The sequence below is a fragment of the Tinamus guttatus genome, unplaced genomic scaffold (genome assembly GCF_059628265.1).
Source record: "Tinamus guttatus ecotype Peru unplaced genomic scaffold, ASM5962826v1 Tinamus_guttatus_pri_ptg000599l, whole genome shotgun sequence".
NCBI classification, from domain to species: Eukaryota; Metazoa; Chordata; class Aves; order Tinamiformes; family Tinamidae; genus Tinamus; species Tinamus guttatus.
The window spans coordinates 3,467,733-3,610,945 of record NW_028289133.1 but is presented as its reverse complement, the minus strand read 5'-3'; the positions used below and the strand labels follow the sequence as shown (position 1 = coordinate 3,610,945).

At 42.1% G+C, this 143,213-nt stretch overlaps 4 protein-coding genes across 4 annotated transcripts in view; 2 read left to right on the top strand and 2 right to left on the bottom strand.

Moving 5' to 3' along the window:
• Positions 1-8,889, top strand: part of WDR86 (WD repeat domain 86) — a 15,059-nt gene extending 6,170 nt beyond the window's left edge. Inside the window, exons 4-6 of the mRNA XM_010217282.2 lie at positions 4,760-4,895; positions 7,498-7,601; positions 8,560-8,889. Coding sequence (XP_010215584.1) covers positions 4,760-4,895; positions 7,498-7,601; positions 8,560-8,778 — 459 coding nt within the window. The 3' untranslated portion in view covers positions 8,779-8,889. The remainder of the gene's footprint in view (positions 1-4,759; positions 4,896-7,497; positions 7,602-8,559) is intronic.
• Positions 8,890-11,699: 2,810 nt separating this feature from the next.
• On the bottom strand, positions 11,700-21,563 carry NUB1 (negative regulator of ubiquitin like proteins 1). The gene is made up of 14 exons (XM_010217281.2): positions 21,400-21,563; positions 21,153-21,314; positions 19,994-20,052; positions 19,378-19,448; positions 18,731-18,913; positions 17,133-17,221; positions 16,722-16,828; positions 15,509-15,695; positions 15,004-15,111; positions 14,655-14,807; positions 13,615-13,761; positions 13,226-13,321; positions 12,338-12,530; positions 11,700-12,051 (listed from the first exon to the last, which is right to left on the bottom strand). The coding sequence occupies exons 1-14, from the start codon at positions 21,514-21,516 to the stop codon at positions 11,888-11,890; spliced, it is 1,836 nt and encodes a 611-aa protein (XP_010215583.2). The 5' UTR covers positions 21,517-21,563; the 3' UTR covers positions 11,700-11,887.
• Positions 21,564-27,399: 5,836 nt separating this feature from the next.
• On the bottom strand, positions 27,400-31,273 carry CUNH9orf152 (chromosome unknown C9orf152 homolog). Its single transcript, XM_088534751.1, has 2 exons — positions 30,773-31,273; positions 27,400-28,028 (listed from the first exon to the last, which is right to left on the bottom strand). The coding sequence occupies exons 1-2, from the start codon at positions 30,999-31,001 to the stop codon at positions 27,487-27,489; spliced, it is 771 nt and encodes a 256-aa protein (XP_088390877.1). The 5' UTR covers positions 31,002-31,273; the 3' UTR covers positions 27,400-27,486.
• An 8,127-nt stretch (positions 31,274-39,400) lies between these two features.
• XYLB (xylulokinase) lies at positions 39,401-112,970 on the top strand. Its single transcript, XM_088534764.1, has 19 exons — positions 39,401-39,455; positions 40,419-40,501; positions 41,161-41,230; positions 42,421-42,501; positions 44,374-44,460; positions 45,015-45,143; positions 46,391-46,456; positions 48,216-48,288; positions 53,668-53,786; positions 55,064-55,145; positions 56,039-56,079; positions 56,475-56,590; positions 58,618-58,733; positions 61,006-61,079; positions 62,387-62,483; positions 98,227-98,285; positions 102,275-102,362; positions 104,546-104,640; positions 112,674-112,970. Exons 1-19 carry the CDS (start codon positions 39,411-39,413, stop codon positions 112,755-112,757), a joined length of 1,605 nt encoding a protein of 534 aa, XP_088390890.1. The 5' UTR covers positions 39,401-39,410; the 3' UTR covers positions 112,758-112,970.
• Positions 112,971-143,213: the final 30,243 nt, after the last annotated feature.

Genomic DNA, 143,213 nt, shown 5'->3' with positions numbered 1-143,213 from the left:
AAGGAGCTGTGTGATGGTCTAGAACTTAGTGTCGGGTCAGCAAGCCTGGACGGGCCGTGTTAACCTCCATCAGGCAATAGGTTTGTTGCTACTCTGCTTGTTTGGTTGTGGGGAACAAAATTGCTCTTCTTTAGAGAGGACAGATTAGGCCTTTTTAACAGCTGCTTAGTAAATGCTGTCTGGTTCTAAAGAAAATAGTCCCAGACGGTACTAGCAGACTGAAAACCCAGTAACACTGCAGGAAGTGAATTTTTCTGCAGTTTTAGAGGAGAAAAAGCTAAATTATGTTGCCCTGGGATAATGTTTGTCTTGCTTGGGTAAATTCTCAGTGTTAAAGCTTGCTTTTATGATGTTGTAGTAATGTGTTTGGTGCTCAAGTAAATCCGTCACTGTTTTTAGTGTCACGCTATGTATTTGCTGCTTAATTGTAACCCTTCCCCAAGGCACAGATTGGCAGCAGCAGAGCTGGCTTTAATTTAATTGGGTTCTTACTGAAATTGTTGAACAAAACAGGCTCTCCCAGAAGCCTGAGAAATTCAGTTCTGCCCTTTGAACGCTCAGGAATGAGCAAAGCCTCTGCACTTGTGAGCGCAGAGCTCTACAATGGGTGGAAACAAACAGCACTTTCTGTAGGGGACAAGGGAAGCGAAAGCAACGTATCTGCTTGGAAAACCTGACCAGTTCCTAGCACACAGGATTCCTGCTGCCAAGAGCGTTCTGGCAGCGGCCTTGGCCAGACCCTCCTCTTGTAGCTGTGATTAACAGGTAGCCAGGCCCTTTTCTCATCATCACTTGACATCTGAGGCCACAAGAGCCCAGCTGAGGCGCGTGCAGCCCCCAAAGAGAGCGCTCAGTTTCTGGGGCTCCACAACATGCCCCCGCTTAAGAAACTGAATAACTGCAGCCTGTCGGTCTTTCCTAATTTCTCACTCCTTTTGCTAGGTGCAACACTGGCCCTTCTGTTCCTCTTGGCTGCCTCTCAGCACAGCCCACGGCGTATTTTAGTTCTTTTACAAAGGAGTCAATCACCAGAATCTATACAAAGATGTTACAACAGAATGGAAACTTCCTGAATAGAGCGTGCTTTTCTTTTCTTTTCTTTTCTTTTTTTTTTTTTTCCTTTAATTTTTACTTGTTTTCCTCTCAGATATCTCATAGGGCCTTTGTTGCCCAGGGCTGCTTTGTGACAATGGCAGTGAGTTAGGGAAATATTTTTCGAACTGTGGGTCAGGAAGGGCTCGGGGGTGGTTGTGGGTTGTTCACACCAGCCAGCAGCAGCTTTAATTGTTGGCAATAGGTCAGTGTCGCTGATTGCAGCACCCTTCACTCTTGTCCTGAAGGAGTTGAGGTGATACCAGCAGTTAAAGGTACCTTGTTGTTCTCTGGCTGTTTAAAACTCAGTGTGGAGAGACTGAAGGGAAGAACTGAAAACTTATTTCTGTTTTATTTATGCAAATAAAGGACCCCCAGGGAGGTTGCCCTTTCAAAAAATGTGGGAAATGCAGTGTGAGCTCTTGTCCTGGACACGTGACAAGAAAAGTTTGGATATTGAGACCATATTTTTCCTAACTTCTAAGTGCAGTTACTAATAGGAACAAGCCGAGGGGCAACCTGAGCTGTTCGCTCTGGTAGCCTGGCACACAAGGGCTGGCAGCCTTTCCACTGCCCCCCTGCATATAGGAGCTGAGGATGAGATTTTGTAGGAAGCAACGGGAAAGAGCAGCGTGGGCTGGGAGCAATCACACCGTCCATTCTGGTTCTCCTACTTCAAAATTCCAGGCCTGGCTAAAGACCAGTATTTTTAATTAATAATGAAGCATGTATTTTCCTAAACACAACTGCCTGCACGAGGCTGAATAACCCCCACTTAAATATTTACTTGTGGCTGTCGTTGCAAATGTCTCCAAAGTGGTTCTGCAAACTGCTCACAAGGATCGCTTTGTCCCGCGCTGCTTGTTCAGCCTCTGCGGGCACTTGTCAAAACTGCCCTGCCAAAAGCTGGCAGGAAGGAGCAATCCCACTTGGAATGTGGCGTGGATGCCACAGCAAGCGCTCTTACTGGGGTGAAAATTGCAACGGGTTGCAAAAGGCTGCGGAAGTGCTTTAATTCTCCTCAAAAAGATGCTTTGTTGGGACCAATCCCTTTAGGTGCCTTTTCAAGGTGGCTGGAAGAACAGACTGCTTTGGGCAAAGCCATTGCCTTGGCTCTATTTATGCACTTAGCTGTAATGATCACGGGGCCATAATGTTTTCTCCTGTCACACCAGTTAGCAATTAAATTAAGTACATGGAGTTTTGTCTGTGTGCTTGTATTTACTGCATAATTCATCTGAGGATGAAGGGCTGAATTAGAGGAATATAAATACGAATGTGTAGAACACTTGTTTGGAAAGAAAAAGGGATTATGACCGTTACTTTGACCATTACTACAGTAGAGAAGTTGGAAAAAAAAGTGTTTTTTAATGATCTGACCAGAGATTTCACTCTAGATGGAGTCTCAGGGAAAAAAAAAACAAACCTCTCTTGCTCACAGGGGGTTCTTTCCTTCAGCTCGTTAAAATGAATGTGGTTTGAGAGGGCTCCCAAAGGGCTGCCTCAGCTGGAGGCTGCCTTGAGGTTGCTGCAGTTGGTGATTTATAACCTGGAGGTGGTGGGGGACGGCGGGGGCAGGTTGTGGGAATGCTGACACCGGCCGTGGGAGGGATGTCAGTGATGGGAGCTCAGGATCCTGGGAACCGGCCCTCGCAGGGAAGACGCTTCCAAAGCCGCCCGGAGAGCCGAATGCCTCTCCTTGCCTGAGAGGTGAGTTATGCTGTATAGCAAAGAGAGGGAATAAAGTCCAGTCTGTAAGCCATAGGTTGAAATACCTGCTAAACAAAAACAGCTTTATTTCATTTTTTCTTTTTTCCTGGCATTCATACAGATAGAAATTATCTTAAGCTGCTACATATATACATTTCAACCATGTTTATGGAGCAATAGGGACATTTCCAATAACCCCTTAGATGAGATTATCTCTGTTCATTTACTTGAGCAGTGGTGAGTCTAGGGGCTACAACCAAGGTCAGAGCTACATCTTTTTTTTTTTTTTTATGTTTAAATGAGAAACTTCTTCAGTATTTTCAATCTGCATGTTCTGTGTTCTCTGCTGTGCTACAGGTGTCCTTGCCTTGCCGTGTTTCTCCCTGTCAGGAGCTTTGGTGGGAAATGAGCCAGGGTGAACAAAGCTTCCTTAAAGCCAGCCAAGGAAAACACAGCTTGGAATAGCAGCTTGGAACATGGAATTGTATCTGCTGATGGTTTTTAAACCAACAGTTGACGGACTTTAGTATACTCGGGAAATGCTGCGTGAGAGTTTGCATCTTTCCTTGGAAATCATATGAAAATTATATTCCCTAGTAAGGATAGGCCTGAGGAATAGAGGATTGGATAGGGAGCTATTTGGTGAGCTGGGCCAGGCTGTGTCGTTTCACGCACTTTTACATCTCAGAGAAGCAAATCCGGGCAAGTCGCTGCTGTTCGCCTCCCCCTCCGCGTTTATAGGCCACTTAAACGTCGGAATGAAGCAGCACAACCCAGTGGACCATTAGCCAGTGGTGTTCTCTTGCAGGGGGTCATAACTTGGCGTGTCCCCTCGCTCGCGGGGTGGGTCGAAGCTGCTGGATGTTTGGAACAGGAATGTGAGGAGTCGGCCAAGCGCAGCCGAGCGGGAGCCCCGCTCCGAAGGGCCCCTCGCGTGGAGCCGCGCTGGGTGGCAGGGCCCCTCCGGCCTGCCCTGCAGGTGGAGGCCGGGCTTAACCCGGCCTTTGATCCTAGCAAATCCTTGTTGCTCTGTGTCTTTCAACCCAGGTGGCTGGATGCTCTTGTGAGTGGTTTTTGTGCAAAGCTCCTCAGCGATGCTGCGTGCGGGCTGCTTTTATAACGATGCATGGGGGGCTTTCCATGTCACCATTCCCTATGGAGCAGATGGGAATTCTTCCCTTTGCCATTCCCTGCAATCTTGTCCGTATGGGAATAAACTCCTCCACCCTTGGGCGCTTACACAAGGAGCAGATTGATCCCAGGGCAGTGGGACCCCCCCCCTCCTTGGGATTTCTGGGCAGGCTTGTTCTGCTCCAGCTACGTAATGAGGGTGAAGACATGGAGAATCGTTACTTAATGATTATTTGATCATTAGATAGATTTAATTATTAGAGAGATTATTTAATCATTAGATTGCAGGAACACAGATAGATACAAAACAGTTTTGAGGAGGAAATGTTTCTAAATATTGACCTTGTGCAGATTGATTCTGTTGAGCTGTCATTTGTGTTGGGTGGGGTTTTATTTTTAATTTACTTGCTTTGTCACTCAGAATTGTTCTGGGGGTTTTAATAGAAATTTGTGACCTGATTGGTGTCCTCGCCCTCTGTGCTTTGCAGAAACTACACTCCATTTTGGAGGTTTTATTGATTTAGCTAATTCTGGAAATAGGGGGAGCACTGTGAAGCTCAGTGAAATGCTGCCTGCTGCACCAGCAGGTTGGCTATGTTTCCAGCTTCTGCAATGTGGAAGCTGTTCTTTAGGCCGAAAATTCAAACCACGGGATCATGCAGAAAGCAGGACTGGTTTTACTCGCAGTCCCTCCCTGCCGAGGTGTGATTCCTGCTCTGTGAACTGGCTTTTCAGTCCGAAGTTGTGGCCGTGGGGGCGTCCCCGCGGCGCGGCGCTCACGGACGTGCCCGGGGCCGGTTGCTGACGCTGCTTCTCTTCCCCTCAGCTGGTGAATCGGCACTTGTACTCGGGCAGCGCGGACAGGACAGTGAAGTGCTGGCTGGTGGACACTGGGGAGCGCATCCAGACGTACAAGGCGCACAAGCACAGCGTTAGCACTTTGAAATACCACGCTGGGATCTGTAAGTTGCCTTTCCTAGGTTCAGCAGTGCCCTTGCTCAAAGATTGTTGCTAGAGAACACTTAATGCTGCAGGCTTGGGAAGCTGGCCTTGAATCCTGTGGGCTGTTGATGTAGCCATGGTAGAGCCTGCAGCTCAGTTGACTCCAGAGCTGCAAGTTGCAGTGTTGATCCTGCTCTTCGTCCAGTCAGTGGATGCTTGACCAGACTCTCAGAACTGCCACACAGAAAACTCAGATTCAAAGAAAAGCTTCATTCCAAGATTCCTTTCTCCCACTCACCACCCCTGCCACGCACTTGCATTATTTTTCCGTAACGTTCCCACTCGCTCACACAGTGCAGGCAATCCTGCTGCAGCTACCAGAGCTGTGAGGAGCAGCTCCACAGTGCACTGGAGGTGTTGGCAAGGTTATCAGCTCGAGTGCAAAAATACGGAGCTCTCAAACAGGGAGAATTGGATCGGTCCACTTGAAAAGCAGAAAAAACAAGCCAAAGGAAAAATGGTAGCGACTCCTGTTATTGCAATATAGAGGCATTTTAATTTTTGAAAGAGGAAATTTCCCCTTAAAAATGGATTTGCATTCTATGATTGGTTACCTTATAGCTAGACCTTGAGATTCCAGTCGAAACAGGGTTGTTAGGTGCTGTCTAAATAGGTGATCAGAGGCATTTTCACTTCTTCGGAAGTGCCTGCCATTCACCTGGGACAGGTCAGCACCACGTTCAGATTCTTTTATCTTTTGAAAATGTGACAAAAATAATGCAGTGTAAATCTCCTCGCCTACATTGGTCACATTTGCACCAGCCCTGGAGCACGGAGCAGCTCTGAGTGACAGGATCTTGCCTTGGTGTCTGATCAGCGCCAAAGACTGGTTGCCCCAAAGAGTTTGCAGTCTAATTAAAAAGAATCTAAGAACGAGAGGGAATGTGTGTGTGTTTCCCGAATGGCTGTACGTGGCACAAGGAGTCCAGACAGATCTGAGAACTAAACCATCAGAATGAGGCTTTTAGTGGCTTTTCTCAGTCTGTCTGTGTAATTAATATCATGGGAAACATTAAAGCTAGTTTTTAATCTAATTTGCTTAATGATATTATGTTCATTATTTGTCTCCTACATAGGTGCTTTGTCAGTTAAAGTTGCATTCAATTATTTTTTTCGTGTTGCAAAAGCTCCAAGCTCCACTTAAAACGCTCCCCTCCCCAGGCCTCTGAAATTCAAGTAAAAATGCAAAAATAAAGCGTTGATTTGTTTGTTTTGCAGGTTTTGCTTACATATAAATATATAAGCATATATTTAAATGCTAAATCCAGTTAGAGTAAGAGCTCCCCTTTGAAACGTCGATGTGCAAGAGACTTCTGAAATCTCGAGTGACAGCTCCAAAGACCCCAGAGAGCTGCCGAAAGCAAGTCCTGACAGTGGCAGCTAAAACAAACTGACAGCTGTAAAGTGAAAACGGCCCTTAATTGGGGCCTGCCCTGCGTGTGTGAATTTGGTGCTAGGCGATTTCCATTCACGGGGGGAAAAATCAGTGTCTCGTTGCGTGCCCTGATTTGCAGAATGGGGCCGTGGCCTTTTCAGGGCTGCGCTGGGAATTCTGCTCAGCCCCTATGGAATGAGGTAGGGATTTCCCTTGGCTAATTGCTTCTCCAAGACGCCCCTTGGGTGCAGCCAGGAGGGCCCGGCCTGTAAAGCAGGAGCCGGGACGCGCGGGCAGAGCCTGTTGGCTACTTTTGTGGGCCGGGTCCTGGATTTACAGCGTCGCCTCTCCGTGGGAAAGCAGCTCCCCGGAGATAACGTCTCTGTGTTACTCAAGCATTTTGCAGTTTTTGTCCGTGCTTTTTTGCAGGCATGAGATGCAGGGACAGTGAGTATGTTGCTTTGGGCAGTTTTGATATTTTTTATTTCTTCATAAAATTGAAGAGTTTAGGGTAAGTGAGAGGAAGAAAAAGTTTTAAGAAGACAATTTGTAAGTCTTAAAACAGGCCAATGGATTTTTGGGTCTACTGCTAAATAAACAACCTGAATATTCAATATTACCTTATAGTGGTGTTTCAGAGTGCCCTAATCATTGGTAGTACCTTTTGTTTGAAAATGAGTGAAAAAAAAGGTATATTTTAGTACAGAAAGGGGCAAATGTCATGTTACTGATATAGGAGAGGGCAGCAGCCCGTTACGGTGGTCTGAAGCTTCCCAGTAGAGATATTCAGGTACTTCAGTTCTGCTTGATGCTGCAGCAGAAGTGATGAAGATCCTTATTGTAGTGAGGGGGAACTGGAAATGTCTGTGCTAGAGCAAATGGAAAACCTGCTTAGGCTAGAATTATTGAAGCACGTTTGGACAGAGAAGTCTATATGGAAGAAAAGAGCTGTAGAGCTGTTTGGTGTGTGTGTGTGTGGAGTGCTGATGGATGCAGGAACTTCAGACTAAAGGAAGGTCAGTGTTTTGAAAGATATGAACAAAAAAACAAGCCTGTTGGGGTCAGTGAAACCCAAGTGAGCCGATCTGGGTGTAACTGGGAGGAGGCCAGGGCTGGAGCTGCGCTGCTCCGCGGGGAGGCGTTTCCTGGTACTCGTTTGTACTCGTGCCGTGCGCGGTGCCTTGCAGTGTTCACGGGAAGCGGCGACGCCTGCGCCAGGGCTTTCAACTCCCGCAGCGGGGTCCTGCAGAAGATCTTCCGAGGACACAAGTTCATCATCAACTGCATCCAGGTAAGGAAGGCGCTTCTGTGCTGAGCCACACGTTGGGCTTTTTGCGTGTCCCATCGCTCCCGCCATGTTTTGTGGGAACTGGGATGGCAAAGTGGTTCTCCACAGTCCTCAGATCAAACATTCCTGTAGGGTAAGGGAGAATGTGATGGACTTCAATCTTCTTTTCTGTAATTTTACAAAAGCTTTGTACTTGTAAGGGCAAGGGAACCACAGAATGGGTCTCTGGAGATGGTCGGGTGTCTCTGGTTGGAGGTTTTTGAGGTCAGTTACACAAGTAACTATAAGGGAGCAGACAGTAACTATAAGGGAGGAGACAGACTGATGCTGCGTAGGGGCAGGGAATGGGCTGACCTCATGAGGCCCCTTCCGTCACATGTGACCGTGAGACGAAGATAATTCCAATGCGCTGTGCTGCATGGAAGCTGCTTTCTTGGTCAAGCAGTGATATATATATATATATATATATATATGTATATGTATATATAAATATACACATATAGCATTGTCCTCCCCATCCCCTGGGCATCCCTCAGCAGTCCAGCAACTGCTGACCATCCGTTTTGGAGCCCATCCCAAGCACAACAGGCCCTGGAAGCCCCCACTGCCCCTCATGCTGCTGCTTTGGTGCCTCCTCAGCCTTGATCTTCCATCCAGCTGCCAGAAACCTGGGCCGTGTTCCCCAGCCACAGCCTGTTCCGAGTTCAGTTCCCCCTTGCCTTGCTAGTGGTTTAAGTTATAGATAACTCACGCCGTTTATTTTTTAGGGCACTGGGAAGTGGCTGCGGAGCGAGTCCTGACTTGGTTACGAGTCATTCCGCTTAGCAGCTTCTGTGATCATTTATACCAACGCCTGCAATGAGCTCGCAGGCCCTCAGCGTTAGGATCAGGCTCTGTTAGACGTTTGTCAGTTTGATTTGAGCTGTGGAGGGCGGCGCTAAGTGTGACCTTGTCCTTGCAGATCCACAACGAGCTCTTGTACACGGCTTCCCACGACGGCACGCTGCGGATTTGGGACATCCGGGGAATATGCAAGAGAAACAAGCGCCGTCTGAAGAAGGACAGATCCGCCCAGGGCCGGGGCTCTCAGAAGGGCAGCCTGTCCCGGCTTTTCAACAACAAAGTCGGCTGCATCGTCCAGCAGGAAAACGGGGAACACGAGGCCGTGGAACTCATGTGAGCAGCCAGGACAGCCCAAAGCTGAACCTTTTGTCCTCTGCGCTACTGTACAAACGCCCAGGATTTGGAAGGAGATGGGAAGGGGCTGCCTGTGGATCTCCCTTCAGGCCAGGCTTCTCTGTGACACGAGACGGGCGCGGGCCGGGCTGTGGCTCCTGGTGGCTCTTCGCAGGCAGCTGAGCAGTGCCCGGCTCAGGAGGGTGGTTCGGGTGACATCCGCCGTGTGCGTCTGTGGAACTAAGAACTCCCGTAAGACTCAAGACTATTTAGACCACAAGAGAGTGTCAGGATCACAGGAGACCCCAAGCTGGAAGGGACCTCAGGCGCTCTCTGTGCCAGCTCTGAGGTCGGACTGGATAGGCGAATCCAAGGAGACTTTTCCCACTCTTTTTCCATGTTCATCCCTCGCTGATAACCACTGAGCCATGAATAAACAAGGGTTCTTTATATTTTTCTATTTGCAGATACAACTCTTTGTAGCATCAGTGCAGAATATCTAACCACATGGTTTTTATTTTTATGGCCTTATTTATTCTGTACTACAGCAGACAAGTGCTGTAATACTTTTTTTTTTTAAGAATGGAATAATAAACAGGTGGCATTTACAGGTTGTTAACAATCTAGTTTTTGTTTTCTTCTCATACAGAGGGGATTTGGGTGGCCACAGATGCACAGCAGTTAAGACCAGATGGAATACAGAAAAGCAAAAATAAAGAGAACACTTTGGGAAGCATTTCCTGCCTTTCCTTCACTCCGGCTGGGAGGCCGGAGTGTTGAGCAGCACCTTGTTCAGTGTTAAAAACAAGCCCAAGCAGCTCGGAAGGGCTGGCAGCTGTAGTGTCTATAATCGCAGCTTCGGCAGCTCTTCCCGGGTGGCTCCGTGGAGCTGGCTGGGAACTGCACTTCCATGGGGGCTAAAGGCTGCCACGGAGGAACCGATGCTGGAGCCCAGCTGCTCCTTACAGCCCGGTTTCCCCTCCGTCCCGCCTGGGGCTGTGGGAAATGCCTGGGGGTGGCTCTGCTCCTACGAGAACGGTGTGACGTGGAACTAGCTTTATTCCTGTTTTACTTACGAGGCTGTGAGCTGGATGGATGGTCAGGGTCCTACGTTTTGTCTAAACCTGCGCCCAGCACATCCGAAGGGAGAGGGGCTCCAGCCTGCAGAGCGGCACACACAGAATCCATGGGTGTAAAAGAGCAAGCTCATTACAAGGGGAATTAACGCACTTCCTGCTTGCTCTTAAACCTAAGACGGGGCTCCAGGTGAATGTTCCAAAATTAAGTAACCAAAAGCCCCTAGCACAGCCCTGGGGCCAGGCTGGCGCTCACGGCCGCGCTCACGGTTACTCGGGGCAGCAGCGCTGCAGCCCTGGCCTCGAGGACTGGCTGCTCCAGGGAGCAGCGCGTGGTGTGACGCTGATTTTAAGTTCCCCAAGGACAAACGTTCATGGGTGAAGTTGCTGCCACGCTGCTGCACAAACCACTTCAAAGAGGAGAAGAAGGGCCCTTGCAGGGGCGCCTGCTGCCCCACGTGCTGCCTAGGGCTAACGCAGCGCTGGGGGTCTGGGAACACTGCTGGCTGTGGGAAAGAAGAGAGTTGTGCTTTCCCCTATTTCTTATTAAAACTGCATGCCTCATACCTCTTTACTCCCTTTTTAATTCCTGTGTATGGTCCTGGCTTTACTCCACTTTACGAGTCAGTTCTTCAGCACAGACAGCCACTGCTGGGAACCTCTCTCCAGTGCTAATTGATACTTGTTTCCAAGAGTTGGGTACTTATTACTCCAGCTCACTGCTGGGGGAGCTGCCTGGGGCCCTCCTGGGAGGGAGGGTGGTTTCCAAACCCACTCAAGGCAGCTAAAGGAAAAGGCTCGAGGCCTCCAAGAAATCCCAGGTAAGTTATGCAGAACAAAACAGAGCAGAGCCCTGCCTTCACCCAAGATGCATTTTGCTCTGTGATTCCTCAGTCCTCATCTTTAGACAGAGAGAAGATGTAATTGTTGCTGGGGTCGTTTTTAACTCTGAGGACAGACACGACCTTAAGCTGTACAGCCCTTGCCTTGATGCACAAGTGTGAGAAACCATCACGCCAGCGTCCCCGTGTCCCCACCAGCTCCAGCCTCTTCATGGAGCAGGTGGGACACGAGCTCCCTCTGCCGTGAAGTTTCTGAAGCTGTTTCTGATGCAAGTTAATCACCAAGGGGGCACTGCTTGTACAGCTGGAAAGGAGGGCGTTACAAAATGCACTTACACAAAACAAAAGAAAACCCATCTCGACAAAACCACCAAGAAACCCAAAAGCCATTTCTCCAGCTTTCTGAACCCAGTGTTGCTCAACAGCTGAGTAAGACAGACTTCCTAGTCCCCACTGTGGAGACAGTTCAGTGAGTTTAATGCTCAGTCTCAATTTTGGGAGGTGCAGGAAGGAGCTGTAGACACGTGGGGAAACGAGGTTGCTAGGTATGAATTAAAATACAAAATTAGTGCAAATAGCTCAAGAGAGTCCAACGCTACCTGGCCAGGCCTCCGTTTTCTGCTGCTTTTTAAAAACAAGAGACAACAAAAAAGCATGAAAGACTCCCAAGAAAAGCAGGCAGAAGCAGCGCGCAGTCTTTATTGGCTCTGCAGCACCTGCGTGAAGTGACAAGCAAAACGCCACTGCAAAAAAGTCCATGCACGACAGACACATAAATGACTGAGGAATCTTTCAGAAGAAAACCAGCCCATAAGGTGACAGCTCTGTAGAGCTCGGTAGCCAGGCTTCTGATTTGCAAATACTTTTTAAAGCTGGTATTTTAAAATGGTGTAGAAATGCTTATTTGCTTGTATACTAAGTGGGTTAACTTATTTCACAACAATAAAAATATAGTTAAGTTCTATTAAATTTTCTTCTGAAAATAAATGCTTCTATTTTTCTGCTAGGACAATAAATTATGATGTATCACAAATGTAGCTTTTAAGCAGATTTATAAATAAGCAGGAATTAAGTAGTTTACCTGGAGTTTGACTGAATTCAAGGCATTTAGTAAAAGATAAGCTGAAGATGCATTTATAATCCAAACTCAATTTGCCAATGTAAATGCATATAACTGAAGCAGAGGTAACAGGATTTAATGCTGTGGTAGTTGTATATAGGATAAGTACTCATGAATGATCTGTTCCTCCTCCTCCAGTGTTAAATCCAGATAATCCTCTTCATGTTCAGGAATATCCTCTAGGATTTCATTGACTGCGTCGGTCTCCATGTCTTCATCTGTTGGTGAACTAGAGGAACCTACCAGGGAAATAAAAGAGCATTTTATCGTCGCTGAAAGAACTTTCCCTCTTGCACCAGCACGGCTGCTCCTGGAAAGCCAGAGCTTGCAGGATGGCTGCAAGTTTTTCCAGGAGGAAGAGTCTGTAGTTGCCTAACAGGGGTAAATTGCTTATTTTCAGTGAGGTCTTCTCATTACTCTCATTACCCTGGGCAGTTACCCAAAGCTCTATCAATATTGCAGCAGCCCTCCCTTCATGGTCGCTTCTTTACCCCTTTCCCTCCCTGCTGCGCCGGCAGTTCTGACCTGCAGAATCTGTAGGAGAATCTTTCGAAGAAGTCGACTCTTCCGAGGCCGTGGAGCCTTCTGGAGACAGCAGCAGCGAGGCAGGAAGGACCCCCCCGTAATGGGCGAGGGTCTGGGAAGCCAAGTGGATGTTGCCTTTGAAGACCTTCAACGCTTGCTCTGCTGATTCGTGGCTGAAGCCCATGTACATCAGCTAGATAGAAGAAGGGGAAAAAAAAATAGAGAAATCCAAGCTCATTCAGCGTCAGAGGCTGACAGGAATCTGACTCTGCATCTGTCAGTCATTCCCTTGCCTGGAGGGAAGTGATGCACGTCAAGAATTCCAGGACACTGACCCTGGTTTACTGGAACAGTTCACAACAGGGCAGTGACCTATTACGGGAATAGGGATGTTCAGCAGAATGAAGAGTCTCATATTTAACCTCAGACCATTATTTTTGCTGCTTTTAAGAAGAAAATTCCAGAATGTCAGGAATGTGCATGGGCTATTTAGTTTTTCTACACAATAGAGTGTTCCTTCCTATTGACATTAATCATATAGCCACACTAATTAACGAGGAGCTTTTCAGATGGCTGGTGGAGGAAGGTACATTCCAACTCTCTTTCTCTCGTACTGTGCAAAACATTTAAGGATTTCAGTAGAACACCCTTCTAGGGTTAAAACAAGCCTACTTCTGTTTGTATGAGTGCATGGAGGTTGGCAAAAAAGGCACCAAGTATGGAATGTGCAACTTAATGGTAAAGGATAGAGAGTTAATGGAAGCATGACAGCTTATGAGTGATTTGGGATGAAGAATATTTGTACAGCTCTGCTTAAGGAGGCTAGTTATGTTTAGAAGCTCAGAAGCAGGAGTGCCAACTCCTAAGAAAACAAGGGATTCAACTTACTTGATCAATACTTTCCTGGGAAACCTGAAACTGGTCTATGGCCACAGGGTCATCGTCGTCATTTTCCAACAATAACTCAGGATTGTCAAGAATAAACTAAAGTAAAAAAAGAGAAGGATCAGATGACAGCCACACAGATTCAGTGCTCCTCCATGCAGCTGCATGTGTAGCCCAGTAGATGGTATAACCGAAACCTCAGCCCAGCTGAGTGATGTCTGATTCATCAGCTCAGGCAGTGCAAGTTCGGTCACTGCAGTTCAAAGTGGCAGCTATGAACTGTGCAACAGAGAAGCCAGAAAATAATCAGATGAGCAATTCCAAAAAGCAAAACAAAAACAAAAATCCAAACTTTTATACACAAAAAACCACTATTTCTGACAGTCACTTACCTTAAGGGCTTGGTCCACGTTTCCTTGTGCCTCATGAAGAGCTATTTGAGCAGCTCTCTCTGAATAACCCATGCTCTTCAGGGTATTTATGTCCTCCAGTCGCTGCCGCCTTTTAGCTCTTTCCTCCCTCCTTATTTGTGCCTTTTCCTGCAAGAAAGCAGTTGTTGCAGAGCTAGCAGTGCATGGGAAAGCCTCAGCCTTCTCCCAGAGAGCAGACGGATGGTACTTCTTTGACTTAAATTTGAATCTTTTCAGGAAAAGGGATTTAAAAACATGTATGTGTATAGACTGCAGTCTATTTCCATTAGTGAGCACTGCAGCCCCACATCTGTTCTAGTTTTGGTGCAGACCAGATTTTGCTCTATTGCAGCTAGCAAAGGCCTCGTGTGGTAAGTGTTAAACTCACCTGGCAGATGGGCCTGTAGACAAGACTTGCCAAGGACAAACGTCCAGAACTGGGAATACAGCCAAGGAGCCGTGTTCAGCCCTCCTCTCACCCACTGGACTTTTCCATCTACGTTTAATTGTCTCAAATCTAGAAGGGCCACCTCAGCTCACCACATTAACTTCAGGTTCTTGGCTTCCCATCTGGAAAACGCTGTTAGTTCCTTCACTTTAACACCCAAAAGCCTTCTCCCCTCCTGGATTTCCACAGGCCAAAGCTGTAGTACAGCGTAGCTTGACGGCTACCCTAGAAAAGACCTTATGGGGCAACCTCAGACCAGGAGGGACACATTTGGTCACGGTGGTGTTTATGCTCCCATATGGAGAACAGCAAATGCTGGTGCAAACTCTTCCATGTGCCTCTGTGGTAAAACCACAGGTCTTTGGCTCTCTCATTTCACATTTTGGGACAGCTTCTCTTGCGCCAAGTTTTGGTTTCACACTTGCAGCACCAGATGTCAAACTGTCAGTTACACCATCCGTGCCAAAGCAGGGTAGTGGAAAGCCCTTAATTCAGCACCCTATTGCACTACTCATGCAAAACACGACCTGTGGGCAAGCGGACTTATAATTTCCTGCTTTTCCATGCAGCATACCTCTATCCTGTTAGTAATAAGGTTGGCAGCATGCTCCACGTCCCCGTGGCACGCTCGCAGCGCGAGGCGAGCTTCCTGCTCCGAGAATCCCAGGAGAGACAGGCGATCCACTTTTTCAGGATCTATAGCGAGCTCTTCATACAAACGAGATGCCTGTAATGTTGAAAGAACAACATGATATGGACGGGCACTGCTGCCACTACACAGATGAAAAGGTTTCTTCCCATTTTTCTGAGACAAAAAAAACACTGAGAGAAGATGCAAGACAAAGCCCAAACACCTACATCTGATTATGCTGGTTCCCAGCACAAAACACTTTTCAGACAAGTTTTGTCTAATGGCTTCTTACCTTCTGAATATACTCAGCAGCCTCCTTTTCTCTGCCACTGTGATAGTGCCCTATCCCCTGAAGGAGGTAAAGCCTTAGGAACAAGACCTTCTCACGACCGTAGCTTCCCTAAGGAATTGGGAACAAGGCAGGAAGGAAAGCATGTAACAGATCAACACATTATCAACAGAACATACATATATTTCATAAAAACAAAAGTCACAAGTATGTGACACTTAGCATGCAACCAAAGTATCACATCTAAAACAACAATGTCTGTGTCTATGAGTATTTATATGTTATTTACCATAACTTTGTTGTTAGGCCCTGTGTTCTCACTAGGATGACCATTACCCAGCTAAATGACAGGCTAAGGAGGCATGAGAAAACTTTAAACTTCCACAAGAGTCTCATAATACTTGAACGACAACCAAATACTGGAGGTGGCAGGGAGAGAAGGCAAAAATAGACAAAAAAAAATAGCCACCCGCCTAAAGCCAGCACAATTAAATTAAAATGAGCATACTTTGATGTCAATAAGTCTTTCATGGTTTTCCCCATAGCACTTCTTGAAGCACGTATGGGCCGTGCTCAGCTTTTTCTCTGCATCATCCAGACAGTCCAGCTGTTCCAGGCGGAAGTAGCACCACACGATATCCAGCTGCAACACTGCGTAGTTATCCACCGTATTCAGCAGCTCTGTACTGCACTCACTGGAGGCAAAAAGAAACACACCCCCAAACAATCATTTTTAAAATTGCATAATGTGAAAGTGTATAAACATTTTTATACTGTTTTACACGGATGAAATGATGTGCTAGAATTAGGTACACTCTCATATTTGGGAAAGCACACACTTCGCTTTCAAGCTAGCAAACTGACACTATTGAAACTTGAATAAAAACACTGATTTCCATTAAATTCACTAGTACACAGGACACAGCTAAGAATACTACATCTCAAAAGAACCACAGCAATCACAATTCGTTTTGTTGCTTTGTAAGATCACAGAATCCTGGAATGGTTGAGGTTGGAAGGCACCTCTAGAGATTACCTAGTCCAACCCCTCTGCTCAAGCATGGACACCTGGAGCATGTGGCACAGGGTGGCATCCAGGCGGGTTTGGAAGATCTCCAGGGAAGGAGACCAATCACCTCTCTCTTTAAAGGCACGATGGGTTTACAAGCCACACAGCCCCTGAAGGGGCAGAGACCTGCTGTCTTCCTGAGGACAGGCAAACACGCTGCGTTCTGTGCCAGGCTCCCTGCACACACACACGGGGGAGAAATGGATGGGGACGGGGCTACTTTTGGGCATGTCAGAAGGGCAACTTAGGGCTCTGACCCCTGGCAGCAAAGCAATCTACCTGCAGATACAGCTGCTCATCTCAGGCAGCCCCCTCATCTGTGTCAACAGCCTGGCACTTCCAGAGGAGCAGTCAAAAGGGGACCTGAAGCTGCCCCTCAGCTACTGCAGTTTACAGCCTGGTACCCATACCTTCAGTTTGCCTTAATAAGGAAGTCTGTGGATTGCCCGAGGGCACTAAGTGTTTCAGTGTTCCGCATAAACCACCCGCCACAGAGCCTCCCTGCCTGCTCTTTCCCACGTGGAGAGGCCGTGAAGTCAATCTGAGCTGCCAGGCACATTGGTTTACGTGCACAGTGGAGCTAAAGCTGTTACTACAGTTTGTGGATGATACAGAGAAGTCTGGTGTAAAAAGGAATCAAAAAGATTCTTACCAGAAGTGTTTATCAGCATCCAGCAAATATGGCAGGGCTATTTCATATTCTTTCTTCTTCATTAACGCTCTGCCCTTTTCATGATAACCCATCGCCAGCACAAGAGCCTAGAAAAATAATTTAAGATGTTTTTTTGTGCTTCTCCTCCCTGCACCCAACTCATTTTCATAATTAAAAAATATTTAGGTCATTACTACAGCCTTTCTTCTCCCCAGAAAAAAAATATCAGGTCTGTAAGAATTTCACATTTACTTCATATTTCTTTCCCATCTGCTAATGCATTATGTAATTAAAGGCAGTAAATGCTACTAACACATGAAACCTGTCATTTAATGCCATATTTAAGATGCTTCAAGAGTCAAGCTTTTAAAAAAAATCATTTTATTATCATCATAAAATACGTTTACCTACTTTTTTAGCTTGAGGAGGAATCTCGATTGACCTCCCGGTCTGATTAGCTATATCCAGATAAGGAGTGGTGTCTGTATCCAAATATTCCTCTGAAACACAAGAAAAAGCAGTCTCAGTTGTAAGAATTACCTTTAACAAGGTAAGATTATTGCCATAAGATTATGCCAGAAAGTATGTGGTTAAATAATAAAAATAAAACTAGAATTTTATGTAAAGACTGAACAGACCTACCCATGATGGCCCCAATCACATATATAGGAAGATTTTTTTTTTTTTTTTTTTTGGAAAAGTCACTACAGGAAAAGGCTCTCTTTGTCCAGAAATTTAGACCCAAATGAAAAAGACGAAATTTAAATGAAATGCAAAGAATTTTTGTGGAAGACTAAGCATCTACATTTTACATGATGTAACATTTGAAATTATCAAACCATACCATACACAAAGAAAACCAAGCATGGTTGATAAAACAAAAATACAGGTCAGTATTTTCCTTTCCACACGTCCTTAAGATGTTATTGTTTTTCATTTGCACATGATTTAAAAGACGTTCTTCCTATCAAAAGGAGACACCCAGGAAGCAGTTTGCTGAGAATAAAACCTCCTGTCCTGCAGTTGCCTTTAGCTGAAACAAAAAGGCTGTTAAATCCTTCCCACAGTTCATATAGTTTCACATAAGCTCCTTGAGCCTTGTCAGGCCGTTACGGACTCCACTCCCTACTCTCATACTGCATTAGCCTTGGCAACTTGTGGTAGATCTATTAAAAATGCTCTATACATGATTCAAGGACTGGAGTCTAAGTTAGTCCTTAGATCAATAAAAAGAAGATGCTTCCTCCTCTTCTCTCCCACTACTTTTTTTAAACTGCTTTTGCAGCATGAAACAGGCTGTCGCTGACCATTAAAAGAAACTTTGCTCATATATTTTTGTATTTGGCAGGAATTCATTACAAAGTCAGTTCCACAGTTTCTTGTTTGTGGATTTTTTTGAACAATAAATGAGAGAAATGATTTAAACTTACCACCTATCAATGCAATTTATGGACACAATTAATCCCATCCTGAAAAATCATTACTGTTAAATTACTAAATCCATTTAATGTAATTCACAATTGCCAGCAATCAACATCAAATGCAATAACAACAGAATGATCACATTATAGATCAGAAGGACAAGTGAGCTGCTCTGCATAATGAAATCGTGGTTAAACACAGACATAACTGAAATAAACTACAAGAAATGTGCAACAGCTTATAATATAAAATCCCACACTGCTTATACAAAGCACATGCTGAGAACTGCCAGCCTCCTGTCAAATACCAATTAAATAATAATTGTTTCGTATTATATCTGTCTCAATGTCATGTTTCTTAACATTCCAGCGATATTAAAAAAAATAAAACAGTAAAAGAGAAAATTATAATCAGCTTAGAAAGCAGTTTTCAAGTCGTCAGAAACTGATAAATACACATATCAGAATCCAGCCAATGTACTGGCACTCTTCTAAGGAAAAGCTCCATTGAGAAGATAATTTGTTGTGTGGAAAGAGCTAATCAACCTTCCTCACCACCATAAAAGAAGAAAAAAGACCTCCTCATACCTCTCTCTGCTAAAATTTCCAAACCCTTCTTAGTTCTTTGCATCTTGTCACTTATTTCTTTTTCTTTCTGACGTTGCAGTTCTTCTTCCTGAACTTTTCTTTTAGTTTCTTCATCACTCTGTTCCAGTTGCAATACCATCACTTTCGCATTGTGTGTTACTCCTTGGTCTTCCAAGGTTTTTCCTGCAAAAGGAGTAGGATGAAAACGATCTAGATACTGTATTTATGAACACAGAACATGTTACATTGTATTGCCATTAGGATGAAAAAATACAAAAAGGCACAAAGCTACCTAAAAAAATGCCAACCTTACTCACACTCTACTATTGTAACACAGTAAAACTACAGTAATGAACAGATTCAAACACTCGATTGACACTACTGTCAGTCACTGTCATCATCAGCAGGAACACAGAAATTAGGGTCAAACTGGTATCTTAAAAGTGTCTTAATGGCTTGGTGTGTTTGCTTGTATTTTTCTTCCAAAAAATCCAGAAACAGACTGATTAAAAAATCTTCACATAAAAAGAAGGATGAGGTATTGAACAATATGACCAGAATTGCTGAAATGAACAAAATTGCAAGAAACTACACTTGTAAGAAGCTAGAAAATCAATCTACAAATCTATCCAATGAGAGATACATACCCAGGTCAAGCTGCTTCTTATTGATGATTATTTTGATAGCGTTTTCTTTGAATGCATGTTCCTGTGCTATCCTGTGAAAGAGAGAGCTTTACTGTAAAAGGATTTACAACATACCTGTTAGAACAGTAATAAAACTGTGTATGCTTATATGTAGTTTTAAGCTCAATTGGCTTAAAACTTCTGCTATAAGGATACTTGAAAAGTTGCTATAACATATAAGGAAAAGACAGGATAGAAACAGTAAAAGAGCAAAACGGGCAAGAAAATCTAATTTTATGGGGGTTAAAAGAACAAAAGGAAAGGTTCAGAAGAACTGCCTAGTTGCAAATTTAGAATGGCAACTGCTAGCAAGTTCAAGTATTTGTTGATAACTTACGGAAAATTCTATTCTCACAGTTCCAAATTTCCTATTTTCTATTTGGTTAAACTACAGCTTCTTACAGCAAAATCAGTCACACGGGAAAACACCGGACAAAAGCAAAAATATTCTGTTTAGGCATGCCTAATGCTATCAGAGAGCTTCAGAAAATATTCAACAATATTTTTATTTTTTAAAACAGTTCTGTATGACAATGTGCTACTTCTTGAGAAGAGAACTATGGGTGATTACACTTACTGTGATCTGAGTTCTTTGCCTGTGATAAACAGGTTTGTTTCCAATGGGATTTTTCTGCTCTGTTGTAAATGTATTAGGAGAGAGAAGAAAATAATGATGTTAAGATACTTTTGACACTTTCTTAATTAACTCTTCACAATTACTTTTCTCACAATTACTTTTTTTTTTTTTTTTTTTTTTTTACAATTTCTCCTTTCAAATAGCAATGTTAATAAGGTTATGGTTGAGCATATAGTGATCTCCAAGTAAAGAGTCTTGTACTTCTTATAGAGTGCTAAAAATAAGCATTATAACAACCAAAGATTCAGAAATAGATAAATCCATTTCAAATCCAAACAATTTAAATGAGTATTTTAATTATTCACTTTCAATCTTAACTCTTCTTTCTAATTATGCCATTCACCTGGGAATGGCTAAATTATGATTAATTCCTATTAGTATCTCTGGTCCCAGATTAGATAAACCTAAGTTGTAAATGATTTTTAGGACATTTAATTCCCTACTGCCCAGCAGCATTGAACTTACAAAACTATTTATTTCCTTTAACTGCATGTCAATCACTTAACTCTCCCTACTGTGTAGCCCAACAAATTCCAGTTAATTATTTTCCCTCTGCAAGAGGGGACAATAATTATGATCAAGTGCTTTGTTTTCAAAAGTATTAAAAAAAAATCCTACTGGACCCACAGGGTAGCATCTAAGCACTTCTTTTTCAGAAGAAAATACTACCCTTTTCCAAAGTGACCTTTGCTGACAAGGAAAACACAATTTCTAAGTGCTCGTAACTAGCGCAAGGTCATTTTCACTGCTACAGGAGGAGACAAAAACATTGATCTCACAGGAGATGCTGCTCCTGAACAGCAAGGAGGCTCAAAGAAGATGTTGAGCTTAAGCTGCTGATGGCATTTCAAGTTTTCTTATTCATTTTTGACAGCTAAAGCTGTCAAACGAAAACTGTGGTAATAAAACAATATCCATATCCTGACCCAACTTTAGGTATTTTACAGCTAAAAACAAGCAGGTGTTCTTTATTTGTAATATGAATTACTAAATCCAAAGGAATAAAAATGGACCAGAGGTACGCTTAAATTTACTTTTCTTAATTGAAAGATAATTGAATTGGCTACATATTCTAAATTTCCTGATACTTTTCACTTACTTTTCTACGTGGCAGATATATATCAAGTCTTGCAATCCCGGTCACCTTAAAATTTTCATTTCCTGCTCCACGCTCAATTGCTTTACATCGTATTTCCTCAAGCATACTTTCTGTATCAGTCTCATTGATATTCAGCTTGGATGAATATTTCTGTACAAGCTCCTAAGAAAACATCATAAAAAGAAATTGGGAAAAAATCACAGGTAGTATCAAATACACATATGATGAATTTGGAGAAAACATTTACCTTCATTTCTTCACCAGCCTCTTTCTTTTCATTCGTATATGGTGGTTTCCACAGCTGAATTTTGTCTTCTCTTAAGCAACTTGTCAGTTTTGCTATTAAATACTTCTTTTGTGCCATTCTTTTAGTACAAAAAAATAATTGAAGGTGAGAAGGGGGGAGAGAGAAAAAAATATATATATTATATAGTTTCCTTGTACTAAGATAGCCTTAAGTCAGTAGAAAAATACAACATGTATTTTACATATATACATACAAAAAATGATTGAGCATAATAAAATGCATTCTGTGAGTTTTCATGGGGAGGAAAGAAGCATAAGACCCAGGCTGGCACTAAAAATTAGCCTGGGGCTGACAGCAACATGTCTGGGCCGGATGGAGACAGTGCAGGAGTCTGTCTCTTTGCACCTTAGCTTTTGAAAGGAATGTAAGTCCCTTCCCAAACCTTGAAGTGAGGTGGAATTATAGAAGGTGTTGTTTCATCCCAAAATGACAAAACATGGGATACAAGCCTCCTGGCCTCCCCTGCATAGGGCAGCTAAACTCAACCCTCCAACTGACACATAGTCTTGCTATATCCTCTGCCTTCCTGCTCTCCCTTCCCTGTTTTAAGAGCTTAATGGGTGGCTTAAGGCAGCTACTTACCCTTGGGATGACAGAAAGGGGTGCCAGGAGGAAGCAGCCCAGAACCACAAGCCCCAACATGAGAGGCCCATAAAGTAAAGAGCTCAGCCCTCCAGCAAAGTGAGATCAGCTGAAGAGGGTGGGAGAAAGATTGACGTCCTCCTTCCCTGACCTCAGTTGTGTGTTGGGCAAACAGATTTAGTAGTAACATTAAATGGTAGTTGAGAAACTTTGATACCACAGAAATGAACCAGCAGGGTGTTACTTTTCATAATTCAAAAGACAATCTTCTACCTGTGAGTGCAAAGCTTGGACAGGCACACAAAGCACCAGCAACACAGAAAGCAGAGGCTGCTGTTAGAGACGAAACGTGCTGTAAACCCGCACCAAGCACTGAGGCGCTCGTCGGAAGAGGACAGTGAGCAGAACAGAGCAGTTCCCTGGCTCACAGAGGGATTACTCAGAATTCATCCCTATGGTTCATCCGTTTTCAGCTCAGAGCAAGCGGGTAACTCTGCAAGTGAATCATCATCCCTCAACAAAGAGGAGAAACAAAAGACAAGCAGAGGGCAAAGAGGACAAAATCATCTCAAGAGAAGAACAAGGAAAACTTGGGCACATATTAAAGCATAGGGGCCTTCTGGCTATTGAGTTCTGTGGATGATATAGAAGATATCCTTCAATTTATACAGAAAAGCACTTAAAGCACTTATGTAACTAATTACTCAGAATGACATTGAAAACATTTATACTTCCACTTCTTGAGAGTGGTTTCATTTTCTCCTAACTTGAGCATAAGTAGATGGCTCTCAAGAGAAAGACAACAAGAGGGCAGAATCAGAAATTTATTGCTCATTTTTCCAATTAAAAAGATTGCTCATTGCTCAGAAGAACAAAATTTGAGACGGAAAACTGTTGGCAAGAATCCAGGGGATGGTAAATTTACTGATCAAATTATCTCAATCTTGAGGTTTATGTGAGCTGCAAAGAATCCTTGAAAGCTACAAACAAAATACTCCTAAAAAAGAACAGCTAGGAAGGTTAGGTCTGTAAATAAAATGGCTTAATGGCTTTGGGTTTGGTTCCTAGAATTTACAGAGCATCTGCCCAAACTAGGTCAGACAATAAGGTCTTCTTTTGCCAGCAGGGATGATGTTACTAATAATTATTTTAAGGCCAAGGCAAAAATACATCTTTTACAAGCAAAAAAGGGAACAAACAGTTTTGATTTGCAAAGGCTTTGTTAGTTATTAACATAAGTTTCCCTCTTTTTTCTTCCAAATATTCCAGACAATCTTCATGCACAATTCTTTATCAATGCATTCCCATTTCCTTATTCTTAGGATAAGTTAAAGAACAATTTGATAGTGATAATTCTACTTAACATTAAGTTGAGAAACAAAACCTTTAGCTGAATCCAAGTAAAGTCCAAAATTGCTGCAAGTGTCTAAGGTATTTTTAATAATAATTTATTACTTATTATAAAACTTTATTATATTTATTGTAATACTTAAAATTATTTTTTAAATTATAATGTGTATCAACAGCATCTGGAAGCTAGTCAGTACACTGTTCAACAATATGGTACTTTATAGTTTTGCAAAACTAATAATTGGGATTTCTTACTAAAATACTGTAACAGAAAACAAAAACTAAAGAGTCTCCAATAATCTCCAATTTTAATTTCCAACCCCATATTTTAAAAAACCCACAAATTTGGCCCTCACCAACATGAACACTATCACTTTAAACATAAATTTCAAATTTATTACTCTATCCCTAATAAGTTGCAGGAGATTCCTTAGTAAAACATTCCCGCTGGACTTCTCTATCAGCCAACACCACAACGTTCCTGGAATAATCTCCCCTTTCGTAACAACTCAGAGGGACTTTTCCCAAACTATTCCGAGAAACAACCAGGGGATATTCCCCAAAGACCATTTTGAGCGCAACAGCGGGTTTTTATGGCTAAAACGCCGCCCTCTGAAACCAGCGGCTCTTTTATGTTGCATAAAAGGAAAAAACAAAGAAGCAAAGGAAGAAAACACGGTTTAAATAATAATTTTTAAGGCAAGAAATGCAGGATGCTGATGGGAGTAACTCCCTACAGGCGAACCGCAACCCCAACCGCGAGGGCGACCCCATCCAGCCCCCCCGCCCCGCCACCGTCCCCACAGCGCCGGGGGCCGTTAACGGCCATAGCAGAGGCCACGGAGCTCCTGACCCCGCCGCGTCCGCCACCATTTTAGCGGCCGAGCCCCCTCCCCCTCGCCCGGCCCTACCTGAGCGCGGCGGCCCCCGAGCGAGGCCCGGCCTCCCCTCCCCCCTGCCGGGACGGCCGCGTCGCGGCGCCTCACGGAAAGGGGCGGGGCCTCCTCTAGCCCCGCCCCCCACGGCGCGCGCCTGCCTGCGTACGCTGGGGAGAAAAGGGGCGGGGCCTGGCCGCCCCTACGGAGTCCCGGAAGGTGCTGTGGGTTCCCGGCGTTGGGTACGTCACGTGCTGAAGCCCAAGGCTGGCCGCCATTTTAGCGCCTTGCCCTTACGTGGGGGTGCTGGTTGGTGTCACCGTCCCTGGTGTCACCCCGGGGGGGACGAGGGGATCTCCGGAAGGGGCCGGGGGAGGCCGAGGCTGCTGGCGAGCAGCCTCCCTTGCTGCATTCCCTCAGCTGGTGAGGTAGAAGGGGCAGGAATGTCCAGTCAGGATGCAAGCAGCAAAGGTGCTAGGAAAAAAGGGTGAAATTAGAAATTGGCTGGACTGAAAAAAAAAAGTGGTAAATTAAATATATATATATATACACACACACACACACACACACGCATTAAATGCTGTTTCTGCCTCACGTGGTGGTGGAGGGTCCCCTCCTTTGCCATGGCCTCCATGTTGAGTGCAGGGGGAATGGGGTCCCCACATTTGGTTTCTGGTGCCTTTGCAGAAAGTATTACATGGCGAATAATAACTAGTTAGCTGAAATAATTAACTGATGTGGAATAAATCTCTGCTGAGACCAGCTGTCCTCAGCCTGAAGGGTTTTATTTTAGCAGCTCTGACTTGTGACCAGAGCTGTTGCGTTGGGATTTCTCACAGGGCAGGTGGCCCTGCGGGGCTGTCTCCTGTGCAAACCTCTCCCTCGAGCAGCCGTGTCAGTGTAGCTGGGGTGCTGTGTGGTGCAGGAAAGTGGGAATGCCGTAAGTATCAGGAGAACATGGACAAGTCTCTGAACTTGGATGATCCGGAGACCTTGTACCACCAGAGTCACTGTTCTTATAAACCAGTCCAGTTTTCCCCATTTCAGTTTTTTTTTTAGTTTGGTTGCTGCTTTAATTGAGGGGAACTCATCTTCTCTCTGGACCGTGAGCATGTGTAATATTTGAGTGCCTTGGAATGTAATTTTCTCCTTAACAATGACTTTGCTAACAAATCACAATCTGGTGAAATCCTTCTTCCATAAAGTCCTTGGGAATTACATTGAAAAACTTCTCCAAAGGCAAAGTGTCATTTTAGAATAAGTTCTAGTCTGTACAAAGCACAGCAGAGTGCTAGAGAAACCTCAGGAAAACACAGTGTTTTTGTATGAAACTGCCTACAAAGGAGTTAATTACTTAATCTGTGCACAAACTTTCCCTGAGTTTTCAATCAAGATATTGAAGGTCCATATTTAATTAAGATAAAACTTACTTATTCAAAGCGCTTTAATAGCAATTTAAAAACAGTTTAAGAGTATTTGCTGAAAGTAATATCACCATGTTAGTCAAATGGGTTTACAGAGTTGATCTTTGCATAGACCATGGCTAGATACGGTTATAAACTCTCAGTGATACTGATTTCAAGCCTTAAGCTGCAGTCATTGAAATGTTCTCAAGTATTTCATTGCAAGTGTTTAGGAAAAGTGGTTTTGAATTCATTTTTTTTAAGTAGATTTAGTGATGGTCTAATATAATGGCTATTATATATATATATTTTTCCTCAGTCCCTTTTTTCTGACATTCTGTGGTTCTCTTGTGGTCTACAGACTTGAAGATACAACAAAAATAACAATCCAGTATAATGAAAGGTACAAATTAATGTATCATGCAATCAGCAAGCTGAGTAAATAGAAGACTAATGCACACCGTGTACTTCAAAAAATACACTGTCCTCTGATACTTCCCTCCAGTTAGTTCCTTGTTTCATATGGGTCTAAAAGGACATAAGTACACAGCCAAGTATCTTTAACAACTCTTTTTCTGCTCTCTTTTTTGTGTGTGAAAGGTTTGATCCCAAGACAGGGGTGGTACCTGGGCTGTGGCATTGAGCAGTGTTTGCAGGAGTCACGAAGAGCTTTGTGGGCCGTTGAGCTGATCCTCGTTTTGCAGTTCTGCCGTGGCTCTGGAAGACATGGAATGGTTTAGGGGGACAGCCAGAAGCTTCCAGCTCTGTAGCTTAACATGAATAATCACGAGGTGGGGAGATATTTCACACTTTACCTCTTCTGAAGCCTCTGCTTGAGGGAGAGACCTCTCCTAGTCCCTGTAGCCAGCAGTGGGTGATACAACTTGCGTTATTGTTGTTGGTGAGAAGCACTTGGGAGAGTTGTTCTCCTTTCCTAAAGATCTTGCAGGAGGAGAGACCACGAATAACTACTTCTTTTTGAAAACCTGCACAGGTTTGTGGTGCAGTTATGCCACAAAAGAAAATGTTAAGCTTTATGCAGTTACAAATGGTTGAAATGGTTCTATGCCCAGAAAGGGCAGAGATGTAGCAGCAGAAAGATTCATTATACTTCTAGTAAGGCACATTGATACAGAGTATCTGGAAGTTAATTCTTTCAGGGTTTTGCTTTCTGATAAAATACAATGAGGAACCTCTTTTTATGACTTTTAAAAAATCTATATATGAGAAAAGGTAACATCTAAGTCCCATTAAGACAACAGTAGAACGAACAAAGTTTTTATTTAACGATTTAAAATATGCACACGTGAACTATGTGGATTTTTTTTCCAAGGAAAGTGAATTATGAAATCATATATTAACTCAAATGTACAAACACATTCCCTTTAGCACTGTTTCATTTATTACTTATCATCTAATCAAATCGTTCCAGACTGAAATCTAGCCTAGTTGCTTCATAAGCAGGCCTGCTAACTTTTGCTATAGCTTTAGGTGTTTCAAATGTTACTGTGATAAAATCAGTAACCTTGAATGTAGGAGAAAAAAAGAAAAAAGAAGATTGCTCCTAAATCTGGAAGAATAGTGAGTATACGCGCTTGGTAATACCCTAGGACGATCTGCTCTGTAGCAGTCCAGCATCATCATGACAACACTCTGCATCTAACAGGCTTTGTACTCCAATAGAGTACGTAGTAAGAATTTTCCTTGGCTAATCAAATTACTAGATCCTCACCAGGTTGATCAGAGTAGCTAGGAGGACTGTTCTGCTACAGTTTTTCTTAGGTTTTTGTCTAAATTTTACATGCTTCTGCCTTTCTTCATTGTGAGACATACAATCCGAGTCTTCTGGCTGCTTCAGAAATTCTGGGTGTTTTTTTCTGGGGGAAAGGATAGAAGTTCAGTTTGTTGCAGCCCGGCGTACATTTTGGGGAAGAAAAATGTTGCTGTGCCCACCCCGCTGCAGTAGCCGATTTCACAGGAGGCTTCTGTCCGATGCTGCTCCTCTCTTTGCTGAAACCATTCAAGGTGCTTGAGCTTCCCAGCTCATGGAGTGTGGGTTGTCCACCCGCTCTTCCCAATTCCTTGTGCTGCCACGTGCTGTTCTCCTTTGGGATCAGTCTCTCGTTGTCGAACCCGCAGTGGGAAGGAGCACGGGCAGCTTCTCGAGACGCCTGCGCCAGGCGATGGATGCCCAGGTGCGTTCTCCATGGGGAGCTCTCCTGCAGGTCCCCATTGCTGGTCACCTCCAGCCTGGCCTTTCTGACGGGAACACACTCTGTGAAAGATTTTGATTTCCTAATGTTTTTATTGATTAAAACAGCACTGACCATTGATTCTGAGAGAACAGGTTCATTTTCACCTGTAAGAGAAATGCATATGTGCACATTAGTATGATGCCAAAAACTAAGACTCTTATTTTTGCAGCATAAACACAGCTGAAGAGTTTTTCAGATGAGTGTATCCATGCTCTCTCTGGGTCTGATAATGCAATTCCTTTTGATGCCTAATAATGGAGCAGAGGTACTTTGGGTTTGGTCTTGCAGTTCTGAGGACATAAGAAGACCCTTGGGTCACTTGGATGAAAATGGAGATTTATCAAGTCAATATTGATCTAAGATGTACTCCGAGCCTCATTAATAGTGCAGTTGGAGAATTGGCTTTCAGTAATTAATTGCTCATAAGCAAAAATTCTTAAGGTGAGCAGGGGCTTTCTGAACATGTTGATAGGTACTGTGATTTGAAAGACGCAAATGTTTGATACTGGTTAAAATTTGAATTCACAAACTAGAAATACTGTGATCACTTCTAAATAGAATCAGAATTTCTTTCAATCTTCATGATTTTTTGTTTTGTTTTTTAGCATGGGGTTATTAACACATGGGCTTGTGGACAGTCCAATATTACCAATGTATAATTAGTGTGTATGGTGTAAGGTAAATAGCTGACCACGTTAGTAGATTTTTCCCCTCATGCCTATGGTTTAATTTCTAAATGCTGTGTACTGTTACTGTTAGAAATACATAAGATATTAGGGATAGAAATGCTAATGTTTCTTTAATTACATGAAACAACATATCATCAAACTAGCAAACACGACTGCCCTTCTGTGCCTTGAGAATGAATAGAAGTTGAACCTTTATACTAAAGATAAACAAACAGTGTGTGTTGACATTGCAAGTGCTAATGAAATAGACTGCAGTTAATATAAATACAGTTTAAAGTGGTAGTGCAGGATGCTGACCTTATTTACAGGGTTCACTCATAGCAACTGTGTGCGCTGTGGTATGAATTCTGGAGCACAATAAAGTGAGAAAAAAAAAAGGAGGAGTCCTGCCTATATGCTGAAACAGAAATCTGCAGGGCCAATTTAAATGAATTTTAGCCCTGAAACTGAAATGCAAGCAGTTTGAATAGGATGCTGCCTTAAGAAGAACAAGCACACAAACTAACTTGTAGACTTCTATTCAGTCTTTGCAAGAAGTGTTTGAATATGTCAGCATAAAACCACAGCATTTCTTCTGCTCTGCTGGCAGAGCAAGGAGGAATCAAGAGAGCTTGATGTGATGCCACTTTGCATATTCTTGTAGGTATAAAGGGTCTCTCCTCTGCACTGTTGGATGTTGGACAAGTTCAGGTTTTATGAACTAGTCATCTGGAGGACCAGGATTGAGTGTAAGTTGATCAGAGAGCTCTATCCAGTCCAGTTGCAACAGTCTGAACTGGTTTTCAATTCAGGTTTGCTTCGACTCCTTGGCTACAGGTGTGTTGAGCAAGGATCTCTGGTAGAAGCATGGGAGGCATGAACCCCAGGTGGCTGAATCAACACACATTCACCACCCTCTAAATTTCTAAAGAAAGCTTGAATTAAACAGACATTTGGTCTTTTTCATTTTAAATTGCTCCTAATAGCCTTGTTTGGCATTTGGCATTTTTTATATGTTGTTATCTTAAAAGATTTTTAAGGTTTTAGGTGACAGAAATGAATCATATTTCAAGTTAGCTTGGTAAATTCTTGGAAGAGATTCTGCAGCCCGAGCCCCAGTGTTTATTCGGTGTGATTGCATGCTCTGAATACTCCTTCCATTCCAATTCCTAAAATAAACACTACTTTTCTGCTTCTTAGCCTATAAATAATGAATGCACTCCTGTATTAACCCCCAACTGGAGATTTTCAAATCTTGTCATCATCTTTTCTCTGAAATATTGGGAACAGATGGATATGTGATTGTGTCCATGTGTGTATTGGGGAAGTAACAGAGGGATGTTGTTTTCAGGTGACTTCTGTTGAGATAAATGTTAATATCAGAGGTGAATTAAACATGTTTTCATATTGCTACTAAATGATTCAGAAAGCTTCACTAATTGACTGGGTATCCCTTTAACTTAGAATGTAAATGAAAATATATCAGTGTAATAATGTAAGCTATAGTTAACTAAAAACTTTAAAGTATTTGAATGTCTGTTACATAAAACCTGTCTGACGTGGTAAGTTACTATTTCTTGTTTTTCTATTTATCTACTTCCCAAGCAATATGCAATAGAACCACTTTCAAAAAGGGATCTCTTGTCTAAGTTACGCACTTCGAATCTTAATTCTTAAGTTATTTCTTAAGAAAAGCCTAACTTTTGTCAGTCACTTGATATTTGCAATTGCTTTCAGTAGTCTTGTAGGATGCATTTCTTTAAATAAACATGAAGGCAAAAAGACAGAAGAGCCAGCACTGTTCAGATGGAAGCATTCAAGAGAGCAGAAATGCCATAGAATATATTACAAAAATATATTGGTGATAGATGTGATAGATTTGTGGCTTCTGTAAAACATAATACTTTAGTTCAGAGTTTCACTTTATGGATATAATACCTTATCTCAAAATAAACAGATCTACTTCAAATTCAATATTAGTGTTTCACTGCCTTCTTTTCTAATTATCCTAATGGTAAGACCACCTTTCAGTGGAAGGAACAAGAAAACAAAACGACAGGAAAGGAGCTCACTTTAACTTTCTTGAAGCGGTGCATAAAAAGAACAAAGAAGTTACGCGAGACCTAAAGGAATATCCCTTACATCTATATCTGCAAACTTTCCTATACGTCCGAGCGTACCTGTTTTGAATATAATAACGTGTGATTGCAGCTTTTGCTTCTGTTTCATATAGCCATACTGCTCCTCAAGCAAGCTCACGTCCATCCTGGTTGGCTGCTCGTCACGATCTGAAGCCTGTTGCTCTGAGGTATGAGTCACTGAGAAAATACCCGTGATGTATTTGTAAGCTCTCACCATCTGCTTCCACAAGGAAGACAGAGTCATGCAAAAGCAAGACATTTCCTTCATTGTGTTGGCAAAAAAACGAAAAAGGAAATTAAGTTTGAAGCATCTGAAATGTTCCTGAATGAAGCAGTAACTTTCTTCTAGGTCTGGGGGTGTCTTTCAGTGTGTGGTTTACTGAGCCTGTTTCACGCGGCGTGTGTTGAGCTACTGCACACAGAGTTAATGATAATGACTGGATAGCTGGGTTTACTGTTGACTGAAGGTTGTGAACGTACGAAGCTTTGCCAAGAAAAACAGTGAAATACAAAACCTTGCTGAACACAGGCAGGTGCACAAAGGGCTGGTTAGTACTGGTTTGTGTAGTAATGTTAATTCTTAAAGAGGCTCTGTCATGGTGACCTGCCCAAGACAGTCATTCCTTCTGGTAAATCCTTAGGTTTCTTTCCATTTTCTTTCTTTTTTTTTTTTCCTCTTCCATTCTTCTTAATTTTCATCCAGTATCATTAATGCTGCTTTTCTGGCAGGGAGGATAGAAAATAATAATATTTTCTAACTTGCTGCCTTTGAAGTCTGTGTGAGAATGTTGAGCGCTGGGTGCAGAGGCAGAAACGTGTGTGCAGCGGCACTGAGGGAGGCCACAGGCAGCACTGCCTTACCCTCGCTTCCTCAGTATTTCTGCCTGTCTGGTTTTACAGCTGTACAATAAAACAAACTTGTAGAATTAATCATTTCCTTTCACACTGGTGTGAAAGGGCGTGCTGAGGGGGAAATGCCCACACGCGGTGTGTTTTTCTGGTCACTGGCAGAATTTGTGCTGTGATTTGTAACATAAGCATGAGCCAGTTAAATCTTTTGTGTGTGCACAGGTGACAAGACCAGTGATGCCACTACCTGCGTGTGCACAGAGTTCTCACAAGGCCCAGCAGGTACAAATGTGCAAGTCTATCTCATTTTGGTTGGCTTCTGACTTCCCAATATATTTATGCCTTGAGTCCCTCAGTTGCCTTTATTTGCCCCAATGTTCAGAGCTGTTGGCCCATGGAGGCCTCCTCTGGACCCGCAGGCAGTCGGTTTGGGCAGTTGGGCCAGGAGATTGAGTTACTCTCATTACAGTTTGAGCCAGCATTCAATACAAGTGTTATTAATGGCTGTAAAAGTTACCCAACCTTTTTAACATTCCAGTCACACCGCTTGGCTCAGTGACCTCCTGAGAAAGGGACTTGTGCAACCTGACATATTTTGCAGAAGGAATTACCTTTATAGCATTCCTGAGCACGAAACGTCGGCTTTGTCTTAAAAAGATTCCCTCTTTTCATTCTAGGAGCATTTCAGGTTGGAGCGAGTTTTTATCTGATGGGAAGGTATTACGGTTTGTAACTATTTGTACTATACTCTTGCCTCAGGCTCAGGGAAAACTCACTGCACTTTGAGTAATACAGGTGCATAATACAGCACAGTTCCTTCCCAACAGCTCTACGGGCAAGGAGGAAAAGCAGAAACGGGGAAGAAAAAGCAAAGCAAGTGCCCAGTGGAATGCAGGGATTGGCTCCTGGTGCTTCAGGGGAGCAGAGGAATCGGGAATAGGATTAGCCCCTGTATGGAGGAGCCCATAACATATGCAGTGCATTTTGTTGGCATTTCAAAGGAAACTTGTGAACAGGGCATCTTGATTCATTTGTGTGTGTGTGTGTGTGTATATATATGCATATATATATGTGTGTGTGTATTTCTGTGTATAGCTCGTTTGCTATCAAGATGTCTGCGTGTTTATGTGTTTGTGTGTACGTATACCTAGTATTTATGTGCATGTATGGGTATGCACACACCACATACACATGCATATATACATGGACACACACTTTGTGTGTAATTTATCTACGCGTGTGTGTTCTACGGATTTGCAACCAGGATATGATTCATCAGGTGAGTTGCACCTCTGGTTTGCAAGAGGTGCCAAGGCAAATAGGGTCAGCTGCGTGTTTGAGCTCTGGGGGGGCTGAAGCAGCTGCTGCTTCTTATGGCAGGGACCTCAACTCGCAAGTGGACGTGGACCCTGGGGGGTTCTGTCCTTACAGAGCCAGTTGTCCCCTGCAGCACGGTGATACTAGGAGAAAGAATAAAAATGTCCAAGATTGCATTTTCTTGTTGTCATATGTGAGCACAAAATTGAAATCAGGACTTGGGCTCATCTGGATTCTTCAGTGCATTCATGAGGACTGCAAACCACAGGCACCTCTGATGCGTGCAGCACGTTACACTGGTGGAGTGGTTGGGTTCGGTGCGTGCTTTGGGCCTAAAATGTCAAAAATCAGGATTTGCTTGTGGAGTCCTTTCTTTGCACTGCTCCATGTGCTCCCTAACAGTGCTGAAGGTTCTGGAAACCCTGAGTTAGGGTCGTGCAGCAAAACTTGCCTTAACTGAATAAACTCCTGTGCAAACATGGTTCTGAATGGTTTTAATTTGAACATTCATTGAAGTCTGAAGGGCCGTGTTTTCTCCTTGGTCTTTTTTTCCATCACATAATGGAAGCAATTCTTCATTTCCTTGAGGCAAAAAAAAAAAAAAAAAAAAACGCACAAAAATTGGGGGTACTTCATAATCCAGAAGCAATGGTATTTTGGAACTTGAAGCAGATGTTTACTGCCCTTGACGTTGTTTGCAAGTCTCATTTTAAAAAGATGCAACTAATTCTATCTCATATTAATTTGTGAGTACTACATCTTTTTATTTAAAAAAATTTGGAAGATCTTAGAGTAATAATTGTTGATTGAAACATATTTAAGAAATGCTCTTAATGGTTAACTATTAGTGAATGTACTTCCTCTAATACTGGATTTTATTTTGCACCTGAGACCAAAAGATGTACAGAGCTATATATATTCATATTTTTCATATGGAGAATTCTAGAAATATATTCTGATCATGCACCTTAAAAAGGGCACAAATATTTTGACTTTTATTGAGAAGGAAAATGAAAGTCATTATCTTAATCCCCTTCTATTTTTTTATTTATATACAGCCTTGAAATGTTAGAAACCGATTGTTATAGCATTAAGAAAATTTAATAAAACCAAAAGGAAAGGTAAAAACAGGATGACTGCTCTTATTTGGGTTCCAGAAAGTATTGATAGAATCAATAGCAGTTGCTGCGTTTTATTTGATAACAGAGCATATGTTTGAAAGTACTTCAAAGCATGCTGCAGTTAAAGAAGAGTTAGGTATAGGACTGTCATAATGCAAAATTATTTTTTGGTGCTCTCTGCATGCCCATGCTGATGGGATCGAGGTGCCTGCAGTGCAAGTTTCAGAATGATCTTAAGATGTTTCTCCTGATTTGCTGACCTTCCTCCTTGTGTTTTCAGACATAAATGGTTAAATGTGGAGTTGAACGCAGCAGATGCCTGGCATACGCGGCATTTCAAATCCTCTGTTCTTCTGGGTTGACCTTGTTAATGCTGAGGATTAAGTTACCTCCCTTTGGAAGGTTATTTGCTGTAGAGAGTAAACTAAACTGTTGAGATTTGCTTGTGCTGTTGGTTGTTCACGTTACTGGGACTGCAATCTCTGTCTCTATGTGAACAATCAGAATCCAACACCTAGGATCAAAAGTTGTTACCCTTTTTGTAGTTAATTTATCCTTGTTCCCTTGGGGCTTCTGCGATTCCCTTTCTGATATGAGAAGATGCAGAGGCAAGTCAAAGAACTGAAGTTCTTTATCAAGTGGAGATTTTAAATAACTAAGATCTGGCATCTTCCCCTGCTGTTTCCCTTTCATCCCTCTTGGTTCTAGGCCTTCTTGAACTAGTGGGGCCAACAAGAGGATGGTGAGGACAGCTCTCTGCTGAAAGCTCTCTGTGAGAAGGAGCTGAATGGCCTTCAGCGATATTCATCTCCAGAGGACCTTGGAAACTCATTGAATTTTCCTCGATCCCACACAAATGCCTTGTGTTCTAATCACTGTAAGTGGAGTTCACATTTCTGGTATTGCCACCTAACTATTTTATTTTCATTTTTTTATATTGGCTACTGAATGTGTTTCCTATTGATAGAGTTATCGTGAAGGGAAAGCAACCTGTGTTTATTGATCCTCCCAAAGGACATGCATATATATGCATATAAGAATATGCATATAAGAACTGTGGAAAATTCTGATTTCAAGCAGGACCTAAAAGGGTAAACCATGTAAATATTCTGCCTTGATTTACCTACTTGTAAACTACATGATTTTGGGTAATTCTCCCTTGTAAAATGATTTTTGATCCTTGTTGGATGGTGCTGAAAAGTGCAAAGTTTGACTGTTATGAGTTTTCTAAAATGATTTTTGATCCTGGCAGGATGGTGCTGAAAAGTGCAAAGTTTGACCATTATGAGTTTTCCCTCGAGTCAGTTGTTTGAGTAGAAATTAGTTTATCTTTATTTTTTGATCAAGAAAACATACTTATCTGTAAGTGGAGTTTGATAAGTACAGCATATGAAAGAAGTGGTTAATCCATTGTTAATGAAAAGTTTTATCTGGATGACAGCACCTTGCCTCAGAGTTGCCTGACTTTGAGCCCTGGGACAGAGACCACTTCAGTATTCAGTTTCAAGGAAATCTTCCAGGTGTAGAGGTGGATTTTAAGAAGCCTTGCACATTAACATAGTTAAGATAGTTCTCCAAAGAGGACAGTTAAATCCTACTACTGTTGTGAGAGTGAATACAGACTTAAAATCTGTGCAGACAAGAGGAAGTGACAGGGAGAGCATCCTAAAAATAATTTGCTATTCAGAAACATCCTTCAGTTTCCTTCCATGCAGAGATCTCATGAGTAATATGTACTGCACTTGATGATCGCTAGTAACCTAATTAAAATCAATGAAATACATCTGTAAAACTACTGTATGTAAAACCAGAAACAACTCTGTAGTGCCTGATTTATACCAGCCGAGGCAACACAACAGGCTCTGGTGCAATCTGAAGAAGTGAAATTGGAGGATTTTATGTATGTAATGTAATGTTATGTAATTAAATAAAAGCTGCAAATTGACCAACACGTATGAAGGTGACAGTATAACTGGGAATGTGCAGTGGAGCCAGCGTTGAAATTCTTTACTTCTAGCCTTGTGCTCGTGCAGTCATATGCTTTTGTGTGGATTCCTGTGCCAATTCTTCATGAGGTCTCTGTGACGAGCCTTCATTAGTTCATGTGATACAGTGCCTGGGATTTTGAATTATGCACATGTCAAGAATTAAATCAACCAATACTTTTGTGGAACCTAAATTATCTAAATAAGCTGTGTCTTCTGCCTCAGTGGAACAACTATGGTCTGAGCTTTGTCTCCTTCTGGGACTGTGCATGGGGCTTTTGTTGGCTCTTTGTAAAGACTTTTTTATCTATTTACCTACAATCAATAAAATTGTGGCTGGATAACAGCAATCTCGATCTGTTTCTTTTAAACATCAAGTCCTTATTCTTTCAGGGCAAATAATGACACTCTTCACAGTATTTGGTGCTATAGGAACACAGTCTAAATCATGCATAAGAATAACTTTAACAGACAAATGCACATGTAGAAAGAGGAAAATATGTTGATGTTATAATACGGTCTCCTTAGAAAGAATGGTAACTTCATACTGTACCCTAAGGCATTGCAGTATTTTTTATTATTGGCATAAGGTTAAACATTACTGAAGATTGTGATAACAGAGTGCCTGCAGTGCTATGCAGCAAGGGAATGACCTCTAGAAAACTGTTGTTGTCCAATAGCTGATCTAATGCTGAAACTGATTTTTTTTTAAGTGATGTTTTATTGTCATGTTACTCGAAGCTTAATATTGTAAACACCTCCTGCTTAATTAGCAGCATTGCACATGATTGTCAGGTAACTTGGCAAAGAGCTGAGAATTTATTTGACCCAGCTTAATATGATTAATATTTCTAAGGCTAATTAAAGACCCAGGAGACTTCTTACTGGGAAAATAGCAACGGTGCCAGCAGGCCTAGGCAGTGTTAGCTCCAATGTGGGCTGCTTGGTTGTGGTGTTGCCTGTGTGGGGCTGATCTCTGTGTGTACAGCAGTTCTAGCTGCCCTGTTGTTCCTGCTGTGCTAACCCCTGTTGATGGACAACGAGGAAATACCTGTTTCTCTGGCACTGCTGAATATTTGACTGCCCGGCAGCTTATAAGAGCGAGCGAGATGTCCAAAATCAACTGCTGAAAGCAAAAGGGCAGTGGGTATGTAGTTTCCCACAGCCTTCTAAATCTTGGCTTGAAGTTGTGAGTGTTTTAACATCCCATTAAATTAGCGAGTCAGTATAAATCAGTACTGCCAGGCTGCTTTCAGTGTAACAGTGCTGTGTAGTTTGTCGGCAGGTTTAGGATGCTGTGATGATACTGAGCATGGCAGGCGCTGTGTTCCAAGGAATTTGCTTCTTCCAAGGGATATGATTTCTTTGTCACTTGCTCTGCATAAAGCTGAAGAATCAGTGAAATCTAAGTTTATGTCAGGGTAAAACGGACATCAGAGGCAGATTGTGAGATTTGACAAGTGAAAAATCATGAAATTGGGAAATATGGAGTACAGTTATGTTTTGCAATGAATTAAAATGAATCCGCACTTGCTGGTGATTTGACAGTGGGGGGAAAAAGCATTATTAATACGCTTACTAGTTATAACTTTTAAAAGAGCCAAGGGCCTAGGGAGCATGGGAGTGTTGATTCTCCATTGGGTAAGGAATGCATCAATAAGGAGAGGGGAAAAAAATTGCTTTTCCTTTTTGTTTTCCCTAATGAAAATGTTTTGAGTGATTAACCACATTCTCTGCTTCAAACTGTTAGTGTGACACTTGCTGTAAATGGCATTCTGTCCATCCCCTCTGGAAATCTGGGATTTGTCAGTGCTTAAACATTGCTAGTACACAAATACTAAACATGGTTTGATTTTCAGAAGCGATTCTAGAGATTATGATAGCATCTCCCAGCATAAACTGTAACACAGGAAAAAAGAAAAATAAAAAGTGTAATGCAGATTTTCCAAACACAAAGGACTAAATCCGAGAGCAAATTCCCTTTGCGGAAGGATGTGTAACAGAGGGCCTGGGTGAGGCAATGCTTGAGCAAACTTCCCTATTTTCTCTAGAAAAGCATGAAGAGTAAAGCAGCAAGGATAACATTCCTGTTCTGTCCTTGAGTAGGTTCTGTTAAACTATGCTGTCGTGCTCTGTTGTTCCTAATTTAATCTATTGGCCCAAGAGAGTTGTTATTCCAGCCACCATAACTTTTCTGTGATACTTAAGGCAAAGTATTCTTTGGAACGGCCTGTCCATGTCTGTCCTTCAGATCTCCTTGACAAAGATTATAATTGATTCTTACATCTTCATCAGATTGCTTTATTTATTTATAAACTGTTCTGTTTCCTCACAATCTTTCCCCTAGCCAATGCCTCCATTTTTTAAAAAGATTTTTTTCCACTAATATCTCTTTTTCTGGGCTCATTTATCATTTGTGTCATTTTTTTCAGAACTGACTTCAATTTTGCTTTTTTTTATGTGCGTCTAAGCAGTTATACTTTGAAACTTAAAACTTTTCAAGCCCTCAGCCTGCAGATCTGTTATTGATTTATAGGCAATATGCAGCAAGTTAAAGGGCAGCAATGAGGGTCTGCCCTCATGCAGAAACAGCCTCTGTGCCATTTGATCCTCGGTTTTCTAGCAAAAGTTGCACCAAGTAAACCAGATAACATTTAAAAAATGCTATTTCCATTGCAGAAACCTGTTCATTAAGTAAGACTTTGCTCATAAAGTGAGGTCCTTGCAGTATGAAATCCTTAGGGGCAGGAAAATTCCTGTTACTGCAGTTACTGGAGACCAAAATGAAAACTTATTTTTAAACGCCTTATTTTTAAATGAACTGGGACTTCCACCCACTTCCTTACACTGGTTGCAAACCTTGTGGATAAATTTGCAGGATTAGGTTCTAAAAGATGCAGGCAAACACCACTGTCATATTATATTTAAAGATGATATGACAGAGTAAGACTGGTTTAAAAGTCTGTGTATAAAAATATTTGCATTCCAGACTTGAAGTCTTCAGGACTGATGTTTGAAATCTTTGCAATAGTGAGAACTAGAAGCCTTAAGATATAAATGGATGTGGCTTTGCAAAAGCAGTGGGAGTCTTTAAAGTATCCAGGTATGTGAGAAGCTTTGGCAACACTTTGCCGTTAAGAGGCTGATTGAAATGTCGTATTTGTGTTTTTGGGGGCAACGGGTGGCTCGCAGAGTCGCAGTGTTGTCGTTTCGGGCCTTTCGGGTGCGGGAGCGGGCGGCTGTCGCCGGCGAGAGCAGCGGATGCCAAGAGCGAAACGCCGCGAGCGGGAGATGCCTCATGGCCGCCCCAGGGCCGCTCGGGCAGCGCGGGGCTGGGAAGGGCGGCGCGGCGGCGGGAGGGCGGCGCCGGGGCGGCCCGTGCTGTGTCGCGCCGCCGCCTGTGCCATGGCCGTCCCCAGCTACTTGGGGTGGGATTTCAGCACCCAGCAGGTACCGGCGGCCCCCTGCGCCTCTCCCGCCTGCCTCCTCTCCCTCCTCCATGCTGCGCGGCGGCTGGGAGGGCGGCGGAGTTGGGCCTGGCCCGGCACGTTCGCTTCCCAACGCGGCTGCGGCCGGAGGGCCCCATCCGCAGCCCATATCATGTCCCGGGGCTCCGTAGGGGCCCGGGTGTCCTGGCTTGCGTGCGGGTTCGGCCGCGGAGCCTTCCCCGCGCGCCGTCGCAGCCATCCCGCTAGGGAAACACGGCGTGCAACCAGCATGGGCACCGAGCGCTTCCTCACGGCCGGGCCGGAGGCTGGGGCTTGGCAAAACGCCTCCCATTTACCCGCGTTCGGGTGCCCAAGTGGTTTTGGATGTTGGCACGCTGCAAATTGGGCTGCAGTGGGTCGTTGCTGTTTTTCAGATGAATCTGAGAAAATACAGAGGGAGGAAAAGTTTCGTGTACCCTTCTGGTTTGTGCTTGCAAGGATAAACTGGCCTGAAGGAATAAACCACATTGAGATGTTGCTTTGCTGGAAGGGAAGAGTTTGATGAACAACTTCTCTGGGGGACAAGGATGGTCCTCAGGGTACCTGAGGGTCTGCTGGGGTCTTTGATCAGATGCAAACATTTTTCACCTAAATACTGTGTTCTTTGGACACAAGTTAGTCACCATGGTGCAGGCCAGAGCTTGATCATGTGTTTACTTTTCCTTAGCAAACACCTGCAAATTTGTTCTCGTGCAATGAAGTGGGAGGAAATGTGGAGGAAAATGCACATGGACACACAACTATCGCTGCGTGGTTGTGATGTGCTCTGATATCGCAGACCGAAGTGTTTCATATCGGCTTGTGTCCACACTTGCATCAAGTTGTGTGGATGGGAGGGATCCTTCTTCCCATTTCATGAATTATTAGTCCTATTTAATTATTGTTTTGGATAGTATATATTAACGTCCTGTTTTATTTCCTCTAGCTGAAAGTCATTGCTATTGATGAACAGCTGAGAGTCATTTATGAGGATAGTATTCAATTTGATAAAGACCTTCCAGAATTTAAGTAAGTTTTTTGTTTGTTTTGTTTTTCTACTTGGACAGTATAATTCAGAACTTTGGGGATCTGTTGGGGTGTGTGGCCCCATTTGGTCTCATTGATATGTAGAGCCATGAAAAATGTTCATGTTTCATACTTGGCAATGGTAGTATATGCTCCTGCCTTGCTTCTTTTGTAAACATGGCAAGAACTCTCCAAATAAAAGAACCCTCTGTGCCCCTCCAAAAATATTATGTACAAAGAAATTAAGCGTTGTTTTGTAAATCCAAACTTTGGGATGTAACCGCTTATTTTTGGGATGCAGAACATTTAACTTGACGGCCTAGTGACAAAAATCGAATTTCGTCTTGTAACTTCAAGCCACTAACAGTGAAAATTTAGAAACTGTTACTTAAGTGGAGGCAATGAAATGTATCAGCATCAGAAATCTTACTTTAGGATCAGATCCCTTCTTTGTTAATTATTTTCTTTGCAGTTAGGTCAAACATACCTAACTTTATTTTTCTTGAGTTTTATTTTAAAGGATTTGGCTCTTTTTTTCAGACTTCAAATGCTAATCCTACCCTGATAAGCTCTTGTTGGTTATTAATAAATGTGAAGAACTGTGCTTGACTGGAAAAAAAAAATAAGTGTATTTACCAAGTGAAAATTTTGTCTTTCTATAGGACTCAAGGTGGAGCCTATGTTCACAGTGACAGACTGACAGTCACTTCCCCTGTGCTCATGTGGGTCAAGGTAAGAAAAAGCTTCACTCTTGGATGCATTTGCAGGATATGATATATATAATTTGATTCTTCTGTGTTATTATTAAAAGGGTTTTATAAGCAGCAGTGAAACTCGCCTTTCAAATCAATCTAGTTCTGCTTGTTTGCTTCTTTTGTCTGCTGTTCTGTGTGGGATGCATATGTTAATGTTATCAATCAGCACAGTGAAAGTTGTTACAATTCTGAGGTTTTCTCCATTTCTCCATGCTGTATGCACAAAAAACCTTTTCCTGAAGTTCCCTCATTTGAGAAATATTATGCTTTTCCCCTTCTCTTGTTTCATGTGAAAAAGGAGACACTTCAGCTTTGTCTAGCTTAATCTGTGCTTTTGCAGCATCAATTACTTGCACTATGTTAGAATAAACTTTGCTAAGCAATTGATAACCTCAAGTTATATATAGTTAAAGAACAGTTTATTCATTTACACCGGTCAAAATGACTGTGAATTTATTTTGAAATGCAGATAACCTTCTTTCTTGTTCTCAAAGCAGACTTTCCTTGCTTCCAGGTGGACCCTTGGTCTTACATGGCACTATGCAAACGTGTCTTACTGCTGTCATTTGAAGAGCTAAGGCATTTAAATGGTCACAAAGCCACTACTTGGTGATCCATAATAGTTCCAGATGATGAACCACAAAGCCTTGGGAAATTGGTCATTGGTCATTGTGTGTTTCTTGGGAAATTTTGAAGTCTTGTAATGGTCATTTGTTAAGGAAGCCAGAGGATTGCTGAGCTGAGCCAGATTATGTGAAGATAGATTAATAGTTGACTTTAAAATTTAAAATGTGACAAAAAGAAAAGAATTACTCTAAGTTGTTGAAGTGCCAAAATGTGTCTGAACTAACACCTTATCTGAAAGAGATTCTGATTTTTTACCTCATGCTGGCAGCAGTGGTATTTAGGATACTTGTCATCTTGTAGGATGGAGTGAACATCATTAAAAGATTTTGTGGGTTTCCAAAGGTAAGAAGAGAATAAAACAATTGTGTTCGTGCCTGGCACTCCTAAAAGTTCGTTTTTTAATGGAGTTCTTCAAATCTTGTCTTTTTGTTCATGTTTAAAGAATGGTCCTTTATGATTCAGCTTGTTTTAAGCTTTCTCCCCACTACTGTGTGGTAGTTTGTTACTGTCATTCTTTTTTTTTTCTGTTTATTCCTGTAGGCTCTGGATATGGTTCTGGAAAAGATGAAGTCTTCTGGATTTAATTTCTCTCAAGTGAGAGCCTTGTCTGGTGCTGGTCAGGTTAGTCTATAAGGACAAAATTCAGTCTTACTGTATTTCTTCACTAGAACATAAGGCATAGTGAAGCATTACACTAAGCTTTATTTCAGAGGAAAGTAAAGCCATCAAGATCAGAATTTCTATTGAAACATCCATTAAAAGAAGTCTCTTATTCAAGGGAACTTAAAGCCTGAGGTGCATTGGAGCAGTCTCTAGGAGGGAGTGGGAATGATGGATGGGGTTTAGTGCAGTTGTTTAGATTAGTATAGTGCATAACTGCTTGGTTTCTCCTTGTTCATATTGTTTCTACAATCTGATTTAAAATGATTTTGAAGACCGGAGTCTTTTTGAATTTCATCATGCCTAGGTGCTCATGGAAATGGGGGGGAAAAATTAGGGAAGAGTAGTTTGTTAAAGGAACAATAATATCCTCTTGAACACAGTTTTTGTCAGACAGGATAGAGATCTCAGGATGGCAGGAACAATGGAAGGCAAATTATGGTTGTCTTTGATGTAAAGAAGACATTGTGTGCTGCCCAGCAAGGCATTTGCCATGATTTAGTCTATAATAAATAATAGTATTTTTCGGGGGGTTATAAAACCTATCTTGACACTTAGTTAGACAGTTGGTCTCCTAGAAGTCAAGTGAGTCAAGAAAGTTTTTTTACACCTTCAAGAGATATGTAAAGTGACATTTGCACTGAGGGCAGCACTGTGGTGATAGGGTGCACTAGGCTTTGGTTCTACATCTTGATATTTCTGGGACTCATTAATCAAAGTTGCTTTGATCTCCATGTTTCATTAACTTCAGTAAAAGGTCTGAGCTGAGTGTCTGGAAACCACAGCCTATTCAAGGCTCTGTTATGAATTCTTCAATGGAACAAAAGTTAGGGACTGAGACAGGTAACCCCAGTGTACTCAAGTGAAGACACCTTATTCCTTTTTTCTTTTCTCCTTGCTCCAACAAGCTGGGGGCAACAATTTTGTGAAACACTCAGATTCTTTCAAGTAGGAAGGATTTCATTCAGCTGCCACCTCAGAACCAGTGTTGTCCATCTCCCTTTTCTCTTTCAAGAACCTTTTCTCTGTGCTGAAGATCACAGACAGCGAAGGGGCCCTGTGGAAGTGCCACCCAAAAAGAAGGGACAAACTTGGTAGAGTGACACTAAATATAATCTCTATGATGCTGTGCTGTACCCTATACCCAGGGGGTTATGTGTGTGCAATTAATTTTATCAGAACAGTTAATGGGCTACTGGATTGTACTTTGCCATTTGCCTGCTGTGGCTTAAAGTTCAACAACTAGAAGTGCCTGGTTTTAGGAAGATGTCTCAGGCCTGGAACTTAAATAACTTTCTCAGCATTGCATAGCAAGCTAGCAGTGGGCAAAGTGCCTCTAACAGAGTAACTACCTCGAAAAGTGTTATGAGGGCAGACACTGGCTGGAAATATTGGTTGAAGTGACCACATGGTGGCATTTGCTTTCAGCCTGGGTGCTGCTTGGCTAATAGGCAGGGTCCAGAAAGTAGATCTTGGTTGCTGGAGTGACTGGGGCAGGCACGTGGCTAAAGCATTGAGGTCTGTGAAGCCCTGGCCACAACTCAAAGAGCCCTTGAAGGAAGCACTAGCACCATGGATTAGCAGTTGCTTCCACCAGCAATTGCTGTAGTTCAGACACATCATTTTCTCTTGACTCCTACAATTTGCTGGTCTATATAATTTGGTCAATCTTGAAAAGTCTTGCAAGGTGCTTTTAATTTTTGTTTCCTAGTTTGGAGAGAGTTTTCTGTCCATTGGAGTTTGAAATTCAGGTTTGAAATTCAGATCAGAAATGAACCTGGGAAATTGGGACCATCTCCAACTGGTTTCTGTACTGTTTTGTACTTTCTACAGCAACATGGGAGTGTGTACTGGAAAAAAGGAAGTGCTGAAGTTTTAAAAAATGCATCATGTGAACTGCCTTTGCATCATACACTAAAGGTAATATGAATAAAAGAGCTCTGAAGGGGAGTCTCTGCAGGGAGAGTCTTTTCTTTTTTTCCTGATGTTTATACTTTCTTTTTTCCCTCTTTTTCTCTTGTTTGAGTGAGTTGGAAGCAGCTGCAGCATTAAATGATATGTACAGGGTTTTCCTTCGGCCTTTTCCTCTTCTCCTGAATGTCAGTATAAACTGCTTTAAAAGCTTCCAGGTTCCAGTGAGCGGTCCCAGAATCCTTCTGTGTCAAAGCAACACCCTGCTCATTCTTTTAGGAAACATGCTGCTTTTGCAGACAAGCTGTGGTGTTTATTTGTGTATTTATTTATTGCTATGTGTATTAACAGAAAACGATTGCGATGAAAATTGCCCGAGTTTCCTTGAAACGCTTAAGATTTCATTAGGAAAAAAAAAATTAAAAGCAATGTACATTTACCTCTAAAAGGATTGAAGTGCCATGCTGTGTTGATAGAAACTCCAAAGTCTGCTGTATTGTTATCCCTCCAGTAGGGACTTTTGAGAGTTTCTTCTTGCTAATAAAAAATATTCTTCATTTCAGGACTGTTTTTCCATCAGTAACAGCCCCATCTGGATGGATTCCAGTACAACTTCCCAGTGCAGCGCTCTGGAGAAAGCCCTTGGAGGAGCACAACACCTGGCTAATATCACAGGGTCTCGAGCCTATGAGGTAAGAAGCAGCTAAGAAGAGAGTAGAAGTCTTTGGTAGAGGCTCCTGATGAAAACAATTTTGCCATTCTTGTGGTATCAGAGAAGCTAATGTGTAATATGTGAAAGGGAAGGGCTTATTCCAAGCCTGATGATATTATGCTTTTCAGTAGTACCACAAAGGAAGATGTTTTTTGGAAATTTTAAAATGCAGCTAGAAGATTGTGCAGCAAAAAGTGATGCAGAAATAGTGACTAGGGCGAGTTGTTGCACTTGGTCAGTGATTCCCAAACACAGGGTTTGGCAACCTTGCTTACAGGGAATAGTTCTCCCTGGGATCTCCTGTGCAGCCGAATTTCCATTGGGCTGCCAGTCCAGTGTGCAAATCATACAGGATTCCTTGGGGTTATGACCCCCTGTTTTGGATTCACTGCTCTAGATTACTTCTGCAATTAGAAAATAGGCTTTGCAGCGTTCCCTTAAGGCTAACAAGCAGCTGTTGACCTAAGAGAGAAGTGCAGGACACTATCAGAAAATGCCCTGTCACTCAGCTCTTCTGACACTTCCCCTTCTTGCACCTGTGGCAGTAAGTTATGGAGTGAGAGCAGGGCTGCCCTCCAGCCATCTCAGCTCCTGGGTAGGACGTTTTACTATTCATTGAACAGAATAAGGCTCTGAGCACCCAGGCTGCTGATTCTGTTTGGAATCATCATCTAAGGTTTCTGGCCAAAGTTGCAGTTGGACTTTATCTACTGATGACAGTTTATTGTTAACTTAAAGGCAATCAAGTAGCTTTTCAGAAGTTCAATTTTAGAAGTGTTTTTGTCATTTGATGTAGTGCATTGATGGAAAACAACGAACTATTACATTAAACAGTCCTGGAGTTGCTTCCTTGAGTGTGACTCTTCCTGCCTTCCTCACAGAGAGGTACCTAGGTTGGGCAGCCTAAACCTTTGTAGGGATTCAAAGGCTGCATTTGAACTGTGTGTGTTCCTGTGCATGTAATAAGCATGATGTCATTTCTGAAATGTGAATTATGGATAACAATGCTTTTTCGTGGGCTTTTTTTCAAAAGGTGAGCAAAATTCTCATAATGAGACTATGTGTTATAGCCTGTTTAGTGCAGATTGCCTGCTGTGCGCTGACTTTCATCATGCATCAGGCAAATTAAATATCCAAAGTGCAATGTACTGAACTCATTACACAGAGTTAATGATTATTGACTCCATTTAGGGTTTGTGTTTCTAAGCATTTGCATTTCTTTCTCAGCGTTTTACAGGAAACCAGATAGCAAAGATTTACAGCCAGAATCCTGAGGTCTACATGCAAACTGAGGTTGGCTCATCTTCAATATAATTATTGGAAATCACAGTTTAAAATCTTTTAAAATGAATTTCATGGAGATGTCAGATTTTTTTTTCTAAAGAGAAGTATTTTGATTTTTTTGGTTTTAAGATGAAATTTGAGAATTTGAATCATATTTTTTTGTTTTTTTTTTGGTTTTTTTTTTTGATAAATTATAAGCCTTTAGGCTTATTATTATTTTACTTTGAGTCTGTATCTAGCAGAGACTAAAATGCTCTGATCTGCAGCAAGGTACAGACTCTACACGCTGCACTGGAAATGAGGGGATTCAAATCTGCCCAGCACCCTGACACGTGAAGGGGGGCTGCTTGTGTTTTGTATTATTACAGTTCTTAACAGTATTGATCATCAATTTTCAGTGCTTTTTAAAAATCTAACCCCTGCGTGAAGCCATTAAGTTCATGGGGAAGTGGGTCCTGTTGTTGACTCTGTACTTTGTGGGAAAATACTTCCCTTTTGAATTTTTCCTTTCTTTGTACCTATTCACTGTATAATGTTCGTGTTGCTGAGGGATGGCATGGAACAGATGGGCGACCAGTGCAGTCTGATTGTGAGTTGAAGGCTAAATGCAGAGAAAGCTGCTTCAGTGGGGGAAAACGAGGCTCTGGTGCTCACATCGAGTCAGGCTTTGAGGACTGGTTGCCTTGATGGCCCCTTTCAGCAATAAATGACATGGAAGAAGTTGTGTCCCAGCACAAACTTTCTTCCGTGCCAGAGCTGCTGCTAGGGACCCTCAGGAAGCGCTTGGCAGCGTGGCACTCTCCAAACTGGATATTCTCCCTCCTCTCAGTCTGCTGGCTAAGCCAACGGGTTCCTAGTTTAACATCTCCCTTTTCCTTCCCTTCCAGGCAGCTAGTGCCCATTGGGGCACCCCAACAGGTAGGCTTTGTTGTCTAAGGCCAGTGCAACACCTTCCTGGGCACAGGCACAAGCAGAGCAAGGGTGTCATTAAATATCCTGAATAACAACCACCTCGCAGAGCTCTGCCTGTAGCCTTTGGGTGCTGTGTGAAGCTGTGGTTTCTTGGCCACTAACACAAACCCTGTCCCTGCTGGCTCACGCCGCCAGTAGAAGTTAGATCCCAATTAGTTATTGGGTGACAATCATCTATCTTTTGGATGGGAGCACACGGTGAGGAATTGTTCAGCTTCTGGGAGACAGGCAATGCCTGATCCTGGCAGTTTCTCCAGCAGATTTGAACTGGCAGCGAGTTCCTGTTGGATCCCTGCTTTGTGCCATACGGCTGGGGCATTTTGGGGCCAGGACTTAATGTGTTGTTGAAACACATCCCAAGGCTGTGCTGCTGGTGGTGCTTCAGGACTGACCAGTGCATTTCCCTCTGCATTTACCCTGTTGTCGGCATACTGATTTTCTTTCTTTTTTTTTCCTAGATTTTTTTTTGTTGAAATCAGATTGTGAGATACATGACTCTCCTAAATTAATTCCCGATGATATGGAATATGCTAATTTAGTAGATGTATTTTGCATGTTTCAGAATGCAAAGCCATTAACAGCTTTTATCATGAGATTCCTTTTCAACTGATATCTGCTGTACTGCTTAGTCAGGAAAACAGAGATTAGAATAATTCTTTTAGTTGTATTTTTTGTGCTGTGTGTACCTAACATTACGCATCTATTAGCATATGCTTCTTCTAATTACTTAATTATTCACTTTCTTTGAAGGGAATGCTGATGGGAATGACTGTCTCACAGTATCTTTTTCTTTCAGAGAATCTCTCTGGTTAGTAGTTTTGCAGCTTCCCTTTTTCTAGGAGCTTATGCAGCCATCGATTACAGTGATGGTAAGTGTGTGGCCTTTCCTGCCAGTAACAGTTCCAACAAGAAGGTTTTCCTCCCCATCCACACCTTACATGGAAGGGGAGGGGAAGATCTTTGTCATTTATTTTCAGTCTTTAAACTTTTATGACAAGATTATTAATTTTTAAGCTAATTTGCTTCTTTCAGCTTGTTGCTGCTCTCAAGAGTGCTGTCAACTCTGCTTATTTATCCCCATTGTGCTGTAATTTCCATTCCTATAAAATGGATCTATCAAAAATACTTTTCAATGAAATGGTATCCTCTTACATTACATCAGGATGCAAAAAGGAGTGTTGAAATACTTGTTTAAAAGCCTAAAAAATTGTGGTGCCCTTTTTACACTTAATTAAGTGTAAAACCTACACTTTTTACACTTTATACTTTTACACTTACTATTTTTTGGAGGGTTTTGATAATTTTACTCTGAGTTGTACAAGATGTGAGCAATAGGTATATTGTGACTGGAGAAGAATCTGCAATAGAAACTTCTTTTCAAAATGAGACAGGGTAAAAACATAAAACAAACAACAAAAAAAAGCAAGCTCAGTTTAGAAAATATAACCTTTCATATCTCCCTGCCCATCGGAACAAAGGCAAAATAAAGCAACTAGGCCAATGTCTCTTTTTCCGTTGTATATTATCTCAAGTACCCAGCTTTTAAAAAGCAATTTTAAATGGCAAATACAAGGAAACCTTTTTCCTGGGAGCTGTGCTGTTATTTCTAAATAGCATTTTGATTCCTGCTCAGAAGCTGAGGGAGGATGTTTCAGGGCTGAAAGGTTAGATAATAAGGCTCTCCAAGGAAATTTTGCATTACAGAGCCAGATTTGACACCCATGTGTGTGAAGACCAACTCATTTTTTTTCCTCCTTTGCTATTCCAACAAGGCTCAGAGGAAAAGGCAAGACGTCTCAATTTTAGCTAATGGACAACTTGTTCAATACTGAGTCTCCCATTTATACTTGGGGCCTTAAAAATTGAACCGCAATCCATGCTTGTTTTGAAGCAACTGTGAGATTATTGCATCTATATTCTGATCCTGTTCTGCCAGCCATATATTCTCAGAGCTACGGGTTGTTTTTTGAGGGTTATGGGCAACAGGAACTTGAGGATTTGTACTTTGCTCCTCAGTAGACCTCAGTACTGGGTACTTGCAGAACCAGCTCCAGGTAGTGTCTATCAAGTAGAGATGGTGAGATTTTCCAGATATTTTTTTTCTGGCAAATAAATTTGTCTTTTTTTTCTTTTTTCTTTTTTTTCAGTGGAAGTGAAATGTTCGCTTTGGTTGAAATGTGTAAAAATTAAGGATCAAAAATTTGGCCTTTTGTAATGTTATCTCTGCCTTTTCCTATTGGAAGCAAATGGGGAAAACGGTTCTGCCTCACTCTAGGGAAATGGCAGCTTCTGTTTTTAGCTGCAAAACAAAACATTTTAAGATGTAAGCAAAGTGGAAATTTATTTCATTGGAAACCTTTCATAGAAAACATTGCATTTTTCCAACAAGATCCATTAGATCCTTTTAATCCTGTTACACCTCTGGATAGTTAAATAACTTGAATAATGTTAGCTATTGTTCAGAGGATGTAAGAAAGATTATTAAATGTGTGGGGAAAAAAGAGAATTAAGCAGGACATTATAATTCTACCCTTACAAGATAAAAGATTTTGCAGCATTGTAAGCTATATTTTGTCTTGTGTGTTCTTTTCTTCTGTTAACATAATGAGAGAGAATTCTAATTCTAGTGATAAAATATAATTATAATGTATGCAATAGTTATTATGAACCAAACGAAAAACTTGTTTTCTTGTCCTTTACCATCTCCTACAATTCACTAGATCCTTTATGTTGCACCTGTATATTATCGTTTGAAATGCATCTCTCAAAATAATGTTCAGATAATAGACCCATTCTTCATTTCTGTGGGTTTAACTTTGGGTCATATCATTTTTAAAAGACCCTGTCAAATTGTTTAGCTCTGCACAATAACTTATCTCTCTAAATTTGCAGGTTGCTCTCAGAAAAACATTGCCCAGTTTCAGGATTTTTTTTCCCTTCTTAAAGGTCCAATCTCAGAAGGCTCAAATCTCTTCTTTAAAAAACCTGCTTTCTGGAGGAAGGCAGAATGATTTTTATTTATATTGAGCAGATGGTAAAAGTAAGATACGTTTGGGACCTGAACAGCTCGAGCACTCAAGGCATTGTCTCGTAGAAGACACCTTAATAACAGCTATTCAATTCTTGACCTAAGGAAGCTTTATCTTTTGAAGTGCTTCTCTAAGAGCCTTAGGCAAATCATAGCTTAGCATACTTGTTTTTGTTGTTCTATCAAACAAGGATGCTTTGAATTGAAGCCTTTTCTGTTTCAAAAGGCAGCAAGGTGGGCTGAATTTGCTCCTGATGCAGCTCTGTTTGGTGTCAGGGGAGTGACACGGCCTAGGAGTGAAACTCACTGCAAAGGCAGTCCCGAGTGCCGTGATACAGATGCACTTCACTGTGTATAAATGTATTCAAATATTGATCTTTTGTTGATTAACAAAAGCAGTTAGTCTGTGTCTCTTGGCCTTTGTAGTGAAAATGTTTTTCTCCAGCCTTGAAGCACTTGAATTCTGGTGTCTCTAGTGAATGTTATCAAGCCCTGATTGTGCTCCTGGCCATTCTGTATTAAGAGCCAGTGATGCTTGCAGTGAGATGCTGAATCCTGTTCATCCAGTTATTGACCCTTTTCTTCATCTTTACTAGACCGTGACCTTGGCTGTTGACTCTGTTCATTGTGAGGGGCATCCGTTCCGATCGGAGTGACAAGTCAAAGGGCTGCCTGGAATCTATTTATTTGTTTATTTATAACAATCTTGACCCCCTTAAGCCCCAGATTCTTACTCATTTTAAATGCTAAAATTAGAGTTGCGTGTTTAAGCTCTTTTGTTTGTTTCCTAAAATGATGTAGATTGTGATGAGAGGGAATCAGGTTAGGAACTCGCTCTCCATCACTCCAAAGGAGAAATTAAAGCAGTTCTAGGGAGCAGTCAGCTCTGCTTTTTTTTTTTTTTCTTTCCAGTGCCTTGAGAACCTCATGCAAATGCTTAAAGTTAGATGGGATATATCCAGGCCAATAGCTGAACAGTTCTTAGGATAGTTGTTTTACATCTTTGCAGTAAGTTCTTGATGGAGAGGTTAATTAGCTCATCTTTCTTTTCTCGAGTCATTTTAGAGTCTCTGTGCAACTGTGTACAAGTCAGCACAACAGAACTGGTGCTTCAGTGTTGTATAAACGTAGATTTGTCAGTTATAAAAGTTAATGTTTTATCCAGGAAAGACTGGGGGCTCCCTTACGTCTTGCAAAACGGCATTTGAGCATTCTGCTTTCTCTATACGTGTTTCTCTAACTTGGGAGGGTGAAAGGTTTTTATACGAACAACAAGCAACAACCCCTTTTCTAATAAAAATCTTCTTTATTTAAAGATTTTATTGTTCATTGAGTAATTAAATTATATTAACATTTTAATCTAGGAACTACTTTTTCAGGAAACTTTTAAAGATTTGCTTATTTCTTGGTCAAAGGATATATGTTACGTCTAGGGGCTTGTGTAGATGCTGCTTGCCCCTTCCACCTGCTCTCAGTGAGGTGGTGGTGCTAGCCTCAATGTGCCCAGGAAGGGTGTGTGTGTATGGGGGGCTAATTTTAAGAGTGGTCTCATTTAAAGAACAGGAGCCGGAATAAGGCCTGCTTCTTTACTGTGCCCCTTGGTGCCAGAGATTTTGACAGCAGAGAAGGGAAATGCACGTTTTGCCCATGGGAGACATGTTGCTCTTTGGGCTCTATCAAATTCCTGCTTTTGCATTTTAGGTCAAATTAGGCAGTGCATAATTTATTATGTGTATTTAATTTGCATGGAGTAAGATTGATTGAATTTAATAAAATTAATTTTATTTTATATGTTGTTAAGTACACACTCTGGGTGTCCCTGCTGGAGCAGGGGGATTGAACTAGATGATCTCTAGAGGTCCCTTCCAACCTCAGCCATTCTGGGATTCTGTGATAATCCAGATTTCCCGCTGTTTGGCCTGGATTAATCTGGTGCCTCTGCTGGATTATGCCTCAGCATTTGTGCTTGTGTAGCCAGGAGCAGTGTGTGCACGTGGAGAGCACAGCAGGGTCCCCCTGTGCTCAGAGCAAGAGCTGCTAGAGCTGCCCAAGATGTGGGTTGCACCTCATCCCACGGCACTGGGTCAGCTTCACTGCCTCTGTGTTGTAAAAGATGAATTGAAGTAAATTCTGGAATTTTCCACCATGCTTGGCTCTCTTTCTGAGATAAATTCATGGGCTAAATAGTCTTTGCAATGAATATGTTGTTAATCCAGAATAAGACTGATTTGTCCCAGAACAGTACAAACCTGGAACATGTGGAAATTTTTCAAGTCTAATGAAATGTGCAAATAAAGACATCTTAGACATATGGGAAAGAGATGTGAAATGCTCAGATATGGAGCGCTCACTAACTAAATTCAATTAACTTTATAAAGAACACAAAAATAGTGAGAAATGCAATGAGAAGCTAAAGTAGAAGTGCACAGCGCTCCCCAGATCTAGCAACAGTGAATTTGGGTGGTCACAGCAGTCAGTAAGGCAGAGTAACTGGTAACTCATTCACTAAATCTTCCTTTTGGAGGTGCTGCACACATGCAGCTGTTGCAGATTTCACTTGGGCTGTTCTGCATTTCTGAAAATCATGATTTTTAAAGCTGGGCTATCCAAGTTAGCCTGAGAGGTTACTTTTGAAAATTCGATCTCTTGTTTTTTTTGGGCCACTGAGGTTTTTTTTCTCCACCTCTGAAGAAGGAAGCACTGGTAGAGAAGAAGATTAGTCAGCATGGATTTAGATGCTGGTCTGAAGCTATGCTCAAAGGTAGGAGTAGCACAGACACATACCACTCAGGAGGAATTTCGGTCTTGTTAGGCCACAGATAGGCACAACACACCTTCAAGCTACGTTTCTGCGTCACCTTTAGATAGGTATAGTGAGGTTTTCATCTAAATTGGAAGGTTTTAGGCAGAGCTGATGGGAGGCAGTGACCATGTTCTTCCTTCTGCTCTTAATCTGGGAATAACTGAGTAATCTGGTGCATTGCACATCAGAGAGGTCTCATGTGCTGCTATCTTAGCAGGTGAAAGCCTCTATACAGGCACGGCCTGCATAGCACTCTTCAGGCTTACACAAACTGAAATTCTGTTTCAATGTAAAACTTTCACCTATAATTTTTCTGTTGCATGTAACAAAGAGAACATTTCTGATGCAATACTGCCTGTTTTCTCCATACCAGTCACACGTTTAATGACCTGTGGTTCCTCTTGTGATGTCTGCTAGGTTCTGGGATGAATTTGCTGAAGATTTGTGAAAAGGAATGGTCCAAGACTTGCCTTGATGCTTGTGCACCTGCATTAGCGGAGAAACTAGGGTGCCCTGTGCCATCCCAGTCAGTCCTGGTAGGTTCCTGTCCAGAAGAGCTGTCTCTAGCTTGTCACTGGAAGAAATTGGGCTATGTACTGAAAGTTCAACTAATGGGACTTTCTTGGCATGTATTTGTGTGTGTATTTGCATGCATACTAAACCTCAGTGCTCTGTGCTGGTTCCTCTCGTATTTCCAGGTGTGTTGTATATGCCAGAGCAGGAACAGACATCTTTGAAAATTAGTTGCTGGTGTCTGTCACGGTTTTCATCGTTGATCATCTCAGATTCCTGCATGCCCTGGGGTGCGAAAACAGAAGCTTTGACAGATGGTCCAGTGATAAGAATCTGAGTTTTTTCTTCCTGCCTGTGTGCCCACAAGCACCTGGTCACTGCAGAGCTCTGCACGGCATGTGTTACTGCAGAAATAAACCCAGCATTTGCATTTCTTAACAGTGACCTTGTTTTAAACCATTTGTAGAGTTAATGAGTTAGTCTTTATGAATAATTTCAGATATTTAAAGCTCCTCAGTTCATTTTAAAAAAAAAACAGGGAAATCAAATAAAGCTGAATGTCTCTTAAAGTTGAAGTCAATTTAGCCTTACTACCCAGCACAGGAAGAGCTGTTGCTGTAGGTGCAGCATATTTTAAGAGTGTGCATGGCTATCACCTGATCCCTCTGAATTCAGTGCTAGTAAAGCAGCTAGCTTGTAATTCCAATGCTACTCATCCATAAAAGAGGAAGAACATACTAAAAATCCTTACACATGCCCTCATATTTTTCAGGATATATACATATATTTCTCTCTCTATCTTTTAAATTTCTTCTCTGTGGCAATCAAATATGGTTAAAACAAGCAATTTTTTTCCCCTGAAATAGTAGGGACCATATGCTAGTATATGATGTTGTGATATTAATTAATGTTGTGATATTTATTAATGTTGTGTTTGCTTTTATGCTTGCATTGAATTTATAATCTCTGTGTGTTAATATTCAGGAACATGTGCAAAATAGATGGATATATTTATGTTACTTACTATGAATAATTGGAGATAGTTCCAGAGTTAAAATGTTACTATTTACTTGACATGTTTCAAAATCTAATCTGAGGGGTATCTGTGAGGTTCTCTTTTTTTAAATAAAAAAAGAGAGGTGTTTCAAAATCTCTAGAATGTTTATGTCTTAAATTCACAAAGGTAATTGTCCCATCTACTCTGGGACTGTTAGTTTCTCTGTTACAGCACATTGTGTCTTACATTGCAAGGTTACTTTATAAGCTTTTTTCACTGTATATTCTTTTTTTTTTTCTTTAGGGGCCCATTTCTCCTTATTATATTAAGCGTTATGGGTTTAGCCCGGACTGTAAAATAGTAGCATTTACAGGAGACAATCCAGGTGAGATGATCAATGTGTAAGATTCAGTGGATATGATTATTTACAAGCTAAAACTCTAAAATCAATCTCATTAATTCTCAAGTGCTCCCTGTACACTTCAGTCACCATTAATACCTTTTTTCCAACAGCCTTACATCACTGTTTCTTCTCAGGTATAGAAATACTGTACAGGCCAGGTACTACAAATGAATTCCCTTTTGCCTCATAATTAGAGACAACTTCATTTACTTCTTGTTAATGTCATTTTGGTTTGTTTTCACCTAAGAAACTGTTCTTAGTATGAATTACTTCTGTTTTAAGTAGGAAAATGTGGATTCAGAAACTTCGTTTGTGACTTGTCAAGCTGAAAGGTGGAGATGGGTCTCTAGATCACAGTTTAAGGGAATGTGTTAATATATGGTCAGTCTCGGGACTCCTAAAGACACAAAAATAAAATATTTATCCACAGTACAGTTGCATATCTAGGGTTGAATTGAAGTGGAGCTTTGTCACACTATCATCATGCTATATTTTGCATGTGTGTTAAAAGAGGTGGTTAAACTTGGAATTTCCCCAAAGTCTCATTTTTTTTCCCAAATCCCAGACTCCAATCCAGCTTAGTGTGATAAATATGTCAGGAGTCTGACATAAGTGGGAGCCTCTGTGCTGTAAAGTGCCATGTTAAATAAGAGTCCACAGTACTTGGAACCTGAATGTGTAAAACATTGGAAAAATCTTGTAATTCTGTATTTTTTTGTGTAGAACATTGTGATTCTTTACTCTGCATGACTCCCTTACCCAAACTCTTTTCCCCTCTTTCACAAAACCAACATGCCATTATATAGGCCAAGACCACCATGAAGCATATTTTAATTGAATAACTTTGTATTTGTTACTCTGACTCTTGCTTTCAGCATCACTGGCAGGGATGAGACTTCAGGAAGGCGATATTGCAGTAAGTCAAAACGTATTCCTGAAAAACTATTCATATCCCTGAATAAATGAAAGATATAAAATGTAAAATGGTAGCATGGACAAGAACCGTGGATTATCAGTGAAATTAATCTGTTAGTGCTGATTTTCTGGTTTTGGAATTCCAGCTTTTTTTTTTTTTTTTTTTGTTCAGTTTGTAAGCTGGCTGAAAGATTTTAGGTAAACTCTGAATATTTTTAAACTGTCTGCTATGCATTTCACTGATGTGACAAGTGAGAGCTAGCTTTGGTATGAATCCAATTGACTTAATGTGTAATTTAAAAACAATTAGTGGTAATAACAAATGGTTTTAATTTAATTTCTGTATTGCTTTCCATGCACATTGTGATAAGGCTTCAATTATTTTTTTTCTTCTAGATTAGCCTTGGCACAAGTGACACATTGTTTCTTTGGATCCAAAAACCAACTCCTGCCTTAGAAGGTCATATCCTCTGCAACCCCGTTGACTCTCAAGCATATATGGCACTTTTATGGTAATATAATCTACTTTTTGTACATCTGGGATCAATAAGATATATTTCTTTCTCTATGTTAGTGTTTTATGTCTTTTGCAAAATGATAATGAATACAACATTCAGCATTCTGTACAGTAAATGGCAATCTATAGTTGAAACATTTGCATCAACATTATAACACTCACATTGCTTCATTTGGGTAACTGCAACTGCAGAGTTGTGGAGGATAATATTCAGGGCAATAAAAAGATGAAATTAGCTTTTGCATACGTAGGGTCAATTCACTTTGCATCTAAGGCAATCTATTTAATGTACAGGAATAACAATCATCTGAAATACAATGATGTGAAATGTCAGATGCTTGACCAGACTCTGTAACTTCTGTGCTGTTCTAGTGCTCCAGAGGGGACACACTGGGGCGGGTGAAGATTCCCCTTCTCGCAGAGGAGGATGCTCAGTGCTGTTCAGAGACACATTAGGCTGTGCACGTGGAAAATACTGAGATCTCAAGAAGCCCAGCTGTGAGAATGGTCCTTATGGCAGCATTTGGTTGCTGCAGTTAGGGAATAGCATGGCCCCTAGCCAGGCAAATTGGTGGAAAGATGAGTAAAGCTCCCTGATTCACTGAATTTGAGAGGGGAAAACTTTCAAAATGGGTCTGACCATCTAGGCATATATTTACAAGCAATATACAGAAAAATTGGTGTCTAAATCCCCTGCACTGCACAGGAACCCACAATTTATTAGCAGGAGAGAGTGGATGGGGCCCTGCAGCCCTGTTTATAACTTGGGATCAAGACTTTTTGTTGCTTGGGAAGGTCTTCAGGAATGGGCAACACTTTAGTTGTGAATATGCTGACACAGCCCTCCTAAGGCTCTTACATACATACTCATGTACATATATACATACACAAATATAAATATATATATATATGTATACATGCACCCTATTTGGACTAGTACTTATTTCTCATAGTAACATTGTTTCCTCTAATCCAAAGTAAAAGATGTGTGAAACAGGTGCTTTTGAAGTCGTTTCAGAAGTGCAGATTTGATGTCATTAGTGACTAACTCAGCCTGCTTCCTCTGGTCCTGAGACTACCCCTTACCTTTAACATGACAATACCAAACCTCTTATGGTTCTTATGACTCACAACTTCAGCAAAGCTCAAATCTGCCTTTTAGCTATAATGTACCTTGATAGGATCCTGTAGGTCACACTGGGAACAGCGCTAGTGAAGTTGAGTTTATTAGGGCAGTATCTTCTGATATCCTCAGTATCCAAACTGCTTTCCTTTGGATTTGAGTCCAGTGCTACAGTAAGTTGCAGGAGTGTTACATTCACAGAGGAGACCACGGAGGTGATGGCGTAGAGGGGTGCCCAGATTATGGGCACTGAGCAGATGCATATTTTACAGGCAATTTTAATTGCTGGGTTTTTGGATCACTAGTGCCTCAAAGCAGAGCCAGTTTTGGTCTAGCTTGGGTTAGGAGCCTTGGAACAGGATCATGCACATGCAGCTGGGCTGCTTTTCTTTGCCAGATCCTGGCCCAGAGCTAGAGCTCATAAGTCTTACTGGACCCAAGCTGGCTCTGTGCCAGTGCCACGTTCCTGAAATCAGGAATGCAACGTGGGGCCACTCTTGCTCCTCCTCACAGAGTCGTCTCTGGCTGAAGTTTTTAGCACCAGCTCTGCCAGAGTGACCTGTGGCTGCCTTTGCACCCACAGCACAGAACCTTCTCCCTCAAGTCATCAGCTCCATCTGCAGATGGAGCCCTCCAGGCTGCATCTGAACTGACCCTCTGGAGTATCCCAGCATCTCTGCCCTGTTCCTCAATGGGTCCCCATAATATTTCCATTCTTTCTTACCTCATTTCCTTCCCTCTCCCTTTCTTCGTGTAAGGAAGAGATGATTGCATCTTAGTTTGCACAGCTATTTTCATCTGATATAATAAACAGCAATGCTAAGTAAAACAGAACATTACATTAAAAATCTAGGACCAAATGGTTTGGAAAATACCTATGGTATGTTTGTGTGTTTTAGTTTTAAGAACGGGTCTCTGATGAGAGAGAGGATCAGAGATGACTGTGCTGCAGGCTCCTGGGATGAATTCTCCAAAGCCCTAACGTCTACTGTTGCTGGAAACAATGGAAATTTGGGTATGAGCCTTAGCAAGGCTGGGAATTCCAGGGTTTCCTTAGACACGCTTGAAATTTTGTGGGAGTTACACGTGTTAATTGGGTCATGATAAAGTCCAATCATGTTAACTGGAGTAAGGAAAACTCCTGATGTGTACTCAGAAATACTGTCTTGGTAGGCTAAGTGTCATGATAGGATTTGCCTTTAATATTCAGTAAATAAGAAAAAGATATTTATGGAATGGTTTTGGGAATTGAAAGTCTTTTACTTGCCTCTTAGGAATAGAATTTTAAAGCTGGTGATTTCTGAAGGAGACTTTCATTAAACATTGCTGCTTTATTCTCAGGCCTCAAACCAAGTGGACTTAAGTGCCTCTGTGTCCTCTCTTTCTCAGCCTTCAAAGGTTTTGATCTCCAAATGTTATTTTATGATCCTGTTAAGTGCAGGTGAACACAGCAGAGATACCAGTATCAAATGACATGCAGATTTTTTGCACTGTCCCCAGTTTGAGTCAGAATCTCATCTAGTTTCTTTTTCTTGCATTATGCTAAGTGAATCAAAATGAACGAAATGACAAAAAAATATTAATAAACCCCTGTATTTGAAAATGTTTATTACTTTCTTTCCTAAAATTTAATATTTTTCAGGTGTGGTATATAGCTCTGGAATAAGTTGAGGTGAGGTTAGCCTGTTTGTAATGAATGTTAAAAATAAACCATTTTTGCGATGGATTTGGAATCATTACAATTGTATTAGGTCTGAATTAATATGAGTAAAATTAAATTAAAAGATCTGACTAGAGAAGTCTTAGAAAAAAATAGTTGATGAGAATATTATTATTGATTTCAGGGATGCCATTACCTTAAAGTTTTACATTTTCAGTTGCAGTACTGGCACTTGGAGAACTCAGTCCCCTTAGGATGGGTGTTTCATGGCAGTCATTCTCAGTAACCTGCATCCTCAGATAACCCCTGGGTTACTTGAGAATGTGGTTCATGTGTAAAATACACAGCAGAGTCTTAGTTCCTGAGGAAAGCAAAGCAGGGAACGGGTGAGACTTCCTCCCTTTTATCAGCTGTCCCCTGCCCTTCCTGTTGGTAAGAAGGTGCCACTGGAGGCTTCAGGGATTTGGAGATGGGCAGAGGCGTCTGCTAAGACAAAGTTGGGGTAGTGAGAGAAACAGGGCTAGGAAATAGGGAATGAGGAGCAATGGACAGATGAGGCTGCTGTTATGTGTGGGAGGCACTTGAGAAGATAGGAGGAAAACTTGGAAGAGGAAATGGGCTTGAAGGCCTCGTCTGCCAGGCGCAGTGGGGCAGCAGGGCCGGACAGGAGCTGTGAGCCGGGCCTGCCCTGCGAGTACCTGCACACATCCATACCCCACGCTGCTGCTGCCTGGCAATTAAAAACACGCTTGAAAAATAGTTAATATTTAACCTTAATTTAAGGTTATATATGCTAAAGCATAATACTATTCTTAGCTGTTGAATAATGTTCATAGGACAGTTACAGCATGTTCTGATTCCAGAGATGTGAACCTTAGAGACTGCCCTTAGTTCCTTCACTAATCTGCCAAGTTCTTGTCCTCATTTTCTTCTGTTTTTTTTTTTTTTCTCTCCTTTCTTGAATATCTTTTCTAACCGGTCCTTCTTGCTGTCAGCACAAAGAAAATCTTTTTTCACACTTTTGTCTAATTATCCACAAAACATTACTACATTTCTTCAGGTCTCATCAAACCTGTTCAGAGACCAGTTCTGCTTGTAACATCTGATGCTCTCTAATAAGCCCAGGAGATCTAATCTAGTGCATGAAGTGTCCCATTATTCCTATACTCTTACTACTGACCTACTATCTGTTCATTTTTTTCTTTCATCCTTGCATAGGATTCTGAGATTTTATTTCTAAGATTTGTTGTTATCTATGCTACTTGTGTGTATGTGGATGCTTGCTGTTATCTAGACTTGCTTCTTATATTGTTTGGATTTTTAATGAACTATTAAGCGTGTCTGGCTCCGGGCATCTTTTAGATGCACATCTTTGTAAACTGATAGTAATAAAATCAAATTAAATAAATACCTAGTCTGAAATTAAGTTAAGAAACAAGCTATGTGCTTTTTTGTGTGTGCAGAGAGAGGTACTATACCAAAATGAAATGTGTTTTCTAATGAAGCAGGCTGAAAAGTTTTTTCCATGTAGATGGTATATGTTTATGGTGATTTTATCTATGTGCTGAAATAAGGATGCAACTCTCAGCTCAGTGAAAACATAACACTCTAATTTTTCTTGATACAGGTTTCTACTTTGATGTGATGGAAATTACTCCTGAAGCTGTTGGGATTCACAGATTCAACAGAGACAACCAAAAGGTAGTAATAACCTAATTAACATCTGAGATCTTGGAGGAGAACTGTCAAGGCTTGAAATCTTTGCCATTATCTTTTTCATCTGAGATATTTGCTTTTGAGTTTCATTTATTGATGCAAGTCCTTGGGATGATTTTCCTAAGGAATTATTTGGTCTGTAGCTTGAGAGCATCTGCAATGCGAAGTCTGAACTAGAACTCTAGGGTGGTTTTTCTATGAAATATTTCCTGTGCATGAAAACAGTTTTACTGGAATCAACACTTCCTGAAGCAGGGTCAGCTCTAAGTTTATTGAGAGCTTCTAAAATTGCAGACACACAGAGGCTGTTTTGGGCTATGTTTTATCTTACTCTGAAAGTGTGTGTAAAGACAATACCTCATTTTGCTGTTCTGCACATGTTTGGGTAACCCACAAGCTGTGTGGTGGTGTGTAAGTCCATACCCAAATGGAATTAAAGCAGAAATTTTGTTATGAAGAAGAAAGATTTTGTATCCTTTTTTTTATTTTATTTTTTGAGGAATGGATGTTTTTTTTCAGTGTCTTTCCAGGTGGCACTGAAACTCAACAGATGTCTTCGATCAATCACGACTCCCAGTCGATTAGACCTCACTTAGATAAACAGAGATTGATGCTATCTTGTGTTTGCAGTGTAGTCTCTTAAATACTTACTGTTTAAATGAATGCACAGTCACTTCTTGCTGTTATTCAAATTGTAGGCACTTACTGTAGGGCATGGAAAACCTCAAGTTTTAGTGAAAGATTCCTTGTATTTGCTTTGTAGTTTGTTATTTTCTTACTTCTGTTGCCTCTCTCATATGGTGGTGGCAAAAGAAAAGTGTTATGCATAGCAGTTAAATACATTAATGAACAGATTAAGTGGTTACACTTTTATGCAGGCAGAAATAGATTTAAACCTTTCTTTGTGACATTGCCAAATGCATCTGCATTTTGTCCACTCACTTCAGTATTATATGCTTTGAAAACAGTTTCCTAAGCAGCCTTTGATGCTGAGGAATACATAGAGAAGAATTTACAACTAAAACTAGAACATCTTTCCGTCATGCACTGATTTTTAAGACTGAAGGATTTGCTAGCAGTACCAAGGCTATGGGCTTCATTTTCCGTCGTGAGTCTTTAGGAGTACCTTGTGTGCAGGATTGAAGACCTGGGGCTGAGCTGAAATCAGGCTTCAGGGTGAAGATAAGGATAATGAACTATAAATCTGTTCTGTATTTCTAACCATTCTCCAGCTTGGTATTGTGTGCTGTATAAGGTGCATGTTACCATAATGTATTCCTGCTTTGATACAGGTTTCAAACTTCCCAAAGGAGGTGGAGATACGAGCATTGATCGAAGGGCAGTTCATGGCCAAGAGGATTCATGCTGAAAAGCTGGGATATAAAGTCAGTAAGTGTGATGGAAAAGCTGCAGATCTATTGGCACTAGAGATCAAGCAGAAAGATAGGAGTCTGGAAAGGAGTGTTGGTATTGTGATTCCTCTTCTTTCTGGTGTGCAGAAACTGGGATGAATTCTAGATTAGCTTCCTGGAAAGTTTTGATGGTAAGTTGGGGACAAGGTTTTGGCAGATGCTAACTTTAGAAGGACGAAGGGTTTAACTTTTAAGATTTCTTTTTGCAAGCATTCTTGCTATTTCATTGTTATTGAGCTGCAGTGTCAATTTTTAAAAGATAGCTTAGGCTTCCAATAGTTTCACAATGACAAGAAAACTAGCCTGCTGCCTAAAACACATGACCATGACTCAGAAAATCTGAAACCTGTGCTTAATTCTTGCCTCTGCCCTAAGCTTACCTTTTCACCTTAGTTTTCTGTTCATAAAGCAGAAGTCCTTTCTCTGTCTTGTAATCTAGAAACAAAAGTACGAAATATTTTTTTTTTACATACATATAGTAAAGAGCGGACTCTAGGAGATGGAACTTATAAAATGTAGAGATCCTGGGACAAATCACAAGGTCTGGCAACACCACCTTATAAATTTACACTGGAAAGTTTTTTCCTGTTACATGTTTTCTTATATACTTGAAACATTATTTATTTATGAAGACAGGCAGAGTTTGAAATAGGTCATGTTTAAAATACCTGCTAATCCTACTTTCTTAGATTCTGTTATTTCAACCTAGAAAATTCATGGCTGAAGAGGATACATTTACACTCTGTCTATATCAGGGGCTAAACAAACAAACAAAACCATAGTGGGAGGAGAACTAGCTAAGGTATAGGGCAACTCTAACACAAAGGTAAATGGGTAGAAATAACCTGTAAAAATATTTTGGCTAAGCAGGACAGCCAAAAACCTAAGTAGCTTTAGGATATGGCTTAATAAACTTAAAAAATATTTTTAATACTGTAGGTATTAACATACAATAAAATCCATGGGTATTATCAACAGTAAAAAGGCAATGGGTGTGATTGCCTTGAAACCTTTGGTGCTGCTGTTCTGGTCTCAAGGGCCTTTTAGCTATTTGGTAACTAACAGATCAGTTGCTTTAAAAGAAAAAGAACAACTGTGCATAGTGTAGGCTGTCCTCATCTCCCACTTTTCCTTAGTGGCAGTATTTAAATGTCATCTTCTGTATTTGTGGAGCGATGGCAGCCTTGCATCTGCATTTGTTGTTTGACAGCTCGGAAAACAGGGTGTGTTTTGATCGTGTTTCAGGGTACTGATGGGCACTGTGGGAATTCCTCGGATGGTATCAGACTTTCTCTTGTTTAATAAGCTGCTATTTTTCAGACTGATTTTTTTATGTGATTTAAAGGCTTATTTATCTTGTGGATTAAATTCACAGTCAGAACAAATGTGCTTATTCAAGTCCGTTTAGGCCTTGTCTACATGGAGAATTCACTTTGATTTTTCCAGGAATCAAGCTGCTTTACATTCAGAAATATAATTAAAACAGTGTAAATCTTGCCTTTTTTTTTTATGGTTACACCAGAGGGAGGATTCAGTAATAATTGCTTACAAAGTCCTGAAATGTAGAGGATGACTCCTATTAAGTAGATCTGTAACAGAACATGGTAGTGACATGATCAGTCACAGCAAACATTTTCCTGCGATATCCTGGGGTTTATGTGGTGCTGTCTCAGTGGTGCAAATGAGCCAGAAAACTGACTGCAAATTTCCCTAGGTGCCATAAAAGAGCATTTGTAGAATCATGAACCTGTCTTTCAATTCCTGAGCCAAATTCAGCTTGACTGACAGTAATCTTGAAAGCATAGGATAAACCAGAAAGCAGGATACATGGAAAAGAATTCTGTTAAAAAAATTTGTCTTAGGCTTCTAGGATATGCAATATGAACATTGCAAAAATTAGATAATCCCTTATAATTTGGTTTCAGTTAATGAATTTATTATCTTGCTAGTAGCAGTACTTTAAATCTCCTCTCTGGCTAGCGAGCTCTGCAGTAAGAAGTGTAATTAAGCTGAAATACTATTTTATATTTGAGGTTTTGTTCCAGTTTGTTGTGCCAATACCTTCATAAATTGCAAATAATAGCTTCAAAAATCTGAAAACAACTGCCGTGTTGATGCTGGGTTGTGGGTTTGAGCACAAATTTCAATTCTACTCATATGCCAGTAGAGGGCAGGGGACTCTGTCTCATTTTTTGTTGCTGCTTCAGAGCTGGGATGCGGCACAGAGGCACCGATGATCCTTAGGAGAAAAGTTGGACCTCAGGCTAATTGTGATTAAAGGGTTTCCAAAGTGTGTGTCACTGTGTTATAATTGCTGTAATCTTTCTCCATCAGATTTCAGGGGAAATGAGGCAGGAACGCCCTCTATCCTGTTTCCCTTATTTACTTAAGGGATGCAGAGAGCGAGGCAAGGTTTGCTCTGCCCCTGTCGTGTACATACTCGAAGTCAGAGGTTCGTGCAGATAAGGTGAAGGTTTACTGTTTTCCCTTTATTTTCCTGGGTTTTGATTGTACCATAAACATCTTCTGGTTTGTCACTTCCTTTTTCCTCTTTCCCCCTTGGAAAGCTCAGCTCAGCAATTGGTGTTCAGAGGCTGGTGATACAGATGCACTTGATGGGGCCCTGTTGAAACAAAGAACTTGTGCAACGTCTCTGAGGCCAAAACCACCCAGCTCTGTAGAGCAGGGACAGTCTCTGCAGCCCCTTGACTCACAGGATCACGGCAGCTGCGAAGCTGTTGGTGGTTCAGACCGAGCTGCCCATATATCCCATAATAATCTTGATGGCCACTTCAGATTCGACTCTCTTCCTGACCACGTAATCCTGAAATTCATATTGTTGCTGCCAGGAGAACATTTCAGTCCTTGCTTGGAGCTGGTGAAGCTGCCCTGGTGAAGATCTCCTAGTGATTCCTCTTGGGAGCAAATTCTACCCTTGCAAGCACCACTGGGTGAAGTAAATATTGCCATGATGTGTATTCTACAGCTAAAGGGAAGCAGTGCACAAGCAGGGCTTCTGCTTCTTGTGTGGGTTGCTTGAAGCTGTTGGCTTTGGGCATGGCTCTCTGTGAACTTGCTTGTGCCTTTCAGCGGGTCCATAAAGCTCCAGCTCCTGGTGCAGTGTCGGTGTCTTGTTCATACCTTTAGCAATCTGATTCTTACCACCTAAATATTGTCAGCAGGGAGAGAAATGGATAGAAGGAGCCAAGTTTTACAAGCTAAACTATTGTCCATAAAATCCTGCGTCTTTTTATTATGTAATTTACAGTTTGCTACGTACATAAATCTGTCGCTTGCAGTAACGCTCGTGCCCTGGGTTGTACTGACAGTCCTGAGTGCGTCAGTATTGGCTGGGGCAAGACAGACATGCCTGTGGTTTTACACTGGTGTAAAAGTGCATTTCAAGGGTGTGATAGAAAGATTGAGCATGCAACTAGATGCATCCATGAGCAGTCCTACAAAGAGGGAAAACAGCAGTCCTACAAAGATGGAAAAATGAGGAGGTGCCAGTGCATGGTGAGCCTGACTTTTCAGTGATAAGAGTGAGAATTTCTGTTTTCTAAAGATGTCTCTGTAAAACAACGCAAGGAGAGCAAACTCCAAGATGTGAAATGGTGCTTTCCTTTTTACTCTTCAGATATTGTTTTCATCCAAGGATATTTTCGGCAGGCTGAGGGGAGTAATAACTTGTGACCCTCCGGATGCAGAAAAGGCAGCGGAAAGTGCTCAGAAAATACTAATCAGGGTAACACAGAGGCCCTGTGCTTCACTGTTCACAGTGCCAGGCAGAGGCACAAAGTCCCAAAGGTGACCATGAGGTTGTCACTTCACAGCAACGTGTTGGTCTGTTGGACACAAAAGCTCTGGTTGGGGAAGGCTACATGTCCTGGGTTCTGGGGACGCTCCTGGGATGACTTCCCACTAAGCCAGGAAACGGAAATTTTGCTAATAATTATCTTTGACCGGCTTCTACGATTGTAGCCTCTAAACCATTTACAAGTCACCAGCAACTCTGGGGCACTTGTACCATTCTGCTCTACCTGCAGTGAAAAGCATGCAGCGCCTTGAGCTGCAGCAGTGATTTAGCTGGAATGAGGAGCGCTGTGAGCGAAGCCATTTTGTCATTGCATGCAGATTAAATTGATGTTTATGCTCTGTGGGATTTAAATTTCTTAGAGAAATCAATACTGGGATGTTGTGCTGGCTTCATGCTTGTCTCTCGCTGTTTGCTGCTAAGAGCCCTGATGATGCTGCAGCAGCACCAGGGTGGCCGCTTTCTAGCCCAGTTGCTTCAGTGGATGAAAACAGTTTAAAAATAATTCGAGGACAGCACCCCTGACAGGAAGAGAAGCTGAAATCCTCTGTGTAAAATAATAGTAAACAGTGGTAATATAGATTGGCAGTTTTGGAAGATGTGTGAATAGTGATGGTGCAGGCCGTGCTCTTTGGTATGGGGTGTATACAGAATGCAAGCAGACCTTGCAAGCAGACACTGGATCTTACAAATCCTACAAATGCCAATCATACAAATCCTACAAATGCAAGGAGACACTGGATCTTAAACCTACATTTTTTGACTGAGAAGTGTTGGCTCAACATGTACTTCTATGCTCATCAAAGGCAGAGTCTTTCTTTCACCCAAAATCAGCTAAAAAGGACTTGGGCATTTTCTGATGAAACTTTTGGCCGATGAGAGTGCCAGCGTGAGGCAGGCAGCGTGTTGCCAGGAATCTGGCCCTATAGCTCCTCTCTTATTCCCTGCACAGCATCAGACTTTAATCACGTAGCAGAGCCTTCTAGGCACGAGCGAGCAAGACCTGGTTTTAAGCCAGTGATCTGGAATGGAAGGTGGGATAGCTCATTACCAGTTCCCCGACCAAGGGTTTTACAAAAAAAAAAGATCTTTTTATTATTATTTATGCTCTCTTGAGCCAGAATTGGTTCAACTAATTTTTAAGAGAGTTAGATAAGATGACTCTAAAGGAAATGACCTAATGTGCAGTAAGGAAGCTGCTTACGTGCTCTAGTAATTTTTAATGTGGTGGCTATTGTCTTGCTTTTATTTTGTTTTATTGTTGTTACCCATACACAGGAAACACAACGGAGGCGGAAAAGCTGAAGAGTTAATAAAGAGATTGGGAGGGCTACTATCTGTCTTGCTTTCCTGACACGTTGATAAGATGTTGTCCTTGTTTGAACAGTCGCTCTTAATGTTTGGTCAGCAAAAGACCGAGTATTTCAATGGTTCAATTCCTGTGCCCTGGTGGTAGGAGAGCTTGTTTATGACTGCTGCAGTGGCCGTACTGCTCAAGCAGCCTTCTGAAAAGCAGCCAGGCTGCCAGGGGGCTGGTTTTCTTAGAGCTTTGTGGCCCTTGGGAACGTTGGGGTTGGGAGATCGGTTGGGTTATCTGAGAAATCGCCTTCTCTCACTTGTTTTTGGAGCCTGATCTATAGTTTTAAATCCATTTAGATTAGCCAGGGAATGACAGGATTGCAGCCTGTAAGTACTTTCCTGGGGAAAGGAAACTTGATAGTATAGGGCTCTGGAGCCTCGCAGGCAGCACTGTAATGCTCAATAGCCACAAGCTGAAGCCAAGCAGACTTCACATAGAAGCAAGGTGCAGATTTTTAACAGAGAGAAATCAAGCAATGCAGTAATCTACAGTGGATTCTTTAGCACTGATAGTTTTAATATTATATATAAGGATGTTTTTTTCTAAATTCAGCTGGTTTGGTTGAGAGGGACGGTCTCTGCAGAAGGGTGAGTATCCAGGTCAGCCACAGAGATACGTGTCTGGCAGGTACCGCTGTTGGGAAGCTTTGGCTCATGTGTGCCCACCTCTACATGGCTCTGTGTTAATCATTTATAGCTTGATAGCAGCCTCGGGTATCACCCTAAATAATCCCCTTTCCTGGTGATCACTTATAAAATACTACACTTACCTTAGTTGACACTTAGGCAATTTATTATTTTAAATCTTTCTTCCTGTGTCTTTCCAGGTGTCCATTTTTGTTGCTCAAATGTGGCAGGCAGGTGAGCGAGCTCTAATCAGCTCTCCCAGTCTCCCTGGTTTCCCTTTTTTCTGGCTTAAGGTTTTTAAGTTTTTTCAGTTTTTTAAGTGTTTTTCTGGTTTCTGCTCACTTTATCCAGCAGTCCTGACCACTATGTCCCAGTGCTTCCAACTGCACCAGTCCACACCTAATTCAAGCATTCAAACCCCACATTCCATGCTGTTCTAGTAATAACTAAATAAATAAATAAACAAAAGTTCACACTTTTGAGGACAAGTGGAATTTTATAGCCTATGTCTATAACTTTAATTCTTGTCAGACATATGAAAGAATTAATTTGGGGAGATTTTCTTCATTATTTCTGGACTGTGGTTCTCGGGAACAAGTAGGAAAGACATTCTTTTTTTCACCTTCAATGTTATTTAGCTTTATAAGCAGTATGTAATTTGTGCAATGGCAAAAATACTACATAGTGCACATAGAATGACAGCTCTGAGGCTTGCACGGTGTCAGTTTGGTCAGTGTAAAATGTGGCAAAGAACGAGAAGTTCATGAAAATTAACTTCGAGTATTTAACTTTTGAAGTTCCCTCTTTGACATGAGCACAAATATGATTTTTTCAGGTTTGCACACAAAGGCAGGATTTGGGCTCAGCGACAAGCCTGCTTGGTGTTTAAAAGAATGAGATTAGCATGTTCGTAGAAGCAAGACCCTTAGTTTCCTTAATGTGGTAGCTGACATGGGCTTCCTGGACCAGCTTCCGAACTGCGATGCTGCTCCTGCCTCGGCTGCACAAAAGGCTGCACCTAATGGCCTTTTACAGCAGCCTTCAGCTCATCGCTCGTGTACTATTCCTAAATGGAAAATCTAAAGAATAAATGAAAGAACGGGAAGAAAAAGGTTTGCTTGAATTCAAAATTATCTTTTTCTGACTGCACTTGCTCTGATTGTACTGCATTTTACTTTACAAAGTAAAACTGAGCTCAGGAGGGCCTGCTGGGCACTGCACATCCATTACTGCTCCAGGAGGGAGGGAGGTTAAAAATGGCCACCTCTCTAACACTTAAGTTTAAGTGTTTGTCTTCCATTTGGAAGCTTAACAAATTGTATAAAAACATTTTAAAGCATGAAATTAGAAATGACAAATAGACATATGTGCATACCTACAAAGACAGGGTGGATTTGTGAAGCTTTATTTTTGATTATGCCTTGAAGCAAAATCATTTTTTCAGAGGATACTTCTGCTGCAGATAAATGAAATTGTCAATATTCATCTGAAATGCCACTAAAGTGTGGCTTAATTCTTAATATTTCACCTCCAGATATACTTGTCTACTTTCCGAAAAGCAAGATGTTTAGAAGTTTTGAGAAGTTTTGGTAGACGAAAGTTCATTTGTATAAATTTTGTATTTTTTTATATAAACCAGCTAGTGGCTTAATAAAATATAAAACCATGAGCTTTTGTTTTTTTATTTCCACTTTTGCAATAACAGTAAGTAAAGGAATGTTTGCACTGAATGTTCCCTCTGAAAAACCCCACTAGAAGGAGCTTGTTATGCTGAAATGCATAATATTGAGTTCTTTATTTCCTATTTTTACAAGCCAATAGTATTAGCAACAGTAACAATACTAAATAATATGTATTTATTATAGATAGGGTATGAAATGCCAATAATATTTTGGACAGCAAATGAACTGACCTGAAAATACACTGGGTCTGCTTAGATTAATGTTGGCAACCAACTGGTATTTCATGTGGCAGAGCTCCAAGGTATTTATCTAAGTACTCCATCGTCGATAGTAGCTTTCCTCAGGGTGCTTTTGGGTCTTGTTTTCAACAGATTTAGATGGTTCTTGTAACATGCCAAATCTGGGCTTTGTTGGTAGAGTTCGGTTAGGGCTGAGGACCATTTTTGTCCCTAGCAGGTGTTGTGTTCTGTGTTCTCATCGCCAGAAGGACATTCCTAAGACTCAAACCCAGGAGCTAAATCATGGTGGGCATACTCAAACCTAGAGCTCTTGAGCATTGAACAGAAATAACCTGGCCAGATTCACCGTGTCTTTTGTCTTCTAGCCTGGTTGAGGAGCTGGAATTTTCCTTTCCCTAAATCATTCCTTGTTTTCCTCGTTGGGCACTCTGAAGGTCTGCTACAATGAGGGCTCCTGTGCTGTCGATGGTCTTTGTGGGTCACTTCCAGCACTGCCTTGGCCTCCTCCTCTGTGTTTCCAGGAGCAGATCGCCCCATTCCTTTGCTTTTCACTGCTGGGATCCCTTTATCTAACAGTTAAATGTCAGCGTTTTTGCCTTTGCAGGGATTTCCCCATACGTGTTCTGTGTATGGAAAGCTGGAGGATGCTCAGAGTAGTCGCAAAGCAGCAATGTGCACATAATCCTCTCACGGGCCAACTTTAAAACATATAAAATAGCAGAAGTATCATTTATTGGCCTAAGTGGTAGTAGCCCTGTAAGTCACACTGAAATCAAGGCGGTCACTTGAGGTAGAGCTGCTTAAATATTTGAAGTACATTTTCAAAAGCGTGTAGGTCCCACTCTACTCAAGGTGCTTTTGATTTTTTCCTTCTGTGTTTGTCCTGGTCAAAATGGCTCTTTTTTTCTTTTTTGAAGTAGTTCTAATTATAATGGCAATACAAGTTGAGAGCTGCTTGAGTAATTAAGTGCACTTCTCGTTACATGACTTAAGTTTACCAGCAAGTGAACACTTGTGCTGCAGAGAAAGCCATACTTAGCTCTTTATTTCATACCTAATTTTGTCTTTGAATGTAAGAGCCCAGTACCACTGAAGTGCAAGTGAATGTCTGAAGTGAGTGTTTTTAAAGTAAGAAAGAGGAGAATAAAAAATATTTATTTGAAAAGGTGGAATTATGTTTTTAAATACAATGCATATATGCAGGACATGGTGGGTTCTTACTGATTTTTTTTTCTATTCAATCTTCTCTTTGATTCATGACTTAAAAATATTGAGTTCTTTTAACTGCAGTTCCCCTCTGAGCTGTGATAAAATCCAGGGCAAATTTCAAGTTTTAGCTACTGTGTTTCTTGCAAAAGGGGTCATTACCAGAGCGCTCCTGTTGACCGCGGTGTTGCCGTTTGGGTGAATAAGGCTGGTTCAGGAGAACCACAGGAGTGCAGGACAGTTACCCAACTTTCCAGCGCTTGCATGTGCTTGAGAGAGTGAAATAAATAGCTGCTCAAAATACTGAAATTTTAACCATTTTTCACTTTAACTGAGGGACTAAACTGATACAGCGAGAAATTCCAGTTTACTGAAGCCTCAGTTTGTCCCCCTGCATCTGCCTTCACCACCTGCCCTTTCTGCTTGGACAACATCATGTCCAATCCACCAAAATCAGCTGCAGATTCCAACAGAATATTGAAAAATATTGCAATATTGAGAACTGAAGTAGGATATTTTATACTCTTGATAGCTAAGAGAAGATTTTTTTTTATAATGCTTGTCTTACACAAATAATTTTTCTGTTTCATTTAGAGAGTGGGATGCAAGGCTGCACGGCTGCAGACCCCTTTCTGTTCTTGCAGCAGCGTACAAATAATTTGTAATTAATGTGTTTTTAACTGACACACATTTCTGAAATGAATTCTTTTTTCTGAAAAGGCACTGACGTGCAAGTGACTGCTCAGTGTGGAGCTATAGGAAAAAGCCTTGTAAAACTCTTGTGGCTTGAGTAACTCATGTGTCTGGTGCTTAAGAGCAATACCACAAATATATAGGAAATGTGATCTAATGGATAGGATATACCTAAAGAGCTCTTCATGAAAGGCTCGGTGAATAATTATCTCAGTTGAATGCAGTGCTTTAAAAACAGCTTCATCCATTTTCCTGCCATTCTTTGTACTTTTCCTCTAAATAACTCTAATGTATATTAATTAATTGCTTGAAATAATACCAGTAAATCTAACAAGGTTTGTCTGAAGCTTGACTGCACAGAGGAAACTTCATGTTTGTTTCAGTGGTGAGAGAAAAAAAAATCACTTACTGAAAGTGTTAAGAAAGCTAATATTAATTTAGATGGAACTTAATGAAATCTTTAATGGCTTTTTAGAATTGTTTTATTTTCCTTAGATTTTAATTTGAATTAAATCATTACTATTGTTAAATTAGTTGAGCACTAAATTAAGAAATGCAAATGAAGCGAGCCCCGAATCCAATGCGGATATTGTTTTTATTGATATATGTAGTCTAGTAGCGTGGAACAAATTCCAATTATATCTGATCTGTTATTCGCAGCGCAAGTTCCTGACTCTTCATTAAATGTAGATTAAATGCTAAGCTCAGTAAGACCTAGGAGCAAACAGCACCGTTCCGATACCCTCTTGCTGCTTTTGCCTTTTAGCTCGGCCTGTCGGCGCTGTGTGTTAGTGCAGGCTGCAAGGCCTCCTGGTTGCAAGCGTTAAAATCCTGCCCAGCTGTGATCATCTCAGAAAGATAAATTCAAACTCTAGGGGAGCAGTCACAGGAGGCCCAGGAGCTGGGGAGAACTGCTCGAGGCAACTCCATTACATACATGAGTTCACCTGAATAAATGCTCAGTGGCTGCTGTTGTGCTAACTCTAAATACTAGCAGCCAGCGAGGAAGATGCTGCTTTCGAGTGATATCTCTCTCTATATGATTAAAACATCCGAAATAAATGAAGCGTGTCTTCTAGTATCAGAAATAGAGTACTCCAAGCTGCTCTTTATGCTTTGGTTTATATTTTAAGAATTGTAAAGTGCTGTATTTGAAGCTGGCTGAAAGCAGAAGAAAACTATTTAGGAAAGAGGGAAATGGATGTGCCATTTTGGGCTAGTCTGTTTTGTGCTGAACCAGGGGACTCATCCGTATGAGACTTTTTTTTTTCAATTTCAGGCTATTGTTTTCCTTAGAATTCATCCAGGACGGTAAAACTGAGCAAAGCTGCCCCTGCGTGCCCTGTGGGGGAGGATGCAGGAGCCGGGGGCCGTCGTGCCGGGTGTCCTGGCCAGGCACACGTGGCGGCGCCGCCTCCCAGCGCCGCCTCCCAGCGCCGCGGCTGCCTCGTGCCCAGGCTGCTGCCTCTGCCGTGGTGCTTCATCGCTCTGGATAAGGCGGTAGGGTTCCTGTGGTGTTCTCCAGGGCTGCCCTTTGAGCTGCCAGAGGAATTGGGGCCAAACTCTTCTCCGTCGTGGCCAGTGACAGGACAAAGGGTAATGGGTACAAGTTGAAACTTGTTCCATCCAGCAAGTTCCATCCCCGTGTGAGGAAGCGCTTCTTTCCTGTGAGGGTGACAGAGCCCTGGCACAGGCTGCCCAGAGAGGCTGTGGAGTCTCCTTCTCTGGAGATCTTCCAAACCCACCTGGATGCCACCCTGTGCCCCTGCTCTGGGTGTCCCTGCTGGAGCAGGAGGGTTGGACTAGGTGATCTCTAGAGGTCCCTTCCAACCATCCTGGGATTCTGTGATATACTGTGAAATACTTTTTCAGTCCTTTTGAGCTGTCAGGCAGAAGCGTTCTTAGCCTTCCAGTACAGTAGTATAAACACCTTAGTGTATTCCTCGCTTTAATTTGTTCTCGTGGCATCAAGGCTGGACTCCAGCACAAGTGAGTTAGCTGCCCCTGCACTGCTTTTCAGCAGGGTGCAGAGAGAAAATATGGGACCTCCTCCCCGTTTTACAACCTCCTGGGGGCTGTTGTTGGCTGTTGGGCACTGCGGGGAACCACACAAGGGACTCTGTGACAGAGAGAGGAGAGAGCTGACGCCTGCAGCGGTCGCTGTGCAGTCACTGTAGGTGGGTGTATGCAGTTTTCTTTCGTAGTGTTTGAGGTAGACAGCACTAGTAGCACCGAAATTATCCACGTGAGTAATATTGCAGCATGACCTTGGTCAGTGACTAACCTGGTTGGCTCTGGTAGGAAAACGGTTGGAGAGGATGTGATGGAGGCTTGTGAGATTGGAGTAAGAGATTCTCTCTTACTCCAGCTGTGTCCATTGCACTAGAGTATCTAAAGCACTAGTTGGTTTAGGGGATTCCAGTGCAGGAGTTAAACCATGTGTCTGTACCCTGCCATACTACATGCCATAAAAGGGTACTGCTAAATAATTACAAGTAATTACATGTTTTTCAAAGTTATTTTGTGATATATGGACTGAGCAGTGCAGTGAGCTGCGTCGCTGAGGCATTGGGGAGTTTCCAAGTTATAACCTATTCAGACAAGAAGATATTTATTATTTTGAAATAATGTGATTATTAAGTTTATAAATGTTCTGGTTGCTTGAAAAAATTATGGTATCTTCAAATACTATGCAAGTGTTCCCTGACTGGGGAAATAGTGAAGTAAAAATGTTATGTGCTGTGAAAAAATAAAGATCCTAAGGAGCCTGGGCTGGTATGGAGATCAGTGTCAGATCATTATATTCTTCAGTTTTGTGCAGATAGTTTGAATGACCTTGCTTGCAGCCCATCAGATTGCTGGTTCTTCAATGCTGGTTTCAGGACACAACAGCAGTTTGAGATATTAAGTATCAAGATATTGCTATTCAGTATCAGACAGTAAGGTAACACCAGGTTTGCATGAGAGAGAGGGTAATTTAAATCATGCAGCTTGAGGGTACTGGAGGGTAAGTTGACTCCTCAGGTTTTGATTCATGGAGGGTTCAGCTACAGAACAGGATGGGAATAACTGTTTCCTTCCCACAATATTTTAGAAATGTTTTGTAATTCAGAAAGGGAAAGGACATTTCTGCATCCTTTGAGGACCCACCTCAATCCCACAATATTTTGAGAAATGATTTCCTCAGGCCTTCTGTGTTTTTGAAAATATCAGAGTGATGTTACTTGTGTTTGAGCATGCTTTGAGGAGATTTCCTGACTTTTTACCCATACAGGAATCCCATAAACAGGCGCAAGTGGTTTAGATCAGCTGAGAGCTATGAGTGTAGAGACATTCCTCAAGTCTGTGGTTATGGTGCGTTAGCCGTTCTGAATATAAACATTGAGAAGGGTCTCATGAGAACAGGCCAAGGAAGTAAGCGGCTTGTGTATCACAGTGCTTCATTCTGTGCACACCTAATCCTGTCTTACACATTCAGCTCTATCTCCAGGATTGTCATCTGATATGTTGATGAGAAGCTCATGCTCATGACCTGAATAATCCATGAGGTATGTTCTGGCAGGAGCCTCGTGGAATTCGGCGAGGGAAAATGCAAAGTCTTGCACCTGAGACACATGAGCCCCCTGAATTTGTACAGGCTGGGGAGCAGCCCTGCCAAAAAGGGCCTGGGGGGTCTGGCTGAAAATGAACTAACAGCTTACCCTAGCAGCAATGAAGCCTTACGGGGTACAGCAGATTAAAGAAGTGACTTAGTGAGTTACAGTTCAGTGCTCATGGGACCATACCTGGAGTACTGCACCTAGTTTGGGCCCCCCAATACCAGAAGTGCATGGATAAACTGGAGCGCATTCACCAGGGGAACACGGAGGTGGTGGAGGAGTGGAGCCCTCAGTGGAGAGGCAGAGAAAGGGGCTGGTTGCTCTGGGGGGACCTAAGGGCCTGCCAGTGTCCAGGCAGCCAGGCTCTTTGCTGAGCAGCACAGCAGGAGAACGTGGGGCAAGAGTCATGAACTGATAGAGGGGAGTTTCTGTGTACGAAAAAAACTTCTCACCATTATTGGGCTCTCAGTAATTGGAGCTCTTGAAGCCATTTCCTAGAAGTGTAACAAGACAGAAGGCTAATTCTGTGTTGTTCTCTTGAATAAAGTGGGTCTCTTAACCTGGTTCTGTCACTCAGCAGCCACAAGCCAATTGGAACCCTCTGCTGCCACTCCATCTCATTTTGCCTTCTCTGGACAGATAAAGATCATTACAGTAGGTAGGTTCTCCAAATTTTTACAGATTAATTTACAGCATGATGAACAGAGTCAGTGATGGAGATTCAACCAAGGAAGGGAGGGATGCTCTGACCTTGTCACTCAAACGGATGTGCAGATGTACTGCTCTTTTTCCAGATGGCTCTTGAGTTTTACAGAAAATCAGTGACATGTTTAATTACTCCTGACAAACAGAGAATGCTTTTTCTTTTATCTATATTATGTTCTGCCCTTCATAGCAGTGAGAAAAAGCAAAGCAGCATCTTGTGCAGTCACCTGTTGAGTAGGATGTAGTAGAATGAAGTCTTGGGATTCAAGTTGCAGCTCCTGTTGTCTCCTGGTGCTGTCAGGATAGAAATGCCTGATGCAAGAAAGTGCTCAGGTACCTGTAAGGTCAATGAAACTCAAATGCATGCCTTAATACTGTTTGACAAAGAGATGTTTTCTCAGCAATCAAGATGTAGTTTACACGTTACGTGGCATTTGATAAGTTGTTTTAAACTGAAAAGATTAATTTGAAATCGCATTAGGATGTGGGAAAAAAGGTCAAGATTGTTGCAACCTTCAGAATTATGATAAATATAATTATAAGTTGTAAGACTCTTGTTCTCTCATAACTTTTTCAAACAAACAGATTCTGGGGTGAAGATGGCAGTACTTGGAACTTTAGAGCTGGTGCAATCGGGTGCCTCTTTGCAAGATTTGAAGCTGCCCTTAGTTGTTGGCTTGGTGGTGGATTTTTTTAGAACATTCACTGTAAAATATTTTACATATTTTTTGATGGGGAAAGGAAAAAAATGTTGACGTTAGTCTTCCCCACTGAGAATTGCTTTGGACAACTCTAATTTGCACATTCATTGAAAACTGTCAGAAAATCAAGATCTTTCAAGAATTCTCAGGACTGAAATAACTTTGCTGCTGTTAGTGCAGGTAAGAGTGGGTATCCAGAGCAAAGGGCTGGTATCCTGTCTCTCACAGTGGCCAGTCAGTGAGACCTAAGGAGGGCTAGAACAACAGGTAAATCCTCACAGCTTCCAGCAGTCTGCAGCTTATCAACTTCCTGAGCTGCAGGCTCGTTATTTAACAGCTGTTGTTGGATTTTTTTCTTTTTGTTTTTCCCTAAGAACTTCTCTAATTACTTTTTGAAAGCACACAGACTTTTGGCACCCGTGGTATCCTGTAGTACCGGCTACTTCAGTTCAGCCATGCATGTGAAAATCCCAGTTTTTGTTTGTGTTGACGCTGCCACCTGATCATTTCATTTGCTTCTCCATAGCTTTTGTGCTACGAGAAACAATGAATAACCATTTTCTGTTTATTTTCTCCATAACTGCTTGTGATGTGGGCCTCCCTCTGCGATCCTCTCAGCCATTTCTTCTCTTCACTGAGGAGCTGTAATGGGCTTGCTCATGTCTGCTTGGAATCTGTTTCCTACCTTTGATTATCCTTGTTCTTCCTTTTCTGCATTGTTTCCATTTTTATTACATTCCTATGGAGATGGTAGGTCCGACATTGCATTGAGTGTCAAAACAAAGGTTTATCATGGGTATGTAAGGTTGCTCTGATTAAAGTGGACTTATTTGCTCTTTGCAATTTCTTATTTAGATTTATTAAGATCTGTTTTTTACTGTTATTTACGGATATAAGGTTTAAATGGTTTCATCCCTGGAAGATGTGTCATTTCTGTTTGTGCCAGCCCCTGTGGTTTTCAGTTTAAAGATCCTCCTGTATCATTAATAGTAAAAGCCAATGGTCTGGTACCAGCCTAATTTAGATGAAATCTGTATTTTTTTGCCTCTCTTCTAAAAGCTTTTGCCATTCCTAGTGAATCTAAAGTTAAGACCAAAAACTTATATTTGTGAGAGACAAAGTTAAGCCAGTGCAAAATCTTTTTGAAAATCATAACCAAAATATTCCAAAGACTTCAGTGGCAGGAAGAGTTTTGTTAGGAGTGAAAATCTGTTTAGGTTGCAGTAAATCTGTGGATACTGAAAATGCAGGATAGTTGCCAAGGCAATAGGCGTTCGGATAGTGGCTGTGACTTTGGAAGGACGTATAAAAAATCATTTTGTTGCTCCATTGACTTGGCACAAGAGATGCAGAATCCTTCGTGCTGGTTGGAATCCAGCTAATAAAGGTGGGTGCGTGGTGCATGTGTGGGATTTGGTCGTAGCAATTTGAAAGTTGAAGCAGGAGAAGACAGTGGGCTAAGCAGCTTAACATCTTCAGAATAGGAGGGAGTGAAGCTTGTAAGTGCGTCAAGCTGTTTGCTTAGATCTAGACTAAGGAGCTTAAGTAGCTTATAACACCCCGAGCTCACCAGCTCCGGAGGAAGGGACTTACAAGCTGTGCACCAGCTCCACTTCAAAGGCCCTACAAGCACCGCTGGTGAAACCTGCAGGGCTTCCAGGGCGCGTGTCAAGTAAATCCGTCTGTCTGTCCTGTTCTTGGCACTATCACACTCCTTCCTTTCCTTCCCGACACGTAGAAGAGCGGGCAATTCTTTTCTCCCCGGGATTTATCACAACTTTAAATACCAGCATTTAAAAGTCAGGAGGTTCTCTAAAGTTTAGTCACGTTCTGGATATGTATTCATTTTTTATTTCCTCAGTGGAAAAACATGCTATAATGCATGGCACGATGTCCCTTTTTCTCTGATGTGATGTATAAAGCATGAAAATTCCCCTACCATTATGATAGGAAACAGAATTATCTTAGTTGCATAGTTGTAAAGGAGCTCTCTCTGGGGCCTGGAGCTTTAAATGCATTCATTTATTTCTTGTCAAAGTCTTTAGGACTAAATAATCATAAGTCGTAAAGTTGCACTCCCTTCCCTGGGTCCCAATCTAATTCCCAATCTAAGTCCCAATCAATTGACTTGGGACCAAACAGCCCCCTACAGAACAGAGGTGGCTACGTTCACAAACTTCTGTGCTGAGCACCTCATCTCTTTAGAGATTCATTGCCAGTCAAAATGACTCCGCTTTCTTTAATTATTTTTTCACCTTGAGCTTGTCCTGTCACTGGATAGCACTGAGGGGATTCTGGCTCCGTCTTCTTTGCTCCCTCCTGCCCGATCAGGTATGTAAGATGTCCCTGAACCTTTTCTAGGCTCAGTCCCATTTCTCTCATCTTCTCCTTGGATGACTGATGCTCCAACCCCTAAATTTTCTTCACGGCCCGTTGCTGGACTTGTTCTATTGTGTCCGTGTCTCTCGTGCTGGGGAACCCAGGCCTGAAGCCAGCGCTCCTGGTGCGTCTCAGTGGTGCTGAGCAGAGTGTCCCTTGACCTGCTTGCTGCCAACGGTCTGCCCCACGTAGCCCGAGGTGCTGTTGTCCCTCTTTGCCACAAGGGTGCATTGCTGGCTCATGTTCAAGCCTGTCCACCAGAAAGCTCAGGTCTTTCTGTCCAAACTGATTTCCACCTGGTCAATCCTCAGCGTGGACTGGTGCATTGGGTTATTCCTTACCAGGTGTAGGATGTGGCGTTTCACTTTGTTGAACGTTGAGATGCCTGTCTGCCCTTTTCTTCAGCCTGTCCAGATCCCTGTGAATGGCAGCACAACTATCTGGTGCATCAGCTCTCCTTGGAGTTCGACTTTGTCTCCACTCTTGGTGAGGGTGCAGTCTTTCTTCCCCATCGTGCAGGTCATTAATGAAGATGTTCAACCCTGTATCATCTCCTGGGAGGCACCACTAGCAACGGGCCTCCAGCTGGACTTCGTGGTGTTGATCACAGCCCTTTGAGCCTGGCAGGACAGCCGGTTTCAATCCAACCCACTTTCCACTTATCTAATCTGTATTTTGTCAGTTTGTCAATGAGGGTGCTGAAAGCTTCAATGAAATTGAGATAAACTGCATGAACCCCCATTTGCCAGGCTACTCATCTCAGCATGGAAGGCCAACTGGTTGCTAGAGCGCGATTTCCCCTTCATAAATCCATGTCGACTGCTGTCAGTCACTGTCCTGTCCTTGATGTGCTTGGAAATGGTCTTTGGGGTTATTTGCTCCACCACCTTCTCGGGGATCGAGGTGAGGTTGACTGGCCTGGAGTTCCCCAGATCCTCCTCGTTGCCCCTCTTGAAGACAGGAGTGACATTTGCTTTCTTCCAGGCCTCAGGATCTTTCTTTTGACTTTTCTTAGCTAATTGAGAGATGCCTCTCCGTGACATTGCCAGCTCCCTCACCACTTGTGTGTGACTTTCATGAGGTGCCATGGACCTCTGCATGCCCCTTTCATTTCAGTATTTCCATCCTCATCTTTTCCACTGAGGATTTATCTTCCCTGTGTACTTTCTCATGAACCTCAGGGCCTTGGCATTCCTGGAAGTAAACGTTACCAGTAAAGACCAAGGTGAAAAAGGCACTGAGTACTTAAGTCTTTTCCATGTCCTTTTGTCACCTTTTGTCCAGTTAGTTTGTAGTTGTGTGCTCTGGATAGTGGTCCCTACGTGTGTGTGAGTGTGTTTATGTGTAGAGGCTTTTCCAAACAAACAAGTCTGAGCTTCGTGCTGATTTCCCAGACAAGCTCTTCCTGTTAGTGGCTCAGGATATTAGCAAGCTGCCCCAGCGAGCCAGCGATTCAGTTCCAGGGGAAGTTCAGCTTGGGTGAAAACAAAGGCAGCAGTACACGTTTACACATTTTTCTTCTGGTTTTAATTGCTTCCGTCTCTATATCTGAAGCATTATTATCAAAATTACTTTTCTTTGCAGCTGTAGTCTCAAGGACTTTCTCTGCTCATATCTTCTCACATCATTTGTAGCCTTTAGAAAGTTCAAAACGCTTTTGGCAGGGGAGTTAACACAGGTGCTCTGGGGCAACTCCCGCTGGAGTAATTATATTATTTACTTAAATTTCTGTGTTTGTCAGACGTCGTTTTAGGCTTCATGACATGAGTTGTACTTTGCTGTGCTGTCTACCAGAGGAGGCTGTGTTTCACTGAGGACATTCGTGGAACTGAAATGTTTGCATGTGAAGGAATTGTTTTTATACCTAGGAACAATCCAATAAACCATTTTCTTTGCCAATGGAAATTGAAATAATGATGCTTTTTGGATGAAAAGTACAGTCTGGATTTGGTGTATCATTGATTTTAAAGGAATGCATGAACTCTGGATCACGGAGAAGAGGCCGTGTGATTTAGGTGCTGCTGTGGCACTCAAGAGACCTTGCATGCTTTGCTGTGTTAGCTGGATGAATATCTTTACTATACCTTAGTTTCTCACTTGAAAAATAATTCTTCTCTCTTAAACATGTTCTGAGGATAAACTGATCGTTGTTATTGACAGGGGTTGACACTATTGACACTGTTGTTATATGGGAGATCAGATTCACGCTCAGAGATGTTTTCTTGAATATAATTTAGAGCATTGGAACAAGACAACTCAATTTGTGGTTATTTCCCTGATAAAAACTTTCTGAAGACCCCGAATACCAGCATGTGCTGCTGGATCTAGTCCAGGGTCACAGAAAATGTCAACTTCACAGTGGGTTATCGGGGCTTTGGATGAGATGCTTGGATACAAGCATAGGAGATAAACCAGACTGACAATTCTGGAAGGCACCATTTATTGCTTTTACTTAAGACTTTTGTGGCATCTGAATGGGTTTACCACGGGGTAAGGAAGGGAACACGTGTTTTTTTCTAGAAAATGGTGAAAGGGAACATCAGTGCAGAGGCTGTGTAGTCTTTGCATGGCGAACACGATGCTGCTGGTGCGTCAGCTCTCTGACACGTGCAGTTCATGGGAGGACAGGGCACATATGATGTATCTTCATGCTTTTTGCATTCTCTTCAAACAGTCAAAATTTGTGCTAGATAAAGAAAGCTAGAATGCAGAAATCTGAGCGTACAACAACCATGATTAGGAAGATGATGTTGTTTTTTTTCACCTTCAAACTCACTGCAATCATGTTGACCTTAGCATGCTTATTTTGCTTTCCTGTGGTGTGTTCAGCTACTCTCATGAAAAGTTTTGCTTGCTACTCCCAAGAGCAGGGAGACTGTGGAAGTGTGTGATCAAATACCAATATTCTTGTTTCATAAGAAATGATGTGCTTTCAAAATCTCTTTTCAAACTGTCTCCTAATTATAGTTGCACTTCAGAGGGGCTTTTGTGAAGAAACATAAAAGATGCATCTTCTTTTGGAGACCGAGACTGAATTCCCTTTCCTGACTGATAAGAGCTGTGAATTGAACCTGGATTTGGCATATATCAAGCCAGTGCCTTCGCCATGGGGTTAGAGTCAGTCTCTCTTCTGCTTGGAGCTGTTCTACTTCTTATGAAATATTCACAGGTCCAGAGAGACAATGAGACTTTTTATGACTTGATGGTGAAGGAAAATTTCTGGGATAAAAGCAGATGTTGGTTCAGTCTCTATCTTCACTCTAAATCAGGTATTTAAATCCCATGTGAGCCCACAAGCAGCAGGGTGATAGTGTTTATCAGTTCTTTTTTCTGATCTTCCTGCTGCTCCTCGTCCTTTTGGAAGGGCCCTGAAAGGCTCTTTGATTAGCTCTCACAGTCCAACAAGAAATATCTTGTAGGAAGATTTCTGACCAGCTCTCCCAGAATGACTTAGTAGGTTATGAATTATGGAACAAAGAATGCCAGTATGTTCTAGGTAGTAGTACATAGTTTCCCATTTAATCTAATTCGTCTTTGTTCATAGCCAGCACCTGTACTTAGGTCCTTGGCTTGTTTTCAGCTTCCCTGTTCCTACTTTCTGTCTGCCAGTATAAGAAGGTCTAACGTTGTCTTCCCCGGGCCAGAGCTTCCACTTGTAATTCTCTGTAATTTAGATGGCTTTACAGTGTGTCTTAGTGGATTTTTAATTTTGCAGCACTCGAGTCAATTTACTTTTGAAAAATTAAGCAGCCTGTGCCCTTGAAAAGTCATTGCATCCATTATTACCTCCACATGTGATAAGTTTAAGGAAATGATTAGCAAAGGTGTCACTCATTTCTGCATGCTGTATATCAGATCGGACTTGCTGTGAAGTAGTGAACCATATTAAAGCTGTGAAATCAGCCCTGCTCTACAGGGACTACAACCAGCTGCACCAATTTTACTACTTTTTCCCTTGCAGATTCAAGCATGATTAGAATGGAGTTTGACAGTTTATTTACAGATTTGCTGTGACTGACAGGTTGCCAGAGGGGAAATGTTTGTACTCCCTGAACAGAGTTTTTGGTAACTAAGGCTAAATATCTGACAGGACTTCTGTTACCAGACAGAATGTGATCAACAGTTGTATTACTGAGGAAGTTGGTGCATCTTTGCATGTAAAATAGAGCTAAAAATGCACAACCAAAGCCAGCATTTTCCTTGATGTAAAGCGGCCACACACAACAAGATGCAGCGCTGATGAATTCAAGTTTTCCAGTCCAATTCAGATCTTTCCTGCCTGGAAGAGATTGACTTGCACGAGGAAAGGAAGATGAAAACCACTTGGATCCCCCCTTTTTTTTTTTGGCCTTGGTTACTGATTTTCAAGCTTAATTTGTGGGGTCCCATGAATTTTTCAGTATGTGACCGGACCTTGCATGTGTCTCCTTGACAACAGACCTACTTCTCTGAGGTACCTTATGGCCTAGCAAGTGTTCAAGGACTGCTCGTCGAAAACCGATGTCCATATGTGTAATTTTAAAGTTCAATGAAGGTTGACCTTAAATTACTGAAGCCAAATTATATTTATTTTCCTTTGCAAATCATCCCCTGGCTTTAAAACTAGAGCAAATGGGCTATTTCTTTTTCATAATCATGCCATCCAGTTTTCGGTTATCAATGTATATAGTTACGTGAGCAACTTGACATAAGTATCCCTATAGTATATAAAGAAGAGAACACCTTGCAATGATATTTAGAAGCACAAGTCATTTGGAGGAAGGTATGCAAACTATATGCTGTATTATATACAATGTATATATATTTATTAATATCACGCTCCTTATTCCCAGAAATAATATTAAACATTTGCTCAGAAAAGTACTCTTTTGTTCATTAATAGTTCTTTGTTCATCTAAAAGGCACAGAAGCTTTTGTACATTGAAAAGGTTAATTATACTCTGCATAAAGGTACTTGAATAAATTGTGTGTTTTATGGGTAGCAGAGGTTGAAGGTGGACGCATTTGTCTTGCACAGAGAAAAAATATATTTTTATTACATTGTTAGGTGTTGAGAAGTGCTGCCAAGTAGCCAAATGTAATCTGAGTATTCACACAAAAGAGATTCTAATGTATTACAGGGCATAGACCACAGGCACCTGAGTACCTTAAATACAAATAAGGACACTTATTTGTATTTAAGCGAGTCCTACTAGTTATTTGCCTATTTGATTGCTATCAAAGAGTTTGGTGGGGTTAGGTTTATTTTTATCTTTCTCATTTGTTTTTGTTTGTTCTGATGAGTTTGTTCAGTGAACCGCGGCATGAACTGGATTCTTTCCTGTGTATTTTTGTTGTAATAAGGCTGTGCAGCAAGGGGCTGGGTGCAAAAATGATAGCAAATGGATGAGAAATGACAAAACGAGCATTCCTCTGTCATCATTCCCAGAGAGATACGTCCCTGTTTAACACTGATGTGCACGGCTCGTGCGGAGGCAGCAGCGCGCCGGGCTGCCCCGCAGCTCGCGGGAAGGCTCCTCTGCACCTCCAGCCTTTGGAGCCTCGGGCCGTGGCCACCTCCTCGGTGACGCTTTTCCTCTGACCAAGTTGTGAGCGTGGATGCGGCAGCGTTGACAGGTGACTTGCTTGTGTTATTGTCGTTGTTGTCAGGCATAAAAGACGCACTGCTGACATCCAGCTTTGCCCCCTGCCAGGTAAATTCTCTGGCTGTTGGTTGGGCTCCAGGGCCGTGGTTATTCTGCCCGGGACCCTGGCAGCTCTGGCTGCAAGGAAGACGGTGGGTGTCCCTGTTTGCAGGGGTGCCCTCGGGTCCCCTTGGGAAACCGGAGCAGTGGGTCGTGTTTTCCAGGGTTTATTCCTTTTCTCCCTGTAGCTGCTGTTTTTTATTGTGCTTTCACTAGGTTTAATGTTAAAGCTCTCTGTTTATAAAAGGGGAATATACTATACCCTGAAAAGCTGTGCTCTTAAGGGTGAAGGAATTTGCCCAAGGACTCACAAGTCAGATGGTGTAAGGCAGAAATACAATCCAGCAGCCCTGAATCCTCCTTCCAGCTGTAGCTCTAACCTTAATGCCTTTCAAAGGATAGAAAACAATTGTAGATGTCATGGGCTTTTATTAGACGTGAGATAACCCTGACGTGTGGGTTGTGACATCCCTAGTGCCTGGAATTTCACAGTTGCAGTCAGCAGAAGTTGGGTGTCCGCTGAGCAACCCTCTCAGCAGAAGGCACCATTTGTGTCCCAATTAATGTCTCGTGCTGCAAGTACTGTGGACCACATCCATGTGCAGGCTGTGGCTCTGTCTGCTCTATTAAAAAGACTGTGGTCCTGCTCTTTAAGATCCAAGGAAAGTACCAAAACGGTTAAAGAACAGGGCATCCAATTCTGTAGTTGAAGTTCTTCAGGAATTGGATTATCTTGTTAAAATACATGACATGATGCATCAGGAATGGAATGATTTGAGCTGAACAACTGAGCTGTGAGCTGGAATCACAGGTATTACTAACCTGTGATTCAGTGCCCAAAGACAAAAGCATCGTTACCATGAGAAGGTCATTTTTTTTCCCTAACCAAAGGGCAGCTCTATACTGCCTTTACCAAAAATAATAATAATAATAAATTGTACTGCATTGCATCACTGAATTATTCATCAAGATCAGACACTTTCTTGTTCATTTTACTGTCATTCTCTGGCTTATTCTCAGCAGTTTTGATGAAAATATAACACAATAGCACTTGCTTACAAGAGACATTCAGTTCGCTAGGTGTCCTGATTGGAAAGCTTTTTGCTTTGGTCCATGCTGAAATCAAATGCTCTTTGTTTAATGGATATTCTAGTTTTATGGAGAAATAGCTAGAATTGGTATTATGGTATCTCTTTGTTAACCTGTTGTTATAGTTTTAGTGAGATATTTTGGCACATTAATTCAGAGTAAACAAGAATTTTTCACTGATCGAATCCTATGTCCTTTCTTTCTTCTCTAGAGCACTTGTTGAAACAAGTGTTTTTCCAGCACTAAGATTTGATTTCTAGAAAGGTGTAAACGTTCCTTTTTTTTTAAGCTGCTTTTTATAGGTAGATGAAAATAGCACATTCTTAGGATATTTTAAACGTGGTTACTTCAGGAGCCTGGTTAGAGTGCTGAAACAAGAAAATAATCCTTACTCTGTTGCTTCTTATATACCAGTGTAGAGAGCTGCTCAACCATGGGAGCAGATCAGCATCTGGCCTCATATGTTCATCTCACCGTGACCACTTTTTTTCTCCTTTTGTTGCTTTTTCCCATAATTTACTTCATTTGCATATTTTAGTGCTTCATACCATGGTGTTGAGTCGATTTGCACTTGAATAATTAAACAGGTAGGTGCCCTTGGAAAGTCATTGCACCCTTTATTGCTGCTTAATGCGTTGACTGTGAGGATTTGGGAAAGACGTTGGCGCCTTTTCCTTGGCCTCGGTTTTGTGTCAGGGCTGGAGGTAACGCAGTGAACGGGACACCATGGAATAAGCCGTGTTTAGGCTTGTGGGGAACTTCATTTTGGGAAAAGGAGGAGGCCCCAAGCTTGGGGAGACGTTTCCATGTCCTTTTGCTGCTCGTTGACAATGGTGAGCAGCCTCCTCTCTGCAAAAATGCTACTGATTGATGGAGCTGGGGCTTATTTGGTGACCTTGCATGCTTAGACAGGTGCCAGGTTTAGGTGCCAGAGCCTTTTGGCCTCTGGAGGAGAATATATAAAGAAAAGAATTAAACATGAGCCTGCTGTGCACAGCTTGGGGATGAGGGGGACAGAGAGGAGGTGAACAGGAGGAATTTTACAGCTTTTTAGTAGAGGGAACCGGGATTTTGTGGATGGGAGGCAGGACCAGCTGGGGACCGGGAATGATGCAGTGCTGCAAGGTGCTCCGGGATCTCCTGGATTAACTGGGGGCTTTCCCCAAGCCCCAGAGAGTTTCAGGTTCTCATTAAAGCCCCAAGCCAGGTGAGCTGCAGGGAAGCTGCACTACAGGTGCAGCTGCAGGGGGGATGTTAGAGGGATCGGTTAAAATCGCGGCAGGCTCTGGAAAACTGAGTCACTGTTTCCACTCGATGAATAATGAGTGCTCGCCGGGGTAGTCCCATGACAAAAGGTGCCTTGTTAAAAAGTGCTCTGTTTAACTGCTGTCCGGCAGTCACGCTGGGCTATTTTCTCCTTTTCCCAGTGAATACCCTTAATTGTAAACATATTTCAGTGTCTCTGGTCACGCTAAATGACATTAAAATTTCAGTTGTTTGCCTTCATTGCTTATTCCAACTCTCTTTGCAATGAGGATGTTACTAGAAATATATTGGTTTCCTCAGTGTGGAAAAACACGGTATGGCAGGGCTTCATAAAACAAACAAACAAAAAAGGTAGGAGCTAGAATTGAGGAGATTAACATCTCAGGGAAGATGACAGGAATAAAATACACCTGAACAATGATCACTCGTGAAAAGGCATAAGTACTTTGGAGGTAAAGAACTTTTCTAGATGATAGAAGAGATTACCAAAATCACTCACACCAGACAGCGTTAATGATGCAGATCTTGAAGTGTGCGGTGCCTGAGATTTAAATGTGTGTTTTGATATGTATTATATGATCACTCATCAAATGCTTCAGACCTGTTGGTTTTTTTAAAGCCTGCTTTCTTTACTATCCAAATCAAGCATGTCAGCTCTGCAATCTGTGGCAGGTTAATTAAAATGCAGTGAGAGTGCAAAATGATTCAAGCGTGAGGTTGACAAACTTTGTTCGTCCTTTTAATTCTGCAGAGCTCCAAACGTAGCCCTGCTTAGCTTGAGAACTGCTGATGAAATGAGTGCAATTGTCTGTTGTCCTTTAGATAAGGATTTAGGTCATATGGAGTGTGAAAAGAACAATTTGAAATACACCATATCATATTTGACAGGATCAGATCTTGAGGAATGTCTTACAGTGTTGTTATAGCTACTCTGCAGTGTCCAGTGATGGTCTTCTAATCACCCGAATCTCACTAGGGTGAAATTGTGGAGGTGGGATAATATGAACCCAAAATACCCCAAGGTAGTTTTTGCTCTCTTCCTTTTCCTCATAAACTGCTATTTAATTTTATGTGATTGAATTTGGTGACATTTAGTGCATATTAAAAGGAGAAATTTATAACACTGTCTAAAGCAAGGGCTATTCCAGCCTTGTTCTTCGTGGGGTTTCCTGCTCTTCTGCCAAAGGCACCGGCACTTGGGCTCACTAAAGACTGCACTGAAACACTCCTGAGCTTCTGATGGGGCCTTTTCCATCGGATCAAGTGATGTGTTGGGGACTGTCGACACAAGGAGAACCCCACCATGAATTCCTCAGAGCTGTTGAACGGCAGACGAGGGGTTGGAGGCTCTCCTTTCTTCTCCTGAGTTGGACCTTGTTGCGCGTCACTTGGCTTCCTCTTGAAGTGCTGTCCGGACTGCTTTAATTTCTATGGATTGCTGGGGATTTTACAGGGAAACGGTGGCAGCTGAGAACAATTCTATCAAGAAGATCTATCAAGAAGATGAGCTATCAAGAAGATCTCCACCATGTCCATGTACACTGGTCCCTGCTGGAGGGGAGTATGGTAAGGGAGGCACTAAAAACCCTTCTGCCATCAAAAAATCCCTCTCTTTCCAGTGGCATTAACCTACTAGGACGTTTGGAAGTGGAATGTTGTAGCAAGGGGTTGTATTGTTCGATACCCAGCTCCGTACGCTTCCCAGGTCTGGTTTTTCATTTTAAAGCAATTTGCCTGAATAAAATAAAATATGCATGATGGGTGAACACAGATGAGCTCTGTTAATGTATTCTAATTAACTTGCTAAAAATATTTTAAAATCTTAATAAGCTTAAAGAGAATTTCTGGTGATCAGATGCAATGTTAATGAGCATAGTATAAAAACATAAGAAGGTAGTGTAGATGGCTGATTGGCAGTTGCTGCAGTGTTGTCTCTATAGGTAATATTTTTTTTTTGTGCAAAAGCAAGCTCTTTGCGTTAAATTGTAGCTTTTGTCTTGGTAACCTAATTTCTGAAGATCTTTTTCCATATAAAGCTTAATGAACAAAGCATAAAAAGGAATTCACCTGTTTGATTTGGAGGTAGGCGGGATTTTATTACTTAATTATGCCTTGGAAAAACATGCTAAGGACATTTATAATAAAGTATCCGTGTTTTCCGTGTGTGGGAGAAACGGCTCTTTTCCTTTTATATGTGCCGTAAATCTCTGGATGTGGTTCTTTTTCTCTCCAGGCTATTAGGTTTCTGCAGACTGTATTTCATTCCTTAGCACCTATTGTTGCTTGGCAACAGCATCCCATTTACATGATCCCAACGCTGGGAATGTCTGCTTACCTGGACCCTTTCCGTTCAGACACCTGAGAAACAAAACAGTTTTCCTATTCAGCATGACAATTCCTGGGAAGTAGTAATTGCTTCTATTAATTAATCTGTACACTAGCTCCTTGCTTGCTTGCTCGCTTCCGCCTTCTTTCCTTCCTTTTTTCCTTCAGTTATAAGGGAAAAACTCTGTGCTCTCTGTTTAGTTTTAGTCCTCACGAGGTCACAAAATCCCTTTATAGATAAGGCTTAGATAAGCCTCGGCCATGCTTGCTGTTAGCAGATGTATCCTCCTGTCAATTCATTAGAAGGAGGTGTTTTTTTTTTTAAAAAAAAGGAAGGAAACCTTCCCCAGCACAAATATATAAAGAGTCCTGCAGAACAAGAAAATTGAGAGCTTACGGATACCAAAATACTTCTAATAATTCTTTGAGAAGCCTTGTGAAGAAAAGCGTCACGCTGTCTTATCTTGCATTTTTTTTCTCTTTGCAAAAATAAAATATTTGGACCTTGACTCTTTTCTGTTCACTTGTAGGCCTTTTAATATTCTTGATAATATAAAAGACAAGTGTTGTATGAAGCGGAGTTGTGTTGACTGGTAGAGGTCTGATTTGCAAATCTAGATCCTACACTGATTTTCCTCAATGTTTCTCATTGTTTTGGCTTCTCTAGAACCGATACCTTGAAGGATGCCCTTTTCTCACTTCACTCAAGAGCAGCATTCAAACTGAGGTTCACCATATGCCCTCTAATTATGTTCTGTGGCTTTCAGTAATGCAGCTGATTATTATTATATTTTCTCCTGTGAATGTCTCCTTACTGATGCCCAGACTTTGCAGATCAACTAGTGAAGAACTGAGTGCATTTGTGATCTAAATAACAAAGAGGCCCTTGTTCTGTTCTTGGTTGATCTACTGATTTGTGTGACCTAGAACACTGCACTTATCTCCTTCCGTACTTTTCTATTTTTTACCTTCTGCAATGGTGTTATTTGTTGGTGTGGTAGTGTATTTATTTTTTATTTATAAGCTTTGCAAGGCTCAATGTTGTCGCAGAGGAGGACAAATAGTTTTAAACAATAAAAAAATGACGTTTTTGTGTTTCTGGGGAGCTCAATGGGAAGCAATATACTGCCAGGTGGTCCATAAAGCTGCGGGTCGTGTTCATGCCCACAACAGAGTCATGATATGCATGGGAGGGTGCATTTTCCACTCAGATTCACACATTAATTTCTCCTGTGTCAGAATATTTTGTGCAAATACTGAGTTTATTTCAAGGAATTACTGAGCTATGCTGAAATGCTAGCATTAAAAAAATAGAGTATTTGTTCTTTGAAAAATGCCTATGGTAGCCATGAATATATATATATGTGTGTATATATATCTATGTATTTCACTGATTTCTGAGGACAACCTGCATTATACCAATTTTAGGTGAGTCTCTGACCTTCAGCCCTGGGCATTGAGCTATTGGATTCTAAATATCCAGTGTATTTCCAGTGGTCCCACATGTGCTCTTGTATAGCTCAGAGTGGAGCCCGTCCTAACTCCAGGTCTGCCTGTGGTCGGGAACAAGGATGCTGGGGGCTCCCTACCACGGTGAGGTCTCCCTTGGAGCTGCACACCTTAGAAGCCAGCATATTCTCCCAATAAACCAGATTCCAAGCAAAAGTTTCTCTGTGATAAAGTAGAAGTCCCTAGACACTGGCACATTCCTACTAAATATTTGGATAGGCAAACTGACAGCACGCAGCGCCAGATAATTCCAGGCTGGATGTTGTTAGTGCTGTTGCCAATCTGCTCTTTTTTGATAGTGGTTTCGGTGGCGAGGATGTTTCTGCTGAGCACTGGTTGGGTCCCAGCATCTCTGAGCATCAGTGGTTTGTGGTCTTGGAAATAGGCCTTGGTGAAGCTTAATCTTCTGAGCTTATCAAAAGAAAGGAGAAGATGCAGTTCAGCTGTGGTCTGTGAAGTGCCAGGCCATGAAGGGGAAACCCAGGTGCGAAGCTAATGTTTTAACTGGGAGACAAAAGCCACAGAGGTTGAGCAACTAGAATTTCAAACCGTCAAATCTAAATTATGGGAAAAGTGCAAATATTTAACTTTAAAGGTCATTAAGCATGCAAATAGCTAGTAGACACCATAAATCCTCTGTCACTTTGAGGCTTTCAGCCAAAATTCCTTGTGTTTTAGAATCCTGTTCAGTGACTGAGTTGGCTGGAGAAATCACTGTGTTGAAATTGTGTGATCTCTTTTAAGCAGGCAGCTTATTCTGATCTTAACATTTTTGAAGCTCTCTGTAGGTATGCTGTTAAATGGTTGGATGTGAGAGTTGCTTTTTGAAAGTGCCAGACATCAGTTCTGGTTTTCCTGGTGGGATAGAGGCTCCAGTACCCACATTGGGTCTCTTGTTTCTGAGTTGAAAAAACAAATTCTTCAAAGCTTCCTCCCTCTTTAGAAACACCCTGTCATGGATGGCACCACAGTTTAGTGGCCTCAGAAGTTCTCAGCTCTAATTCTGGGTATTTCTTGTGTCTTGAGCAAAATCTCGTATATTTGCTTCAGCACCCCCATGTATAAAATGAGGCTGGCAATACTGACTTCAGAATATTTTTTGCAAATCAATTAATTGGTTGTATTTTGTCCAGATTTCACATCTGCTTACTGAAGGACAAGAATTCCGAGTTGTAAAGTCATAGTGGAGACCAATGCCCAGTGCCTATGAAAAATTGCTGATGAACAGGGGAAATCAAAGCAGGGCAGACCTCATTATATTAAGTCTTTAATTGGAACATTGGGTACATTATGGGTATCTGGACAACTGCTGAATAGGTTTTACAATGTGTACTTTTCTCAACACACCCCGTTTTTATGTTTCACAATTCTTGTCACACGCAAAATCTGGATAACAAAGAAAACCTTTAGTCTGAATCTGCCTCTTCATTTTCTTAACCTTACTGTAAAATCTATGCTGTGTTGTGGATTTTTTTTTACATTCATTACCATTGGAATTTAGCCCAGGCTTCATCAAAATTTTCTGTCAGATAAGAGTTTTCTGTCACCAAAAAAAAAAAAAAAAATCACAGTGAATTGATAAACAATTGCAGGGCTGCAGTATTACTACAAAAAACGCAAATATTCCAGAGGTCTTGTGAGCACGTCAATGAATGTATTATAACACCGTTATGTCTATTGATCTGCATGTTCCCAAAGAAGTCTTTAATGTTCAAGAACTGAAGTTTTCTTTGCTGTCCAACTTTGCTCAAGTCAATGACGTTGGATCGACAGCGGGGTTGTATCTAAAGTCGATTTTACTTCTTACATTGCAACTTAGACTGTGTGTATTTTTGGGATGATCTATCATAACTTAAGGTGCTGTTAAAGAGAATTTCCATACGTATGTTACAGTGTTTATTTTTCTTCAAATGCAATAGAAAGGAGAAGGCTTTGAGTCAGTGTAAAATTGTAAATTCAAGTATGAAGGTGAGTTAGATGTGGAATTTCAGAACTGGACAGGGCTTCACATTGCAGATTACTAAGTTTTTGTCCTTGATGAGGCAGGGACTCAGGAAAGCGAAGTTTGGTATCTTCATGAAAGGCAACTTGTGCTACCAGGAGTCATCAGTATCACTTGAGAACGCTCAGCAACCCAGATCAGTAGTAAGACATAAATTGGTTTGGGGAATTATTTCTGCTCTTTTCTTTATGTGCATGCACATCCACTCATTTCAGTGGTATTCCTCTTGCCTCACAGAAATGTAAGCAAGAAGAACCACGCCAGGTCTCATCTTTGTAGAGACTTTAACTGTGGATGTAGCATAAATAATCAAGAATATTAGCGATATTTGTCATTGTTGCTGAGAAAATGGAGTCTTTTTTTTCCTTTGTTGAATTACAGGTGATAGCTGTAGCATTTGTGGGCTGATGATCAATTCTATCCTTAAAGGTTTTATTTTCCCCCTAGGCACTTTATCCAAAAAAAAAAAAAAAAAAAAAGCTATATTTGGAAAATTCTTGACATTTGAGCAACTGAAACCCTGAATGAAAGTAAAGCAAATCATGAAATGTGAAATCTCTGTTTACAAGTGAGAAAACAGCCAGCCTATGTGGCAAAAGTGCCTTGCTTTTCTCTCTGATAAATGAGCTGATATTCTGAAACGGAAGAAACACTTTTTAAAAATACTTTTTTTTTTTTTTGCATGGATTTGAAGTATTATTATTTTCTTTTTAGTACTACAGTTATGTCTGAGTTTGACTTTAAGCTTCTTAATCCCTCACTTGGGTACTTATAGTTTTGTAGTTGTACTTTTTTACAGTACAACTGTAAAATTGTAGTTTTAATTAAAAAAATTAGTTGTCCCTAATTAAAATAAGAAGCATTCTAGTTTACATCACTTTTGCCTTAATATTATCCAATGTGCTAAGGGTCTGTTTGTAGCAGTCTTTTTTCTTTACTATGATGTATTTTGAGAGGTCAGATGTAACGCAGCACCGCGGCTCGAGAAGCAGGTGCCTTTGGATCCATTCCTAAGAATTACAGGCACAAAATGTAAAGTGCTGTGTGAGCTTTCATATTTAAAAGGGTATAGACAAGATAAGCCTTGCACCATAGCAGGAGCTTAATTTCCCAGTGTTTATATGAATAAGAAAGATTAGCATGAGTTTTGGAAGCGCTAATATATAAGTAGGACAATTTTGGAGCATTTGTTTTATAAATGGGATAAAATGATGGTATGTTTTTGTTTCGCTTTTCTGGAATGAAAGAAGCTAAAAGCTACATTTTCTTAAAATTACAGTGTTTGGAGTTAATCAGAGAAATAAAGGAGGAGCTGATGCTTCCCCTATTGCTTGCAAATTGTAAATTGCAGTTTTTTGCAATCATGCTTATAGCTGGTGTGGGTTTGTGTGCATAATCAGCCACTTTTTGGATGCAAGCACTATTGTGCCGTTTTATTTATGGATCTGATGGGAAAGAGGTTGCGGGTGTCTCTTAGGAGTTCTGAATGCCACCAGGGACCCGACATTTGGGGGACAAGCTGGGAGGGCTGCACCTAGCCGTGGAAATTCGAGTTAAAGAGTGTTTAACCCTTTTTTTTCAATGAAAGGGTTTTTTTTTGTGACCGAAAACAATAGTCAGGAACTGGATTTCTAGCATCATTCAGTTCTTCTTGATGGATCTCTGTGCAAATCAGTGTTATGAGTAGTGGTGGGTTTGGGAATGGGTTAACTTCTCACTGGTGCATGCAAAATACACAGTCCTTAGACTTGCTGCATAAGTAAACTTCGTTACCTGGGTCTTTTTTTTTTCCTCCTTCCAATGGGATTTATTATTTTAAGTGACTTTCATTAGATCAGGCCCCACAGTGGGTAATAGATCTGTGAGTGTTTGTGCCTTGCAGGATGACACGATTCCACGTGCCACAGCAAATGCTTTTCAGACAGGGTTAAAATTCTGCATCAGCTCTCTCAAAATCATAAAATTTTAAATAGGAAGGAAATAAACAGGTTGGTTAGGTTCTGTGCAGGAGGCCTTTAATTAAAAGATGTTTAAACCAATTCTCTCAACTGTCAGAGAATCGAATTTGTGAATTATGTTTGCTACAGTTGTTGGGTTTTTTTGGTGCCGCGGTATTTAAGTTCTCTCTGTGCCGTAGGGGTAGCTCCTGATGGATTCAAACACAGCTGGCTGAGAACACGGCGAGTGATGGATGAACGATGTCTTTGTTAATGCCCCTGTATACATAAATGATGGGCCTTTCTTTATTTATTTATAAGATGTGTCCAATTACACATCTCAGAGCAAATGTCCACCGTTCAGGAAAGCACACAATATTGGCATTAAAAAGACAGTCCCTGAAACCAGTGATCTATGCGTTTTCCTCACTCTCAGGAGAGAGACTGAAATACTTTAAATTCAGCGAGTTCAGGTGGGTTGTTCTGGGACTTGCTCCTCATCTGTAATCAAGATTGGCCGAACCTTGACCAAGAAAACCCTTGTCCCTGCTCTGTGAGTGAGGTGCAGTCATCATCAGAAGGGAGGAGGATGAATGATTTCCCATTCATGTAACTTCAACACAGGCCTGTTTATTTATTTATTTATGTATTTTTACTGTGAATCTGTGTGTGTTCGTACTCTGGAATTGATGCATAGAAACTTCATAAGTTATTTTGTTTATTTTATCAAAGAGACACAATATACGGTTAGGTATGTGCTGGAATAATTCTTAGAATTTAGCTGAACAAGAATTAGTCAGGATTGAGATAGATACACTGATAATTAGGTAGTTAAACATTTTTAGATTTAAGGTGAGATTCCCCTCTTGGTATATGTCTAACTCAGGTAAAAGTATGGTAAATGCATGCTTAGGGATGGTTACTATAGAATAATGAATGCACTGTAAAGTTATCCTTGCTTTTCTTGTAGCAACTTATTTATTTAGCAGGATCCTAAGTTACAGTTATGGCATAAATATATGTAGACAAACCCTAAATCTTCTGCTACAAAAGTGAGGAGAGGTTTCTGTAGCATCCAGCCAAAGGGTATTATAATCCCCAAGGAGGTACAATTTTCCCCTTTGTAGCTGCTCATCATGTGGATAGCCTCAGGTAAGATGGGGCTGGGTAACGTAGTCAGAATCACTGTGAAATTCAGAGTCAGCAGATGCTGTGGATGTCACCTTGGGGACCTGCTTTCGCCTGGCCCGTCCCCCATTTCCCAGTGCCAAAACGTCGCTGCCGAGAAGCAGTTGAGCGAAGGTGGGTTTGCCCTTTCCCCTGGGGTGGTCGGTGCTTGGCAGGACCGTCCTGCCCCACTCCCTGCAGTGCTAGCCCAGCACCTCATCCCGTCCTTTTCCAGGGGCTGCGGGAAGAGGCAAACCTCGTTCTTTGGATCTAGCGAACACCGTTGCTTCCTGTTCTGCCCTGCTAGCTGATTGCCAGGGGTGGTTTTGTCTTGGGTACGTTGCTTCTGCAAGAATTTACATTTGCAACAAGATTTAGCAAGACACAATTGCAACTACCGGGTATTTAGACTTCAGTTTGTTTTTTGAGAACATGGCCTTACTCATTATTTTTTACTGGCTTCTGTGCTATTATGTTGTTGTGATAATCTTGGTAGGGATCTGTCACTCTGTGCTGGTATAATTGAAACTTGTTTTCCCTGAGGAATCACTCTGCTGTTTCTTTTGTTTGTTTATTGACATTGACAGAGATCCTAATGGCTTTTAAAACCCTGTTCGTGCATCACTGAATCTTGGGAGGATTCCCAAGAAGAAAATAAAATTACGTTCATCAGCAAAACTAGGGTCCTCCATGCAGTGCTTTGTTCAGATCTTGGACTTCACGGGAGCACCTCACTGTAGCTTTAGACAGGGCATGGGGAAGGTTTGTGAGCTCCGTCTTCTCTTGGTTGCTATTTTGATCTTCAGGGCTTTTGTTCTTAAGACACTTAAAAAAAACACAGTTGACAACAACCTGCTTAAGGCCTCGATACAAGTTCAGCAACTTTTGCTTTGTGTGAAGTAAATTATCTTCATTTTTTTGCTAAAACTGGAGCTAAGATAACAAAACAATAACCATAGCGACCCCCTCCCTTGAAAGGCTTTAAGCCTTTAAAGAATTTTAGTGAGATCACCTGAGTTACTCATGTTTAAATACCTTGCTAACTTGTGGCTATGGATTGATGTATACCTTGTTCTCTGGTGTGCTGCAGAAGAGCACGCACACGAAGAAATGACAGGACAGGGGACCAAAATTCAGGAATAGGGGGTGCAGGGCGAATTTCCTAAAGGAAGCAGCATAATTTATTTTTTAATACCTGTAAAGCTATGATTTGGCCTTGTGTGAAGATTCAGATAGTTTTTGAAATGACTTACACCATCTCTAATTACCTTTTAACACGTTTTCCTGTCATTGCCCAAATTTCGGTGAATCCTGACTGTGAACGTCATAAGGAGGTAATTTTGGAAAACACTGCTGATTTTAAAGGTTATCTGTCAGTTTGTATATATACAGCTGTGATGCAAACCAAGCTGACCTCAAACAAGAGCTGTAGTGTGGTAACACTCTGCCTTTCCTACTGTATACCTCTTTGCAAATCTTCATGACTTTGATAGTGGCATAATAATAATAGAACGACAATATTTCTATTTTGTCTTCTAACGAAGTGTTCTGATGTGCCTTGGAATGGTGGATAATTGGTTTTATCTTCACTTTTACAGTAGGGAAATTAGATGTGCAGGGAGAGAGAGATCCCAGACCATCTGACTCCCGCTTCCCAGTTCTCATTGCTTGGTTCAATAGTGCAAATCCTGGCAATAGGCACTTTCAGTCTGACCTGTGTCTTGTATTGCATTGCAGTGCCACAAACAAGGATTTTGGCTACCGGTGGTGCATCCCACAATAAAAAGATCCTGCAGGTAAGTACAAAATTAAATCAGCTGCATTGGGCTCAGTCTTCTCTGTAGTTTTATATTGATGTACTGAATCCAAAGCAGTGCAGCTGCATAGGAGAATATGGCTAGAGGATGGTGAGTCTGCTGCAGGTCTTTGGGGTTTTGCTGAGGTTTAGTGTGCAGAGCATTAGCCTAATGTTAATTTCATGTTGAATGTCCCCGTTTTTTACAGCTGACTACTTTTATGTGCATCTGAAACACTGGTGATTTCCGGGCCACATCACTTTTGTCAAGTCAATCAGCAAGCAAACTCAAACAAAGACTTGATAATAAGATACATGGGATTTTTGTTGTTTTTGTCATTGAGATCAAATGAGACCACAGATTTAAATTGGGGTTGATGCTGAAAACTGAAAAAAACCCATACTTGTCCTGCTGTAATCTGTTACTGATTAGTGTTAAAGCATGTGTTGGGTAGGAGGCTCTGCTTCTCTACCGTCCATCCCACCCTTCTCTGCTCTTGCATCCAGTTAAGATCCTCATGACAGAGGACCACATGCTCTCCATTTCTGCATGCTGGCCCCATCCTGAAGGTCCCTTACCTGTAAGGGAAGGCTACCCAGTTTCTGTGGCCTGTTTATTTGTCAGTGATGTTGCATTGCTTTTGAAAGTCATTGTCAGAAGAATCACAATTGTATTTGAGGTGAGGGTATATGCCCACCAATGATTGATCTGAAAGATTTTTATATCCTAGTAAAGTGAATCACGTTCAGGTTTTGCAAAGACTTACTGTCTGTGAGAGGCCTCTCACCAAGCTTTTGCCATCAGAGACATCTGAGATGGGCTTCATCTTGTATGAATTCACTTTTCTGTGGTATCTGTATGTGATCTTTCATTTATAATCCTACAGTAGTCAGTAGTGGTCTAGGAAATTATTGTGCAAATGAAGCTGAATGATGATCTACTGTATCAAGTGCAGATATCCCTCTTCAGTGAGTGGAGGAGCTTTCTAGACCCACTGACTGTATTGGCCACCTTTCCATTGGCTGTAGTGAGGCCTTAGATACTGAGCTTGAAGATATTTACATCAAAAGGTACCTATCTAAATTCTGGGCTGAGTCCTCGCATTGCTGTTGGTCAAGATAGAGAGAATTGCTTTCTGGAGATGCCAGTCCCTTTCCACCAGCTACAGAGGGAGTCCAGCTGCCGATCCACACGCTGTATTCCTTGGTGATTGGAGTTGTATGAATTGGAACTCGTCTCTCCTTTGAGACCTCAGCTGCAGTGTATGAAGGTCAAAAAGCAAAGAGCAGAAATCTGTTTCTCCAAAGTTGGTTAAAATGCCTGTTTATATCAGCTCTAGAGCTGCTTGGGACGGAACAAATTTGACATATTTTGTCTGTAGATACCACTTTTCTCCATCTTCTTGGGTTACTTTGCTCAGTTTTCTTCACTTGCTTTTGGTTATTTTGCTTGGCATTGGAAAATTTAACGGATAGCTGTATTGATTAAAACATTGATCCCTATTGGAGCAGTTCCACTAAGAATATGTCAAGAAAGAGATTAAATTAATAGATGGATGTATTTTTAAAGCTGTATATCCAGCAGAGGTGCTAGGAGGATTTGCTTGCTATGGAGCAAAGGCAGTTAACTGATTGCTTTTGTAACATGTAATTCTGAAACGTACAGACCTGAAGAGTTGTGGGAATGAGCAAGTGACTGCCCCAGTGCTTGCTGTTCAAGTGTAACAATAGAGCTGCTTTTAAAACTCATTAGAAGTGTCCTAAAATAATATGATCAATATAATGTCATCCACTTAATTCAATTGCTGGTTAATTGGATCCTCCTTTTTAATTTAATCAAAACCTCAGAAACGATATCAGTTGCATGAAAAGTAACAGTTTCCACCCCTTATCATGGTCAGTTTTGGATAATTTGTTTCAGAGCTACAAAAGACTATCATTTAATTAATCAACATTCTGTAACTCCTATATTTTACACAGCAAACGAAGCAACTTAGGAAAATCTGTTAAAAAATACAGCCATATTAAGATAGCTCTCCCCCCTGGTCTGGGAAGCTTTGTAGAGCATATGTAGTGCTTGATTAAGGATCACATGAATCATGGTGAAATATTTTTGACATTAAAACCTCCAACAGTGGCTTTTAAAATTATTCATGAGAAAAATCACAGTTTCAAATGATTTAGTAAACACATGAACTTCAGAATAGTCTTAATTTGATAGTCATGTGATGCAAACGGTAGCTGTTATTTACTTGGAGTATTCCAGTCCGTATTAGCATTCAGGATATGCCGGTGCTGCGTTGTGTAAGGCTCTGCAGTGAGGCAAAACAAAAGAGCTCTGTTGTCCAAAGGAATTGGCAATTCAAGTGTAAGATAAGAAACACCTAATAGAGATGAAGAAACGGATGGGGAATGTGGTGAGACAATACAGTATTATTGGCTGGCAGCATGAGCTGCGCAACCAGCACTCCACGACCTTCTCATTTCCAGAGGGCTTTTTAATAGATACTGTGATTAATTTTCCATTTGTCCTCTAGCATTGAGGCTCGTATATTGCTCGATGCTTGCTTGCAAACAGAAGTTAGACAGTACTTCCTTGGCAATATTATCAGAGACAGTGTGTTAAATGTGTACACTCAGGCATTTGTTGGATTCTAATTAAAAACTAGCTGCTTAGTTCAAAATCGTCTGAAAGATATTCAAACGTTTTGTTATGTAGCTTCCCAAAAATTTCAGATTGAGAGGCAAAATCCTTCTAAAATATCACACGTTGTGTTTTCTGTAGCATATGTAAATTAAATTCCTTAGTCATCTTGTCTGAGGCTCTTTGGCCTGTCATCAGAGAGTTTGCATCCTTGGATCAGGGTTGCAGGTTAGGATTCTTGGATGCTGTAACCTTGTTTTAGTCTCTCATTTACTGATGTGAATCAGGTGATGCACTATTGCCTTTGCTAAAAGTACTAAAACCAGGTTAAATCTAAATTGTTACTTACTTCTTTTGTCAGCTTGATGGGTACCAGCAGCCCTAGAGCTGATGAAACGAGAATCTCTAATTAATTGGAAATCAGTCTGTTGACAAAATCTTCAGCCTCCTGTGTTCCTAAACCTCCTATTTTCTTATCCAAATACACCTTCATTTTTCCCCTCCAGTATCTGTTTTCCTAAACCTACACTGCAGGGGAGAGTGCATATATTCATGAACAGGAGACGGCTGGTGTATGTCTCAATGCAGTGGGTGGTATGATGTGTGGTGGAATAAATTTAGTATCTGTTGGATATCAAAACAAATTCTTTGCCTGTAACTTTTTATTTTTTTTTATATTGCTCAAGCTGAGATCAAGCAAACTTGAGATATCTTTTCAGCAAACGGTTTCTCAAATACAGGAAAGTCCCTAGTAGGTGTAGCCTGTGTGACCAGCCCCTGTGTCATTCTTCGTGCTAACCCCAACCCAACGTGATGGGAATGCTGGAGACAGAGAATATAGGCTTAGCCAGTAGCCTTTAATACTGCTGTGACTTTTACTGTATGAAAACTGAGAATTAGGGAGCTGTGACTGATCCCTCTCTCCTTCCTTCCCACTTGGATGAGCCATAAGAGTGATGAAAGAAGCTGTCATCACAGCCCATTGTGGGTTCCTCAACAGGAATCCTTACTGTGTTGTAAGCCTTTGGCGTGGGCTGCTTGTCTGGGCTTAGGAGGGAGGGAATAGCTAAATTCAGAATCCTACGAACTTGTAATAACAGAGTGGTACCCAGGAGATCCGGAGAGAAATGGGGCTTCATTTCCTGGCTGTCGTTACATCTGTGGGTCAGGTTTACCAATATTACTTAGTGTGCCAGGGTTGAGGACTTTTTTGCCTTTGCTGCCTTTTTTGGTGCGTACCCAAATGCTTAGCTAGAGTGTACAATGATAGAGGATTGCTTATGCCTTGTCTTTCATGGATGTGTGTAACTGATGCTTTGGTGCTTTGATGCTTTGATGCTTCTCAGGTCCTGGCTGACGTGTTCAATGCACCGGTGTACACCATTGATACCGCCAATTCTGCCTGTTTAGGAAGTGCTTACAGAGCAATTCATGGTAAGACTGTAAGCAGAAACTTCTGAGCAATCTGGGCGTTTAATTGCAGTTGGTTAATAATTGGGATTAATGGTACTGAACATGAGGAGAGAATAGAGAGGAGTGGATCTGATCAAAAGGTCACTGAAGTCACAGGGAGGGTTTGCACGTGTATTGGTACTCTTGCATCAAGCCCAAGGATAACACTGAAGTTATTATTCAAATCTGGTGGTTCTTCTCAACTAAGGGTAGGATCTGGAAACTGCTCAGATGGGCAGGGGAGGGTCTAGGACCTTAACATGTTATGCTGGGGTCTCCAGGTACATTTTATGGGGAAGATTACAGCCAGCTGAGGGTGTCAACTTACCCCGCCCGCCGCAGTCTGTGGACCACGATGTAAACCGGATCGCTGCAATGGTCAAACCAACCAAACAATAAATCCTGACAAAGAGAATTAGAGAAGACAGGGTAGACAAGTGTAGAAATAATGATGACTAAATAAATGTCATCAAACCTATATATATCCTAGAGCTTTTAAGCATCGAGATAAAGGATGTTCAAGCTGTACTGGACTCCTCATACTCAAGCTGTGTGCACTTTGTTTCATAAAAGCATAAATCTTGGGATATTCTTAGGTTGCCCGGTCATTTTGTTTTTATACGCCATCGCTCAGTGTAATGCAACAGTCCAAGCCCCAGATTTAAAGTGTTATTTAACTTACATCTATTAATGCATGCAGTTGTATGTTGAAGGTGAACTCTCAGCCATTTAATAGAGCTAAATTCCAGGCAGTACATTTTATTTGGGTATTTCAAAACAGTTTCTGTAATATCTTGCTGCCAAACAAGTTCAGGAATGAGGATCGCATCCTTTGTTAGGCCAACTTCGTTAGCTTCAGTTATCCTGAATAAAACCTTAGGATTTGGCCTTTTTAAAAATGAATAACTTCCATACAAGTTCATGTAACATCATGGTGCTGCAACAAGTACGAAAAAGATAACATCAGTCATCAGGAAAAATCAGCCAAGTTTTAATTTTAGAAGCAAATTCTTCTGTCACATTATATCTTCTGAAGGCTGCTTGCTCTCCTGCATTTGAAAGTAGCCCGGAAAATTGCACAGCCAAGGCATTGAGTCAGTGTTTAACACACAGCACATGATCACCTCTTAATTTCCAGGAAAGATGCAAGGGCTCCATCAGGGAAAGTATGCTTTTGCAGTGCCCGTTAGATTCTTGGTCCATTTGCAGCCATGGTGAGAACATTTCTACACCTTGAGGACCTAATCTCCAAACTTGTTTTCTCTTTTTTATTCAAACTCTGCCAACTGCTTCAGAAGCCACCAGACCCTTTCCTGTTCATAATGCTACAGGCAAATTCCTTGTCCAGGAACCCACGAGACACGTGGAGCTTCCATTAAAATTTTGTTGTATTACTTCATATGGTAGGAAGATGTGAATTCTCTCTGCCAGTCTGGTATATGCTAAACCCTCAGGACTTGACTGACAGAGCCTGTGAGTGAAAACTTGGGCTGCCTGCGCTTCAAAATGGCATTTTTGATTGATGCCTTGAGCTGACTCACTCTTGACCAAGCAAAGGAACTGAGTTAAAGTGAAGACCTGCTAATATAAATGAAATATTGGTGGCAAGGATGCCTTAATAACATTACAGGGTATATCCACCAGTAGACTATTTCACAGTCAGCCTGGGGTTCTTGGCAGGAATAACAAGGAACTCCTGAAAGGGAAAGCAAAATGCTGGAGTAGTGGGATTCCTCTATTATTCTGCTTCTTTTTTTATATCAATATGTTTATTGATGATTTGTAACTTACTTGCTTGATGCTGTTTTTACCTTTTTTTTTTTTTTTTTTTTTTGGTTTGGTCACATTTTCTCCTTGAATCCCTTGCATATTTTTGCTGCTGTTTGTTGTTGTAGCCATAAATAATTACTGATATTGTTGAACAGCATTTCTGCTGCTTGCCTATTCTCTAGAGTCTGAACTGAGTGATTGGCAAAAACTCAATCTCAGAGCCCCCACTTCCCGGACTAGTGCACTGGAATGTAAGCTCTTTGGCCATTTATCCTTCAATCGTGAATGCTGACCTGACCAGAGACAATCAATATAATGTATTAATTTGCCAGGGAGTCCAGGCACATCCCTCATCTCGCTTTTTGCATTGATCAGGATTGTGATTCTCATTGCAGGGCTTGTGGCTGAGACTGGTGTGTCCTTGGCTGATGTTGTGAAATTAGCACCAGAACCCAGACTGGCTGTTACACCAACCACGGGGGCTGAGGAGGTGAGCAAGCTTGCAAACACCATTTGTCTTTTCCTTTCTTCTGCTTCAAAACACAGTGATTTACTATTTTTTCTATTTTTTTCCCTAACAAAAGAGGTTAACTTAAGAAACACTTTGTTAACTCAGTTCTTGATTCTTGGTGTAAAGATTAATATATATATTTTTTGAGATCTCTAATGTTGTAATTATAATATCTGAATATGTAATAATAATATCTGAATGAACATTCTATCTAGATCTGAGAGAGTGACTTTTCCTATTTGGATGTGATCAAAGAGACAAAATCTCTAAGAAACAGAGTAATTTACAAGATAGGTTGAATTTAGACACAGGTCTAACAACGTTGAAAAGAAATGTGGTGAGATTATTTTTCCCCTTTTGGAAAACAGCCTAAAAAATCTTTTCCAGACTGATCTTAAACAATAGTCAGCTGCTGTACACCTTCACTCACAGCTCTTGGTTGGAACAGCTGGAAGAGTGTCAGCTAGGAAGACTGTATAGGTACAGTTCTTCTACCATGCCCATCCTGGAAATGTCAGCCTACCTGAAGGTGAAACTTGTGCTTTATAGGCCACATGGATAAAGCAAAACAATTATTTGTTGCAATTAGTCGTTATTGCTAACGACACGGTTCCAGGCCATGTAAAACCAAGGAGTGAATTTGTCTCAGGGCCTCCAGTGCAACCCTACATCTCTCATGGTCAAGTTCCAAAGGCTGCTGATATATACAGTGCGAGCTAATAAATTAGTAATATAATGTAGCAAGAATCCTAGCAAATGCAGACTTAAACAAACAAAGGTAAATCTAACTCCATCTTCAGCTGTGTAGAGAACTTCCTTCACATCAGCACTCTGTGTATGAGAATTGGCTATGCCTTAACTGCAGACATCAAGGTTTTAAAGCTTTTATTTAAACTGGGAAATTAATGATCTGCCAAAACTACTAACTCCGAGCTACATGTGTAGTGGAGCACCAGATATCATCATGAGTAATAACAGAAATGATCATGCTGCATTGTGCCTGCCAGCATATTATTTAATTATTAACTGAGATAGAGGAGCTCAGTAATCGAATAGAAGTCCCCTTCAGAAATATTAAGACATTGAATAATTTAAACGTGATTGATCTGATCTCATTTACTCAACCTTCCCCCCTCATTTTAAAAGATAAAATAATTAGCAGCCGTGGCCTGTGCTGCGCGCTGCCGCTGAGGCCTGCTGTGGGGAACACGCTCTGGGAGCAGGTCCCTGGCGTCTCCTTCGAGCCCGCTGTTCCCCCCAGAAGCTGCTGGTGGCTGGAAAGCAGACAGGCTGCTCGTGTGGAGGTGGCAGGGACCCCAAGAGCCGCTTTGGAGCCCCAGGGCTGCTTCAGCTCTCAAACCCAAGGCCGAGGGGCAGAGTTGCACTCGCCAAGGCCAGCGGGAGCAGCAAGCACCTCGCAGCCCCGCAGAAACCAGGCTGGGCTACCTGGAGAGACCCGTGAGGAATTCGTTTACCTGTGCCTCTTTTACTGCCTGCATAAGACGGCCTGGACGCTAGAACAGTTAATTATTTCCCTCTCAATACCTTTCTTCTCTTTTTCCACTTGGTTAGACCTGGCTCTCATAGCCCATCCTTTTATAGGTTTTAAATGATGTACAGCAGTGAGTTATTGCCCCAATAGATACGAGTGAATGATAGAGAAGATAGTGGCCAAACAGCATGTGAAGGAATAACCATTCCTGTTCCTTAGCTTAGCTTGCCAGCTTCATTCCATTAAAAGCAGCTTCTTGTAGTTACAAATTCCACACTGTTTTTTTTTTCTTCCTGTCTTATAATTTTACAGTTGATGGTGGATTCCCTGGCTAGTTTCATGGCTGTGAAACTGTATAAAGCCAGAGGGCTTGTCAGTAATACAGTGTGTTAGCATGAACAGCGCAGTAAAAATTCATAATGTGATGAGTCAGTTTGATTCTGTTTTTTACAGGGCTGCATCTCCCTGTCCATCCAATTTCATTCTGTTGAGTTTAGAGGCTTTCACTTAAATGACGGTTCTTTTTATAAACTTCAAAGTCATCCTGAGGTTAAGTTCTGTCTCGCTGAGGAGCTCTTCTGAGAAAGTCTTGCTAACCAATGTGAAGTTGCCTGGACCATCTCCCTACATATTTTGGACTGCTAGAGCTAAAACGTGGCATGGTGTTAAAAACAAAACAAAATCAAAACCCAAGAACAAGTCACAGCTCAGCAATCTGTTCTGTTTTGGTCTTTTTTTCTTGATACAGGTAGGAGGCAACACGTACTAGATCACTGGAGGGAGGAAAACCTCCTACGGATAGAGGTTAAACACTACAGTTTGTAGCTTCAGCTCAAATGCCAAGGTTTATGCACTCAGAGCTTTTCAGGAACCAAAAATACACTTTTACTCATGAATTTCTTTCATTGCTAAAGGGATATTTTTGATGCTGAGGGTGAATTTGAGAGTGAAGGGCAGAGCACACAAAACAACTTTTCCAGTTATGATTTAGTGCCACTTCTTGTGTTCAATTAAGCTTATGAGCAGGTGAAGTAAGGTAAAATCACAAGATGGGAGGCATAGTGCTTGTGACAAGTGGTGAGTTAGTGCAACCTGAAGTCCTGTTAGTTGCAACTTGTCTGGTAAAAATGTGCCCTTATGCTGTAGCAGGCCGTGCTGCCTGGAAGAGGCCATTTCAAAGAGGATAAATCGCTTTCTGTGGCTAAAACTCCAACCTCTTAGTTAATCCTCTTTTCACAGTAAATTTGTAGGATAGGTGTTTCACACAACTTGAGCTTATTTCTAATGCAGTAAGTACTGAAATAGGTCACAAGGTATTGTGGTGATAACCACTGTGGGGATCATCTTGGGTCACTGCTCAACTAGGCTAGGAAAAGTCAGTCAGCAACAGGTGAACCTGATGAATTCCTCTCCCCCATTTTCAGAGTAGCAAAAATTAGAGAGTGTTCTCATCCTCTTCGGAGCTCTCTCCTACTTCCTACTTCTTCCTCAAGGGAAAAAGTTTAATCAGAACCACTAAGCATGACAGAAATAACCAGGGCACTTTATAGCAATAAGTATATGTTGACAGACAGTAGGAATCTATTATTATGGCATTAGAATTCAACTCTATTTTAGTAATGTATTAAAACAAAAATGGTTGGATTGTTGGTTAATTAAGCACAAAAGCATGAGAGGGAGCATGATTGTCTGGAGTTGATCGCTTGTGTTTATACAAGCTGTGTGCCTGTGTCATAGTGTCAGATTTATTGTAATATTGTTGTGTAGAGTTTGGTAGGGAGAAGATGGAGTGCAGTTTGCTACCTCTGGATATGTAATTTTTAATTGCATTATTGACTCTACTGAGATGTATTAATCCTGCAAAAATTCAAGTAAGGAAAATGTAGGCCAGACAGGTTTCCTTGACTTTGGTGAATTGTCTTGTAATATGTGGATTTATAGAAGTGACCCTGTTACCCAGGAAAGTTATAATGACCTTTCTATTGATTAAAAAAAGTGACATTTTTGTTGAGGTAGATATTTAGAGGGGGGAGGTTGTCTTCTAGAATTGGTTAGGTTGGTAATTTAGTGCAAAGCAGGTAATAATACAAGCATAGATATATGATAATAAGTATTGATGGGAGTTTGATTAAAGTGGTTTGTGTAGCCAATGAGAATTTATTTTAACCTATTAAATGGATTAAGATATGCTTGCAGAATGAATATGTAAAGTGAATAAAGTGCCTGTTTGAGGTGTGGTTCCTTAAAGTTTTATTCAGTTTATTTCTGGACACTGTCACTCTCCTGCATTAAGCATGTTCTTTATATATTAAGCAAGATGAACTGCTGTTTTGAGGTTAAAAATAAAGCATCTTAATTTGACCTCTTGATTTCTTAAGCAAATCTCTGACTGGGAAGTAATTTGAGTGTGACCAGTAAAAAAAAAAAAAAAAAACCAAACCAAACCATTTGCAACCTATTCAAAGTAGCAAGTATTTGCTAGGACCTGATTAAGTTTAGCCTGCTTTGACAATCTTCAGTGTCATCTTTTTCATTTGTAAAATTCGAATTGTTTCAGTCACTGGCTAACGTAGCCTAGCAGGCGATAGAAGGATCCATGTGTATTATAACTTAAGAGTAGTAGTAATTTGTGGCTAGTTTTCCTTGCAGAGAACAGCAAGGGCAATGTCCCACTGCTCTAGACATTGTAGAAAGAGAGACCCTTGTTGAGCTCATAGGCTGGTATCAGGGTGAGCTGTAACAGGAGGGTGACTTACTTGATTTGGAGTTGAGGGCAAGGTAACATTTATTTGAATGTATTTTCCAAGAAAGGCAGTTAAGTTTTCCTCTGTTACACTGCATTGTTTGTCATTATCATTTTCTTATTTATTTGTAGGACTGTCAGAGTGTGGCCAAATTGTCCCAGGAGTGAAGTTTGGGGTTTATAAATGAAGCCATCATGTTGCAGAGTAGGCTGTTGAGATAAGCAGGAGAACAGGCCATAATATAGCAAGGACAATTAAATTATGGACAATAATAAGGTTCATGTTGTGATACATGTAATTACTTATGTTAAATATCATGGTCTGATATATTAGGTTTGAGGCTATGACAGGGAGGGAATTTATGTTCTTGAGTTTTTATGCATCATTGAGAGTTCTTTATTCCCTTTGGACCTCAATTATAAAAATAAATCTATATAATTGCCTCAGGAAAAATGCTTCTGGAGCCACTTAGGATGAGTTGTCCAAGGTTCTGTAAACTCAATTCGCCGAGAAAAGCAGAGAATAATCGTTCACAAATGCAACTGGGTGGGAGCACTTAGGCTGCCTCCTCGGCTGAACCAGGCTGGCTTTTTTTCCTGGATATTTCATGGGAACTACACTTCCTTGGAGCAGGACTTTAACTGGTGTAAAGCTGCCCTATAAAACACTCCTTATGAAAAGCTTATACTAGCACTGCACTTAGCAGGCATGATGTACTGTGAGAATCATAGCCAACTTTGCTAATGAAGAGGAATTTAAAACTTTGTGTTAACCTCTGACCTGGGCTGCTTTTTACCTCGAATGAGCAGAGAGAGAGAAAAAAAACAATAAATAAAAAGAACTACAAGAAACAGTCTTGAGTTTTTGTTTGTGTGCTTTCAGACAGGACATAATGCAGCATTCATTTAAACTAATGGCTAGGGAGCTTATTGCAAATGCCTGAATTTTGTCAATTAGCAAGCTAAGTGCTTAAGCCCAATAAACAAGAGAAGACAGTGAATCAGTAAATGTAGTTGTTCATTTATTTTGACATGTTTTTATTTAGAGTGATGTATTAACGATAATACTTATCAGCCTTCTAGTAAATGTGCTGTTGTATATTTTGTGAGAAATACTGCTGGGTAAGTAATGCTAAGTCTGTTTTCTCAGTAGCCAAGCTTGGCTCTTACTGGTACAGCTCTGTTGTGCTAAATCTTTGTTGAGAAGTACGTGGCATTTATCAGATTTGCACAACAGCAAAGAAAGAAATAGCAAGGCTTGATTGTAGGTGTTTCAATGAATAAAGGACCGTTTTTGCTTGACTTGCTGGTAAACCTAGTTTAGCCATAATTGTCTAGCTCTGTATTTTGTTTATTCAGATGTGCATATCCAGGAGAAATGGGAGCAATAACATTCTCTGTGGACATGAAAAGAATATGCACGTACTCCACAGGGAGCCAGGGCACTTGGCTTCAGTGAACACCCCATGTAGTTGGTTAGGGAAGGCGTGCTGCATCTCGTGGCATTTAGTACTGGTAGCTCTGTAAATCTGTGACAGCCCTCGTGGATCTTGCTATCATTGCCTAGTACAGAAGAGAAGTTGGGGCATACACGCATTATATGACTTGGCCAGGGTCATTGAATTAGTCTGTTGCAGAGGTAGGAATGAGCAGGTTTCTCTGTTTTAATCAATTTAAGTTTGATTCACTGTAAGATACTTTGTTAATCACTGAGAGGTGTTGAAAAAGCCCTCCAGACAGGGCCTTGCCTAGTGAGCGTTCTCTGTTTCCATCTTCTGTAGATGTGCCTTCTCTTCTTCCCCTTGGGATACTTAATCTGTTGAAGAAATATACTGCTGTAGCATCGTGCTGACGAAAGGGAGGGGTTGATCAAAACAAGCTCCTTCTGCAGAATGCATCCCTTAAGTCACTCTCACCTGCCATCAGGGATGGTGGAAATGGAAACAGAGATAAATCCAGGTTTGCCATTCAGGCTGAAGCTAGCATTCGTGAAGAAGGAAACACAGAGACTGGGTATTTTGTTGTCAATCGAAACACAAGAACAAATTATTTTAACTTTCTTATTTCCTAGATGAGCAAATTGTGCCAACACTGGACATTTTTTCTTTCCTCTGAGAAAATGTGGCTGTTGTAGACACTGAGCCTTCTGGAGGACTGTACATGAGTGTCCAGAACGGCACTGCCTCTTTTAAGATGGTTCTCACTTGAAATATCTTCATCCTGAGTTTTTCATGTGCATGCAGCTATTGGCAGAGGGTTTCTATTTGGAAAATGATAAAATGCATTTAAATGCTGGATCTTACTTATTGATGAAAGCAATAACTCAGTTTCCTGGCGATGATTCATTACGGCTCCATAACCTCTTTGAACCTGGAGCCAGGAGCGAGACTGCCCTGATTATGAATAACGCTGGTGCACGGGGCTTGTAGACTGGACTGGCGGCCCGTAGGATTCATGGCAGCAGGGATGTGACCTTACACCATCCTCCTGGGGACGCCTGGCTCTGGGCTGTATCTCACAGTCCCCACGCTGGCTCCTGGCTGTCCCCTCCCCAGGGCAGCTGCTCTGCTGTGTCTTGTCAAGCTGCTGATTTTATTAGGTGGTGAGAAGGAGATAAGGAAGGGGCTGTGTCTTCCACATCTAAATGAAGTGTAGTTTTCGTGTTTGAGCCTGCAGTAGGGCGAGTCTCTGCTCAGGATTTCTGCTGAGCAGCAGCCAACCTTCTGCGGTATCGCTGGAGATGAATTCGAACCAAGAAAAGGACAAAAGAAAAAGAAAAGGAAAGAAAAAGGTAACAAGTTAAACGATTTGACAGTTCCCAGCTTGGAGCTTGCCGATATCCAAAAACATGGGGCATATTTGAACCTGGAGTTTTGAATAGATTTGATTCCACCTCTTATCTTAGTAACAAGTATGGATCAAAAAATACAGGGAAATTCTAGCTACAGGGTAAGGAAATATGAGCAAGCTACTCATATTTTCAGAAGTGGGAAGAAGTTGGCTGCCTTCTTTGCATCCCAAGGCTAGGGTTATGGAGTAAGGAGACGGGCTGTGGAGCAGATCAAAGATAGGAGAACTCGTGTCTGTGAAAGACACAAAGGTGAGAAGAAGCCCCTGAAATGGGCACAAAAGGACGAGATGGGTGGCAGTTGAAGTGTGTATTTTAGAAGTCTCTGGTCAGCATATTGGCCAAGGAGGACGTTTTTGACAGGGGTTTTTAGCCATGCTGGAGGGTGGCAGTTTGCTTATGAGCGCAGCAGAAGAGGAGGGTGCAGAGGCAGTGACCCATCTGGAGACAGCAAAGGGAGGCAAGGACAGGAGTTCTGCCTGGGTGGTTTGGACAGCTATTACAGAGGGGCATGTCAGACCTGCCGAGGTGACTTTATCAGAGCTGCTTCCTCTGCAAGTAATGACTTCTGCTTATAGCAAGAACACAGTCACAACAGGAACAACCTGCGTGTGTCATAAAATTAAGTTGTAAAGGAGATGGTAAAAAGGACTGTGACATTTGAGGAAGGAAGGCTCTGCAGCATTTTCTTGAGGAATCACAGAGTCACAGAATGGTTGAGGTTGGCAGGGACCTCTAGAGATCATCTAGTCCAACCTCCTGCTCCAGCAGGGACACCCAGAGCAGGGGCACAGGGTGACATCCAGGTGGGTTTTGAGAGAAGGAGACTCCATGTTGCATACTCCAACTGTGAAGATGTTTTTACCTACTGTATCATTTAAAAATACAGTTTTTGAGGCTGGACATGTTTGTTTCTTTTTCTCTTTTAGCTCTACCATCCACTTCTGAAGAGATATGCAGAGCTTGAACAGAAGGTGATCTACAATCCAATCTCTTCTTGTCTGGCAAAGTAACAAGCAAACAAAATTTATAAGTTGGCTGAAGAGTGGACTGCCAAGGAGAAGTTCAGAAGAGATTTGTTCAGAATTTACTGGAGATTTTAAAGCATTCTGTTGCAATTTGTGTCTTAAAATAATATTAGGAATAATTTTTAAATGTGTTTTTGAGGATGTTGGAGGAAAAGTTACGTTGAGATTGAAAATCTGATTAAATAGCATCACATTGTTCTGTGCGTCTTTGTCCTAAACTTTTCTTGGGTACTTTTCAGGTTGTGTTTGCTGTTTCAGAATAGCTCGAGTCAGGCGCATCGAATACCTGAATTGCTATGCTTATTCCTCACAGTTTCAATTCCATGTGTTTATCACACTATTTAGTACAGTATCTTTATTCTGCAGTCTCTCCCACATAATTCTTTTGAAGCTATCTTTCTGCATGTCTCTATCTACATTTTTATCCTTACCAACATAAAATCCACAAAAAGCCTAAGAATTCTGACTTAATCCCATCCCATCAGAGATGCGTGGTGTAAAACCCAATTACAATTTTTAATTTTTCAGTGGAACTGTTGAAGAATGGGAGTTCTTGTTAGAAGCCATTGTGGAAAATCTGTCGTGTGATGAAACATGATGTGGTTGGATTGTTTAGGTCCAGAAAAGCAGCCGTCCTTGTAGGTAGATTGGATTTGTCCTGTGTGATATAGAAACTGTGGTACAATATTTTACTTGACATTAATTTCTTTTAAAAAAGAAGGGACAAATGCAGAAAATGTTAGCAGTGTTTCCCTTCTATAGCAGGAGCAGAGAGTCAGCTCTAAGTGCACACAGGCTTAGGCTAATAGTGTTTTTCTTTCTTCCTTCAGGTGTTATGGCCATGAAATTCTTTGTTTCATGCTGAGTGCATTTATGCTGTCAATATGACATTTCTTTCTTGGAGATCATGAGCAATATTGGTGACTGCCTTGCTCCGATGCTACTCTTCCACTTCAAATGTTTTTAGTCCAGGTTAAGTAGATGTAGCTGAGACAATCTTAGATAAAATACAATCCAGGGGATCATGCAGCAGAGATGAGCAGGAATCACAGAATTTGAATAAACATCCCAAATCAACCTGCACAAGCAGGAACTCTTTATTGTGCCGTTGTACAGTTATGGTGCTTTTCCCTCAGGATAAAATTTGTGGGAGTAAAGCTGTTTCTTTTTTTAAATGAAAGTGGCTGGAGGCTTCCCAAGACATTTCCTGGAAAATGTCTTGGGAAGAAGTCAGGGAATTGCAGGAAACGAGTAGAGGATCCCTCTACTTGAGTGTTTGAGCTCTGCCTTGCAGAGCTGGGCTATGTCCCTATTGAGGTGAGTGCCTCAAATTTGTTTTCTTCATGCTAGAGTGTCCTGGGAGCTCTCGCAGGCACTGGTGCATCTCCGGTGAGGGTGGGAAGTCCTTGCAGAGACTCATCCAAGGAGCGTGAGGGATGGGGCACCTTCCTCCTTTGCTCTCCCTCTTGCACTGAAGTGCTTCCCTTGTGAGTATGAACGGTGCCTTTTTTGTTCACAACCAAGTAATTATAACTTCTCGTGATGCTAGCAAGATTACTCAGCAAGGTCAAGCATTACGCTTCCCAGTTTCTAAAGCAGGCTTCTTTTAAGCAATTGCTTTAAAAGGTGGTATTATAAATACACATTTATCTCTTTTATGTGCTTATTATTCCAAGTCCCAAGGTGCAGCCCTGAAACGTATAACACTTCTTGCAGGCCTCTGCCTTCAGCAGTCATTTTATCATTGAACAAGCCTAGAGAGAGGTGCAGAGGAATTAAAACAAATACAGATTAAGCCATTCAAAGCAGCACTGGCATCACTGGTCTTTGGCTCTATCTGGTTACTAGTTTGACATCACGGTCACATAAGAATGGGGTTGAGAGGCATTTTAGGTGCACTGAGTTTTGGTGACAATTTCCTGAGTAGTTTGATTGGGTTGTTAGAAGGAGGGGACCGATGTTTCACACAGCTTTGTGGCTTATTTATTTGCCTGTGAAAGAGGAGAATCAGGGTCAAACCCTTACTCAGCTTTAGAAGCTTGAAGCTCATGTTTCCCTGCTTATAGCGCAGTGGAGTTAACCACAGGGACGTTTTTTGTTAGCCAGGACATTTCTAGGTAGATCACTGGCTCCAGATGGAGTAGTGGGGTTGTCCCTGGGGAAGTGCTCCAAATGGGATAGCTGATTTTGAGGACCAAATGCTCATGGCTGTGCAAGGCTGCGTTGCCTGCTGGCTGTAACCATCCATTTCCAGCCCTGTTGCACCACATTGGGAACTCTCAGGGCTCTTTGAGCTGTGCCTTGGCCGTGTGGTGTAGCTGTGTCCCATGCTGGCATTCAAATGCTGTTTCCTGGGGGTAAGTGATGCACTGAATGCCTGGTGCAGGAGTCCCTGAGAAAGAAGTCAGAGGCAAGGCTATGAAAGGCCAGGAGTTGAGCACCACTGAGTTATAGTATTGCTGTGGTGATGGGTTTATTAGGGCTGGCCTCTGAGGAACGGTGTCTGGAGTATAAGAATTTATAGACAAGCTCTTTTTTCTTTTCTTTTTTTTCCAGCTCACCAAAGTTGCACATGTTCACTGACTAATGTCAAATAGAATAAGACTCAATAAATCTTCCCTTAGAAAAGTCTTTTGGAGAAATAATCCTTCCACCACTCTTTTCTTTTTGCCTTTCCCAGGAATGCACATTGGCCTGAAAAGGAACTGCAGGGTTCTTGCATCCCTCCAAAAAGGCCCCCATTGAAGGAAGGATCTGATGCCCTTTACTTCCCAAACTGTGCTTGTTTTCTTGCCAGCTTATGCTGTTCTGGTGTCTTCTTGAACAGCCCTGGTTGTAAAAAAAGAGGTGGTTATAGTTAATTAATGTATTTGCTAACGCATAGCTAACACCTTCTACCTCAACATACGTGATTGAGGTTGATTTCCCCTCAACTTGGGTGACTTTGCCATTCATTTAAACTGAAAAACGTGGTATTGCTTTCTTGCATAGAAGGAAGGTTTCTGTGATTAAAGACCTGCTGAACAATATTCGCCATCTAGACCATCTGCTGCAGCTTGCAAGGAGGAAAGAAGTTGTTCATTTCTTCCTCCCCTGCACCAATGTCCTCCACCAGCAAAGGTGGCCACGGTTCTGTGCAGATTGTGGCCGAATCCGGGCAGATCCCCTGCCCCAAGGGCCCTCGTCAGAGCTGCCCTGGGTTCATCCCCAAGCTCTTGAACTGTAACTCAGGGAAAAACCATTTTCTCTGCAGCCTGAAGTCCTTTGCAAGGCAACTGGAAATGAGCAGGAAAAGATGTTTGCTATTTCTTAAGGGACCAGTTCAGAGAGCTGGAGCTCTGATTGAATAAGTAATGTGCTGAAAAAAGCACTCTGCTCTGTCTGTGATTTAATAAGTAATTGAATTCAATACCACTGGGTGTGATCCCGGTGGGACCTTTTTGTTTTTCAGCTTTCTTTTCCTTTGGACTTTTGGCTAGCGCTGCAGATCACAGAGCAGTACGTGGAAGGACGTGTATCTAGAGCCACAAAAAAACCCAGAGCAAAGCTTTCAGCAAATCATTTGTTTTACTGTGTCACGTGCAGGTTGGGAGGTGGGAGAAGAAAAGCACAACGTTTCTGAGAACTAAACTGGCTGGTGTTGGTACTTGTAGCAAGCAGGGAGCCAAATCAAAACCGCTGCCTGGACAGAAGGTGCTAATTTGGACTTTTTCTTTACCCATCTGCTATTTTTTTCATCTAACTTTTAGCATTTTGACTGTGTTGACATCTCAACGCTCACCCATTGGAGTGAAATGGCAAACAAGTTGCACGTGGGAGTAAAGACGATGAGCAGACAGATGGACATTGAGGCAGATAAACGATTCTGTGCAGAGTACTTCCTTAAAAAGCCTTTCTAAAGAGCTACTGGCCTGCAGCCCTGATTCCACCTGGCTTGTGGAAATCTTAGCACAGGGTTTCACACTTAACCTGTGTTGTGTGTGAAACCTTCCCCACGCCAAGGGATCATACCTTGTTATTACTCTCTGCTGGCTTTGTGCAGGTCAGTGTGACGTGCCAGGCAGCAGAGCTCAGGATGATTTTGTTGTTGTTGTTGTTGGTAGTCGCTTCCTTCTGAAATGTGTGAACGTGTCTCCTTTGACATGGGTATCTACAGTGGTTACAGTCTCTGCTCTCTCTCCATGCTGTGATTACAGCCTAAATTAAGCCTCTTTGGTTAGCCTGTTTGACTGGTCTAGCTTCAAGTCATCAAAGCTTGCATTGCAAGAATATAAGATTTTTAGATTTTTTTCTTTTTCCCAAAGAACCGGTTTCTAGTTTCTCGCTCCTGCAGCAGATATGACTTTTCTTGTACTTGGTTTGCTTGCTTAGCTCTTTCCATTTCTGCAGGATGCTAAGAGCTTCTCTTTTGTGATACTGTTGAGGGAGCTTCTCTCCTGCAGAAATCCATTCCCAAGTACCATTTTCCTTTACTTGTTTTCCTGCTTCTCTGTTGCTTCCTAAGGTTGGCCTTGACAAATGGAACAATGTTTCAGCAGTTATCCTGGACTTCTGGGAATATTTTGGCCCTCGCAGGAACTTGCACTCCTGGAGCAGATATCCTGGGGGGTCAGGGCAAGGGAGTGGATATCCTGAGGCATCTAGGAATCATTAGGTATCATTCTGCTATCATCACTGATTTTGGTCTTTGACTAAATTGCTTAATTTAGCAAATTAAATTGCTTATCCTACCCAGTGGAGTAACTGGGGATATTGTTAATTATGTAACATGTGTTTTCCTTAAAGATGCTTGGATGGCAGGCTCTTGTGCTGCATTCTATGTTAAGATGCTGCTATTAATTCGGTTTTTACTGGCTGAGTGGCATCTTAGTATTCTGCAGTGCATCCATCTGGTTGTCCTTCCCCCTTTACTGTCTGATCAGCCCAACAGAAGGCTGTAGTCACCTTAAGTGGGGGATTCATCTGACCAGTGTAAACATCTGTGTGTGTCACATGGGCTCCTGTTATCATCAAAGGGGAGGACCACAAGGGAGCGGTGGTGTTGGCTGTCACTCTTCGTGTGGTAACTGGCTGCCGCAGCAGAGTGAAGAAGGGGTCAGAAGAAGCCAACTTTTCACGATGTGCTAAGACTGCCCAAGACTTGACTGAAAGCTGTTCTTAACTTTGATTTGTCCCCAGTTACCGCTGGAAAGCCTCCTTGTTCCAGAACGGCTCTATTTTCCTGTCCAGTCCATGAGATCGACTTCCTGAGTGCTTCAGAGGCCTCTTCATCCACCTTTGTGGAGATACCCAGCAGATATGGGTCAGCTGCTCTGTTACTTGCATGTTTGCTTGTCCTTCAGTTGCTGTTTGCCCTTGCTCACGTTTATCCCACCAAACTGGACTCTCTCAGGCATTTGCTTTGCACCATGGTGCAGTAAGACAGTTCCCTTAAGACTTAGACAAGCATCGTGCAGGAAAACAAAGGTCTATCGGACGTGGTGGGGGGAGATGATATTTACTCGCTGACTGACATGTACTCATCTGCCCTCCTCAAACCTCAACTCTGCTGAATCTGATAAATGCTGCTTTAGTGGAAGCTGAAATTCTCTTTAAAAAATAATCTAAGTCACACTGCATAAAAGAAGAGCTTAGGCAGTCACCACAGAGCTGCTTCTTGGCTGTGGGCTTTTATCTTAAAATAAAACATGAGTTACAGAAAACAAATAAGAAGCAAAGGATTCTCGCACAACTTTGATGTCGCAGCTTGTGCCTCCTGAGAGCGTTTCTTCATACTGCCACTGTAGCGTGTTAGGTTAGGATGGGACATTCCCCTGTCACTCCTGCTGTCATTTCTTTGTTAGACTCCTGCCCTAAATGGCACAGTTTGAGGACAGTTGCTTAGAGCAGAAATACCCTTTTGATCAAGAAAGATATTGTTGAAAGACGACAATACGTTTTCCCAATTTCCGTTTCTTGGCCTAATTATTCTGGTCCCCGCCATTGTTGTCCCTTTGAAGAGATGCCTACTCAAGCAGAGGGGAAAAGAATATGTTGAATGTAGCTAATCCAATATGTGATTTAGTCAGACAGTTCAACCAAATGAATAAGCAAATAAGCTGCATTTCAAGACCTCCCTTGGCATGAAAGCATTTTTTTTTCCTGGAAAGGCTGTTAATTCAGAAGATGTGGCCATGTGATTCCATGCTGCTGTGTTAGGAGCGCAGCAGACTCTCTCAGAAGCCTTTCAGCATAGACCCATTTTGCTGCTTTCCCAGTGAATATGGATTTTTCACTTTGATCTCTATTGTGTGAGGTTTTGGCGCACTTTATAAATGGACTGGTTAAACTTAAACAACTATTGCTAACAGCTTCCCCTGCCAGTCAGTAGTCAACCCCCATGGTTTGCTGGCTTCCGTAGCATTGGCCACTACTGTGCCATGCTCTTCCTGTAAAGGCTGAATGTCACAAAACAGTCTTCCTTCTCTCCTGGCCCAGCAACGTTGTTGTAACTCAGAGTCATTGAACAGTGATCAGTGTTGGACTGTCCAGTGCGTGAATTTTGGGAGGATGGGGTTAGGATGCCAATAGACTGATGTTCAGACAGATTGTCTGGATGAGAAGTCACTGTGGTGAGACTGGTCAGGTGATTGATACCAAGTTCTGTGTTAATTTGTGAATAAGTGAAAGATTTCAATATACTGTCTTTCCAGTGCTGCATAAGAATTGCAAGTATGACCTGACCATGAAGGAGGTAAGTGTTAGTCTTGCACTCATCCCTCATTGAAGAGGGAATGTTGTCTTGTGTGAGGCACTGGTGAAACCTCATGTGGGATAGCATCTGCAGTTCTTGTCTTCTGTGTTCAAGAATGTAGAACCAAAGCTGGACCAAGTACAGAGCTGTAAAGTTGCTCAGGGGAACATAAGTCTTTCCTAGGAGAGGAGACTAAGAGCATGGCTTGTTTAACCTAGTAAATGGAAGCAGACAGGTGATACGGTTGCTTATCAAAAATCCTTCAGGCCTGGGGGTAAAGAGAAGAAGAGCTGTTTAAGCCAGGGGCCAATATTGGCACAAGAGCAGTTGGACATATACGGTTGCGAATAAATCTGAATCAGAAATTCGAATGTTTGTGACCATTAAGGGAGTGAGGTGTTCTGTACTGCATGGTGCAATGAATGCAGAGCCAAGGACTTCGGTTATGACATGTGGCTTCTTCTGGCTGGCTTGTAACGCGGTCTCGGAAATCGTGTAACGCTGCTCACCAAGAAAATGGCATTAAGTTTGGACGAATAGTGACCTTCGCAGAAATTACTGTTTGCCTTGTGAACGGAGCGGGGCTTCACACTTGTCCTCTCTTGAATTTCTTGACTGTATTTTATTTGTGGGAAGAAACTACTATAGAAGGGATAAATACATAGGAAGTTTCAGGCTCTGCTTCCTAACCTCAGGACATGTAACAGCCATGCATCAGTTTGCTTGTCTAGTCCTCCAGAGAAGAGGAATTTGCCCCATGGCAATCTTTCTTCACTAGAACCCTGCAAAAGGAAGTGAGGTTTAATTAGCATTTTAAAGTGGACAGCCTTGAAGTTAATGATATTCAATACAGAAAAATTGTTTTAACCTTATTTGCACTTTTCAATTTACTTATTAGAGGCCATCTGTTATATTTTAAGCAAGAGCACTGGGAGCTAAACTCTCAGCTTGTCAAATGAGGTTTTAACTGGCTAAGCAGAAGGGAAAGAACAGGCTGCCTTAAATGAGCAATTAGACTGTTTTTCTTCAATTTCTCACTTCTGTGTCAAAAAGCAAATGGTCACCATATCAAGCAACAGTTGAGCTACTACAGTGACATCTGTTTTTACAGGTGCCGATCAGTCCTGGGGAGTATCAGTTGTCATCAGATCTCACGTGGTCCACATAGATGAAATTAGAAAATCCAAAAGTGAGGTGAAACTGGTTATGGGTGTGAAGGGCAACAATAAGGATTTCTATAGGTACATCACCAGAAAAAGACAAACCAGTGATCGTATCGGTCTGCTGCAGAATAGTTTGGCCAACCTAGTGAAAAAGGACTGAGGTATTTAATACCTTCTTTGCCTTACACCTTGTTTACTGCCAAGATCTGCTGCCTTTTAGATCTCCATCCTAGTGCAGGGGTTTAGGGGAGGACGGTATTGCCCATAGCAGAGGAAGGATAAATTTAAGGATTTTTTAAGTAAATGGAGCATATAGAAGTCTTTGGGACCAGATGAGATGGATCTAAGGGTGCTGGGGAAGGTGGTTGATCTTTTTATGAGGCTCTCTATCATCTCTAAAAGACCACAGTGATTGCGGAAGGTCTCACCTAACTGGAAAAATACAAATATTAGGCCCATCTTCAAAAAGAGCAAGAAGGATCAAGGAAACTACGGACTGGTTAGGTCCACCTCTATCTCCAGGAAGATTATAGAACAAATTATCTTTGGAGCTGTTTTGAGGCACGTGGTGGATGAGAATGTTCCATTGAATGTGGAGATCAGATCTCCATTGGCTGTTGTGGAAATCTGACCACCTTCAGCTGGGTTGATTCCCTCCATCAGTGCCTTCATATCTGTGAGGAGCTGGATGCTCTTCCTTTGCCCAGGGACGTATCCAAAGCCTATTTGGAAGTAAAGAGCCAACCCTTGTCTCTCCAGTCTCACAAGAGTAAATTAAACACTGGGCCACCCGTAATCTGTCTTGGATGGGGAAGCAAAACAGCTCCTCAAAATCTGCTTTCACATATATGGGAGCCGTGCACAGCTAGTGCAGCACATCTGGATTTGGGATTACACTTTTGTGTAATCCACATGGTTTTAATAATAGATGCACAGCTATTCAGTTGAGTAGAGGCTCTGAATCTGGTCTCTGTTGGATTTAGCTACAGTGATGGTAAATTTACCACGCACAGAACTGGGGTGTAATAATTCCTTTTACAAATGAATGCAACGTGCAATCAATGCTATGGGCTGGTAACCCATGCCATGGGAGTAGCACCTTAAATTGCCACAGCATGGATCGATTAGACGTAAGCGTCGAAGCCCTGGAGATCCGATGACTAATCCTGCAAATCTTTGAAAAAATAGATCTTAGCTTCACTGCTGTGGTTCATTCTGCTGAAGTTAGACCAAGCTTAACTTCTTTATGCAAGGTCGCCCTGGTACTGCAGATCTTTTGGGGCCAAATCTGACAACTTCTGTTGACTTCAGGCTAACTCTATGAGCGGCTGCATTTCCATCCTGCACAGGGCAGGTTACGTGATGGGAGGGAGGAGAAATGATCCAAACAAAAGAAACGGGGAAGAATTGCAAACGAGATCACATTGATTCATGACAGTACTTAGTTCATTAAAAAGAAAGCCCTCTATTAAACAAAACCAACTGTGAAGTATTCACAGCAGTGAAATCCAGCTGCCAGCAATGTTATTGGAAAATAGCCGTAGGTACTGTTAGTTTGCTGTAAGAGCTAAAGCGGAATGTGCGTGCCGTAAAATGGCTTGTTTAAAGCCTTGCTTCTGTGTCATTCTAGGCTTAAAAAGCTATTTTGTGCTCAGATCTGTTGACCAAAAAAAAAAAAAAAAAACAACTTGAGGTGACTTTTGTTTTAAGACTCTTAAATTTATAACCGAGCTAGCTAAAATGCTTTTCATCAAAGTACAAAAGTTTCATGCTGTAATTAATGGCAAGTGATATCTAACGCAATAAAACACTATCATTTCAGTGTTCTTACAAGACTATTTATGACTGGATATTGAAACTGATAATGATTCTGCCATTTGTCCTCATAATTTATTATTCCAAGGAGAGGCAAGTGGTGTTAAGGGTTCACGATCCGTTTTATGGAAAGAGTGCTGAATTCAGCTTTTTATGAGTGTAAATGACAACGTTTGATGCTCTGCAGAAAATGCGTGTGGGACAAAGAGTGCAGATTGTGCCGGGGGGTCATGACGGGCAGCGTGGATGTTCGGTCCTAGTGAGGGGACCAGTTGCTGAGAGCAGTGCAATGAACTGGTCATCTTCCCAGTGGCTGGTGGGGAGGATCCGTTGAAGGCCCATGGCAGTATTCCTCTGAAAGTCCTGGAAGTCTTCTTCTACCTTTTTATTTATTTATTTATGAGTGAGATAATATCACAAAGAATTGCTTTGGGCGGCCAAAACTGAGTTCACACCAAACAACCTGATCCAGAGCCTATTGAACATAATGGAAAGAATTACAGGTTCTGGCAAGTCTTGTGTCAGGCCACACAACAACTCAGCTCTGGAGGAGATGCCCATGATCTTCCCAGGGGCTCTCGGTGCCAGCCAGACCGTATCCCTCTGAGCACAGCCCTGCGGCACTGCCCCATTTCCTGAACTCCCAGGGGCTCATTCTGACCTTACGCTCATGGAAACTTGGAAAAAATTCTTTAAAGTCAATGTTGACACAACTAGTGTAAAACGTGAGTGAAGTCAGGCCTTGGGTTGTTTTGGATGGAGGTTCAAAAACAGAGATGATTCTCCAGCTGGCTGGACTCCCAGACCGCGAGATACGTGTTTGCTAGACTGCAGCTTCCTGCTTTTCCCCAGGCTGCTGTTAATTTGCTGGGGAATAAGATACTGCAGGTAAAGATTTGCATTTCCATCAATAGCCCTACCAGCAGCCTAATGAGTTTCTTGCTGTTTTGCAAGTTGCTTGGAGTGTATCTGATGCCACAGAAGCGGAGGGCAGGATGTGACCTGTTTTCTTTGCTTTTCAAGAGCTCCACGGTCCCCTTCTTCTCTTCTTCCACCTCCCCCATTTATTCTAATCAGCGTGTCAAAAGGGAATTCGCTGCTTTATTGGAGGTTATCCATGTCAAGGGAAGTTATGTTTCCATCGCTACCTGGGGGCCCGTCAGCAGATGAAGATGGAGAGCAGTGACTCTGAATGACTTTGAAGCAACACCCAGCAGCAACTGGAGACAAGAACATAACCTTAGCTAAAGTTTAAAATAACCTGATACACAGATAAAACCATTCACTAAATTATACATCCCTTCCCCGATGGCTGTTCTTGAAGGAAGGGGCTTGGGTGAGTGGCTTTTTTTCTTTTTTTTTTTTTTTCTTTAGTCTATTCCTCCTTTTCCCTTGCTGGGAGCTGAGTGACACATACACACCGATGAAGCGTAGTGCATTGATTTTTTGCTGCTGCAGTACTTTATGCTGGAAAGAAATATAGCTTTTAAAACGATGGAGGGCCACTATTCAAGAATAAAAAGAAGAAAAACAAGGCATATGGGTGAGTTCCACTGAACGGGCCTTAGTTATCTTCCTGGAGTTAAGCACATGCCTAAATGCTTTGTTGACCAGCATTGATGTGAGCACATTCAACAGTAAGGTTGAGTTGAACTAATTAATGACTAAAGAGCAAGCAAGAAAATAATAGGGATATTAAAAAGTCTCTTTCTGTTTCACTAATGACTTGAAAACAAGAAATAATGTGCTAACTTTTAAATTTTTTTACTTACTGTATTTGTGCCACTGCTTGTTCATTCCTCTGTTTCCCCAGATGGAAAGCATGGACCCTGAGCTGATAGCTGGTTTTAGCTCTTCAGTTTTTCAACAACCTGCTATGTTCTTACATTGCCATTGATTTCTCCCTGCTTTCACCAACACACATCCTTCCTGAATCCAGCCTCCCCAGATGTAACTTCACTACCATGAGGGAGATGCATCGGTTGACCTTGAATCCTTCCTCAAGTTTTACCTGCCCTTGGGCTTTCATTTAATGTCTCGTATTTAAAACTCTGAGGGTGAGAGGAAGAGGAAACATTTTGCAAATGATTTGTATGTAGTTGTGTGAGTTTTCCTACTGCAGCAGCACTGAGCTGCTGTAGGGATGGGCAAGCACGAGGTTGCACATTTTTGTGCAGGCGTGGATCAAGAATCCCGTCCAGGCTCCCTTTTCTCCTCCTTCTGTGTCTTCTATAAGGCACAAGTGGGCAATGAAACCAATCTTTCCACATTCGGACCCAGCCTGTGACTTGGGGAATCCCTGAGCATAGATTTCTGGAAAGTGGGAGAGGTTTCTAGGAAGTTCATCCAATGTTACCCTTCCCTAGGTGCCTGGTTTGGCCGTTGTGGAGAACAAGATACGCAGCAGCAGCCCTGATCAGCAGGAATATTTGCATTTTGCCAAGACCTTTAACAGGATGTCCTAAGAAGCACTGCTCTGTGTAATAGTTTGTATGGGAGATGCTGCCAGGCTGTATTGGTGGTTGTCCAAAAATATTTAACCATCTCATGTGATGAGAAAGCTGGAGTTTGCAAATGGAAGTTTACTTGCTTTAATGCTTGTCCTCCTCCCTTCCCTCTGAAAAGAATTGCTGCTGCTGGAACGGGATGGTGGTCTGGGCATAACTCTAATATCATGGCAGGGGTTGAGTTGCCTCTCGGATAATATTAGCTTACTAAATTCTGTTTATTCATTTTTTGGGGGGCCTGTGGTTTGAAAATATAAGCTAATTTTAAGAAGGAATCTTATAACTTTATAGAGCATATAGAATCTCTCTCTTTATAGATATGTATATATAGATGTGCATTGGGAACAATCTATCTTGTGTCTCAACTTAGTCTTCTGAGAACATGTGCCTGCATCTCAAAACGCCCATGCAGTTTAGCATGACCAGAAAGAGGCATTTTGAAAGTCATTAAAGGAACACACTGGCTGATCTGCCTGGAAAAGCTTGTGCAGATCCCAGCCAAGCCTGGGTTTTTGTGTTTCCCCCTCTCTAACACAAGTGAGTGGTAAAGATTTAAATAGCGTAGCCGAAGTCCTAAGCCAGACAAATATGCTAAGTTTTTTATTTATTAAAAAAAGGTGAACTTATTTGCAAGAGAGGTTTTATAAAATTGGATCCAACTTTAAGCAGAGCTGAGCCAGATACATGGCTTACATTACCAGCAGCTGTTTTTTTTTTTTTCCTTTTTTTTTTTTTAATGTGAAATAACTAGATGATATAGAAAAGCAGAGGGACCTGAGGAAGGGGCAGGGTGGCATGAGGAGTGATGCAGGGTACACATGACTGGGGAGTGACCTCCAAGCAGGACCCTTTGGTATTGGGCTACCTTGGCACAAAAGAAGATGAACCAGCATATTGGGCTGTGGGTTTTGGGGTGACAGACTTGCCCTGAGCTGAACACAAAATCCCCTTTTCTCTACAGGTGTCAGGAACCACCAAAACGCAGAGACGGAGCAAGATTGAGAAGAAGGGGTGATCTTCACAGACACGAAGCGTGTTCAGACACCAACCTATCTACACCATCCCAACGCTACCAGGTCAGGGCACCGATGCTGTGTCCCTGACCATCCACCCTCTCATGGTCTGACCTCAAAGAAATGTTGTGTTTCTGCTCAATGTGAGCCTGAGGAAGCAGCCGTCCCGCCCTTGAGGGGCAAGCTGTGTTGATCAGCACATGTTGCAGTGGCCTGAGCCCCGAGCAGGGGACAGGGCTGTCCAGGAGCAGGGTGTTTTATTTCCTTCTACCCGCGCCGTGTACTGGTTCCCTGGATTCAATGATAATGTGATCTGTCATCTGGAGAAATATATGGGAGGCTGTTTACCATTCCGGGAGCGGCGCTGGGCTGATGACACAGCATACATTATCCAAAAGTTCACAGGAGTACGGTGAAGGTGATTAGGGAGGGAAGAAAGTTGTTTTTCCTTTAACAACTTGAGAGCCAAGTCATAAAAAGCGAAATATTCTTTTATGGCTCTGCTTGCGCCTGCTCTGTAGGGTCACTTCTGCCACTGCTCCAGGTTGGTAGCACTTCTGTGTTAATGCAGCAGATGGTGGAGGTTTTCTGGATGATTATTTTGGGGGAGCAGAGGGACAAGGAGGAGAGGAAGGAGGCAGAGATCTCTACTGTTTTCCACTAGTTCTACTTGTTTTCCATGTGGCTGCTGAACAGCAAGACAGGAGGGTGCAACTGTCAGCACTGAGACTGTAAGAAGTCCCTCCTTTGATCCCATCCATGGTGGAGATGTGTCCCTTTTGGTCACGTTCCCTCTGCTTCTTCACAGTGCCTCATCCCCAATGGCAGTGGTCACACAGTCACCTGGATCCATTCTCTTCCAGCATTAGTGGTGTCAAAGGGAAACGTCTCTCATCACGTGGTTCGATGTGCCGCATCCCCAAAGTCTGAATCTCTTCAAGTCTCACCTGGGCGTTACTGGGCATCTCCCTGACTTCTGAACGCAGAAAATGCTGTGATACAAATGGCTCGATGGTCTCCTGGTGACACGACACTGCTCGTGCTGTTGCGTTTTGTGGCATTTGAAGGCATTTGCTGCAGGGATTGACCCTGTGGGAATGTAAAGCCAAAGCGTTCACGCGTTGACGCCGTCTGAACGAGAAATGGAGACGAATCCGTGAGGGATGAGCGTTTTGCAGTGCATCACACTAGAGGGTGCCAGATTGCTTCGTTCCACGGCACCGCTTCTTCCCTTCTCTTGCAGGAGCGGCATGTCCAGCTTTGTACACTTGTTGGGTCCTTCCACCCTCTTAAATTGCTCATGGTGTATACTTGCCCACTTCACTGTTCGTCAGCAAGGCCCCAGATCCATGCTGTTCCTCTGTGGTGTCTTCCTCTCTGCTGGGTGGCTTGGGACAACTGGGACAGTTAGGACAACAGGAGAGGAGCTACCTGAAGGGAGACAGCAACTACTGGGGGCTCCCCAAGGAGAAGGTTGGAGCCTGCGCTGTGGCTTCTCCACACACCCCCTGTCATGGACCTTTAGCACATCCCAGTCAGTGGCATGTCTCTGAGTACAGCACCTCATGTAGCTGTATGTAGCCAGGCTGTGGCCTCCCAGGCTGTAAACCATATCCTTCCTTCATTATTTTGGGCTCTGGACATATCCTTCCTAGAGGCAAGGGGTTGAACTCACCTCTCCTGGCTTTCCTCTTGCTCATTTCAGGTCATTTCACTAATGTGTTGTGGTTGTTTTGACTCGCATCCCTCTCAGGCATGGTCCCACTGTGCATTTGAGAAGCTTGTTCCCTGCTCCCTCATTAAAGACGTTAATCAAGCTGTTGGCTAGACCCGGATTTGAGGCAGACCTCTCCAGGTTTGGGAGTGAGCCATTGCTAACCACTTTGCATGTTTTTCAATCACTTATGTTGCTTCCTTCTCAGCTTTTCCCACTTCATGGTATTATCAGCTGGGCTTTCTGAGCCAAAAGCACTCGCAGTGCAAACTTACCATGATGCTCCCTGCAGAGGTGAGCTCTGGATGCCCAGACTGACCTTGCTGAAGCCACTGTAACTTACTGGTACAAGGGTTTTTCCTTCCACACTGCTTGATGGGTAGATCTAGTTTGTCAGACTCGGTCCCACACGGGATTCTGGTAGCTGAAGGCCCCCCCTTGAAAATCCCTCTGCTTCCCCTGAAGCACTGCTGACCCCTCTGAGTTTGAGATTGTCTCCTCGCTGCAAGACGGAAGGAGCGTGAAGCAGAAGGGGGGTATATGAGACAGATGGGAGTCTTCCACTGGGACTTCCACCACATAATACCTGTTGTAATTAGATATTGCAGTGATGGGTAGCAACCTGCTAGCAGATTAAATGTTTCTTTAGTGGGTGAATGCATGTAGGTGTGTTCCTGGCTATCTTGAACCAGTCCGGGGGCTGTTTTGCTTCTTCCTCCTGTTGCTGTCACCGTTAGAGCCAAACCTCCATCTGTGTGTTATCTCTTTCGAGCCTCATGTGGGTAAATTAGAGCAAAAGTGATATGAGGCCTAATCAAAAGTGTCAATTAGAATTACGTTCAGTTACCCATAATGAGGTGAATTAGCATCCAGGGTAGATCCAGTGGAACTCAGGGATTTTGCACTGTGGAAACACTTGGCCCAGGATTTTCCTGCCATTCTTGTGTGGGGATAAATGGCTCCATGTAACAGTCCAGCAGCCATTTACAACAACCGAGTAAGAGGAGCTGCGTCCTTCTGAACCATCCTGGATGCTTATTCCTTCATTGAACCTGTTGCACTTGCAATTGCCTTCCTTTATTTTAAGAGTCTGGATGTTATTAGGCTTAGATGTCTTATCCAAAGACCATCCCATCTGACTTTGCTAGATGTGTTCATATTGCTCCCTTTTATCATTCACAGCTGGAAGACGTAGACATGACTCAGCCTGTGAGTTTTAACATTAAGCACCGCTGCGTTTCCAGCAGGACTGGGCAGGATCAGAGGAAGAAGACAACCAGGAGGGCTGCAGGGTGCAAGCACTGCCCAGAGCAGGGAGGGAAAGGATGGGGAGGGATGGGAAGGCACATCCCACGAGGCTTCTTAATATAAGTTTATAGAGATCCAATCTCAGATGGAGTTGGGAACAGAACACTTGGGAAGAAAACTTGGACTCAGTGGCCGCAGCAATTTTTTTTTTGTTTGCTTTTTGCACAGCAATGCCTGGATTTGGGACATGTGGCTGCTGTGCAAACATACTACAAACCATGCTTTGCGTCTTTGATTTAGCATATTTTCCTTGATTTTTTTCCCATGATGATAGCAGGAGATTGAAATTCAAGGCGTTCTCCTTCCTGAAAGGAAATCTCATCATTTGGGAAAAAAAAAAATGCCACTTCTCTTTTGCATCCTTGTCCTTCCCTCTAATCCCATCAAAGTTTGCAAGCTTTGCATGTTTGTATTTAAAATGCAAAGGAGGGCAAAAGGGGAGTGTGCCTTTATTTCTGGCACTGTTGTTTGTGAACCTTTCCCTTGTAAATGACCAGGGATGGCTTCCTAGGTGACAGTGCGAGAGCAAGTAGGCGTCCGACTTCTCCATGCCAGCTTCTGCAAACTGATGTGTGTCCACGGCTTCGAAATAAGTTATTCTTATTGTGATCCTTGTTTATAACACCAGATTCATTGTTTGCAATTTTGTTCAGTGACATCCAATCAATAGCAGACAATAAAATATTATTTCGAGTGGTTTAGACGTTCCACGAGAATGTGATTGATTGCTTTAATTTCTGCCTTCCTCAGTGTTTTTACTAAGCCCTGTCTTGATTCCTTTCATTCTGCCTAGTTTCTCTTCAGCATCAGTTGTTAAATAAAGTGACATATTTATTGTATCAGCTTTATTTGACAGATTGCAGAGCGACATATTTTAGATTAATATTTTCATTTATATATGCATGTATATGTGTGCGTGAAATTATGCATATACACTGTAAAAGATCAGTATGTGTATGAACGTATTCAAGGCTGACATTTGCAAGCATAACTGTAGATTCGAAGAGCTGTTTTTAGGTGCCTAAATTGACACCAATTTAGGTAGCCAAAACCAAACGATCAGAAAGTGTATGATCATGTAACATAAGTGACCAAGTTAGTTGGTGTTTTAGGAAGTTCTTGCTGGTCAGCTGAAGTTGTCATCCCTCAGCTGAGTCATCATAGCAGATTGTATGAGCACTCCTGGTTTCCTACATCCAGCAGATTAGCTGAACAGACCTCCCCTGAAAATAATTACATTAAAACAAACTATAGAAGGTGGCTTAAAAGCATATTTTAAATAGACACTTCAGAACGGTCTGGAAAAGTTGTTTTTATAAAAGAAAGGAAACTTGTTGGAACTAATTCTGGTAACTCTGCATCCCTAACTGAGCACCTCTGTTCCCACGACTGGTGTTTACAAGGCTCAGAGGTTAAAGTCAAGCTTTTCGGGTGGTATATATTGACCTAATCCATTTATTCCATGTAAAGATATGGTCCATGAGATTTAGTACATCTCCTAAACTGTGGCCTAAGTTCTTTTTTTACCTGTAAATATTGCATGACTTTGAGTTAGATGCCTCAGCATCTAAATCCAATCCTCCCCGAAATCCAGTGTCATAGGGAACATGGCAACTGCTTCAGTTTTAGTTGGTCAAGATATTGGACTGTAAATCATAGTCTTGGTGGAGGAATGAACATTGCTTTAAAACATGCCCTGTGTGCTTTGGGTAAGAGTTTCATAGCTAGAGAACAGCTGGGGGCTGTTAAACAACCATTCCTGTTCCCGAGACAACTCCTCCTTTTTTTGTACTAATCTTACTTTTTCATTTAAAATTGCAATTGTCTGAACTTGCTTATCTATTTAGGATGCTCTTGTAGCAGGGAAGCATTAAATACTACCCAGACTCCAAACCACATATTGAAAATGGAGTACATTTATGTTTATTCTCTAATCCTTTCAAAATGCTGTTGGAATAGGGTTTAAGCACAGACATCTCCCTTTTCATAAACATAGCTTGTTGTCTCTGAACTTAAAAAAAACCCAACAACCCAACAAATAAATCCTATTACTCCCGAATATGATTAGTGTTTCTGGTTTGAGTTATAAATCACCTTCATTTAAAATGCACTGTTGCTACAAGTTAGGATTTGAAAGTACAATCATGCAAATGCCATTTGCAATGTTTTCACTCTAGTAACCTTGGCAATACTGCAAACACCTTTCCTGTTTGATACATGCATTTTTGGAATCTCAATTTTAAGGCAGAGGAAAGCTGCCAATTTGTGACACTTCTGTGAGGGAGGATGTCGTCTCTGGGATAAAATTTGGCCACAGCATGAGCTGTGCCTTTTTAGTCCACCCTATTCTAGATACTGAGGCTTTGTTTTATGTTATTTTACATTGGTTATATCCTGCTTTACAATATTTAAGCCCCTCATATAAATCAAAATCATGGAGCATAAATATTTATCAGCAAAAGAAATACATTGCACAGGAGACAAGCTTGGAGACAGAAAAGCCAAGTATTGCTTAAAAGGCAAAACGATGAGTTACATTTTCATCTCATCAAAAGTTAACGTTTAAAGCAGTCATAGAGCCCAGCACCTTAATTCCCTCTCTGCCCAATGCTAAAACATTGCAGAGGAGCTTGAATATCTCCTCTGTGGGACACTATCACTGAGGTCAGGTTGGGTTGGCCACCAGTGGTCCTCTGGCTGGTGGTGGTGAGCAGCAGGGCTCCCCTTGGCCAGGGCATCTTGCCCTGTCTGTTGAGGTTGCCGTTGCTTTTGGGTGGACTTGTGGAACCAGGAGCTTGGACTTGGATGCTGGAAGGGCTACTACCTGCGTGCCGGAGCGCGGAGGAGGTTTTGCAAGAGATGTCTCGTAATGAAGCTGGGATGGCCAGAATTTCTGCTTGTGGGCAGGAAGGAGCCCTGGTAAGAAGCAGCAAGAAACTTGGCTTCATCAGCCTTTGCCTCCTGATCGACAAGGCGGTCTGACATTTACCAGGCTAGGAGGCTCCTTACTAATGTTGATTTTTCTGACAGCAGCACTTCTTGGAAATTCCTGCCTCTTGCCTTCCTCAGGCTGTGGCTTGCTGCTCCCAGAGGCCAATCCTGTCCTTCTTTGAGCCTGGGACGTTTGAACCCGTTGGACTTTGGAGAGTTCTGAAATGATGGAGCGTCAGCTCCCGTTGCTCTCCTGTGTGCTCCGAAAGGCTGGAGGCCACGTGCAGCTCTGCCCCCAGATGTACCTGGACAGGAATCAATACATTTGTGGTAGGAGGATCGGCCCTGGGAGACGCCGCTCTGGAGATTTTCCAAAACCTTCCTGCAAGGGGAGGGTCTGACAGCTCCGGTCATAAAAACAGGCAGAAGGAAAAAGGGGTACAAAAGTATTAGTATAGTTTTAAGGAAGAAAGTGTGTTTATGTGTCTGTGTGGTAATTCTATTGCTTAGAACTGACTAAAAGTATCGAGAATAACCTTAGAGATATTCATGGACACAAGAGCCTCAGCTCATTTCCAATGCTGAGCTTTTAATAAAAGTGTGAGAGTTAAAACTCAGGCTTATCTAAACCCGTCCACAAGGCAATGTCTTCACACACATAGCACAGACGAATGCAAATTATGTTGAAGGTACCTGCTGAAACTGAGAAGAACCATGCTGCTAGCAATGATCTAGCTGGGCTGTATCCGAACTGATTTCCCACAAGAACAGCAGGAGTTGGATTCGCTAAAGTGGTTTGGACTGGTACAGTCCTATGGAAACTGGTGGGGATGTGCTGTGGTACCCCAGGGGCTGATGGCTGCTGTAGGAGGCCTCTGGCATGGGCCGTGGCATGGGATGTGTCCTGCCGTTCCGCTGTGCACACTCTATACAGAGGGATTTACTTGAAAACCAACCTCCCCGTCACCTTTTTGGCCTGGGGAGTGAGCCCGAGCACTAAAGCACCCCAGCGGCTGAGGGGAGGAAGCTGTATATCGTCCTTCCTGCCTCCACAAGGGCTCTTTGTGTGACCGTATTGTTTCACATTGCCTTTTCAGAGCGATTTTGCAGCCTTTAGCATTGTTCAAGTCCTATAGTGGAGTCAAATGTTAATCAGTTTGTTGTAATGAAATGTTTTATGGTGCAATTTAGCTTTGGCTGCACCTTCCCCCTCCTCCCCTTCTGTTTCTTCCAACGAAAGGACCTGTGGGGTGCTGTCAGCCAGGTTATGTAGGAACTCCTGACCAAGCTCGCTGTCCTTTGCCACTCTAGCAGGGAGTGGAGTTGAGGTAATAAACTCAGTCATGTGCATGTGGGAGAGGAGTTTCTTCTGTCCATGACCTGCAGATGATTTGATCTGAATGTGTTGACTTTCAGTGGGATTCATCCCATGCCACAGAGATATCCAAGTCTGACTCCCATCCCAAGCAACCAGAGCTGTGCTTGGGAAGCTTGTCGTCCATGGGGAATTCATGTTTTTCACCAATCTTATTTAGAAAACCTGTGTCAAATTCCCAGTCTTCCCATCACCCGTGACACAGCTGGGCGCATAGTGTTAAGCATATTTCCCAATATTGATCATTGAAAGGGTGAATAAGGAAATATTAGTGTGTTCATTATGTAAGTTTGTTATTTGCAAAATAATATTTTTTAGAAAAGTGCTTTTCAGAGCAAGGAAAGGATGGTGTGCTAATCCAAGTTTGTCACGTGCTAAATGCTGTAACGTCTGTTCTCTAGCAGCTTCTCCAGGGCTAAAGCCTTCCTCGTGATCTCTCAGCTGGGTTCTTGGTTGTTGTGAGACACGGGATCACCAGTAGTCTATAGTCAGTCAGTTTCTGCTAAAAGAGACACCTGGAAGCCAATATATGTGCTCTACGGACACCCTGAAATCCTCTCTTAAAATTTAGTAGATCAGTAATAATCAAGAGGGAAGGTTTTGGAATAGTATGGACAAGCGTGTCAGACAAGACAGACTCAAGCCAGAGGCTACGAGAGCAGCTGGCCTCACCAGCTGTCCAAAAACTCCACCAGAGGTGCAAAAAGACATGGTTGGAAACCACAGTACTACTCTGAGAATGTGCTTTTTAGGGATATTCTATGAAATTCAATGGTGATAGAAATAAGAGTGTTTTGTAAACATAAAATATGATTCTACAGTTTTATTTCCCTGCATCCCATAGAATTTAATAGAGATCAAGATAATTTTTCTCAGTGTCTTTAATACATTCCATTTTCTATTTGATCCTATTGGCAGGGTCTAAACCAGAAAACATAGAATTGATATTAAAATATATTCAACTTTTTCCTAAGGACTTGGCCTCTGAGGTCCATAAAAGAAGTGTGTTCCCCGTCAGTTAAGAATACCCCTTTGTCCACATTTCCATTCTCTCCTAATCCCTCCCATTGTCAGAGGTCTTCATTCAGCTGCAAAGAAAATTCTCCACTGTGAGACATAGGATCCAAAATTCACCCTCAAAACAACATTAACATGGTTTGGTGTTTAGGATTTTTCTCACACAAGGGCCATCGCAGGGTTGAAACTAGAATGTGAAAATGCATCTTATGTTGTCCTTGTGCCATGGAGGCATCCCAAATCAGGAACTTCTGCAGGAAAAAAAAAAAAAAGGCGGGAAGGGAAATTTCTATGCATGCTGGCAAGGCAACAGGCATGCTAATTAGCTGGGCTGTTTCTGCACTGGGTCTCAAAGGATGTGGGTCTGTTGAGGGATTTCTTAATTCCTTCCTTCCCTGCCCACTTGTTTAGTTGTTTTGCTTTCTTCTTTTGGCCTTCACCTGTTTGATCTTGTGGGAACTGCCAAAAATGTGAGCAGGCCTGCCAGTGAGTAGTTGCTAGCACCCAGTAATTAGTTGAGCTAATCACGGGTGCTTAATTGTGATGGAATAATAAATATAGTAGCCCACCGCGGTAGTTTGCAGAGTGGAAAGGAAGCTGTGGAGGTGAATGCTAGCACTTACGAGCAGCAGCAGAAGTGAATGAGAAACATGGGGTCATGATAGAGGTCTTGCTATGCTGTGGGTCCTAATGCAAGAAATGACGTGACCCTCAATCTTGGTAGCCTGATGTCTAAGCAAATGTAGGCACTGAGTCCCAGCTAAGCTACATGAGTTGCAGGTTTCATTACCCTGCTTAACTTGTCATTCCTTATGCTAACTTGGAGCTTCAGTTCATAAGGTTGCAATATAACTTGGACAGAAAAGCTCTGTTACCATCTTTTCTTGCCTCTTGTTCACAGAACTGGGTTTAAACTAGAAAAGAAGACCACTGCCCCCCTTTCCCCACCAAATACTGGACAGCCACTTTTTAGGGGGCTGTTGTGCGTGCCATAGACTCCCTTCCAAAACCTTCTGTTTTCTTTTTTTCTGATGACTCTCTCACTTAAAAAGAGAATAGAAATTGCATGGGAAGGAGCACTGGCACACTGGATTTTACCAACAGGGTAAGTCACAAGATGCACCTTACTTTACCGAACCAGTACAGCCCAAGTCCTTCCAAATTTTCATCACTAACCACACAGCCTGCCTGATGGCTTACAGAAAATTTAGTTTGTCTTGTCTAAATATTTGTTTGCTTTTGGTCTCTTTTTCTTCCTGTGTCCTTTTATCCATCTGTCCTTGGAATGGGAGAAGCTGTCACTTCTTGAACATTTGAGAAAGCTTCTCACACTGTAGACTTATAAATAATAATAGAAACCTATAACTCTTCATATTGTAAACGCAAGTTAAGCACAGGCCATACCTGGAAGAAGTATTCATATTTTATGAGACTCTTTCCACAGCCAGCTAGGCACACACAATACTGAGGTGTACAGAATAGATGAACAAATAACAATCTAGAATATAAATCGAGCTCCCTCACAAGAAGGAGGGATGTAGGGACATATTTATTTTTCTAGAATCACTCTGCTTTCTCTTACTAAGAGTAGGATGAGGCTGTGAGGGGTGTATACAAGACCAAAGGTTTGTCTTGTGTTCTTCTCACTAAGTCTTAAAGTAAATTTTCTTGACAAACATAACACTAGGAATAATCAACAGACATTAAAAATGTGTCATGTTAATGACCTATTTCATATTCAAGTTCAGTTCCAGAATTCCCTTCTCAGCCTCTAATTTGCATAACATTTTATTCATACTCGTTAACCATCAGGAGACTCTCTAACTCAGCAAAAGTGGATATTCATCAATTTCCCTTTGATAATGAATTGATATGACACCAAAAACCATTGTAAGCCTTCCTGCACCTACTGCAGTACCTGGAAAGAGTGTGTTGTGTAGCCCAGTCACTTCATGTCTGACAAGGCTGCCTTGGGGGAATTCTTGTATTTGATTTCACTGAATAAATGAGCCCTGAAGAGAGGCAGTAAAAATATGAGGCCAAGAGTGCATGCTAATGAACCAGGCTTGCCTAACTGTGAAGATTTCCAAAAGCTCCCCAAAATGCTGCCTTAAGTCCAGGAATCTCTTCCAATTAGCAGCTGAAGCTTTCAAAGCTGTGGAAGTGTTACCAGAAGAGAAAGCGAGGTGGTGGAGGAAACAGCAAAACTGGCAGACAGAAAGTGATCCTGAGGCTGACAGATCAACCAGTTCTGTTCCCTTCTGCCGCTGACCCGGACCAGGTGAAGCTGGAGCAGGAGCAGGTCCCTATCACAGGAATGGAAAGCAAAGGGAAACACAGTATGCAACAGTGGAGAAGACCAGAAGATTTTACATCTCTGAAAGTTGGCCTGGATTCTTCTTACGCTTCTGGAAGACTTGATGCTGGGGATAAACTGAGTTTGTTTTCAGAGTTAAGATGAGTTGTCTTGATGTCAGTGAAATCTGTAATAGAGGAACTCAGGAAATACAGATTTAGTGTGATATGTTGTTAAGGGAGAGATACTCAAGCATGAAGACCAATTTTGAGTGACTTTACATAGTCCAAATGGACATGAAGAAGCTTCATATGCTGGATCTAGAGGTCTTCACAGCTGTCTGTGCTTAACCACATGAAAGCCTAGGTCCTGCCAAGCACAGGAAGCCTTATTTACCTTCAAGTGTCCAGTAAGGAAAATACCTCCTGACAGATGAAAGGAAAAAAACAACAGTGCCCTCAATTAACGTGCAACAGGTTTTGTTGCTGATCAGCATGGGGGGATTTTATCCAGGCAGGACCTCCCTAAACACCTCCAGGGATTCTTGCAGCACTGTTGGGTGATGCAGAGCTGCTTTGCTACTGGCATGGTGAGGAAGATGGTGTAATGTCCATTCTCCTGTTTGGAGCAGGATGTACAGAGGCTGGCTTTATGGCATGTGTATTTTAGACTTCCAAAGGTTGGAAAATGATGGCCCTTATCTCTCCAAGAGCACAAATCGCTCCTGCCAGGGGGTCAGACCACTGCATTGAAGCATGTTCCCCTTACCAGGGTGTGCAAGCTGATATGTGCAACTGGTGGCTAACTGAACTGCTGGTGCAGCAGCACGTTCATCCTGATAACATTGCATTCCTTGGTGCTGCCTCTAAAGCTTCTCATGCTCAGCAGTTCTTTTTATCAACTTTGTTAACTGTGAGAAAAAGAAATGAAGAGGGGATAGAACAAAATGTAAACATCAATCGGAAATGGGACCCGGCGAGTTTGTCCCAGACTGCACAAGGGAAGAAGGGACTGGGGAAAGCCTTTCTCTCCCTGCTCAGTTCTGAATCTGGAGGGTCTTATGGCCCTGAATGGTGGAACAGTTGTAATCTGAAGTAATTCTAGGACAGAGGCAAGGCTTGGTTAATAATGTAAGACAATTCCAGGAGTGGGAGTAGAGGATAGCCTGCTGTTCCTTGTATTGATCAGGAATTAATGCCTAACTGTTAAAATGCAGTAGAGAAGCTCAGTGCGACTGTGAAACCCTACTTTGTGCTGTCTGTGATCAGTTAACCCTGGGGACCAGCGGTGCTAAGGCTGCTGATTACAGATGCATTTGGAAAAAACCTGAATTTTCAATTTTTCACACGAATCTCATAAAGCGAAACGGACTCCTGCTGGGATTTATGAAAACTGGTTTACTCTCCACTGCACTCCATACATCTATTCCGTGCTAAGCTGGGAGTGCACTCCGACCGGAGAGGCACTGCAAGAATTATTCCACCCTCAGCAAGTTAATTGCTGCATCGCCAAGTAGTGTAGTTATCCATCTTGTCCCTTCTGCTTTTTCTCTCTTTCCCCTCTTCCTCTCCAAGAGCTGATGTGTGATGTCTTTTTTTTTTTTCTCCTTCTTGCCATCTGTTTCGTGTTTGTAACTTGGGGAGGGTGGGTGTGTGGTAGTGGAGCTTGTGATGAAGTTTGCTGGTGGAGGCATTTCTTTCACTCCGTTAATTAGATTTGTGTTTTCGTTGCTCCCAGTTCTAAAGGCCATGCAAATAAGCCTGAATTATGCATTAACGATATGCCCCAGTGTTTAAAACGTTCTTATTGTTGGGGGACACCAGCACTAGCCCATCTTCCTCCCTTTCATGGAATTCAATTATATTTAAACTATTAACAGGGAAAGTCTAAAAATTCTATTAAAATGTCAATTTAATAAATCTTCCAAGGTTTAATCTTTCATTTCTGGACTGGAGGAAGGGGAGGATGAATTATGACAGTTTTAAGTTTTCCCAGAACAGACCCTGCGTGTTAAATTGTCTGTAACTCTCAGAGTGTTTCAGAACTTACCTCTATTTGTAAAACAACCTGATGCAATAGCAGAATGTCCAGGGTATTTGCTGGAATCACACATCTGGTCTCAGTTCTGGATCTGAAAAACATGATGGCTGGGGCAATTTGGATCCAGGCCTTTGGGTCAAGCCTTCATGGAGACATAAGGGAAATTAGGTTTCATGCCAGGGGGGGACTCCTCTCCTCTCTCCAGGGCATCAGAAGATGCTGAGATTTGGCTTTAGACCTGTGATTTAGACCCAGCACTTCTTAATATTGCCAAGGCTGCTGTTACTTTTCGTTTCTCCTTTTTTGCACATGCCACTTTCATAACATTGTGGTCCTGTGTGGAGTTGTTGGGGTTGGGACTCCTGTGCTGAGCACATCAGATGAGTGAGTCTCTGCCCCTGAGAATGTGCTCTGTTCCTTGCTGTTCTCTGTGTACTGTACGACAGCCTTAGTAAATGCCAAACCTTGTGTCTTTTCAGTTTGCCTCAATTATGGCTCGATTTGAAGCTGTTCCAGTATCTAACACGCAGGGAGCTTTCTGCTATCTCCACTCAGCATTCCTGTGCTTGAAATCAAGATTCACATATGACCATGTAAAGAGATTGTGAGGTCTAAGCCCAAATAAAGAAAATACATGTATCTTGACCTAGCATTTTTATATTTGTGACACAGATGATGCAGGTGAGGTGGTTGTTTTGAGATTCGAGATATGGCTGGACACACTTAGGACAAGAGTGGAGGATCTTGTGAGGAGAAGGTTACTTATACAAGGGCAAGAGCTAGATAGACCCCTGAGTCAGATCTTGTGGACACTGTCAGGAAGATGAGAGAAGATCTAGGTGTTTGCAGAATCTCAGAATGGTTGAGGTTGGAAGAGGATTTTAAAGTAAATCTAGCCCAAATACCTTGCTCAAGCAGGGCCACCTAGAACAGGTTGCCCAGGACTCTGAATATCTCAGAGGATGATCTGATCCAAGTGAGCTGAGCTGAGTTTAGGAGGATCACGTAGAAATGTGGAGCTTTGTTAGCCCTTACCTGAAGGGGCTTCCTATTTTTTTTTCTGTGACGAGCATGTGTGACACTGCTTCATGGGGTGCACTTAGGGTTTCTCCAGAGCTGCCTACAGTGACAGATCATTATTTGTATTGGCTCCATTATTGTGTTGGATCTGCACTTGTGGCAGATCTATGAGTGAGAGCAAGCCCTCCAAATGTGGGCTCTTCAGAGAAGACACATGGACAAGAAAAATCCATCTGCCTCTTCATGACATGGACTGATGCTCAAGTCGATGCAGGTGAAGATCTGTATTGAGATGGAAGAGATTTTCATTAGTTCCCTGGCTTTGTTGGGGAATCCCTGTGTACTCTCAGGAGAGCTGCTTACATAGCAGGGAAATGTGGGCACAGGCCTTGCCTTGGGAAACAACACGGTACTGAACCTTAGTTCCTCCCTCCCTCTCTCCCATCTTCATACCTGGCACACCAGATTTTACGCCTAAAAGCTAAGGTCCCTTTACCCTCTTTACTGCAAAGGAGATAAATACTTTTTTTTTTTCATATTTTACCTGAAAATCATTGCTTTGAGACAGGGATTTCCCTTTGGCATCACTTGCCTAGGGCTCGGCACAGTGGGGGACCCTGATCCCAGCTGGCCAGTGTAGCGAGTAGAAGTGGCATGTGCAAAAGGTCGAGGAGTTCCCATGCTTCCACGTGGGAAACGAAACGCTGCGGTGGGTGGCAGTGACTCGGCACAGTCTGAAAAACAAGTCCTCCTGAGCAGCCCTGCTGCATGGGGACTCCCGTGCGAGAGCAGGTCTTGCATTGCTGCCGAAAATGGAGCTGGATGGAGCCTGACGCAGGGATGCACAGCACCCTGAAAAAGTCCTGCTCTTTCTTTTCCTTCCCTTTTGCAACTTCATTACGTTATTTTTAACTTCTCCTAAAGGTTTCAGCACAAAAAAAAATTGAATTCCAGCCTGAAAATGGAGAAAGTCAGTGACCATCATGGAAGGCTAAAACATTCTCACTAGCTTCTAGGGAGGAAGAGGTGATAAATGACACTGATCTAACACCTTGGTCAGCGGGGCAGAGGCAAGCAGCTAATGTCAGGCTGCAGGGGGAGCGCACAGGGTGCAGTGCTTTGTTTGGGTGAATAAACCATGCATGTTCATGGAATATTAATTAATAATAAATGAACATGCATGAATTATTCATGCTCATAAAAGCAAATTTGCCCTGAAGGCATAACACAAGATAGGTTTTAAGATTTTTTTTTTTTTAAACTGGGGGACGGATTTGTATAGGGTGTAACTGATTGGTGGTAATTTGAATCCGAACGCAGTGTGACTGCCACAGCCACAGTCTAGCCAGCACATCTCAGCATTCCGAACAGGGGCTCCTGCTTCTGCTAGTGCTATTTTAGTCATTCATTTGTCTTCCAAGTTGCAGTTTGGGACCTACTTGCTCTGAATCCCATTTGACTCCAGCAGGCCAAAACCGTCCCCCGGGGTAACTCCGTTGCTGTTGCAACAGGGATGGATTTGTCCCTGCACGTTCATTCTGCTGACAGATTTGTTCCATCAGCGTGTAGTGCAGATGTCTCATACATGATGCAGGATGTCAGGTAAGATTCGAAGCGGTGAGCTGACATAAGAAATACTGCTTCTGTGTTTTAACTCAAGATTATGCTAAACAGGCCTACAGAACCTTTTGCTGTGTCAGTATCTGTTCCTCTGGTCAAGAAGATAAAACCCTGTAGGAAGAATTTCAGTACAGAAATGTCTGTGCATCTTCATGATGTCCCACTGCAGCTGAGAATTGTCCATAACTCAGGAAACATCTTGACTCTGCTTTGGGCTTGAAAGGGACTTTTCCTATGCAAAGAATGGGTTGTTTTAAAAGCTACAGCTAGGACGGGTGTGACTTGGCGCCAGTCATACTGTTCCCTCGACTTTGTCAGTGTTGACTTTTCAGGAACCAGGCGGGTAACAGGTTGTAGCCATGCGAAGAAATATGAGTAAATAGTCTTGCCAGGTGATCTGCTCTTCTGCTCTTCAAGGTGTAACGCAAAGGTGTTCTGGACACGTGAGACCATTAAACATTCTCAGACCACCATCATGCAGCCTTAAATGCTGAACTGTGTCTCCCATCTATCTCCATCCCCGTATAAGTTTCACTTCAAGATACGCCTGGCCCCTCCTGAACAAATGTGGGCAAGCTGTGTAAGCAGAGCCGTGTTGCACTTGGCTAGAAGCTGCCTGTTGATGCTGGGTGATTTGTGTTTCTCCTTGTGTGCTAACACCTGCCCCAAATATTGCCCTGTTCCTCCCAGCGAAGCTACCTGGGTGGTATACATGTGTGATATTGTCGCAGAGCCCCTATTTTCCCTCCTCCATGTCCTATGCTGCCATTCTCCCATTTTGCACATCTGGTCAAGAAGCACAGCTGGCTCCTGGGGAGAGCATAGGAGATGTGTCCCTGCTCTTCCCCTCTTCTACAAAGAGCTCATAGTTTGGCCAAAATGTTGTCTCCAGGAGGAGCAATGTGGCACAGGCAAAAAGATGTAGTGTGACATGGGAGAAACAAGGTCCTCATCAGCCTCCCAGTTCTGATTTTCATGGGAAAACATCAGGGAACATTAAAAATACGTGTCAGATCCATTATGAGTCTGGCCTAAAACCATTCCTAATTTCATCCTTATATCAATTTTTTTTCCTAGGAACTTGCATTGACTGCTCAGTTAAAAAACTGTGGGGCCATAATCTCTACTGCCTTTTTCCCCACAACTCCCCTTTTGGTAAGTTGTGTCCTCCTCTCTTTGTATCCCTGTTATTACATTTTTAGTTCCTGCTTTTCTAGCAATCCTTCACTGCTGAGTTCCTTTTCTGATCCCATAACAAACATGTTTTAAAGCTGTTGCTGCAGGTCCACAGACAAATTTTCCAGGAAGAGTGTTTCTTGTATTACGACTTAAAACATGGGTGGATTTATTAGGATATTATGAATTGGGAGCTAAGTTTTTGCTCTCCTTTTTTTCATACGGTAGTGGAGGCGTACAGATGGGAGTGATTTGAGTAATTCATATGTTAAGTTGTAATAATCTTTGCAACCATTTTATTTAACCAAATGCTTTTACCTTTGATCTTCCTTTTTTTTTTTTCTAGAAACAACTTGTGTATTTTTTTTTTTCAGGCTTCTGCATCTTTCAATTAGAAACATCCCTGATGACTCCTTTGAGCACTTTCCTCAGCTAAAGAGGAGCGGTGTCTGATTGCCAGCACACCATCAGAATGTTGCCACAGCTACTGCAACAGCGCAAGGATCTGGGGATAGGGCAGCAAAGGGAAAATGCTCCCTAGCCCTTGAAAACAGCATTGCACGATGGAAATCTGAAGCCTGAGGTCTTGCGGTGTTTAGAAGTCAGTAGATTTACTAATTAACATTGTTCACTCTATTAAAAAGCCCTTGATCTGAGCCAGTCAATAGATTTTTGGTATCTATAGAAAGCTTTGCCTTGTGTCAAAAGATTTA

Bases quoted from the DNA above. Each gene is read 5' to 3' on its own strand.
- CUNH9orf152 (XM_088534751.1), bottom strand. From the start codon at position 31,001: ATGAAGGAAATGTCTTGCTTTTGCATGACTCTGTCTTCCTTGTGGAAG. The intron at 28,029-30,772 runs GTACGCTCGGAC...TTTCTCTTACAG, and splicing joins CGTTATTATATTCAAAACAG to GTGAAAATGAACCTGTTCTC.
- XYLB (XM_088534764.1), top strand. From the start codon at position 39,411: ATGGCCGTCCCCAGCTACTTGGGGTGGGATTTCAGCACCCAGCAG. The intron at 45,144-46,390 runs GTAAGAAGCAGC...TTTCTTTCTCAG, and splicing joins CAGGGTCTCGAGCCTATGAG to CGTTTTACAGGAAACCAGAT. The intron at 58,734-61,005 runs GTATGAGCCTTA...TTCTTGATACAG, and splicing joins TGGAAACAATGGAAATTTGG to GTTTCTACTTTGATGTGATG.
- NUB1 (XM_010217281.2), bottom strand. From the start codon at position 21,516: ATGGCACAAAAGAAGTATTTAATAGCAAAACTGACAAGTTGCTTAAGA. The intron at 15,696-16,721 runs GTAAGAATCTTT...TTTTGCCTCCAG, and splicing joins GATGCTGATAAACACTTCTG to TGAGTGCAGTACAGAGCTGC. The intron at 12,052-12,337 runs GTCAGAACTGCC...TTTCCCTGGTAG, and splicing joins TTCTCCTACAGATTCTGCAG to GTTCCTCTAGTTCACCAACA.